Source organism: Agelaius phoeniceus, chromosome 4 (genome assembly GCF_051311805.1).
Source record: "Agelaius phoeniceus isolate bAgePho1 chromosome 4, bAgePho1.hap1, whole genome shotgun sequence".
NCBI lineage: Eukaryota > Metazoa > Chordata > Aves > Passeriformes > Icteridae > Agelaius > Agelaius phoeniceus.
In genome coordinates, this window is record NC_135268.1 from 43422450 (window position 1) to 43566628 (window position 144179).

Genomic DNA, 144179 nt, shown 5'->3' on the forward strand with positions numbered 1-144179 from the left:
AATATGATGAGGAGGAAAACTCTTCCTTTCACCCATGACATTCCCTGAAAGGGGAAGCAGACATAATTCAGTTTTATTTTATGCATCCTCATAGTCCATATGCTTTTGAGAGACTAAATTACTAACTTCAGGCTGTAATTTGATATCAACTTCACCTGTTTTTTTTGCCCATGTAATTTTTTATATTTAAAATTAGACAAAGGAGGGGTAGTAGAAGGTGTGATTAGAGCCTTGAAGTACTAACAGAGGTTTTCAATTACAACCAATACTTTGCTGCCCATGACTTTCTTTTAAAACTTGACAGTGCAAATTAACACATCGAGGAAACTATGCCAGAGTGCTCCAGCAGCAGTGATTTCTACTGTAGGAAATAACATTTCTTCAGTGTTGGGTTGCCTTTGCTTAAAAAAGCATAGAAGGAACTTCATTGTAGGACACAGCTGACAGCACTGCCATATAGTAAAAAAGATGAAGAGCAGTTTCAGAAACAGGGCAGTAAAAATAACTTCGCCGTTGTTCAGACACCAAACTGAAAACTTCCTTCAGTACAGCTATATGAAAGCTGTATCTTGCTGAAATGAACACTGGAAAAAACCAATCCAAAACACCCATGGGTCAAGTGAAATTTAAGTCCATCTTGAAAACATCTTTTTTCATTTATTTAATAAAGCAGTCAAGGAGCAGAACTAAAATAATTAATAAAAATTGAGAGAACGCACTAGTACAGCTCCTCTACACCTTTATTGACAGCTCCAAATTGCTAAAATGGTTTTTCTTTTAGTGGCAAATCTTGGTTAAAAACCTGTTTTACATAAAGGAGACTATCCCCCCCCTCCTTTTTTTTTCTTTCTAGGACTGGCTGCTGCATAAACCTGTCTTTCAGGAAATACTAATCTGGTTATGTTTAGGCAGTAATTCTAATCTGCTTTTTCTACCTGAATGTGAATTTCTGTCCCTGTTCCATAGCTGTCTGGTTGACAGCAGAAATGAATAGCTTTTGTCCCCTGATGTTGATTATATTCCTAATGTCACAGTGCCATGGGAGATCTGCTTTTTTCTTAGATAAGACCAAGCTTATTCATCTTGTTTGGATGAATATTTTTGATAATGGTCAGGTTGGCAGGTGCTCTTTTATCTCTTATGTTTGGAAACAAAGAAAACATTAAAAGATTGTACAGAGAATGCACGAATGCCCAAACTGGTGGCATGTGATATGATTCAGTCCTCATTTTACAAGCAGCGGACCACATTGATGGTTTAACAATCTCGGTTTAACAGTCTCAATTGTCTCAATCCCTTGCTGCTGCTTCTGTTGTGAGTGTTTTCATTCTTTCTTAAGAGAGTATGCATCTGTGAGAAGCTGCTACTTGGTTCATCTTGCTCAGTATCCTGTCTCTGCCAGTTTCTGGTCATGTGGGCCTAAAGAGGTTTTAGTCTGAATACCTGGCTGTGGATGCACAGTTTATGGTGATTGGGAGTGGGGCTGTGTCCAGCCTCATCCCCAATGGGCTGCAGCTGTGAGCAGCAGGTGAGCAGCATTGACAGCAATGAGCCAGGGAGTGCCCAGGGGCACTGACCAACCACCAAAGGCAGCAGAGGGCACACAGGTGCAGTGCATGAACATGAGGGTATAAAAGGCTGGGCTAAAGAACAAGAATAGATGTTGGGAGCCTTCTGATGTGGGATGATATTGCTCTTCATGAGCAGATGTCTGAAGCCTTCTGGAGTGGTATGGTGTTACTCTGCATGGGTTGAGGCTTTCTGAAATTGAAAGGTGGTGTTTTGTGTGTTGTGGTTGTCTCAACTGTGACATATACTGTGACACCTGGTCTCTGATCCTTAAGTGATTAGAATTGCTGAGACAGTGCCACATTGGCTTTGATGCTGTTTACTTCTGTTCACTAATACCTGTTTATTGTGTATGTTATATGTTAAGCCATTTGGAAAGCAGTGGAATAACTCAGCTTTTCCCTCAGTGGACGCAGACCTGGTTGGGAAGATATCTGCTAGTCCTGAATTCTCCAAGGTTCCTGTTACACCTTGATCTTCCACTAGTTTCATATTTATAGTTTCTCTGGCAGAACTTTCTGCTTTTAATGTATTTTAAAATAAACTTTAATTTTTGATGTTTGCAAATTGGTCCTCAAATACACTTCTGGGTTATCTTACTTGCCAGAGTTTGCTCCTTCTTTTCCTCATTTTTGTACAATTTCTACCTCCTTGAGATCATAGCCTTCCTTGCTTTCCTGTTGTACTGTGCCATTCTCCTTTTTGTCTTTCAGCTCTTGCTGAAATAAATGGTACAAGCTTGCCAATATGACATCTTTGTACACTCTGTGCTCCATTCTAAGAATTGCCTTTTTAGCTGCCTCTCTTGGCTCTCTTTAAAAACTTTGTTCACTTCTGTGTTGTTTAGATGGTTTTGATCATGGCAGTTACAAGTTCTGGCTTTTGATGCTTCTTCAAAGCTTCATCTTTAAACTCTTTTGTTAAATGCTGTTTCTTGGTCAGTGTCAGTAGTTATTGGGTACTGTGAACCACAAGTCAAAAAACTGATTTGGCTCTTAGGGGCTCACAGCGCATTTTCTGCAATCAAGGAGCTGCTGAAAGGTGTGGTACTTTTTGTGGCTGGGCATGAAATACCCACACAGCTGGGAAGAAGGGAGACCATAGGGATCCTGCTGATCCTGAGGCAAGCTACTGTAGAGTTAAGCTTGTGGGAAATGAACGATACAAGGGAAATATGGAGAAGTAAAGCCATTAATATTGAATCATCCTGAAAAGTTCAGAGGATTCCTTCTTAAATTTTGTCTTCTTTGAGAATCTGTACGTGCGTCTTATAATGGATATCAACAGATCTAGCCATTCTCAGATGCAAAGCCTACTTAAACACAGTGTAGGAATGAAATAGTTTTTAACTTTTTATACTGGTCCCCAGATGGAACTGTTCAATATACCCTTCATGCTTAGAGCATCTTTTTCTCTTTAACTCTGTAAAAAGAGATAGAAAAAGCCTGTTTGTTACAAGCTTTCCCTCAGACTCTAACCCTCTTGTGAGAGGTTGGCTAAATAAGATGCTCCTGAATATTTTACCTGAAGATCATTCAGGTAAATTTTGAGCAAATTTTTGGCAGAGTGGTTAAAGCACATATGAATATGACTAAATATATTTCTGCCTTTTCACAAGAAAATGGACTAATTATAGCCAAATGCCCCCAACAAGGAGTCCCAAACAAATACTCTAAACTTCAGGGGTGCTTAAAAGAACATGCTTCACTCCAGGTACAGGGGAATAACCTTTAGCATTTAAAACACAGCATAACTGTACATTTTCCTTGTTTGAGAGGTGTCTCAGTAATATCTGAATTCAGATACAGCTGGACCTGAATGTCTACCCCTTGATGCAAGAACCTTTTCTCCACTTGTTTCAACCATAAGTGTGAATACCATTGCCTTTTGGAGATGCAAATCCAGCCCTCCTTGCTGTGTGCTTGTGCTGTGGGGCAAAGTGCCTGTAGGCTGTTTAGCAGGGCTTTGGCAATAGAACTTATTAACCTCAACCAGAGCTGAAGAAATGGAGGAGGAACGAGCTGCTGTCCCTGTGGGACTGAAGAGGCTTAATTTTGAGTCTGCCTCACTTCCTCATAGTGCCAAAATATTGATTGTGGGACTTTTAGAGTGGCCAATAGAAAATTCGGGCAGCAATAGTGATGCATATGGATTCTAGTAGCCCTTTTAAGAAGGGAAATATTTTCCTTTTAGGAAGGCTGTTGAGGAGAGCTTAGAAAGGTTTGCTGTCTCCCAAGTAAGACAGGACTGTAACTTGAGGAACACAGCTTCACCTCTAGCTCTTGGAAAATCTTCCACACTGAGCAAGAATTAGCCTACACTGAATGAGAAGAAGCCTTGAGACTATGAATTTAAGTGTCTAAAATACTTAAGACATGGTCTACAGAAAGATTTTGAAGCCTTTATTAGGATATACTTTCTTGGACTTAAAGCAAAATATCTCTCTCCCCTAGCTGCTCTCTACTTTTAGTAGCTATCTTCCTCTGATTTTCAAAATTCCTCACATTTTGCTTCTATGCATACCTGACTCTGAGTTGGTAAGTTCCTGTTGTTGTGTGTGTGTGTTTGCATGGCTTTGGTGGTTTGTTTTTCTGCAGTTGCTTTTGTTTCCTTGGGACATCAGGTGCATCTTTTGTCTATATCTTTTCTCTTGCCCAGGTTAGATGGCTTTCTGGCTTCCTCAGCCTCCTCCAGCTCTTGAGGTGGGCAATCAGTGAAAGATGTGGATTTAAACACTTAAAGTGTCTAGTCCTACTCAGCCAAAGTGAACTTTGTTCTTACACTTTCTAGGTGTTTCTGAACAGCTAGACTAAGTTTTTGGAAGCGAGTTCTGTGAATTTTTATGCAAGTGGTACTGAACAATGTTTGGCTTTCAACCAGAAAAACCTCAATGAATACAATCAGGCTCCAGTTGTCAGGCTAATTATATTTTTAGCCTTTTTCTCTGGGTCTTGAGGTATTTTTTCCCCAGTGAAAGTTAAAACAGGAGTTTTGGTCACCTAAAAGGCCATCATGAAGTATTAGTTGTTTAAACAGGAGGCCCTTAATCTTTTATGCTATAAATTACTGTCAGTGCTTCATGTTCTCTAGAAAAAGATGAAAATGCAAAATATTTTTTTTGATGCAGCAGTATAATCTTTCCCTATGTATTTCTTCAAAGTTAAATTCGAGCTCTGAAAGCACTTCATCTTGCTTAGCATGTTTTCCAATTGGGACCCTGGGGATTAAGGATAGAATGACTCATTCCCATAATTGGGCTTCTCAGTGCTTTTTCCTCACATTGAAGGTTTCAACTCAAAGCATGTAAGAATATAAGAAGCTGAGAAATGACCATCTGCAGCAAAAAGTCTAGAAAGGCATATGGCTCAGCTTTGATAATGCTAAGTGAGAGTGTTTGCTCTTGTTCTAAGGTCATGTTCCTACTGATAGCCTTGACTCCTGGGTGACTGCTTCTAGTGCCTAGCTTGTGCGTGTGTAAAGTTTTAGATGTGTGTTACCAGATTTAGCAATGGATGTTGGGCATTGGTAATTAATAAGCTTTTGATTATCATCAAGTTTCCTCCTTACACGAGGAGAAATAACTGTAATTATCTTTCTCTTAAATATTTGTAAGATCAAAGCAAAGATCACATTTTCCTGCTGTGCAACTTCATTGGATATTGCATTATGCTTCTCTGATTTTTATTCAACCCCAGTGCAGCTGTGGAAGAATGAGTAATGCTGCCAGAATTTATGTCTGCTTCAGCATGCTTGGTTTAATGGGAACTTCCCCTATTTAGTATTTTTATGAAGGCTTGTGTGGGCTTGAAAGCCATTTAATGCTAAAAATTGGCAAGAGCCATGAAGAGAAACTGAGGCACCCACCTCTTGGTTGTCTGACATGTGTGGAGTGTGTGCAGAGCCTTCAGTGAAACGTGTAACTCCTTGTGTGGAGCCTGCAGGTTGTGGTACCTTGGTGTGGGTGTTCAGAGATGATGTGTGCAGAGCAGTGATCCAGACAGTGCTTGTGAATCATAGAATGGCTTGGGTTGGAAGACACCTAAAAGATCATCCAGTTATAAGCCCTTGCCATGGGCTGGGACACTTTCCACTAGACCAGGATGTTCAGAGCCCATCCAGTCTGGCTTTGAACGTATCCAGACATGTGCCATCCACAACTTCTCTGGACAACCTCTTCCAGTCTGCTATCATACTCGCAGTAGGAAAAAAAAAATTGTTTTCTAATAATTCATCTAAGCCTGCTCTCTTTCAGTTTGAAGCCATTCCCTCTTGTCCTGTCACTACAGGCTCTTGTAAATCGTCTCTCTCCATCTTCCTTGTAAGCCCCCTTCAGGTACTGCAAGGCCACGATTAGTCACCCCAAAGCCTTCTCTTTTACAGGTTAAACAATCCAAATTCTCTCAGCCTTTCCTCATAGAAGAGGTGCTCCATCCCTCTCATCAAATTGGTGGCCTCCTCTGGACTTGCTCCAGCAGGTTGAAGTCCTTCACATGTTTTGGCCCCCAGAGCTGGACACAGGGAGGATCTCACCAGAGCACAGTAGAGGGGCAGAATACCCTTCCTTGCCCTGCTGCCCATGCTGCTTTGGATGCAGTTCAGGACTTGTGTAGCTTCTGGGCTGCAGGTGCATACATGGATGGCTCATATCCAGCTTCTCATCCACCAGCACCCCCAAGTCCTTCTTGGCAGGGCTGCTTTTGATCTGTTCATCCCCACCCAGCCTGTGTTCATACTGGGGGTTGCCCCACCCAAGTGCAACACCTTGCACTTGGTCTTCTTAAACCTCATGAAATTCCCATGACCCCACTTCTGGAGCTTGTCCAGGTCCCTCGGGATGGCATCCCATCCCTCAGGTGTGTCAACAGCACCATTCAGCTTTCTGAGAGTGCACTTGATCCCTTCATCCAGGTCATGAAGATATCAAATAATAATAATATTTTAAAAATATATTAATAATTATTTAAATAGTAAGTTTTATTGAATGTTAAGTATTGCATTATTATTTATTACTTAATTATTAAATAGCACTGGTCCCACTATGGGCCCCTGAGGGACACCACTTCTAATGTCCTTCTTGACTCTGAGCTGTTGACCACAACCCTCTGGATGTGACCATCCAACTAATTCCTTATCCACCTAACAGCCCACCCATCAAATCCACCTCTCTCCAATGCAGAGAGAGATTTTGTGAGGGACCCTGTCAAAGGCTTTACAGAAGTCCAGATAAATGGCAGCTGTAGCTCTTGCCTTGTCCATTGATACAGTCAGTCCAGTACAGAAGGATGAAGAAAAGGCTGAGTTACTAAAGAGCTTTTTTGCCTCAGTCTTCAATGAAAACCTGTTTTCTTACACCTCTCAAGAGGATGGACAGCAGGATGGAGACTGGACTGTAAGTAAAGATCAAGTTCATGACCTTCTGAGGAACCTGAATGTATTAAAGTCTGTAGGACCAAATGAGGTACATCCCAGAGTCCTGAAGGAATTGGCTGATGTAGTTGCCAAGGCACTCTCCATGGCATTTAAAAAGTCGTGGCAGCCAGGGGAAGTCCCAGGTGACTAGAAAAAGGGAAACAATAGTGCTCATCTTTAGAAAGGATAGAAAGAAGGACCCTGGGAATGACCAACCTGTCAGCCTCACCTCTGTGTCTGGGAAAGTCATGTAAGAGATCTTCCTAGAAGCCGTGCTAAAGGCTCAGGGAGGTGATTCAAGGCAATCAGCATGGCTTCTCCAGGGCAAAGATGAGTCAGGAGTAATGTGAGGCACTTTGTGAACATATTCAGCAATGGTCTGTCTGCAGACAGCTGTTAGTCATGACCCCTTCATACAACACAGACTAATTCCTGCAGCTCTCTTCCTTCAAGGGCTTAACAGGTAGATTCAAAGTGGAAATAGAGCATTTCTTCTTACCCCTCTACTCCAAAGTGGAGCTTGCAGTTAGAGACAGATTTCATATCTTCTTTGGCTTGAGTGGATTCAGATTTGTGGGATCCACCAAGGGTTGGATTCATCCCTTGGACAGTGCAGGAACTCTCCTGCGTTTTCTTGGGACTACTTGTTTCATGGAGGCCATGGGTAGAACAGGGAACAGTGGAAAAACCATCTGAGTAAATATCCTTGGGAAGGGGGCCCAAATCTGGTACTCAGGTCATGTTTCTTCTACTAAGCATATATGTCTGCATGCTGGAGTTCTCAGAGCAGGTCTGTTAAATATTGAATAAAAGAAGTTTCATAGGGTTGTCTGTTGTTGTTTCTGCCTCAATTACTCTTAATCAGGTAGAATTGCAGTTTGTTCTCTGCTTCAAGACTAAGTGACATTTCATTCACTCAAAATGTAGAATGGACAAAGCAGCAATGAGCTTGACTCAAATCTGCTCAATAAAACTTTAAGTTCTACTAGCTCATAAGTATTTCAAAATAGAAAAAATATACTTCCATGGGGGACTTAACTACAGTTCAGCAAAGGGCTAGTAAGATGATAAAGAGACTGGAGCTGCTTTCATATGAGAGGCTGAAAGAACGGAGGCTGATCAGTCTGGAGAATAAAGAAGGCTCAGTGGGGAACTTGGTGATGTTTATAAATACCTGATGTGAAGCTGTAAAGACAGAGAGAGGCTCTTCTCAGTGGTACCCTTTGGAATGGGCATAAATTGAAGCACATGAAACTATATCTCGACTTAAACCTCTTGCTGTGACACCATGAGGACAGATAAATACTGGTATAGTGAATGTGTGACTTCACTGAAATTCCTGACTTTAAAATGTTTGGCTTGTAGAGTAAATCACGTGGCCAATGTTTTTGAATGTGCTGGACTACTGTTGAGTCAAACAGCAAAGCTCTGCTGTATCAGTTTTAATTGGGTTTAAAATGTCACCAGCTTCATCTGGTGTATTGCTTTAGCTCTGTGGGGGGAAAATGTGTTTGATTGCACTTACTGGGCCTGAATTAGGCAGTAAGAGCTCCCCACAAAGGGAGCATTTGTCCAACATGTCCTTGCTTTACACACCAACAGCAAAGCTGTTGAAAGCCGTGGAGTTGCAAATGCCTGCTATTTCCATAAGTGAGCCTTATGATGCAGCCTTGTTTTCTGCTGTGAAGTATAACCTTGGTGTTGTGTTGCCTAGCAGCACTATTCTTGTGAAAAGGTAAAAAAATACATATGCATACATATATGTATATATATTCTGATACTTTCAACAAAGCATTCTCTTACATCAACGTGGAATTTCATTTAGAGACATTGTGCCTTTTCAGTTTGGATGTTCTGTGTTAGCCTTCAGTTCACAGTACTACAAACAAAAGTATATTTAAGTCTTGCTATTCCTGTTCTTCAAGTCTCAATTTTAAAAATCTGTCTTCAAGCCATTTGTAAATGAGTAACTTTATAAAATGTATCTGTAGGGCAGGTTTTCATCTTTTCTGGGAATCCTTATCAACTGGGCAATGATACAAATTTTGCAGTGTCTTCCTCTTGCTGTCACCTAAGAGCCATTCCTACCAAGTAGCCAATATTAAGAAATCTTGATCAAAACTTCCAGTAAGTTTAACCTTCCTCACTCAAGATGGGCCTTAAGCAGTGATGTGAACTACTACAGTGTGTGACACCCTCTGCTTACAGTGCTGTAAGATTCTTCTAAAGCTATTAATTAAGACAATTCTAACAGTCTGACGTACAAAAGGCTTTAGTTATCAGGGTGAATATTGCAGTGCACAGGCAGAATGTGGGTTTAAAATTATTTTTTTAGTCTTTTTACATAAGGGGGATTCTTAACCTGTATATAGGCAAGTTAACACAGGAAGGTCAGTGCCTGGCTGTGTCCTGTAATCCACCCAATTTCCATTATACAGCTGCCAAGCTGGGAGTTGTTCCATTTTGTATATAAATAGCACTCCAAATACAGTACCCTGTTCCCCTAGATGGTAGAAGGCTGAGGCTTAGCTCTCATGATGGGAAAGAATCTAATATTGTATATTTCTAGGCTACAGAACTTTATGACAAGTAGGAACAAAATGGAGGTGGAGCTGAAAGGATTCCAGGCTATATTAAAAATTCACTAATGTGCCAAGAAATCTGTTCTGAACTTAAAAAGCACCCCTCAAGCAAGAGGCAGAAGAAAGTTACATTATTCCTTTAGCTTACCATCAGGCCAAATTTATGCTAGAGAACTCTGTTAAAGGCTTTGTTTTTTTCTAGTCAGAAACGGAACTGGATAATACACAGGAAAACTGTATTCCACCTTTACTTCTTCAAGGCAAACTTCTAGTGTGAACTTAATGTAAGAAACTGCAACTGAAATATAATTTCAGGAAACCACCAACTATTTAGCACAAAGTCAGACAGTGGCACGGCCATTTAAGCATACAGGTGGCACCATCAAGGGGTAACTAGTCATGGAAGTAAGTATTCAGGTGATAAAGGAGGGGAGAAACTCTTCAAAGATTTTGGGGATTTTCTTTGTATATATTTTTGTGAATTGAGAAAAAAAATATTCAGCAACTTACATAGCTGATATTATATGTTTAAATAAAAATGCAAACTACCGAGAAGGCTGCTGCAGTTTGATACCCATCAATCTTTATTCAGACTGGCCCGATTACTTTTAAAAACACCATTAAGCAGACACACACTGCCATCTTGTGAGCATCTCCAACACAGCTGCAGGCTCATTTCAGAGGAGAGGAAAAGGAGTTGCTTGGAGCAGGTAACTTAATACAGTACAAAACATATACAGACTTAAAAAATGCTGCACTGAATGCTTTGTCAATGGTATATTATATAATAGAGATACACAGAGCAAAGCTAAAGTATTTTATTAATAATTTATTGTCAGTAAGAAAGACTGGCTAATGGTAATTTTCAGTAAAAACCTTTACAAGACCATTGGATCACAAATATACAGACACTATAAAAACTGTGTCATGGTGGTTTTGGTTCTAAACTGGTATGCAGAGGGTCCCCAACACACTTTCCAAGAAGGGAAAAAAATGTTTACAGTTCTAAAATACAGCAACCCATTTAAGACATTTCCATATAGCTGACCCAGAAAAATATCAGACCTAATGTATGTACAATTGAAATTGTGTGAATATGTTGAATGTTTTACAATGAAATGTCAAACCTTGGTTTTCAGGGGAATACATACAGTGATGCCCTGATTATAATAAGTCAGGGTGCTCATTTTTAATGGCACACTAACACCACTAGTTTCAATGGAAAACAAATTCACAAAATATCTACAAAATCTAGTTAAAACTATTAAAATCAAAACTGTACATAAAATTTACAAAAAATAGGAGAAAATTAATTGCATTAGAACTATATAAATATATGCATCATGCTAACATGGAAAAGTGGTATGTGATTTTTTTTTTTAAACATAGAAAATATAAGTACATAAAGGATGTTCAGAAATGGCACAGCCAATGGAAATCTTAGAACTTTCCAAATACAGTAGGTCAGGAAATGGAAAGAGGTTCATTTAGTGAAATGAATTGCATGATCCAATGCTGCCATGCCAGTTTAGCTCATTGAAACAAAAGCATTCACCATGGCTGGAAAAAAAAAAGAAAAAATAAAAAAGCTCTTGAAAATTTTTCTAGATTTGATAAAGTTTGTTAGAGTCCAGGCACTTTTGTTGAGTGTGTCAGACTTCTGTATGTTGCTGGGAATCAAGCGGAGGAATTTTCACATCTTCGAAGTGAGCATCGTCTCCACTCTCATAGTCACTCATCATGACTTCAGACTCCATTTCACAGCATGCCGACACATCCGAGCAGGAGGCTGTGGAAGCGTACACAGACATGGACATGTTGTCTACGGGGGGTGCTTCAAAGTCTGCATTGAACCCCAGCGAGTACGGAGCGTACGGTTCTCTGTAGCTGCCGCCGCTGCCGCCGCCGGGGGTGGTCTGAGGTTCTGACATGTCTGCAGGGTAGTGGTGGGGAAGGTACTGATTAAGGTTAAATCTCTGCCTGCTCCTTGTAGAAGAACCCAAGCTACCTACGGCTGGCATGTCTCTGGGTGGCTGTATTGACTCAAACTGGTCGCTGTATTCAGGTGGTAATGGTGGAAGCTCATCAGGTGCAGGGAAATCATCAGGTGGAGGTGGAAAATCACTCTCTATGTCATAACCACCAGGGTAATAGTCTGTATCGATGGCATTTGGATCTGTGTAGAGGGGAGCTGACTCCTCCACCACTTCGTAATTTGGATACTCTTGGATACCTGGCAACTGAACACTTGGCATCCAATCTGATGTATCCCAGTGATAACCTGAAAAGTTATTTAAAGAAAAAAATAGTATTATTGTCTTGTATTCAAGTCAGTCTGAACTGAGAAATCAACACATGTATTAAGACAACGCAATCACTGTGATTAGGACACCACTTGTTAATCAGCAGTTTGCCCTGGTTGCACAAAGATTCAACACAACTTCACTTTATGCCATGCATGAGATAGTGCATCATTCGCAACTTGAACTTTTACATTTTCCCAGACATCACACCTAACATGGGAAGAGCTATAGTCACCTATGGAATGTGCTGTCACAATATATAGTTGTTCAGTGGATAGCAAAGAATCAACACCCTACCTGGTGCAGCTAAATACTTAATTGTTACTGAGTAATTAGTTAGGGTGATAACAATGGCCTATTTTTCTTAAGAATATACTTAGCATATATAATCCATTACTTTCTTAGATAAAAGAAGCAATTTCTATTTGGTAAAGTATTTCAGACCATTTAAAGTGACTCTGCTGCTCAAGCACATTATAAAGTTAGTTTCACAAAATGCTGTTAGCTCTACAGGAACGCCTCTGATAAAAATCTTACGTTATTAGTAAAGACATTCCACATTCAACTACAAGAACAAACCAGGAAAATCAAGCTTAATCATGCAAAAATGACTGGACTTGATCCTCTCTTGCAAGCTCCCTTTGAGTAAGTTTGTATTTGCTGGAAACTAGATGTAAACTTAAACTAACTAAAAACCAATAATTTCTCTCATCTGAACACCAATTAAAAAAATACAATGTTGTAATATAGTGCAAATCTAGTAAAAAGAAATCACTGCAGACAAATGCACAGCAAGCAACTGAGAGTAAGTCTGTGTTAAAACCAAATATTAACAGAAATTTTGGTGAACATCAATGAACTGCATGCAGAAGTCACCTCTTGAATTGCTGAGGTCAGGAACAGCAAAAGATTCTTTAGATGGCAGAATAAGAAGAAAAAAGGAGAAAACATCTGTAGTTAGGAATCAAATAGTAGAACCAATATGAAGAAAAACAATGACTAGTCACTATGACATTCACACTGTTTTTGTCCAGTTTAATTAGCAATACTAAAGTTTTTTTTTAAATTTTCTCCTGGGCTCCTTATTTGTTAAGACTTGAACTGTAGGACAGCTACTGAATTAATGTACAGCCCATCTGGGACATGGCTGTCTTGTGGTAAAATCTGCAGTCTGGAGTTTACTGAAATCCTTGTATCAGTATATACAGGACTTCTGCTATACAAGGTAGTAGGACTTGATCTGATTTTTTCTTTCCTTGTATTTACCCTTGTGTTTTCATACAGGGATCCATCTATTGGTGCTTACACTTAGAAGTATCTCTTGAGTATCAGGGTAACTCTTCCTTTAGTCTGTGACTTCCATACATAAGCACTGGGAAACCTGCCTCCCTTTGTACAGCAATTCCAACAACTCACACTCAGCAGAGAACTACCCTGACAAATATTAAACCTTTCTCTATTCAGGAATCTATATTCCCTATTAAAGGCTCTATGGATGAGTGATGACTATCCTAATGGCAGAATCTTCTCCTAAGAATTCATACTTTCATCTGTTGAAAGACTGAAGGGACAGAGGACTCTTCAGAGAGAAGTTCCTTTATTTTAAGCTTGCCTAGCCCAGACATACTGTTCAGACTAACAGAGATGTCAGTCTGAGCTCTGAGACTCTTAAAACATCTCTGGCCTCAACTCCAGGAGAAGGTTCTGATTATTAGTCCACTTAGAAGACAACATTCTTTATTTTTCCTGGGAAACTGGGTGCAAAACTAAAGCCAATAGGCATTATGATTTAGAGCACTTTCACCAAGGAATGGAGACATCTAGGTTTTCCTCTTCTTCTGAGGCAAAGACCCTTTAACATAAATGGCAGAAACACAGACTAGAACTGCACATGCCCATCTTTATGTGACAATCTGCTAGATTGGAGCTGTATTTTCTCTTGCGCTCAGCATTACTACAACCTGAGGAGCAGTGCAGAGAATACAGGCCCAAAACTGTCCTACATGAAATTAGCTACAGTTCATGCTTCCAGGATGCCTGTTGGACAGAAACACTTGGGGGCACTAAAGGTATGGACCTTGCTGCAGGCTTGAGTAAGGATCTCTGCTGCTTGAACTGACATCCTCCCTGAAGGTGCTCAAAAGCAGAACTCCTCACCTTAGATGCTTATTAAGAAGAAATGCTTAAGAGCAGAAACTCTCAAATGTTAAGAAGCAGCTGGAGTAGGGCATATTTAATGTCTCTACAATTGCAACACACACAATGTTCGTATTTATCTTATGGTGATACTAAAACACCAGGCAATATTTTTATCTTTGACTTGAGAACTCCATCTATAATTTTCAGATTCTACCAATTAAAATCTTAGAGAAAATCTGAGTCAGTTATTAAATATTTCCCCTGGTACATCTGACGGCCTCTTTTAGTCTTGTAATTCTCCCATTCCCAAGTACTGTGCATTGCAATTTTTTTGCATGGAGGGCTATTGTCTATAGGTACACATTAATGAAATGGCACCCTCATTAATGAAATACTCTCAAATAATTGGAAGTCCTTGTATTTGTCTACTTTTTGTGTGCCTGTGTAAATTAAAAAAGGTGTACTTCAGATAACAAACCAAAGTGAAACTTCACCTACTCTAACTGATTTTGTGTTCTTACAATGGCTTCATTTTAAGTAGGACTTAGTAAAAAACTAAGTTTCCTAGTAAAAAATTAAGTTTCCTAGTCTGTATTTAGAAATAGGAAGCATAGGCTGAATAGCATAGGCTATTTCAGAAGAAACCTCTGCAAACTCTGTAAAGAGTTTGTATTTCCCAGAGTGGTTGGTACTTAAATGTTAGCAGAAATAAAATAACAGACCATTGAAAATGCCTACCTTGCCTCCTTCAGCTTCCAAATACATACTACACACACACACACAAATATATGTGTATGTACATATACCCAAATGCACATTTTAGCTACTGCTGTAAGGCTGCATAGTAACAAGCTACCTAAACTGAGGAGGATGTGTATGCCTACATATCTCAGCTGCAGACAGAACTATTTTTTTTTTTACTTAAGAGACAGATTGATCTGAAGACCAAGGAAGTGAGTACTGATACCAGACCATTTTGATTCTGCTCAGCTGGACAAGGTGTCAACAGGTGTGGGTGGGAGAAGAAAAGGAAGCAGAGGCTGCTGCTGTTTCATCTACAGTACTGCATGTATTTGCCTTTGATGTTGTCTCAATTCTGCTGGCAGCTTTACTATGAGTATTTTCAGAAGAGAGTAAGCACCCAGATCTTTTTAAGCCAATCCCTTTTTTCCCAAGAAAATACACTTTGAAACCTGTTGACAAGGCATCTACAGCATATTCAAGAAAACATTAGCAGATCTACAAAATAAATATATTTTTTGCTATAACTTATCAGAAAGTCTAAGTAAATAATATTCTATAGCTCACATCTGGCTAGGACTACATTACTAGAAGACAATGTAAGACAACAAACGTGCATTATGCTGCCAAAGCAGTGAATAAATATGAAAACATGTATATACCTTCTTTTTCCACCGAGTCAACAACAGCATTGACAAGGTGTATTACAGTCACTACGGAAGCTTGTAAAAGGTATAAAAGGAGCAAATTAAAACAAACCTATAGTTAGTATCACTTTAAACAGCAGACATACACACAAAACCCCCCATCAACACTGTGAAATTGCAGTTCGTTACTGTTTTATAGAGCAACATTATTAGTGTACATGCACATTCACTCTCAATCTAGAGAGTAGTTGCATGTAACATATAAAACACATATCTAAAGCTCAATTTTATTATAGCTAAACATACAAAAGTACTTGTAACTACTCATGAAGTACATTTTGCATGAGCACAAGGCTGCTTAAGTTGTGTTAGAACTTCTGAAATGTTGCCTGGATATACTCATTTGCACCATGCTTGATCTACATAGCAGCAAACTAGACCTTTCTGAAGTCTTGTGTTGAGTGAATTAAGGATTATTGCATTAGACTTCTCCTTTAAAGATGTAAACTATGTTGGCCTCCCTACCAATGAAAGATATGGGAAAGAAATTTTCCCTGAAATGAACTAAAAGGATAGGATATGAAAAATACATACTGAAAACTTCTGTTACTGATCTACTTAAGTTTTGTATAAAGTAGAGATACCACAGTAGGATACCAAATTCAGGCTACTACATACTTATTTAAAAAAAACAAACTTGAATGTATTTTTTATGTCTTCACTTTCCCTCAAGATAGTTTTGGAATGGAGAAGTATTTATTCTTATAGGGTAAAAATGAAGTAAGCACATGCAACTGTTTTGCACAGCTCAGGGATTAAATATCAAGCTATTAAAGTCTGAATCTACCAAAATGGAAGGAAGGAACAGTATCTATGATGCTACAGCTATTTCTCTTAAAATGATGTATTAGTGAGTAATCAATACATGACAGGAAATGGGAAAAAGAATATACCAGACATATAAGACAGTGAGGAGGGGAGAACAACATGTACAACACGACACTTAAAACCACAGGAAAAAAGTTGCAAGTTGGCATCAAGTCTACTGATAAAATGATGAGGACTGCAAGCATACCATTTTACTTTCACCAATCATTAAACCAGACAGTTTTTTTTTCATGCTGTTAATAACAATAACAATTCTACTTCATTAAGAAGCAGAATGTTCTTAATTCCTAAGCTAAAGGAATTTCAAGTTCTTTTTTACCAGGCAGAGACAAAAGCAGAAAGTGGAATAAAGAGTCAAAGCACACCTTAACTTTGCAAATTATGAGAAAACTGTGGCTTTGTCCAATCAGTATGACATGTTTCTGAATACATAGATGCATTCATATCAACTACAAAAGCATCTGTCATGACAATGGAAAAGACATCCAATTAATAATAATCAAACCCACAAGTATGTCTGCTGATTATATTTTGATGGACTTGAGATGTGATCAAAATATTTATATTTTTATATTGGCTTTTTTCATTGTATGAAATGTTTTTATGAATTCATTTCAATCATGGTGAAAGCCAAATATACTGTTCTATTATAACAAAACTTCTTTTTGTGAAGTTTCCTTCATTACTAAAGTAATCAAACTTACAAGCAGTCCCTTAAACTCTGCTCTCACTCAGAACTGATCTGATCCATATGGGAGCTGAGGCCGCAGCAAGAAAAAGAGAAGGAAACAAATGAAACTGTAACACCAGAAAGCTTTTTACTGAGAGCTGAACAGCAAAGTGAAAGTTATATTTGTGCAGAGGCCATTTTTTAAATTCACTGTATTCTTGCATAAGATGATAACTACGAATAACCTAGAAAAGTTTACCAAATTCTAATATGTTTTAAACACAAGGCTCTGAGCAACTTGAGCTGCCTTTTCACTGTAATATTCTAACAGCAGAATGATTATAACTTTTAGGTAAAGTAATTAACAGTTGGCATAGAGATAGGTAAAATATTTTTTAAAAACTTAACAGATTTGGGCATTAACATAAGTAAATACAAATATATATTAAATAAGCTACTATTTAATATATATTCAATATATGTAAATCCTATTGTTACTAAGAGATACAGATGCAAAGACAGAACAAATGAACATCAGCAGCGGTACAGAGTGATTGCATTTTACATACCATTGTCATCACAGGATTCAGACTGGAAGGAGCTGAGAGACTGGACCTCAGACATGCTTTCTCTTGCACTGTAAGGATGGGAGTTCTTTTCATCCAGAGGCTTCTTAGAAAGGCAGGGGTCAAGATCTACTACTTTAGCTGAAAGAAAAAGTTTCAAGTGAGACAATGAATAGATTCTAGATTAAAGAATCAATACTACTTAAAGTTGAGGTCTGCACATTTTTACAAAACTTAGTAGAGCATGAAGGCTGATCAGAGACAAAACTCAGTGAAGGCATAATGCCTTTTGTACTCAAAGAGGTATAGACAGAGACTTTGTACTCATATTAAAATTGTACCAGCACACCCATTTAACAGGAAAGTAAAAATAGGAATGTCTCTTACTGTCATAGTCAAAATCCCAGCTGGGTTTCTGTATTGAATCACTGTCTGAAGGTGAGTTGGAGGGAGGTGGAGGTGGCAAGTTTGGTGCAACACTGCAAACAGCGACAGCTTTCCGGTGACCATGTACAGAATCTGGGTTAAAAGTACTAAACTCAGGGTGCTCAGGGATTGCAGACCCTTCAAAAGAATTCCTGTCAAGATTGTTCCTGGAGTCACTTGGAATGCTTGGAGTGTATGAAATGGGACGAACAGGAACCTGTGGTGGGATGTCAGAATAGATGTTCTTATTCAATTTTGCATCAAAACACGGTCTTTGCAAGAAGGCTGTCGTAGCTCCCAGTTGCTTGTCTTCAGGTTCTGGCTGGTGCTTCTTCTTCCTACCAACCACTTTGCGGCAAACAACAAAAATCACAACTAACAAGAAGATTCCTGCGATGAAAACAATAATCCCAATCACTTCAGCTAAGCTAATGTTCCAAGATGTTGAAACATATTTATTGAGAACAATGTCTGTGCAGTGTTTGCCTCCAAATCCACGACTACAGTTGCAGTGGTAAGAACCATAAGTATTCTCACAAAGGGCACCATTGAGACAGGGGTTTTCTACGCATTCATCGACATCAGTCAGGCACCTATCAGAAACAGAGCACATCAGTGATGTTTAGTTTACATCAGTAGTCTTTGTTGTAATCTTGTTCTCAACAATTTTAGATCTGTTTATTATAAGGTACTGCACACTAACATGCATTTTGCTGTTTTATCAACATCCCAGACTTCAACCAGTTTGAACTGTTAATCTCTTAATTAATACTACTAAAATTCAATGTATGTGGAATGCTACCTACCTTTCTCCACGAAAGCCTGCTTCACACTCACAAACAGGTCCATCCAAACTGTCAATACACTTGCCACTGTTTTTGCAAGGATTGTCTTTGCAATATGGACCCAGCTGGCATCTGCAAAGGCAAAACAAACAAAACCAGCTGAACATTACCTTACTGCAAGCGATTTCATAATGTGGGATACAGAGCTGTAACACAGGGGCTGCTGTTAACTTCAGCCAGCTCCAGTATGTCTCATATCTGAGCTTAAAGTAGGAAACACATAAAAAAAGAAACAGAAAAAGCGTTACATTTATATCCTGTTTTCCAAGGGGTTCATTGATACAATGAACCATAGAAACATACCTTTGACCTGTATATTGTCCTCGGCACTGGCAGATAAAATCATCACTGACTGGGATGCAAGTCCCACCATAAAGGCAGGGGTTGGAAGCACATGGGTTGACACTTACATCGCAGTGAGTTCCCATAAACAAAGGTGCACACTTGCAGTAGTAACCTGAAATCAAATACAGTCTTTTTAAAAGGTGCACACGGCTTTACTGGATTTGAGATAAAATCTTCCCTGCTCACCTACAGATTTAAGATAAATTCCTCCCTACCCACCAAGCTGTTACATGAGAGAAAGGATGGGAAAAAATAGAAATGTTTTTATCAAAAGGTGAGGAAAAGTCTAACACTAAGAGTTTTCTTAAACATTTTTCTCACAAAACACAAGTTGTCCCAATGATTTCAGAATCTTTAAAGAAAAACTCCAAAGTAGGCTGTTAAGAGGATGGACCTTAGATGTTAGCACTGAAGATTAAATCCCCACTTTGGCAGATGGACTTTGTCTACCTCACACCCCCAAGCAGTTGAATCTAGAAGGCACACACAGGCTTCCTGCCTATTCAACAACTGACTTTCTACAACTCTGGGAAACCAAGAATTATGCACGAAGTTGTTTCATCCTTCAAAGCAGAGAAGTTGAAAAGCAGTTTTGAAAGCTAAAAGCAGAAGAATAGAGAGCAGCTTACCTCCATTTGACAGTGCGTTGCAGATGCCTCCATTCTGACAGGGGCTGCTTGAACAGCCATCTGTGGCAGTCAGTAAGCACCCAGGAGTGACATCTACAGATTCCTCCATGTGTGCATAATTTCGTGGCTTGCTGTTTAGGGGCAGCTCTTGTCCATTTAGTACAATGGAATCCATACAGCCTCTGAAACCATTGCTAACCTGAGGACTTCTACCATGTCTTGTACCTTGCTGACGAATATGACCACCAAAAAACACGTGATTGTCCAGGTTTAGTGTCCTAAGTGTACCAGGAGCAGTACCAGATGCAGTATGCACCCTGTCCAGAACAAGTCGTGCATAGTTTCCATCCACCTCAAGAGATACGGAATGCCACTGGCCATCGTTTATCTGAGTGCTCTGAACAGAGACAATCCCGGGTCCACTGCCACAATCAAATTTATACTGCAGTCTTCCATGATGGATCTACAGAGGAAAGCCACAATATCAATAAATGGTCCGCACACTTAAAGAGTTTAAAATATTGATGCCTATAAAAGTTTATGTTTGCTGGAGAGACGGGATGATGGTGGTGTTCATAAAAAGCAGTTTAATAACACTGTTTTCCAGTCACAGCAACTGTGATTTATTCTATATGGTTCTTTTAATTGAAATGTACACTTTGTATATTTTGTTCCTCTAGCAAAGCAATCACAGATCATAATCAAAATATTACAATATTTCAATACCTTTCATCTTGTGTTTTAAGTAACTTTTCCTGTATGAACTACACCACTATAAGCGAATAAATTTAAAGTTGTTTAAAATATGTGATTCGGGAAGCTTTGTTTGTTCACAAATGTAAAAATTTCTGTACAAGTTTTTCATTTTGGATGTGTAACACATCCTACCTACCTTTAAAGCAATTTTCAGTTATAACCATTCTACATAGATGTTATGACTCAATCTTTTAATCTGACACAAAAATAGTAAGAAGATGGTACGAAGAAAGGAGGAGATATGCACTAGGAGATTTTAATATACCTCTAAGATACTGTAGTCTGTTCCTCGAGCATACATAACAACTGCATGAGCAGAGTAAGTTCTAAGTCTCATTGTCAGCTTCATTTCCTCTTTGTTCTCGTTTTCCATGAGACGATATTTCACATAGCTGCTCCCAGTAAATGTCACAGCAGAGCCAGCTGATGCTTAGGAATACAGAAAAGCATAAAAAGTATTAGCACAGGACTGGAATCAAATTTGTATTTGGAAAATAATATAGTTTTACAGACTTTTTTAAAATTAATTCCTTACCAGGACATTGTCCAGCTTTGCTGTCTTGGCAAACACAGGTGTATTTTCCTTCCTTGGGATCTCCTAAACATTCAGTACCTTCAGGACATGGGTTTCCTTCACACACACTGTTCACCAGGGGGCATTTCCCTTCTGTGAAACCAAATCCATTATTTCTTTTTTGTTGATGATGATGGTATTTTGTGAAAAGGGACTGCTAAGTACAGTAGGTTAAAGTGCCCCAAATGATATTCCTGACTATCAGACAAGCAAGTGAATAACAGTTATGGGGCATGACTGGCACAGACATGACTGGCACAGACATTCTATTCTAGACAAATAGAATATACAGTGGCAGATGCTCATCCTTATCTTGATTACTCAATTCAATTAGTAAAATTGGGAAACTGGTATTGTGGTTTAAGGCTTACCATTACAATCATTCACCACAAAAATTCAACATGTAGCTATAAGCATGGACAGAGTAGGTTGCAGAGAGCAGAGAAAAACATGTCTGTATTTAAGACAGAAAAGGAATGGGCTTTAAATATTTACTTCATATGTGCAAGTTCACCCAGCAAGGTTAAGTCCTGATTTTAAAAAGCAATGTTTCTTTACTCAGAGATAAAGATAAATTAACCTTTTGTCAGAAATCTTTATACTTACATATATTTTAATGAATATTTATTTCCCACATTACCCTCTCATTCCCAAACAAGTTTGCAAACTATGTGGGCTACTCCTCTAAGCAGAAACAAGGAAGTATTCAGGTACTTTGCAGGAACTTACTTTTGTGTACACAAGACTGAAAATGGCCATCAAAATAGGATAGGCAACAACAACAAAAAATTTACTTATTTCATAAAATGGAAAATGAAGGTGTAGCTATAAAGAAAATAATTACTCACTCCCATAAACTTGTACTATGTAAACTCTTGAAATGAGGTAATGAGATAAGAAAGAATTACTCTTTACTACAAATAAAATTAGGCAAATAGTATAGAGAGTTACCAAACATTCCTGATCTTGTTCTGTAATATAAATTTCCATCTGAGGACTAGTGCTTTTTAAAACCAGAACAATCTTTTCAAGGATACAATTTCCCTTACTGTGTTTCTTACCTTTACAAAGACAAACTGCTGTTCTGTGATGACGGGGAGTGACGAAGCTCAGCCTGGCTGTGCTGTGCGTTGACATGATGTTCTCATCCACTGTTACTTTTTCTTCACAAAATTTCAAAGGACAATCTAGGCCTGCACAGAGCTTATGAAACACATCAATTATCCGAACACCTAAAATCTCCTCTAGGTCAGGCACAGAAGAGTTTATCTTGTGGAGCAAAATTCTCATTGGGTGGTGAGAGCTACCAGACTTTTCAATATTCAGGAGGACATCCAGATTAGAAGGAGGATCAGAAGGCTGCAAACTGACAATCTGGATGTCATTTCTCCTCACGCCCAAGATGTTTCTCAATGCTCTCTGGAAATTGCGCCAGTAATCACCAATGAATTCTTCAGGGGACAGGTTTGCAAAGCGTATTGCGATACTGTGATTTAATACCTCTTGTGTGATTTGTCTGATGTGTACAGTAATATCAGCTGCAGCTGTAAATTTTCCATCTGTAACAGTGACATTTAGGAGGTACTGTCCTACATCTAACCTTTTGTGTGCTATTAGTTTGCCACCAGTACTGGAAACAGAGAACAGGGATTCCATTTTGGGGTCCAGACTGTATGTCAAGGTATCATAAACATCTTGATCGGTTGCGTGAATTTTTCCAATGACACCACCTGAATATTCTTCCCCAAAAGCTGTGATAAAGATTTCCAGAGGCAGTATTGCTGGAGAATAAATGCTTTCCTCAATAACTCTAATATCAATGTAAGTCAAAGATGACAACGGTGGTTTTCCATTATCTGACACCTAAAAGAAAGATGAGGACAGATTTAAATTTTTTGCTTTATCTCAAATTCTACTGCAGATATTTATTCTGTATATAGTTGAGCTGTATTTTTGTACCCATAAAAACCCCATCAAAAAGTCCTATAGGAAAATGCTTTACATAAATTCTGTAACACAATTCCTAACATAAAAGTTAACGCTGAAAATTTAAAAAGCTTATATAAGCAGGCACACACAAACATGTTTTCATTTCTCCCAAGATTAAAAGCCTACAGTGCTCTTATTACCTGAAAATGCCAGGAAGCTATTAACACTGGTAGCAAATACAGAGGAAATGCACAGTAGCTGATTTCAGACAGCAGATGGTGCTTGAAGCTTTTTAATATAAGCACAGAAACACTTTACAAACTTGAAATGAGTCATGCACTAGAAATGTACAACATGCTTCACTACAATTAGGAGGTAATCTGGAAGACAAAGTAAATGTACCGTGCCAAACGGAACTTCAAAAGGAAAAAAAATACATGCAGAAAGTTAATTATGTTGCCTTTCATGATTTTTGGTCACAGAGAGGAAAACAAGAGGTGGGTACCTGTAGTGCTATTTGCTTCAGACAGTTAATCAACTGTCTTTAACTGTATCAGCCTAATTCAATTTTAAAGCCTTTTTGAATAACCTATTCTCCACCCCTTTTGGACAAAGACATACACTGTTGGTGTACAAGGACAGTAAAAAAAGAAGAGTGGAAAAGTGAGCTAAGAGCATTCCCTTGGGTTCACTTTTTTCTTTCTATTTCTCACCTCTTATTTCCCATCTACTTTTTCCAGAACTCACTCTCAGTTACTGAGAGTGACACTGAAGAAATTAGTTAAAGAAAAATTGGAGACGTGAAGGTACAGAGGGGATATACAGAGCTCAGAAAGTAGAAGTTATTCTGCATTGTTTAAAAGATTTTGCAATAATTTTACAGAGTACACTTTGAAGATCTATGTGGACAGGCTGCTTTTGGTTTTTATTAATACAAATTTAAGCAAGAGGAGTAACTCCAGGCACAAGATTATCTGTGGATGGGCACATAAACGTGCCATTTTTAAAAGGTAATGTGTGTCTCCTAGAACTGCATGTCTTCATCTGTTTCTGTTAACTCCAAAAGACAGGCATGGCTAGAAACTTGTCCTCCAGTTACCCAAATAAATAACGGGAGCTTTAGCTCAAGTTGGCAAAGTTTTGTTTTGCCTAGATCTCTGCCTGGAAACAAGACAAGGCAGGCAGTTTAGCTACAGAAGAAATGCCAAGGGAAACCAGAAAAGGCTCAAAAAAAACCAGACAAGCAAAATTATAACAAATGGACAGCAAGTAGGAAAGAAGAGCCCCAGGAGAAATGGTTTTTCAATAGTGCAGATATTTAAAAATGTGCTGTGGTTTTAAACTGAAGACTTCAGAGTGTGGCACAAAGGACTGCATGACTCATAGCTGAAGATTTCGCACACTAATGCTATGAGACATTTGTTAATGGATAATCTATTTCCTTTGGAGAGAGCACAAGCAAATACAACTGGCATGCCCATATAAGGTGACCATTGGGAAAAAAAGTCCTTATTTCTATTAAAATGACAAAAGTAAAGTCTTTTGGAGGTAGTGGGGGCGTAGAGTGCATATGGGGAAAGTTTGTGTAGTTTTAGTGGGGAGTGGGGTTTTTTTTAGTTCTGAGTTTTTTCAAATGAAAGTATGCCTGTAAATTTAAAACATCACTACTTCTGCAATCCATTCAAAAAGCAATTAAGGCGAAAGCTGTCAATACTGAAAAGCACACCAGTAAAGGTCAGCTAAAAACTGAAAATGGGTATCAAGAGTTCATACACAGACATTAACTTGTGATTTGCAAGATCAAAATGCAGAAATTAAACATAATGTAAACTTGAGAAAATGCCTTCCTACAGACTTTAAAAAGTATTATTTTAAAGGAAGAGAGGAAGAATATTTTTCCTCAATAGCCATGTCTATAATTTTGTGTGTATCACTAGAACTAGAGTCTTGTGATAGGGAAATGCTAGTTTTAGTCTTGGATGCCTTCATACCCATGGGTTGTAAGATAATAGCAAATAATAGCAGTATGTCTATTGAAAAAAGCTAGCAAAGTGTAAAACGACAAATGGCAATTAAAAGACAGCGATATATTTCAAGAATCCAGTTGAGAAGCTTGGAAATCAACTGATTAGACAGGTCCAAAATACTGACAAAAAGAGGCACATTAGCAAAGTCTGCTTTAATGATTTACAGTCTCTGAGAAGTCTTTGCACTAAATGAGTACATTTGTTTTAAGACACTTGTTTAGCTACTGGATGCCACTGAAATAGCCCATATTCATTTCCTAATAAAAAAGCACTTTTCAGCTACTGTGCTGAAGACAAGATAGCTGAAGTACTGACAGGCTGTTTACAAGCAGACTAGACACCAGAAAGTGGCTTAGAAATAAAAGAATTGCAAGATTCCACCCAGAGGAAGATATTAGACAGGCATCTCACACTTAAAAAAAGCTAGGCACGTCAGGAAGGGCCAAAGCTGCAGTTAAATCATGAAATGAGACACTGTCAGTGTAACAGTCTATACAGAACAAACATAACTGCCTGTACATGCATTTACAAGAATACATTTAAAAAGCATAATAAATAGAAATTAGTTACTGTTAGAGAAGATCTAAAGGAAAACATATGACTCTTGCACTACACTGATACCACATACAGGAAAAACACCCATAAACAAAAAGGTGACTTTGGGGGAATTGGCATATCACTATTGAGGAAAAAATGGCTAACAGAGGAATAATATACCTGCCCTCATTTTCAACTCAATTCTTAAGCCCTAAACTAAACTACACTTAAATGAAATTATATCTGTCCTTATATTGATGGCTCCTGAATACTAACATTTCAGTGACTCAAACAGCAAATTACAATATCTGTGTGAATTTTTTCTTCTTTCCCCAAAGAAAACAGACTTTGTGTAAATATGTCACAACTATCCCAATGTGGACAGAATTCAGCATACACTGTTATAAACAGTATTACTTGAAAATACTGCAACTGAATGTTTATTCATAAATTATCTGCAATAGTATCCATAAGAATAATGTGGAGATTAAAATAAAGTCCTCATGTGAAAATGAAGGTAAGAATTTTTCTTAAAACCTGAATCTGGAAATGAAGTTTAAAAATTAAGGGCGTCTACTTTTAGCCTATTAATCTTTAGTCCTCTGTTCCTAGCTGCTTAATTTATAACTGAATTTAAAAGGACTAGATAAGATTAAAACAATTGGTTTGAACTTTTCTCACGCTAGGTTACAAAAAGTATTTGAGAGAACTTAGCTAGTTAAATGTAACCTTGGACATGGTCTGGTCTTTTTGCACAACAATGGCACATATAGTGAATATTACAGCACTTCAGGATCATTTTTTGACTTTTATACTGTGGCTTCCACTGCAGGATCCTGAGATCTCAAACTACTGCATTGCAAGTTTCAATGCTATGAAAAAACATCTATTGAAAATATTATGAAAAAAGGTCCAAACTCAAAAAAAGCTGTTTTCAATTGCCACTGAAAAAAGAATGTGGCACTACAGGAAAATTTTCCATTACTGCTATGTTGTGCAATATCCCTGCTTTCATCATGTGAGTTTAGTCCAGCATACAGCTTCAAGGGTCAAAATGATAGCAGCAAGAGGAATTCTGCAGGCAATAGAAAATGGCTCAAGGGACCTGTCCCCTGCTGGTTTTTCAACATTCCAACCAGAAGGCAAAGGACTTATTAAGACCACTCACCCAGTTAACATTTCACTTCACCTTACTTCTAACTGTGAGTTTAACTGATCTTCCCATTGCATCTGTGTAGATAAGCATTTAAACCAACAGATTTTGTCTATGAAGACATATGTCCCCATGGGACATGCCTCAAATGACTACTTGGCATGTCAGGACTCCTAACAGAAAGACAAGTGGTGGAGTGAACACGAGTGGGAAAAGTTAATCAAATACTTACAATGCAAAACAGTAAGAGGAACATGACAGAAACATCTTACCTTGACATGAAGCAAATAGTGATCTCTCACTTTGCGATTCAGTGCAGCGCTTGTGGTCAGAACTCCCTGCTGGGTAATCTGAAAAGTTCTCTCTTCATTTCCAGTCAGGATGGTGAAGAGAAAAGGAGGGCCATTGTGAGAAGAATCCCTGTCTGTCACCACTAGCTGCAGCACACTGAATCCAATAGGTTTATTTTCCTATAGATACATAATACACATTGGTTTTGTTATAATTGAGGATATGGTCTGATGCTGATTTCTTCCTTGCAACAGAAACCCCAAAAAATTTCTGTCAAACCAGTTAATCAGTACAAGAGAAATCAGAATGACAATACTGCTTCAGGGAAACTACTATCCTCTGAGATTAAGACTCAAAAACAGTAATAGGAGAAAGGCAGTTTTTTTAACTTGGTATTCTATTTTTAAAGGTAGCTCAGCCTTGACACTTTACATTTTCCACTTCTGGTCTGAATTAGTATTACTGTAGCCTAATTACCAAGTCATCAAAGATTTGAAATTTAGAGAAAACACCTGTTAAGAATAATCTAATGCCTTTGTTGGGAGGACTAGAAAAATACGCCTCCATCTGACCCCTTGTGCCCCTAATTAAGAGTTCTGCCTACAGCTGTGGCTGCTACAGGCACTATCCAGTTAAAATATGAAATCCAGATTTTAAAATTTGCATCATAAAATCCCTTCAAGTTTGCATCATGTGGATGTCTGAGGTTTCACAGACACTTCACATACGCTGGCTTATCACATACGTTACACACACACATAATAACCTTATCTGACACTTGTAACTCCTCTCCCAGAATACTTGAGCTCTACTGTATCAGCAGATTTCTCTATATACATACTTATTAGAAAAGCAAGAAAAGTAGAAACATTATTTTGAAGTACAACAATAACAAAATGCTATCCCTTTCACAAATCTAAAAACTCCTGATAACAATACTGTTTCTGAGAGAGTAAGTCAATTTAGCTATCAGATACTGCAAAAAGCTGAAGCTTTTTCCCTTTCAGCAAAACAAAGACCATTGCTTTAAAATACAAATATTTACAGCTGGACATCCAAAGTAATTTGACTTTCCTAAAAGCTAAGCACATTTTCTACTGTGTCCAAATATATCCGTCTCAAATACAAGAGGAAATGTACATCAGCATTCTTGGGCAACTCCTCCAGCTTTTTCTCTGCTACCTTCAACTAGGGCAGACCCATATGAATAAACTATAAAACAAGAGATCTTCCTCTTTAATTGAGTAAGGGAAATAGTACATACATTGGCTACACAGTCTGAAGTTTAAGTGAGATATTAAATAACATTTATTTCAAGAAAGACTATAATAGGGGAAAAGAAGATTCATTTGGCAGCACACAAACACGAATCTGGAATCTGTTGGTTTGGGTTTGGTTTTTTATTTGGTGGGGTTTTTGGTTTCTTTTTTTGTGGGTTGTTTTGTTTGTTTTGGTTTGGTTTTTGGGGTTGGTTTTTTTTTTGGATGGTTGGGTTTTTTAAAAACAAGATTCAGGACATCTTATTTGCATACTGGGTGCATATTGTATATATTCACTTTGTCCTGTTTTGGAAAGCTGCCTTTACAAATGATGCACATTTGTCTCAAACACAAGTGGTATGTTAGGATGGCACAGTGCATCAGGCAACATTGTGTGATCCTCACAGATCTACTGCACCAGGCCAGGAAACAGCAGAAGGAAACAAGGGATTGAGCTCATTTACATTACTAGTCTACAAAGGTCTTAGTGCAATTCCTTTGTTGACTTCCATTTCTTTCCTCTTGGACTCAGGAAGACAAGAAGTATAGATGCTGACTCTGCTGTCTTTGCTTTAGCAGTTTTTTGAATCAGGCAAGTACATGCCAGACACTTGACAATGTGGCCTACGGCTACCATCCTACAGTGTAAAATTAGTCAAAGGATTGGTATGCAGCCATATGAAATTCCACTCTTGTTCTAACTGCTGCTGATCCCAGAGGAGGCCAGTGGGAATTAGGGCTTAACCTGATGCCATGGTGCAGAGCACTAGCTTCATAGTAACAAGGACCTAAAGGATCTTTTTCTAAGCAGTAACTCTTAAGACTGAAAAGAAATAGGAAAATTATAATGTATTTTAACATCCCTGTATGATTCTAAGATTGTTCTGTGCATAAAAGGAATTTATAATATATAGACATGTACACGCACAAGGAATCAGGAAAAGAACCCAGAGAGGTTGTGCAGTCTCCCTCACTGTAAATATTCAAGAACATTCTGGACTCAGTCCTGTGTCCAGGACTGGACTCAATCATGGGCTCTAGGATGAGCCTGCTTTAGCAGGGAGGTTGGGCTACATGACTCACTGTGGTCCTTCCAACCTCACCCATTCTGTGATTCTTACAACTTGCAATGTAAGTTTCTACATAATGTGCAAACAGGAATTTTAAAACCCTCAACACTTATTTGATAAGCAGTCTCACTGGTGACCTTAAATAATTAAAAATACAGAAAAATTCAGTCACAAATTTGCAGTCCAATAATACTGATTTACCTACTTTACTAGTTGTATTTACCTGGATGATAACACTATAGTTTCCTTTTGAGAACACTGGAGGATTATCATTTACATCAGAAACATCAATGTTTACTGTAGTTGTGTTAAGTTTAGGTGGACTTCCATTATCTGAAGCTTGAACTGTCAAGGTATATCCTGAAATCTAAAATATTAATAAAAAAAATTAAAAACATTTACTGAAGAGGAATAAAGTAACAAACTCAGATTTTGTTTTATGGAAGAATTATTTCAGTACAACCCCCAGTAAAGCTTTCCTTCATATATTTAATCCTTTCTCTTCCTCCCAAAAGTACAGATAAAAACAGATGCTTGCACTTTACTATAGCAATATTAATTTTGGAACATGAAACAGTAACTTAGAGTAAGAAAATGGTGGTCATCAATTATGTATTGGTAAATTAATCCCAGCTGCCTTAAAACCACAAAAAACTCACCTTTTCTCTGTCTAGAAGCTTAGTCACTTTTATTTCACCCCTGGTAGGGTCAATTGTAAAAGGATTTCCTTGATTGCCATCTATGATTGTGTAGTGAATGCGGTTGTTGGAAGGTCCATCAGCATCATCTGCCATAACCTAAGGGACATTACAGTCTCAGTTAAAACAGGTTGAAAGAGACTCTAGCATCTCTCAGATAAACTCACCCTGAAGATGAGCCCTTTTGGTCTAACAGATTTCATAGTTCACAAGAGAAATGCCATCTCAATACATTATACCAACATCATTTAATTTCCTGAATTTCTTCTGAAAGTTAAGTCATGGTCTCATGAGGAGAACATAAACATATCACAAATATTATCTACTTTCCCACAGCATCTCAAGTCCCTATTTCTGAAACTTTTTCCAAGTAAATTTTCCATTCATTCAGTGGCAAACATCTATTCATTGATGTTAACCTTCAAATCAATACTTATTCCTTCAAGAATGAAAGCATGTTCATCATGACAGAGTATTTCAAAGTGAGAAACCAATACATACTGTAATAACTGATTGTTCAAGCATAGCATCTTCACTGATTACTGCAGTGTAAGTGTCTTGGCTAAACACTGGAGAATTGTCATTGATATCCGTGACATTAATATTCACTGTTACAACATCACTTAATGAAGGTGTGCCTCCATCTGTGGCTTCCACTGTCAAGTAGTACTCATGAGAACTTTCATAATCCAAACTCTCAATGATAAAAATGGCTCCTAGGGAAGAAGAAAAAGAAGTCTCAAACTCTGCTACTACTGTACTATTATGTGTTGTAAATTTTTATTTTGACCTGACAAAAACTCAGCTTCTTCAGGGCCTGATTTTTCACTGTAAAGCTAGAGCTACTCCATGAAATGATAATGTTTACACATGTAAGTAAAGTTCCTGCCATTACCACAAAAGATTCACAGTTTAAAACAACCAGGCTTACTTTTTGTGAGTTTTTAACTGACTAGTTAAGATAGTGCAGTCCCTAGCATACAAATTGATTTGCTGGATGAGTTTTTCTGGAACATTTTTACTCCTTTCAAATATATGAAGTTTATCTTCCATACCTTAGTACCAGCATGTCCACTGGAAAAAGCAGAATTGTAATTTCCACTGCACTACTAATACATTTAACTACTAAACTATTTAACTAACTACTACAAGTCAATTAGAATTAGCTTTTGGGTAGAAATCTTATTAAAAACAAAACCAAAAATAAAAAAAAAACCCAAACCCAAGCAACTTTGCAAGAAATTAGCTCTAGAAAAAGAACTATGTAAGTAAACAAAACTAAAATTGAGGTATTTATTGATTTTTAACAAAGAATTGTCAATAATAGGGAAAAATTCTCAACATAACCTAAATAGTCCCTGAGACTAAATCTGACTATCATACAAGCCTAAAATCTCCAGTCATGCTGGACATATGGTTGAACAGATTATTCCAGTTCCAAGCTCTCTTTAATGCCTTATCAAACTTCTCTAGGATTACTGCCTTTGTGGACCAATGACTAGTCTTCCCAACTAATTTTATTTCTAATCCTTCTTTTGCCAAGCCTGGCCATTCCTTCTGATTACACACCTTTTGTGGAAAGACCATTATGTTTCTCATTACAGATCTATGTCTTTCCACCTGCCTGCCCCCAGAGTAGGGAATTTCCAGTTAGGAAACCCTTATAAATGAACCTAATCCAAGTAATAATCCAATAAATAGAAGCAACAAATAAAGTTTCTATTCTACATTTTACTGCACTCCTCCAGTAAGCTTGCTGGTAAAATGGGTGAAAAGACAGCAGCAGCAACTTCTCAGCTGGGATGAAGCACACAGATTGTACATAACCTGGCTCAGCTATGGAGGAAGTCAGTATGGCATGGTACTTGCTTGGCCACAAGTAATATTCACAGTTGCAACCTGTTACCTGTTGTTGAATCGATGCTGAATTTTCCATGTTCGTTCCCACTGACTATTGAGTATGTGATTTCAGCGTTGGCTTCAATGTCTCTGCTTGCAGCATAGATCTGGAGAACTTCAGTTCCAACCAGAATGTCCTCTGACACACTTGCACTATACTCCCTATGCTCAAATACGGGTGGGTTATCATTAATATCCAAAACAGAAACTATAAGACTACTTGTTGAAGACAGTCTTCTAGGCAAGCCTTCATCTGTGGCCTTCACAGTTAACGTGTACACAGCTTGTAATTCCCGATCCAAAGGCTTCTCCAAACGAATGATTCCAGAGAATTCATCAATAGAGAACTGCCCCTCTGCAGAGTTCACCAGTGCATAATGGATTTTACGGTTCAACCCTGCATTTTGAAAGAAAATTTCAAGTATGAAGCAGCCATTAAAATACACAACAGAATAATCCATCGGATAGCTATGAAAATAAGACATGCATGCTAAATATTATCATTCATGTTAAAAGTACATTTCAGAAAGAGGCAAAGTCTCTTGTGAGGGGCAGAATTACTTCCAAAAAAACATTAAGCTAACACTTAACTGCACTGATTTTCTGTCATACAGAAAACATGAGCCATGGTTCTGCTTCAGTCACAGCACTAGTTAATATGAAACAATTGTTAATATAAATGTAATTATAACTTTAGAACAACAGAATCTGCTTACCAAGCTTATAATAACAGAGGAGGATATGGGAGAGCTAGGTTGCATCAATTAACTAGACTCCAAACCAGTACATTTATTTAAGAATCGTGCCCCAAAATTAACAGGAGCATAATTTCTAGCACCATTTCTTTATAAAACAAACAAAAACCTTACAGAATTTAGGGGCAAGTATTTTGGTCCACCTGAGCCTCAAACACCAGTGAAGTACAAAAACAACTGTCTGCTACCTTTCAAATGAGCTTTATCATAGCACAAAGCAGGTCAGCTGTTTTAAAAAAACTGAGACAACTATTCATTAATACTATTTGATTAAGAAACTGATAAGATGTGGAAATCACACCCTTAAATGCTGTTTTGTTCCTTACAACAAAGCCTATGAGCAAACTCTTTCTGACGTCACTTTTTGTTCATGCTCACTTAATATTTGTAACTGAACAATGAAGGCAAAGAGACAGTAAAAATGAAGTAAAAGAGACAGCATATACATAAAGCTACAGTTGACCAGTGTTCTCTTGATGGTATGGTCATCGATGGCTGGCCTGAGAAGCACAAAAACCCATGAATGCCCATTTACATGAACAGACATGGCTTGATAGTCCTATTACTTCATCAGGAGTAAAAGGATGAACCTAATTGATCATAGCATTAATACCTTATGACAGTTAAAATGACCTACATTTTGTCTCTCCCCCCTCTCCTCTTTTTTGCAAAGACACCATAGGGATGTCTTCCAAGCTACTCACACATGGAAGTCAGATGTTAAATGATTTAGTAGACCAAAATATATCTTTCAGGAGTCTAATCCTGAATGGTATTGAACATCTGTCAGCTCTACTGAAACACTTGACACCTCTCAGGATAAAACTAAAGAAATAATAATGTAAGTCTGAGAACATGACAAAAGTATCAGTCAAAGAATGCATACCCGCATCTGCATCTGTTGCCTGCACTCTTGTTAAAAGGGTTCCAGGCTCTGTGTTCTCAAATACTGTAATGGAGTAACTGTCAGTTGTAAATTCTGGGGCATTATCATTCACATCTTCCAGAGTTAGGATAATGTTAGCTTGGCAGAATCTTCCTCCTCCATCTGTGGCTTTCACTAGAAGATGATAGGCTGCTTGCTGCTCACGATCAAGTGCCATTAATGTTTTCAGTTCACCTACAAACAGCATAACACATTAAGTTGATGCAAATTGCAAGGCTTAAGTACCCCTACACATGTTTTCCCTTAAAATCAGAATAGCTAAACAACAATTTTCTTGTTTACAGTAATTTCATCACTGGCTAAATCAACAGATGTACTGTATTAATGAACTCCACTTTGGGCAAAACATGTAAGTGACCTGCCTTTTCAGTTTGAAAAGATTAAGAACTAAAACATTTTATTTTTTCCTAATGCTCTTGAAACAGAAATTAGCTAAAGTTAAACTCTCTGATAGTGCAGAGAGAGAATGTGTATGAATGCAAAAATCCATGTGTTTGTGCAAAGTGAATTTTAGAACTGTGGTGTTAAAAAAATGCAAGGTTAAATCCATGTCTGTTTTTTTTAAGCTATTTAGTTGTATTCCTTCCATAGGTATTGGTAATTCCTCCTCTAACATTTCATGAATAAATGCAGCTATTCACAATGAGGTCTTAACTGCTACTACAGACAAACCTGCAGACCTCTAACACATACTTTCTAAAGTGACAAAAAACATGAGAGGCCACTACTATGTGTAGTCATTGTAACCTTATAAACAGGTAAAAAAAGTATTAAGAAACACTTTTTTTGAGTATTCTAGCCCTACCAATTCTCAATTTATGTAACACAGTAGCACATCAGTCAGGTGACATTCAAAGCCAAAAATACCCCCCAAACCCATGAAGTAAGGGTTCTCATTTATTTTGTCACTCACTGAAGTTTTCTAATCTCTTCTACTTGCATTACATTTTTGTATTCATCTTATTCTATTTTTTCTACACTGTTTACCTTCCTACTGCTTGTCTACTGCAGCCTGCACAGTATAGGATTTTGGCAATAATGTAATACAAAACACACAAATGCCATGAAGACCAAAGTGAAGCAAGTTAAAAGTTGATCTCATTTATACTTTTGAGTTAATCTCATTCCAATTAAGCTGGGGACACTTCTGGTGTTTGCTATAGAAAGGAAATTTGTTGCTCCATCTAACCTCATCCCATTTAATTTTCCAAAACAAAAGACAGCAAAGAGAATCTGAATGGAGATATTTCACAGTTACAAACCATTATTGCTGCTACTACAGCGAGTATAAAAAGAGCAAAATTTATGGCCTACTTTTATTCCAGTCACTTCAGCATGGAAGTTTCTGGCTTCAGGGCAATTACCCTGTTTACGATTTAGTTCCTCATAAATTAAAATACTTGCCTTTTGCCTGAGTTTATTCAATATATTATTAGTATTTGTGTAGTAGAAACTCACATAAACCAATGTACAGTAAACCAACTCTTAGTGGAAAGTTTTAACAACTGACATTTATGTCTTAATGCAATAGCAAAGCATTTTATAAAATGAGGTGACTGGAGTCTTGTATAATGTATAAAGTATTATTACCTGTGTCTGGAGCAAGTCTGAATTTTTCTGCTCCTGTGCCATGCAGTGTGTAAGTAATTTCTGCATTGGAACGAATATCTGCATCTGTAGCAGACACCTGCATTATCAGCTTACCAGGAAGGGCATCTTCAGGAACTGAATCAGCATATAAAGTCTGCAAGATTTCAAAGTTACATTGAAAAACTAAACATATGAAGTACGCAAAACTTGGAAAGGGGAGGGAAAGAAGGAATTACAGAGGCAATAATATTCTGCTTGAATGTCTGGTAACATATCATGTGAACCAGAGGATGAAATAACTTAAAATTAAAAGAACTTATGATTTTCTAATTAATTATTTCACATTTATTCGATTATTCAGAAAGGTATTTAATACTGCAGCTATAGGGATTTTTGAACATTAGTGTATTGCTCAGAACTTGGGATACTTGTAACTAATAATGAAATAAATAAACTAATAATGAAATGTGTTCCCAAAATAGGAGTTACAAATTTTTGCTAATTTCATTTTTCTCTCTTTTGGTGGATCATCTTTTCTAGGTCTGTCCCAATCTACAAGAAATTGATAGCTGCCCTTTTAATGACACAAGAGCTTCTAGATTAAATTAAAAATATGAAAAAGGATTCAGAATTTATTGGCACTAAGCACTCTTACAGCCCAACCATGTCAGGAATGTGCATTACATTAGAAGCACTAAGCCTTGTAACAACAATATCAACAAAGGGGAAAATAAAAGGAAAAAAAGCTAAAAATACTGACTTGCCAGTCTGTGTATAACTGCGACCATTTACACAGAAGTAACCAACATAAACATCAGCTAAGAAAAAGAATCCTATATCACTGTATACTTGTCCTTCCTAGTACAAGGGAAGATTTCAACCCAGTAATATGAAATCTGTGTTCAACTATGAAAAATACAAGAGAGGCAGTAACACATTTTGCAGGGGCTATCTTCCTGAGTTTTTTCCATTCCTTATTTTTCATGTCCATTTTTGCAGACTATAAAAATCTGGTACGGTAGACAGTTTTGTAACAAGAAAACATTTATGGCTTACAGATTTTTGGTGCTGTTGACTGCAATTGCAGCGTAATGTTCCACTATTTTCAACTCCTTTATACAGGAAATACTCACATATTTCAACTAAGAAATGGGATTCAGCTTTCTTTAAAACTTTGCTTCTTTCATAAAATAGAGCATATAAACGATGATGGCTACAGCTTAAAATAATTCTTTTTGGAAAAAAATTAACATAGGAGAAATGTACTACAATTCTTCTTATATCTCTCAAATACCCACTGAGTGTCAATTAATTGTCTTTGGATTTTTAAAAAATCTGTATGTGAAGTATCTTTTATTTAACAGCAATCTATCTTAGTAGTGTTATTGGTTTAAAAGGAACAGCTCTTTGTCAGTCTCCTGAGAAGCAATTTCAGAGAAAATGTAAATTTTATGTATGAAAGCAGCTGGTAATGGAAGATACAAGACTCTGCCTACCTTTTCACAAACAGGGCTATTATCATTAGCATCAAGGACTTTAACCTCCACCACAGCTTTAGCTGCAAAGGTTCCATCAGTAGCTGTAATATTTAGAAGATAATTATCCTTTTCTTCCCTGTCCAGAGGCTTTTTGACATAGACCTTCCATTCATTCTGTAAATTTTCAATAGCAAACTGTCCCCAAAGGATCACCTCCTGAAATATAAAAAGAAATACTATTACTCTATCAAAATTAAGGTGAAAGAAAGAAAGAAAGAGAGAAAGAAAGAGAGAAAGAGAGAGAGAAAGAGAGAAAGAAAGAGAGAAAGAAAGAGAGAAAGAAAGAGAGAAAGAAAGAGAGAAAGAAAGAGAGAAAGAAAGAGAGAAAGAAAGAGAGAAAGAAAGAGAGAAAGAAAGAGAGAAAGAGAGAGAGAAAGAGAGAGAGAAAGAGAGAGAGAAAGAGAGAGAGAAAGAGAGAGAGAAAGAGAGAAAGAGAGAAAGAGAGAAAGAGAGAAAGAGAGAAAGAGAGAAAGAGAGAAAGAGAGAAAGAGAGAGAAAGAGAGAGAAAGAGAGAGAAAGAGAGAGAAAGAGAGAGAAAGAGAGAGAAAGAGAGAGAAAGAGAGAGAAAGAGAGAGAAAGAGAGAGAAAGAGAGAGAAAGAGAGAGAAAGAGAGAGAAAGAGAGAGAGAGAGAGAAAGAGAGAGAAAGAGAGAGAAAGAGAGAGAAAGAGAGAGAAAGAGAGAGAAAGAGAGAGAAAGAGAGAGAAAGAGAGAGAAAGAGAGAGAAAGAGAGAGAAAGAGAGAGAAAGAGAAGAGAAAGAGAAGAGAAAGAAAGAAAAAAAGAAGCAAGCAGGCATTTTCTGTGGGTTTATGAGGAAATAGCTTCATTTCCCAGGTAGAAATTGTCAGTAGATGCTCACACAACCAATTCAACTGTGGCCAACAAAATCCATAAAAATTAATTTAGAAATTCATGTAGCATTATAGAAAACATCATATCATGACATACACTAAATAGAAACAATAAAATATTCCAGTGGAAATTAATAGCCTATTATTTTGTGAATTTTCTTGCATTTTTTCTTTAACTGCATCACTAATCTAAGTATAGTTTTTTAAATAAAATTTGGTATGTAAATAATATACAGGGAAAGGCATCTTAAGTAAGGCACACATGAAACAAAGCCAACTAAAATTCATTTTGCCACTGAAGTTTTTAATATTCATATTAAGACACATACATTCTTTCTTTGCAACTCTATGGTTTCAAACACTTTCCAATCTTTTCAAAGATTAAGCTGTATCTCCCATCATTCCAGCACCACTCAAACAGTTATTCTGACATTACCCAAAAAGACTTACCTGTGATGTAATAAAATACTTGTCTATTGGTTTCTTCTGTATCAGCATCTGTTGTACTCAGGATGGCAATTACCCCACCAGGAGGGTCATCCTCACTGACTGTTCCCTTATATATCTCTGCAGTAAACCGTGGAGGATTGTCATTCACGTCTGTGACACTAACTTCAACCACAGCCATAGAAGACAGTTGGATTTTTTCACCCCGGTCAGATGCAACCACTGTGATCTTGTATTTGTCTCGTTTCTCATGATCAAGTTCTTTCAGAGTGGTAATCCAGCCAGTTTCCATGTTTATGGTAAAAGATTCTATAATGTCTAGCTCTTGAGAAGGATCCAAGCTGTAAGTAACTTGCCCATTGAGCCCTGAATCTAAGTCAGTTCCTTTAACCTGTATGACTCTTGTTCCAGCTGGTGTGTTTTCTACAATGAATGCTTCATATGGGTTGGACTCCAAAATGGGTTTGTTATCATTTGTATCTTTTACTTGAATGCTAACCTCCACTGAGGAAACAACATTATAATCTTCATTTGCATACTGTGCTTGAACTGAGAACTGGTACCACTTAGTTGTTTCATGATCAAGATTCTTCTCAAGTTTCAACTCTCCAGTCTGTCGGTCAATCACAAAAAAGTCATCTCTGTTGCTTTCAGGAGTGTTCCCTTTAATCAGACTATATACTAAAGTCTGATTATGCTCTGCTTTGATAACATCTATCACAGTTCCAATTGGAATGTCCTCAGAGACAGTATAAGAATAAAATGGTTCTGAAAATTTTGGCACAGGCACTTCTGGTGGGAGTATTCTAGCATAGACAGGAACAACTGACTCTTTTTGGGGGGATCCACCATCAATTGCTCTAACAAGGAAAGTAAGAAACTCATTTTCCAAACCAATTAAGCTTTCTTTTGTAGTAATTATACCAGACAATGAATCAATTTCTAAATTCTCTTCTACGTTTTCAGACTCTGCTTCAATAGAATATGTGATGTCTGCATTTGTACCTTCATCAGCATCAGATGCCCAGACTTTAATGACCGAAGTACCCCGTGGAACATCAGTCCCAATGTTTACTTCATACTCTGTTGCTCGGAATTGAGGAGCATTATCATTGTCATCTGTAAGTATTACATTAACAGTACAGAAAGCAACTTTCCCTCCTGAATCTTTGGCCATTAAACTAATGGCAATTACTTTTTCTGCTTGTGTTTCACGGTCAAGCTTTTCAGAGGTAAATATCTGCCCTCTCTCATTTGTATAAAATCTGTCTTTGGCAAAGTCATTTACAATGTGGTAAGTGATGTGGCCATGTGTACCAGAGTCTTCATCTGTTGCTTTAACTTCAGTAACCAAAGTATGCAGTGGAGCATTTTCAGCGAGTTCAACCTCATACTCATTCTGGCTGAAAACAGGACTGTGCATGTTGGCACTGATTACACTTATATGGACTTGGGCTGAGCTTCTGAAGACACCATCAGAAACCGACACATTAAGATTATAATGTGACTTCAGTGTCTGTCTGCGTAGGTTTGAGATGGTGATAATGCCAGTTTTACTATCAATCACAAAATTCTTCTGATCATTGCCTGTCAGAATGGAGTACTCCAGCTTGCCAACATCTGTACTATCAGCATCTGAGGCTTGCACACACGTCACAAAATGTCCTCGAGAAGCCAGTTCACTAATTTTGGCTTCATAAAGCAATTGGCTAAAAAGTGGGGGGTTATCATTGAGATCAGTTACATCCACAGTTACAATAGTATCACTACTCAAGGGCAGCATGCCACCATCTATGGCCCTTATTAGTAGCTTGTGTTGCTTAATTTGTTCGTAGTCCAAAGTTTTTGCTGTAAGAATGAGTCCAGTGCTGCTATCTATGTGAAAGTAGTCATGACTTTCACTATTATCCTCAACCAAGTGATAGGAAATTCCCCTGTTGGTTCCAGAATCAGCATCTGTAGCGCTCACTTGTGCAACAGATGTTCCAACAACAGATGCTTCAGAAAGTGTTGCAATGTAAGACTGCTCTGTAAACACAGGAGGATTATCATTGATGTCTTCCACTATTATGTCTACAAACACATCAGCATGTGCCCCATTTAGGGAGTCAGTTGCTCGAACACTCAGTTTATAGGCTGGATGAGACTCAAAGTCAAGAGGGGCAACAACATTTATAACTCCAGTGTTGAAGTTGATAGTGAACTGATTGAAAGGATCTCCACCTGTGATGCTGTAAAACACCTTGAGTCCTTCAGGGCTGTTTGCTTGTACGTGTACCACAGGACTGTGGAGCTGAATGTTTTCTGGTATCTCTGCACTGTAGAAAGGCTTTTCAAAGACTGGCATAGCTTTACTCATAACTGTAATTGGGACTGTAAGTTCAGCTGAAAATGCAGGGTCTCCTCCATCTTTTGCCACTACTGTGACCAGATACTCCTTATTTACTGTGTCTGGTTCAAACTTCTTCTTCAGGGAGATTTCACCAGTAGGATCAATTTGGAAATGTTCATGATGTTCTTTGAGATAGTAACGCACCTCTCCGTTTTTGCCTGTATCTTTATCTACTGCTGTCACACGTTGAATAACATGGCCTGCTTCAGAGTCTACTTTAACAGCAGCATAATACGGAAGATTGACAAAAAATGGAACGTTATCATTTACATCTTCTACTGTGACTTTAACTACAATGTGTGCAACAACTGATGGTTTATTTTCCTCTGTCACTTCCACGACCACATCAAAAGATTCTTGCTGTTCACGATCAAATGGTATTCCTGTTGTGGAAAGGACTCCTGAAGTTTGGCTTATTTTAAATCTGCTGTCTGGATTTAGAATATGGTAAAACAAAGGCTTATTTATTTGATTCCCTATAGCAGTAACAACAGCTATTGTTTTTGCCTCTGTGGAATTCTCCTGCACTGTCGCAGAGTAAGAACTCTGTGTGAACTTCAGCTGGCTTGCTTTGCTTTCTTTCACATTAATTTTTACAGATGCAGTGCTTGCAAATCTGCCATCAGATGCTCTCACTGTTAATTCATATCTGCTTCTTAACTGAGTTGTGTTTTGTACTGTTATATCGCCAGTCTTAGGGTTTATTGAAAATTTTTCTCCAATGTTGCCTTCAATAATGGAATAAATTAATTGGGAAAAAATGCCTGAATCTGCGTCAGTGGCATTTACACTGATGACTTTCACGCCTTTATAAGTTGGAACCAGAAGGGATGTCTCATATAGCTCTCTTGAAAACACAGGAGGGCAATCATTGATGTCAATCACATAAATAGTAACATTAGCTGCATATTCCGCATATAGACGTGGTATGCCTGTATCATGTACTTGCACTGAAAAGTGGAAAATATTTGTCTCCTCATAGTCCAGACTCATTACTGTCCGAATGGCACCAGTGCTAGAATCAATGGCAAAATACTGGCGGACAGATGGTTCAACAATTTGATAAACAAGCAAAGCATTAGATTCTTTATCAGCATCTGTAGCTCGAATTACTAATGGGATATTCTTGTCAGTCAGAACCACACTGTTAATTGAAGCTGATTCACTGATGAGTCCTGTATATTCAGCCTGCATGAAAATTGGTGCATTGTCGTTCTCATCCCGAAGATGTACCAAAACTGTTGCATTACTGGACAAGCCAGCCATGTTTGTTCCTTGCACAGTAAGAGCATAAAAAGGCAAAGTCTCAAAATCAAGTATCTTCTGAGTAATGATGACACCTGAGTTGGGGTTGATAGCAAAGGCATCATCTGAATTGCCATCTTTTATTTCATAAACTACAGAAGACTGACTGTATGCTGTAACCATTCCAACAAAACTGCCAATGTTGGCACTTTCGCTGATTTCTGTAGAATATTCTTTGGCTGTGAATTTTGGTGAGGCATTATCAGAAACTGTAACAAAGATGTGCACAGAGGTCACTTCACTCATTGGAGGATGTCCTTTATCTGTAGCTTTTACCATCAGGTTGTATTCTTCCTGGTTACTACGATCTAATTCCTTTGCAATTTTAATCATACCCAAAATGGGATCAATAAGGAAGGAATTTCCAATATTCCCTGTGAAGAAAGAAAAAGCAATTAAAAAGAGGAATGCAGAATTTAAGGGATGACTGCTTATTTAGCTCTATACTTAAAAAGACATAGATGGAACAGAGACTATGAACAGACAGAACAGAGACTATGAGAATTTCTTAGTTTTGCTTGATAAACACTTGTTAGCCTGTCTGGAAAGTTTTCTGTAATCAAGAGCTGGCAGTAATTCTAACTTTACTTGTGGGAATACTGCATAAAATATAGTTAGCAAAGCCATCCAGGACTTGAAAATTAATGCAAAAAATTTCTTTTAGCAAACTTAAACATCAGCTGTAGCTGAAAGGAACATATATTCAGAAGTTAATATTAGTGGAATAAAAGTTACATTTTATAATCTAAAACTACTGGAACGTTTGGACAAGAAAAAAAGAAGGGTTGTGAAAAAAAGAAGGGTTGTAACAAACACTTGTGAATCGTAATTGTTTATACAAGTATTGTTTAAATGACTGATTCAAAACCAAACTTTTTAAATTGGACAAATAGTTACCTCTCTCTTAATTTCCTATTGATACACAGACAAGTTATTCCCTGTGACTGTATTAGAAGAAAAATAATGCCTGCTGAGAAGAACCAGCTGCCATTTAACATAAACACTTGTTTGCTTCAAATTTTGAAATATACAGATGAACTACACTGCATGCAAGACCCTGCTTATGTATTAAATATGCTAAGATTTAACATTTTACTAACCTAAAAAATGACATTACCAAAGCCATGATCTCAGCATGAAAAAAAGTCTTTAAAAACATCTGAGTTCTGCACACAAGTAGGCAAGAAGGAGGTTAAAAGTCTTTAAAAACTTCTGAGCTCTGCACACAAGTAGGAAGAAGGAGGTTTTGTGTTTTGTTTGAGTTTTTTTTCACTGTTGGTGCTTTTTGGTTGGGTATTTTTGGGTTTTTTAGAGCAGACTCTAAACACAGTGGCATTCTTAGAATATCCCATTACATATCTAAGCAGCCATTATAAGCATTTAAGGAATGTTCCTTCCATTTGCTTAGAATATCAATTATAATGCTTTAACCTCCCAGTAGATCACCATCCTATAAAATAAACCTTACAGGTCTTACTGTAAGGTTTATTTTATTTACTCCTATAAAAAGCTAGAAGAAAGGAACAGAACAGCATGTCACTTCATTCTAGACTGCAGGCACACACATTTTTTCTTGCCATTGTTTGGCATTCAGAAAACAAGCAGTGACAAAATGGGAAGGAAAGAGAAAAATTTCATGGATGTTGGTGTCTTGCTTAGTAAATGCTTAGTAAATGTCATATTTCTAGAAATGACAGAAAAATCTCATGTAGTTTAAGCAAGTTATGAGACACTCAAAACCATTCATTCTTGTCAGAGTATCATAATCAAAGCTTTGTTTTAATACAGTGTTAAAGTGTGCTTTCATATGAAAACAGCACTTTGGGGAAAAAAAGGAAAATATTTATAGTAAATAATTCCTATCCTTTACACAGCAATTTATGTAAAATAAAAAAAGCACATATCACTTTGCATGCAACAGAAACTGAGTAACATTTTGCCTGTTGTTGTCCTCTTTAATATATAGTCTCTTATGCTTGTTACTGGGATTTTTTATTTAAATTATTTTTTACCTTGAAAACAGTATTTCACATAAGGAATGAAATCTAAATAACTCTTTTTTTCTAGTCATGGTACCTACAAAACTTAGGACCTTGATAATGGCAAACTTGTATTAATTCAGATTTAATGGACTGAATCAAAATCTAATTCTGTCTGGTAAGTGAACTCAATCCATGTCATTCTGATTTCTAATATTAAAAATTGCCACAATTTGAACCACATTATTGTAGGCAAGTTCAGAAAGATGTACTGAGGTTAAAAATAAGGAGCAGTTCTCTTCTGGCCTGCAATCTGGAAAGAGTCTTAATGCCAAACTGACCAACTCTTAAGGAATTTCACAAATATTTTAATAAGCTAGAATAGCAGTCCTGCTACTAAAATCAGCCACAGGGAAGTATAGAAAGCAACCCCTTCTTTGCTGCATCTATTAAAAAATTTACCTTAAAAGCTGGGATTAATTAGGAGTTTGGTACATGCATATTTAAGTTATTTTTGAGCTCCTTACTTCTGCATTATATTAAACACAAAAACACTTGTCTCAAGCTTTTACTCTATTCATCAAATCCTTGCTTTGCCTATGCCACAGAAAATAAGACCTACAATATCAAAATAGAATGCAATTTTAGACATGAATGGAATGATTTCTTAGAGAAATTACAGATTCTGTAATTTCTAAAGAAATTACTCCTTTTGAGCATTCCGAGATGGCTTTTTCTTCCCCCTACTACTAAAATATGCCAAATGTATCTAGAGGGTAACATAAACAGCTAAAGGATATAGCTGAATATTTTAAATTTTCTTTTAAATACTCTGAGGCTGTGTCTTCAATACATCTCTCAGAATATGGCACATAAACCTGCACTGTCCCCCTTTTTTCACAGATATGTTTTCACATGTCTACAGTTGAAAAACTATCAGCAAGTTCAACAGACTGGAAATGTAAGAAAGTGACTATACCTGATTCAATAGAGTACACAATTTCTGCATTTTTTCCTTTGTCCTTATCTAATGCTGTAACCTGGAGTACTGCTGATCCAACAGCTGCTGACTCATACACTCGCCCTTCATAGGCAGGGCTGGTGAACCACGGGGCGTGATCGTTCGTGTCGCTGACATTGACGACCACTCTGGCGTAGTTGCGCTTCACAGGAACATCTTGATCTCGAACCTGCAACAGTCAGCACATCACCAGGAATGAGCACTGGAGCTTCAGTAGTTCACCAGGTATTAGCAATAATTCATGGTGCAATCAGCCACAGAGTCAAAGACTGCACCAAAACTAAACGTACAAATAGACGTTTGAATTATGGGGACAAACTAAAAGGACATTAAAAAGTATCTGTGTGTAACTCACAACAGAAGAAATCTCATGCGTACTCACCATTATTGTAAGAATATGCTGGTTCATGGTCTCATGATCCAGTTTTTCTGAGGTATAAAGGGAGCCAGTTGCAGGGTCCAGACGAAATTTCTTAAGACTAACGGGATCAGTGCTGCCCTGCATAGTGTAAATCAGTTTATTCTTCTCATCTCTGTCTGTGGCACTGACTTGCAGAATTTCTGTCTCTGGTAAGGTATCCTCAGGAATAACAACTTCATATTTTGAAGCAGAAAACTGAGGCCTGTGATTATTTGTGTCTATAACTTTGATGTACACCTGAAATGATACCATGGGAAAGGGAAAACATTGATGATATTTGGTAAAAAGAAATAAAAGGAAGATATTTTGTTAAAAATTAGACCATGATACTGAAGTAATACCACCTCAAGACAATTTTATTTTGCTGAGAGGAGGAGAGATCCAAGACATGTAGGGAAGAATAATGTCACTAAAGCCAAATCTGCCTCACCTTCCCCAAAGTCAGACCAGAAATCTATACAACCAGAAACATCTTAGATAAGACACCTTAAAGGGAATCATATTTGTCCAAAGGAAGACAAAAAAAAAAAATTCCTTGTTAATTTTGGAATTAAAAATTTAAAATATACAATATGGATCCTAGAGTGGGTAAAAGTACTGCTTTGGGGTGCAAATTTACAATTTTAAGCAATGTTTTCTCAAGGCAGTGCATGCATAATACTCCTCCTTGCCCTCACATATAACCAGTCCTCTTTCAGCCCCTCACATCTGCAAGCTTAGGCAAGAATAGAAAAGTGGTGGAATTGCCAGAAAAGTCCCTTATTTCGAAGAATTGCAGGTGGTTTTGTTTACTATTCTCTAAAAACGTGGCACAATTTCAGCCTACCTCACTGGTCACCGACACAATTTCTCTGAAGTCACAGTTAAATTAAATCTGACGCTTCAAATTGCGTCTTTGTATAATATTGCTCACTGGAACCACACAAGATCCCTGCAGCCCCACTTGCTTTACACAGCACCAAAGTTTTGTATGAAAAGGGTAAGGCAGACAGCCACCATCCTGTTCCTTCAACAGCAATAACATCAGACAAGTAACAGGAATGCAAAGGAGTTGGCAAGTCGACGGCAAAGCTCCAGCAACACACGGCTAAATTCAGGTTCTGCATGTATAGCCATGCTTCTATCCATCCAAAGGTTAGGAGCTTTGTATACATTTGTTAAGGGCTATATATAAACAGGTTTTTAAAATAGGGACTTAACAATTCTGTAAGTGGGTTAAATTGCTCTTTGAAGACACTCACTGCTTTCCATTGGTAACTGGGGGAGCCCACAGATGTAATTTAGACAAGGTACCAAACTGCATGCAGTAGAAACTAAATTAGATGAATCCTGATAGTGGCAAATAATTAGGAAATGCTAGGGCTCTTGCTACAGGAAGAAGAAATGTCAACCTTGCAAAACTAGCATCTTACTCTAAAACTGAATCGTTTGGCACACTGATAAAATCCCTTGCAAGATGTTGCTATGGAGACTAAGGAGTTTCGTTTTGTCATGGATTAGAAACAGATTAAAGAAAAGAAACAAAGAGTTAGACTAAATATTGACTTTCAGTGGGGAGAAATATTAATGGTACGTGACCCAGGATACATATTAGGACAAGTTTTTAAATACATTAACTAACAAATTAACTTGGAAAATGAAGAGTAAGTATTACATAAAAAATGTGATCTTTTTACATTGTCATGATTAAACAGGATGCAATAAAGCAAATTTTTGTATAAATGAAATACATTATAATGCCTCACAGAAGAAGACAGAAAGGTCTAATACACTTACAAAGTATTTGAGTAAAAACAGCTGCTCACTGAACAACTGTGCTCAGGAAAATTAAAAATTATACCAAATGAAGATGAACAAACACTTTAAAAAAATATAAAGCCCCAACACTCAATACAAGTCAAAATATAAAAAACCTTCTGCATAAATGGAAGTTTTAAAGGCCATATACAATTACAACACTTCATTAATGGATAATGTGCTTTCAAAATGAACTCATCACCAATTATTTTATTACTTTTGCATCACCAAGAAACTATTAAGGTCAGACTCATAAAAAAAACCCAAAAAAACAAAGTGAAAAGATGAGGTGTCAAATGCAATGAATTTAAATTAAAATCTCCATTTAAGTTCATGTCTATTTCCACTCCCAAATGAGGAAACACAGAAACCTAGGTTAAAATTGGAAGTGAGAAGGTGTGCAACTACAGAGCAATTCTGTTAAGCAAATCTTTGGAGCAGAAGACATGGCCACCTGTGCTGTTGGTAGTACACAAAACAAATAAAGAAAAATAGCATTACTAGAATGGAGCACCACAAAAATCCCCATGCAAACAACTAAGTTAAATGCCAGGAATGTAGTGACTCTAAAACCAGCATCAGTACCTACAGGACTATCCAATGAACCAGCTTAACTGAAAAGTGAGTTGTTGATCAGGATTTGGCATCAAATCTGGTATTAGCTAGTGAAGCAATTAAAATGACACATAAGGAGAAATCCTCCAAAAAGTACTGTTGGGGTAAAAAGATAAGGAGTTAGCTCCTCAAAATGTACAACATTATTAAATATGAATTATTAAAAAAAATATTGCTAAGAAATAAACATAGTGACTCAGTCACTACAAATGTTTAGCTCAGGTATTCCATTACTTGGCACACTAGTTGCCTGGATGCAGTTTTTCTCCACACTGACAAACACTAAAAATACACAACTTCATATATTAATGCAGTCATTTTAAATGTATGCAAAATCCAAAGTTTCTTTTAAACTCAAGAGTTTTATCTACATACTCTAGGATTCCTTTTTCTCTCAGTGGCATTATTACTTTATGCACAAATTCTGGTGGACAAGCATGATGTGACCTGATGGGTTCCCTTTTGGTAACTTGTCTAACTTGGCACACTGGGCTGCTTTAATAAGGGCAGGGGGAAGGAATTACCCCCTTCTGTTTGACACTCTCTGGTGGGAAGATAGATTCACTAGCTCCACTCCTGCAGTACAGGAGAGACACCCTGACTAAATGAAACAAATCCAATGAGAGGTCATTAAAATCAGTGGGGATTGAAAAGCTATCTCTCCACAGAAGGGGTGCAGGAAAGAGAGCCAGACTCTTCTCAGAGGTGCTCAGTGAAAGGACAGGAGGTGATACCCACAAGCTCCAATAAGAGAAAATACAACTAGACATAAGAGAACTATTTTTTCAAGGAGAGTGGTTCAACATCAGTATAAAAGCAAGTCCAAGGGAGAGGTGTTGTGCTAAGTCAACCCAGGCAGTTAGAGCTTGACAAGTCACTGAAAAACTTGGTCAACTTTGCAGTTTGGTCTGCTTTGACCAGGAGTTTTAACTAGAACTCCAGGGTCCTTTCCAATGTGAACTATTAAATAAATATTAAATAAATTTAGTAAGGAAACCCTATTTTCAATTCAGGAATTCTTACTGAGGCTAAGTGACAGGTGCTAGATGTGCAATTACCTTTTAATTGTAAGAGGACCAAATTTTCATGTAAACTGTTAAGACCTTGAAGTTAAATGGAAAGCACTTGCAGAAATAATTGTGAGTGCAGTTTTAAAGACCCATACAGAAAAATATGGTTTAGTGTGTCTGAACACATGAAGAACTTGTATTATTCTAACATAACATGCAGTATAAAATAAAACTAGCTTTTGAACATTTCTCAATGAAATGACAAGATTCAATTCAAATGAAATATGCTAATATTATCTCTTAAGAAAGAGTTGCACATTAAAGAGGCACAATATAGAAAAGCTTAACATCAGCAGACCACAACGTGATCTTTGAAACAAAATGCTCTGGAACTAAAGAAACTTCATTTATTTTGCAAAAATATGCAAGGGCTGTGTTGCACAGCTGCCTTCTGCCCACAGATCCCACTGAGAGCAATGTACACTGGTTATAAGAGAACAAAGCAGGATTACTTTGAGGAAGGACTTAAAATCTATTAATAATCTGACAGGTGAAACCTAAATTTGCATAGGGATGAACTGATTGCTACTAAGAGGAGATATGTGCCATTGACAAAACATACTCAATGTGCACTATTTAAACATAATGTTTAGATTTTAGGTTACTTTAATATCATTTTTCATTTACTGATTCTGTGTGGAGTTTAAAATCTACTCCTGTCCCACAATTACACTACAGTTACATTGACATGTTTATATAATTTTCATAAATAAAACGTATTATCCAGAGATGATATAACTTCATTCCAGCTCTGTCTCTGTAGAGCAATGCAATTGCAAGCAAAATTACAAGCAAAGATGTAGTAAATGAAGATTATTCTATACTTCTATACTTCATTTATCTATATGATATTTCCCAAAGTATCATGTCCATATAGATTTTGCAAAAAAGTAACATTAAATATTCTGCAATAGCAAAGCAATAGGTAAAATGCTGCAATTAGCTGTAAACCATCTGAAATATCACTTTCAATGAAAAAAATTGATATACATAGCAATGACTGCAAGTGGCTAAAGCTAGAAAACAGGACCATTTCTTCTGGTTTTCCCCCAAAAATCAATTCAATAGTTCATTTATCACTACTTAGAGCTTGTGAATAACATTTTCTGCTTCAGTACATAGGTACGCTGACTTGTGAGATTCAGTTATTTAGTTTCTGTATTTTTATTTTATTTTTAATCATAATCCTTCCAAGGCTGACACTAGTATTTTCTAACATCACGTCAAACACCACTACTGTAGGCCTGGAATTTGTTTGTCCTTGTTTTGCCTCATGCATTTGGCATTTAGATGCATGCAAAATTCTAATAGACTCCACGCCTACTATGGCTTTATTTTTCAAAAAAGCTATTTAACTGAAGTCCTGAAAGAGTCAAATGCTCTACAGATGTTAATGGCCCGAGGCCAGCAAATGCCTTCTAGTTTAAAGTCAGCTTCAATACACTGCTTTTACACAGTAAGGTTTTCATTTCTTGTGCCCCTCTCCAGTTTCTTGCAAATGCCATTTCCTTTTTCAAATTAAATGTAAAATTACTTACTCTGCTGTTAATCAAGATCTGTTAAATTGGTTATATCCAGTGTTTATAGCAATTACTTTGTAAACCAAAAGCTCTGTATGTCATATTGTTGTTCCTCATATATGCACTCAGAATTCAGAATTTCTTTTGCCTGTCCCTCCACTTTAACTGTTCATCAGCTCTTAGAAGAATCTAATGCCACATCAGCATTTAAACTTCAATCATCAGTATTTTTGCAGTGAGTAATGGAGTTTACACACTGGCAGTCATAAATCACACCTTCAAATTTGATTTTGTATCAACATTTTTAACCCCCTAATTTAAGCCTGATCTGAAATGCATCTTTTGAGGAATAGTCCTGAAGGTTATTTTAACAGATTAGTGCATTTGGGTGGGCCAGGAGTTATGGGGGAGATAAGAGAATCAATTAAAATCAGGACCATGCACCAACAGTTGCAGAGTTTGAACTAATCCACACTCCTCAATCTAATACACCACAGTGAGACTCCAACAGCAACAGTATAACTTGTGCTATCCCATGAGTAGAGCAAAAGAAAGACAAGGCAAAGGAAGCCTTTGTGCTTGTTTGTAACAGAAACCACAGTCTCTGATCCTGCCAAGCCTGAGAGAGGAAGAGAAAGATATGAAAAACAATCACAGAAAAAGCAATCACAGAAATTACAAATGTGAGACTACTACTCCAGTTCTTCTGGAGAAGAGTGCTGTGGGGCAAATGTTTATAATGATAACTTAGCTTTACAAAATGTTAAAATAACAAATTCATTTAAGGAACAAAAAGTACACTGTGCATTCCCCAAGAAGAACTAAATGAATCACATAACTCAGAGGAAAAGAAGGGGTGAGGGTTAAAGTAATTTTCTGACCTTCCCATTCTTGGTTGTTCTAAAAGACAACGCAGATTATGGTTGCACTGTGACAGCTCAGGACATGTGCATAAATTCAGTTATGCCAGCAGCAGCACTGGATAGGCTTATCTGCATTCACCAAGACCCTATATTAAGCCTTGCCTAGACCCCAGGCTACCCTAACACCCTCTATGATGGCATCTTTGAATGCATTTTTGGTAGGTGGGGGGGAAAGTGTGTATGGAAAAGCTCTTGCTGTTTTTTTGAACAGTAGCTGAATTTGTGTTTCCTCTATTTTTTTGGTCCTAAGAAATTCCTGCCTTCTCTCCAGCATTCTGTAATCACTAGAAGTGAACCTGCTCAATATTTTTACTACAAGTAGGTGAATTTAACAAATTTACAGCAGGATTCTCCAAACTGTTCATGGTGGTTATCAGCACCAGAGGCAATGGCACCACAGCTATGATTGCAGAAAGCTCCTACTGGGAAACATGTTGCTGTCTTTGAAGATTCATGGTCTAGAAAAATCACTCACAATTGTCACCTCTTAAGAAAAGGCATTTCTTAAAGGAAATTGCTAAACTTGGTCACCTTCTACTATCAAATTTACTCTATTTGACCTATCAAGCCTCCAGACATGCAGTCAGCTCAATAAAGATTCTGTTTAAAATCCTTAACATTGACAAAAACATCTTCTGGCTAAAAGCAGAAGACAACATAGAAGACATTAGAAAAGATAACAGAAAAACATATGTGCTGCACAGAAGCGGAACAAGAAGAAATTGTATTTGTAGCACAGATCTCCATGTACAGCAGCAACCCACTTATTGCTCTTTGAGTGCCTGAAGGGAAGGTCAATGATAGGGGTAGGTAATACAGACACATCACTGCCCAAGCCCAACAGTCTTTACTCGGTAAATAAAGCCTTTCCTTTCTATCTGGAAGAAAAGAGAAGCTCCTCTATAATCATGGCTCTATTCACACCAACCTCAGCTAAGCTGTACTTTCAAATATATTTAGGTTCCAGGCTGGGGAAAGACACTAGATGGGAAAAACAGGTGGGATATACATCATAAACTACTTTACTATGAATTAGACAATACTGTCACAAAAGGCTTCTGCAGCTTTAAGTGAACTTATTAGTCCAACTGCAAAGAATTGCCACCATCAGAGAGAGCTTTAGTAAAAAGGTAATTTTAAAACATTGGTTTGTCGGAGGTTGTATTTTTGGAGATTGCTAAACAATCTCTACTTTCACCAAAACTAAAATAAAGTATTTGGGAGAATACAAAGAGATGTTATAAAGATATAAGAAGATATATATACATATATTATATCTAAATCTTGTTTCTATACATACACTCTGCAGAAAAAGCAGCTTAGTTTCTTGGATATTGTACAACTGGTCATCCACAGATCTTCCAGGGGGAGGGGAACCACAAAATTTTAAAATGGTTGTCTTTAAATTTCAAGTACAGTAATCACTTCATGCAGTGATTTTGGAGAAGCTTGTAAAGAGAAGTAATTCAGATGAGTAGTATTAATCCTTTTCTTGTAAGAGAGTCATGCATGCATGTTTTCATTTATTTAGCTGCAGGAACATGTTAGAACTTAAAAACTGTTGGTTCAGACTACAGTATAGTAACACACTACCTTTACACCTAAGCCACCAAACAACATGGGTCTGTGAATATCAGAATTCATTTCTATTTTAGACAAAGTCCCTAATTTAAACAAACCATGTTCATTGCGTAGGATTAAAAAAATGGTGAGAAAAAACCCAACAGCTTCCCCACCCTCCAGCTACATACTCTTTTTATAAGTGCTTCATCAGAAAGTTTATTACCTGAGTGCTGATAGATCTGGTTCCATCTGTTGCTTCTACTGTCAAGTTGTAATTTGATTTCTGTTCTGCATCAAGAGGTCTTGCAACAATGATAGTTCCTGTGCCCTTGTCCACATCAAATCGACTGTCATAGTTACCACCTTGTTCAGGAAATTGTGAGAGGGAGAAGTTAATAAAATGCATTATTGTATCATCGTTTTTATGTATGATCATGTTCTGTCTTCCAATGCTTAATGAAGGTGGAAATTACATACATATATTTATACATACATTTAGTTTAAATACTTAAGGTTTTTTTCCTGGTAACATGATATGCTGCTAATAGATATTTAAAACTGAGTAGTTTTGGACAAAGCTGACTTGCCCAGCTCATGGAAAGTCAGCAGGGACATTCTTATTAGCAAGATTCTCTACTTATTAAAAAAAAAAACCAACAAAACCATGGAATTTAATGATTCCATAGAGAAGGACATTGAGAATTACTGCATCAAATGCAATCGTTTCTTTTGGGTAGATTATCAGCTAATAAGTGAAAAACATACTTTTTATGAAAACACATTAAAATCCCATTTGACATACAGTCAAATTTTTGTCATTTAGAGCAGAATACATATTATTATATTCATATGTGATTATAGATAAGGCTGAAAAAGCTGCAGTACCTCCAAAGGATTATCATCTTAATGTTGAGCATCTAAGGAATTTACTATCTCAGTCTTACTGAGATAGAATAGTGCTAAATGTTTAAATGTCCAATGTTTAAATATGGTCAAGTTCCTTTTCTGAAGCAAATTATCTTAATTTCCCTTGTGAAACTTTCAAATTACTCTTTGAAATATAGTTAAATAACTGTGTAGATCAATAGCTACACTCAGTTGTTTAAACATTTAATTGATCATCATCTTGCCAATGGAGCAGACTGCCCTGAGAATGCAATGTCCATTAAGTCCAAATACTATTAGTGATGATGAATACTGCCATTTAACTACAATTGCTTTAGACCTCTCAATAAACTGCCTAAAATGGAAGAATCAATTCTTATTTTGGTCAAGCCAGTGCTAGATATGGCAAACCAATTTTTCCTAATTATGGGCATGTGTTTTTCTAATTATATTTTACAAGGCTAGCAGATAGCATTCAGATATCATCTGAGTGCTTTTTTTTCCTTTAACAAGATTATACATGCTAAGCTTTGCAAATCACTAAATGCGTTTTATGAAAAGCCAAGCTTAGAAGTGAGAGGGTGAAGTTCCAAAGGTTGCAAATTTGAACTTAGTCCAAGAAAAAAAACAGTAAATACTGAAATGAGCCCCCATTCACATGTAAAAAGGATTTCACCTTTAGAAGGTTCCACTGCATGACAAACATATCAGTTTAGGAAAGATGGGCTGGATTCTGCTTCACTGGATTTGAGATATTTGGTAATGACCAATATCACATAATTTTTGTAGTTCAATTGAAAGCCAACTCCTCTTACTGGCCCAGCAGCAGTTTCTGAATCACTCAAATGGATAGAAACTGGACATCATGAAAGGCAGCAGCTTTTTTCTTAACAGATGAATTTTTTTAATGGCCTTTGAGTAGTATGTCAGTTTTAGAAGGTGAATCTAGTTTTTCCTTTTATAGCTGGCAGGCAAAACCATTTTCTCAGATGTCTCAATGAAGTTCTCTACATTTTAAGGGAAGAGTAAAGTGAATGAGCATGAATTGGTTCAGTCAGTTTTCCTGACACAAGGACAAGCTCTCTAACCAACATTTTTCACTTCCTTACCAAGAAAATCACCAGGGCCTTGCCTATATTTGTAATAGCAGTGATATCTGGTAATCCGCTGAAGCAGAACTCAACCCAAACTTCTGCATCTAGTACACTGGAAGTGTAACAGCAACAATTTTGGCCAAAGCCAAAACTGGATGCTCAGAATTGATGCTGTATAAATGTAATGATGACAAAACAAAACAAAAACGAACCTGTCACAAATGCAACCGTGAGCACTTTGATTTCCGAAGGGTTAATAAAATAAATAGTTTATAAATGTACGCTTTCATTTCAGATCTCATAATCTGGTAATAAATTATGTGATCTCAGCAGATACCTTCTGCTGTACAGTTCAGGTCACAAGCCATCTGTAAGATGTAAAATACTTCACTAGCAAGCTTGTCTCCTGGCTCAGCCAAAAAGAAAGAAAGCATGGAAAGCAAGCACAGAACACAAAGGAAAGCTGTCAATCAAATTCATTCATGCTATTAGAAACAGTAAAAGAGGGTGGTAAAGTGACCACCTGTAAGAGTAGCCATAACTTCACAATATGATCATATATCAAATTTTCCAAAACACTTTTACTAAGAAAACCATCAAAATAAAATGGTTTATTTAACAATGCTTGGACAAGTTATGCTCTTTCCCCATGGAATTTTCTGTATATGTCTTTCTAAAAAGAGCAGGAAAAGATCATTCGTTTTCTGCATTAGGCATACAATAAAAATATGTAAATGTCCAACTGTGCTGCATACTTAGAAGGAGCAGATCAAAATAATACTATCAATTAGAATTCTATTCAGATGTACACACTGTTCACAGTGCATAACAACTAAGGCACACTAAGAACAATAGGAAAGTACATCCTCAATTTAATTAACAAATTTTGCTAATAAAAGGCTCCAGAAAAAAATCACTGCTGTACTGTGTTCAGATTCCAAGAAACCTCTGAGGCCTATTCTATCATCTCCATGAACTGCTCACCTTTCTCTGACAATGTCACTTTCTTAACCTTCCCTTTAATGGACTCATTTCAGTCCACAGATATTTGTTTGCTATGGATTCCCTAATTTGAATTGGAGTACACAATACCTTCTCATTTTTCCTGCTCACTTATTTTTATACTTTCTGCTTTTGTACTCCCACATCCCTGAGTGTGTTTGGGAGAACAATGAAAGAGCAGCCTCAGTTCCAAAATATATCGAATGCAGAACTTTGCTCCTATGAGAATGCGAGAAAGCATCCTCAACTTTTTAGTCCCTCTAGAGAGTTGTACAGATCTAGGTTTGTCTAAACACCAACCCTTTTTATCAATTATAATCTATTTGGACAGGAACTTTTTTTTTCAAGAATACATTTAAAAGAACCATTTAAAAAAATTATATTGTAATTCTGTAAGTATTTAATGCATTGGCAATGATTATCACTATCATCACAGATTGTTCATGTATGAAGCATGATTTTAGGGAAGAATTGTATCTGTTTGCATGTGCTTGAAAATTTTTTGAAATTTGGCATTTGTATATTCCTGATACTTGTGTTAGTTTTATAAACTTTATTTTTAACTGTTGCTGTTCTCAGTACACCTCAGGAAATACATACCAGCAAAACAGATGTTTAAAATACTTAAATTATTGAGAAATAAATTAAAATAATAAATAAATTAATTTAAAATATGCTCTTCCCAGCAGCTTAACATCATAATAATGGCTAAAGTTTTCAGTAGTAACCAAGATGAAAAAGATCCTACTCTTGTGAATGTAGTAGAAAAATCACAAATCTATCAAAAATCTGGCAGACTGAGAGAAAGAGTTCACTTAAGACTAGAAGCAGTTCATTACAAGGCACCTCTCCTGAAACAAAGCTATGCCATTCTCCTTGATTCATACACACTTAGCACACAACAGAACTTGGTTTTACTATCAGCTATGCAGTGAACACTCTGTGTATTACTGGTGCTCATAAGTCTAGGGACTAAGTCTGAACTTGAAAAAAGTACTATTAATTTTGTTACCATGACATCAACATGTAGTCATATTACTGGTTAGAAATCCCCTTTCAATAGTAGAGGTTAAGATATGATTTAGTAGAAAGAATATGTACAAGAAGAAGATTGCTGGGGTTAGGAACATTGCAAGCTTTCCTTTTAGTACTGAATCAAAGGACAGCAAACTGAGAAGCAGCCCAGAGGAGAAGAAATACATGTGAACAGTAAAATTTCTTTTTGAGCGTACTACCCTGCTTTGCAGAAAACTAGCCTCTTACTTCCTTTCCTATCATACAGTCTATGAGATTGACTTCATCAGTTTTCATTGAAGTGACTCAATATTCAGAAATCAATTTTAAAACTGTAACACAGCAGATATTTTGCAACTTAATTTTAATCTTTGATACAGAGTGGCATTGATAAAAATTAAATAATTTTGACTTATAAAATCTGCATTTGCATTTAAAGAATGTCAAAGCCTTGCATTATTTATTTGAAGAGTGATTAAAATCAAGCTGCAATGAGCCCTCCAGTATCTCAGACTCCATGCATTTGTTTCTAATAATAAAGGCCCTTAAGGCATCCTTACCCGTTATGTCAAACCAAAGTGGTGTTCCAAGAGGTTCAACAGCTATTACACCAATCATGTGAGCAACTGGGTCACTTTCCATCACCGTAAAAGAAAAAAATGATTCCTCAAAATAAATAGGCTCTGTGGGTGGGACGGGCTTTGGAATCCATTCTATGTGAAGCCGCGTAGTCGAAGATTTTTGTGGGCGACCATTATCTACAGCTTTAATCTGCGAAACAGACACATCTTTTAGGCTACAGGATCACATAAATCATTATGTCACATAAATAGAAAGCAGTAATAAGCTCCAAGCATGTTTGCTCGTGTGAGATATTTCCAAAAAGGTTAAGTGTCTCTCAAAGTGCCACTTGCCCTTCATTATCTGGGCAGCAAATGGAGAAAAAGTATGCAGCACCTGATAGCAGCACAAACTGTTACCATAAATTCACTTTTATTTTGCTTTCTTCCTGAAGGTGAGTCAAACTGACTGCTTATGTTCCCTCATCACATAAATTATCTGCCAAGGTCTGGGAAAGAATGGCAGTTCTTAATACACAATACAAACATCTCAAATCATCCCTCAATAAAAACCAAACAAACACACAAAACAATACTTCTGGATTTGTAGAAGCTTTCGTCCTTCAGATCCTGCAGTCACTCACCTGCCAGCTACAGAATAAGAAATGAACAGATAAAAGAACACGTTACATATTCATGATATACAGGATTTTCACTCACTGAAAGGATATCGTAGTCCCTTGCTGCAGAAAACTTCTTTGATGAAACCACTCCAGTTTTTGGTTCAATAAAGAATTTGCCATGTTCATCACCATCTTCAATGCTGTAGGAGATCTCTGCATTGGGGCCTTCATCTTTATCTGCAGCAATAACTCGATAGATTGGCTCTCTCCTGGCAGTTCTCTCTCGCTCAGGCTTACCACGCTCCGGAAGCCGAATTTTGTAGAATTTTTGCAAGAATTGAGGCTTGTTGTCATTCTCATCTAAGACCTTCACAATCACCCGTGCAATTGTTGATTTTGCAGGAGTACCGTTGTCTGTTACTGTTACCTGTTTTCATTAACAAGGGTAAAGTTAGACATCAAACTTGGTCCTTCCAACAATGCTCCTCCCTAAATGAGGCTTTCCTACAGCTGCCTAAACAACTGTACAGTTATCCCCTGACTTCAGTTAAAGCACTTGCCTAAAACTATTTAGTGACTATTTACAAAACGTACTCAAAAGTATATTCAGCTATTATCCTAATATTTTGACACATTTAATGCAACATGAAATGCAAATATTCATGCTCATCTCTAACAGATGGTGATTTCCACATATTTGAATATCTGTTCCCTTTAGGACTTGTAATGGAACACCACCACATACCTTTCAATTCACAAAAAAAACCCAACCACACCCAATGAGAGAATCAAAGCATATCCCAAATGAGGACATTACAAGGTGAATAGGATAATATGTCAATTAACATAAAATTAGCATTGCCCTGAACCAAGCAAATAACAAAGGCAAATTTGAGAAACATCTATTTGATTTAAATGCGACATCAGTTTTGAAGGCATTACTGACAACCAAGAGTATACTAAGATATGAGAGAATAACATGAAGCTAATCTAAAATAACTGCATAAGAAAGTGTGAATTGGAACTCAAAAAATACAAACTGGGAATAAAACCATGGGGCATATTAGTTACTATTATGTAAGCAGAAGTTCAATCAAAGATCAAATTTAATACTAAAAAGGAATAAAACCACCAACCCATCTGGTCAACATTTCAATGCTCAATTAATTAACTTAGCACTTGGATCTGTCCACCATTCTGTGCATTTCTGGGTTTCTTTCCAACCTATTATCAGAATTGTAAACATAAAACTAATACATAGGAAAACTGCTACTTTAGGCCAGGCTGTCAGTATTGCCCTGTAGTTGAGAGCTCTTCTGTCACATACTTCACAGACTTTTAGTTAAAACTTTAGCAATCAGTTGGAATTCAAAATTAACAAAGAACAGAGAATTATAAATTACACCAGCAGGCAACACACAATGTTCCAAACTAAAGAGCAATGAGCTTAAACTGCTATTTTATACAGAATGATGAAAGCAGGAGGATTTAGGTACCGTTACGTGACATTGTAATCCTAAAAATAAACTTTCTGAGTTCTGTACATGTTAGCTTAAGGTTATAAAGTTAAGCTTAAATTAGCATGACTGCAAGCAGACAACTGCCCATAACATTACACCGTGAGTGTGACTTTCTCTTTTCAAATTTGTCTCCTCAGATCGGGTTGTCTCAGTTTCCCAAAGCACTTCATGTCCATTATGTCTTATTTCTATATTGGTTGTAAAATTGGTAAATCATGATTTATACTTCTCTATATATTATACTGTATTTTTAAAATTAGCTTTATTCAGTAAATAAAATAAGCTGTGGATTGTTTTCTGATCCTGAGGCAACACGGCCCATATGGCTTTGACTGCTTACACCTTATCCCTGGGACAGGGTGACCACATGTTGAAAATTGTGTCTGAATTGTGTGAATTCTCAGGCTGCAGCTAAACAACATGTGTGTGTGCTACTTGTTCTGGGCCAAAACTTATGCCAGGAGACAAATTTGAAAAGAGAATTATATAATTACTTTAAAATATACAGGAATATTATGTCTAGTACTATATCAGATTTGCCATTTAATTAATTTTGTTACTATTACTTCTAGAAACACACTGCAGAAGAAATTCTGCCCCACTGCTACTTAGGTACAAAGCTGATACAGAAATTAAAATAATGATAAAAAAATTGGTCCAACAGCTGCATTAATCCAGCTCACAATGCACCAAAGGGATACAAAAGGCCCAGCTAGACTGCACATATACTGCAATTATGCAAAGGGATAGTTTGTGCTATCAGGGAATAAATACATTAATCTCCATGTCTCTGCAGTCATTTGTCTCCTATTGGAACACCTTTCTATGGATTTCACAAGTTTTGAGTAAGTCTAGAGGTGCTTCTCTGTCTTTAACATTAATTTGGCCAACTCCCATTGCAGTTTTTTATCTGTCATCCAGGACAAGAGGCACAATAAACATTCCAGATAAATCTTAGTACATAAGGATCACTGTGAACATTAAGTCTTCATTACAGGAGAAGAACCACACCATTACACTGCTTGATAACATTGTGAAACTGGATGACAAAGTTCTCTATGTGTTTTCCTTTCAGGTTGTTTGACAGAGAATGACAAAAGCTCTTAAATAAACTCCAGGCAATTAATTAAATGCAGTTAAATAAAAGCATTATGTCACAAGTTTCATGCTCTTGGATTCGAGCTCTACAATGCATGTCTTGCAACTGATGAGACTGGTAAACATGTTATGCAGAAAAATAAGGCTACTCACATACTATCCTTTTGTGTTCTCTGTATTACAAAAACATTCTGCACTTCTTTTGCAGAAGCCTATACTCAGCAAAAGTTAGGCTGAAATAGCTATTCCAATAATTACACAGGGAGATAAAAAGAGGAATCACACTCCTTTTAACAATCATGCCTTTGTACCATTTGAATGTAAATCTTTGTTTTGAGATACAGAAAAAAAAAATTGCATTCAATCTGTACCTTTACTATTTTTTAGCAAAAAAGCCTCAACACACAGTTTTTTTAAGATAGGTGGTTATCTGCATTGCAACATAATGAACACAGAAGGAAATTACTCTGAAATCCAGTTTTTTGAATTCTTCATGGCAAACTTAATTCTCTGTAAAAGAGCAATGAACTTACAGTCACTGTTTTTGGCAATCTAAATAAATCATTTACCTCCAGTATGTGCTCTCCCTGCTGCTCTCGATCTAGTTTTCTGGATGTGGTTGTAATTAGCCCTGCAAATGTAAGAGAATAATTAATCAGATCCTTCAAGAAAATCATCTGAATGAAGGTTAGGTTAAATCAGCAGTTACTGGTATCCTCAATATCAATTTCTTCTTAGGTGGCCACTTCCATTTTTGTAGAATTTATGCTTTCATTAAGGGAAGAGGTGAGGGGTTTCCAATCCTTAAAAGCTGTGAAAATATTCTTTGCAATCTGAAAACTAAGCTGTTTTAACACTTAGGACAAACACAGTTCAGTGTTCCAACACATCTGTGTGTGTTATGTTTCTGACAGAATAATGAATGCAATTCTCCCACATGAAATCTTGTTTTCAAATGCCTTTTTCAAAGGGTGCTGAGGGACATTATCTGAATTAATTACCTTCCTCTTGTGGAGAAACACCTATTTGTAATATTAGTGATAAAGGCAAAAGAAGGATAACCTGAAGAGATGCAATAATAATAGAAAAAATAGAGCAATTTGTTCACTTAATTTCACAATGACAAGCAGCCAAACAGTTGCTGTTGACAACAGCAGAGAAGAACCACAAGTTTTTGATGCATGATGTTACATTTATATCACAAGACTTTGATACACTCCTGATGCAAGGTTAGGAAGGCATGATGGTTTTTCTTTAAATGAAGGAAATCAAAGAGTAAGAAGTAACAAAAAGGCAGTGAAACTTAATGCAGAAGGATCTTATTTGAATTCATTCTCCCTAACAGTTAGTTCAGAATTTTAACTATTGAGTTTCACAAAAAGTAAACTTGCTCAACTCTGAGTTATAGCAGAATGATTTGCTATTGGGGAGTTAACTGTGCAATGGGTGCAGCCACATGAGAATTCAGTTTCTTTACTGCACAAAAGCAAAGAAAGACATTAACATTTTCAGAGGTACAAGTTGGCCCCACAAATACCATTGCTGTGTTCACATGGGACTGAGCCTGTGCTAGTAAATCTTGCTAGACCCAACCTGGGCTTTCATGAAGCAAACTCCAAGGTTTGGATTTGCCCAGCTTAAGCAACTACCAAGCAAAGCATCCCATATTCTCTGAAGCAGCAACACAGAGGAAAATGCAATGTCAGAAGACATTTTATGCAACTATCTCAGCTTTTGATAGTGAGAGGAAAGCATTGCCACCTTGATCCTTAATTGTCAAACTGGAAAACAGAAAAGCAATTACCCAATGAAGAATGAAATAGATCAAAATACAAGTGGCATACTTCATGTTCCATTTTCTAACTACAGAGTAAGTTTTTTATTAATATGATCTTATATAAGGAAAATTAAAATTCACTTAAAAATTTTTCAAAGCTTGTCTGCTACAATAAAAAAGCCTTCAATTTTCTCTCGGCTGTTAAAAAGCAGAGTTTGTAAGAAAAGCAATCAGGACTTCAATTTCACTTAAAAGAGAAAGGCCAAGAGAAACAGGATTGTATACCACACGTGCATGCATAGCTGCTCAGTGCTTCTGACAAAAACAGCTGTAGTCTACTTATACCAACAAAACAGACAGCCTACACTAAATAATATGAAAAAAACCTATATAAGGTGATATTACTGCTGTCAAATGTTCAAACAACTATCCTGCTAAAAACAGACAGTGCAAATAACAGCTGTTCCAATTATGGTCAAATCTGCCCTTGTTTTTCCTGCAATTTTGTTTGCCATCATATCAAATATATTATTTATCTAGTATTCTTGACAATGATATGTCATCTTCTCCTGCTTTACATTTTTATGCTTTTACAGCACATAGAAGATACGTTTGCTATTGTTAGGAGATATCTTTTGGTATTATGAAGTAATTGTCCTTTGTTACAAAGAAAGGGGGAATGAAAATTAAAACATACAAAACCCTAAAAGAAACAAACCAAACTACAAGGAAAAAAGTTGCATTATTACTGTGAATTTACGAAGGGGTAAGGGAAGAAAGAGAATATGATGTGACAGTTGTCTATTAACCTTCTTGAGGTAATATTTTCACATGGATATTACAGAGCTGTGAACAATGACAACTGAAAATATTTATTGTCACATATTCTAAAAAGCTTTACTTTTCTGCCCAAGTCTAGATAACACATTTTCTTTTCACAGGCACTATGGGAACCAGAATAGGACTGTTAATTGGAAGGGCACAAGTGGCACAGCTGCCATCTCACCTGCTTCTTTCCAGCAAAGAGACTTGCAGGTGACTTCAGGAAATACAAGTTCTCTGAAAACCTCTTTCTACTGAGTACCTCTGTAAAAAGCCAGCACAAGCCCTCCCATGAAGCATTAATCTCAAGGTTTACCACAGTTACATGAGAAAAGGGTAGACTGCAGCATAGCCACTAAAGGCTTTGTTGAACTGCTGTTGGACAGCTGAGTTGAAAATGGGGAAAACCTAAAAAAAACACAAGAAAAATAAAGCAACCTAGCAGAAATACCTCATGATGCTTGCATTTCCCTGAATATTCAATAGTTAGCCTACACCCTCTGACAATAATAAGACTCCATCTCTCACAGCAGCAGCAAGTAGAGGATTACATGAGATCAGAAAAATTGCACGTTTCAATAGTTTCCTATCCATTTTATTTTTCATCAAGAGCCATGAAGACAGGAGCCACTCCTAAAGATGGCAATTAATACTTGGAGAAAACCAAATATCAATCAAAAGACCGTTCCAAAGCTTTTGCTTTAAGCACTCAAAACAAAATTCTACCATGTACCACTACTTTACACACTAATGATTCTTAAAGGAAGTCTTGCTCCAGATAAAATTTCTGCTAATGAAGCTGCTCAATACAACGCAAATAGGTAAGCAGAAAAATATCCAGCAAGAACAAAATATACATGCTTTGATCTGTTAAAACTTCCAGTCTTTTCAGCCAAGCATGCCACACTTCTGTTAAAATACTTCAGACCAATAACAGAAGGGCTTAGTCTTCACCATATATATCCTGTATATTCAGCAGAAACTAATGCCAACAAAGGAAATGTAACACTTCTGGATTTAGAATCACATACACATGCATGACATTCTTTTTATTTAACTCTTTACTGCTAGACACTTTCCTAAGTGCAAATTTAGCTTCAGTGAAGCGTCTCGCTTCAGCTTAAGACTATAAAAGGTTTGATTATTGCAATCACTACATTTTTCTATTTTTGCCAGGTTTTTCTATATTACAGAATGTTTAATGCTGCACCAACAGATTTTATCCATTGTTGAAGAGCTTTCCTGAACTACTGCTGTGATAATAAGGTCAAGTGCTCCTATGCACTGCAACTGCCTGTTAAGAGGGTTGGGGACAATTACTGGACCTAATGTAAGTTAGCTCCATGCAACAAAAGTCACCACTCTGCTCTGCTCCTATGTTTTTTTAGATGGAACTCCTTCTATTTTCTGTAGCACTTTGTATATATATCCTTGCTGTGCCCCTCCCTCTACAAAAATAAATTCATGATCACATTTTTGCACATGCCACATCCCCAAAGGAGTGGCAAGTAAAATATTTCCATTAAACTCTGAAGAAGTCTGTAAAACATTCACTTTTGAAATCTTTGTTATGAGGTGGGGAGAATGTGTTTATTACTGAATGAAATAACAGCATGTGTGAGAACCGGGTCACTTGTGACAAACCATTCTATTTCAAAGCAAAACTGACTCAGAGCATTGTTTTGTAGTCATATTCCTGCATTTTGCTTCTGCCTCCTTTTATCAGCTCCCCTCTCCCAAAACCAACAGGAACAATAAGCTCCAGTAAGTTACATTACTGACTATTATTTCACCTGAAATCAATGTCACTATGGCAAGATAGGTCAAGCATTCTTGAGAAATGCAAGTTCAAAAAAACATTTCTAAGATAATGAGGAAATGGTATCTCTAGTGAATTTGTGCCATTTTTGTATTTAGTAATATTTAAAAACTTGCCTCATCAGAAACATTTTCAGAACAGCAGCTTAATAATTTAGAGAGTCTTTAGATAAATCATAGCTGCTCTGCCTCACTAGCTGGAGAGTGACTAGAATCAACTGAAACTAAATGTAAACAGCTGTAACAAACAAAACAAAATGCACAAGTAGCAAATACAACTCTTCTCTCTTCATTCCTTATCTGAGTTTACATTCTGGGGATACCTGCTGTCTATTAGATGTCTACCCAAAAACTAAGAGAATCACAGCTGCATTCAGATAAAACTTACTTTGGATTTCCATTTTAAATAACAGCAAAACAAATATACAGAAATGCAATGCAGCGTACAATTATGTAAATCTGAATAAAACTCTACATTTGGAGTAGAAATTAGCACCAGAGATCAGATATTGGCAGGGATTTATTTCACATCAGTTCCCAGCTACATCACACTATATCTCTGTTTCTGAAGAGTAACACATCAACAATTTTCATTCAATGCCAAAATGACAATATCCTTAAAAAACCATAGAATATTAGGTGGGCATTGTGTTAAGAATTACCTATTAGTTATCTTTATGGCATGGATGATCTCAGTGATGAAAGAAGTGGCATCAGAAAAAGTGGTCTTTGCAAGGGGAGGAGGAAGGCTCAAAGTTTCTATTTTGCTGTGTATACATCATGCATCCCCATGCATTTGTGCTTTCACAAATACCTGCAGACTTTCCAACTGCACATTCAGATTGAGAGGATGAAGATTCTGGAGATGGGAGGGAGTTTGCCTGTTAGACATGGCTAACCCCCACAATGAACCAAAAGACTAAAGCAGATGCCAAGTGTACTATGCTGCCTCCCATGAGTTCAAACTGATAGGCTTGATTTGAATTAGTATAACACTATTTGCATTGCAGCATACAAAAATAAATATAGTTTCTCTGATCTTTGAATGCATTGGCATTGAAGAATTAAGGAAGCAGCTACAAATTTTTTTATCACTAACTTCAACAGATACAGGTCATAAACTACATATGAGGGAGGACATATTTGGTCACCGTGGCTTTGTCCTCTGTGTCAAATGCAAACCATAACTAACCAGCAGAAATGGTTGCTCTGGATTGCATCAGTCAATTAACGCTTAAACTCTCAGTCATGATTACTGCAACTTAGTCAATTATTATTTTAGCTCTTGTTCCCCCATTTCAACCTCCAAACCAACAAATTACTAGTGAATGTTAAAGGGTTTTCTTTTTTTAACATATTGTAATGCCTTCAGATCTGTTTACAAGGTCTTAGTATGTAAATCAGTTTAAGATTTGAAGGAAGCATGGATTTTAAATTCACACATGGCTGTAATGGTAATCATGTTAACTACTCCATAACACAGCCCGAAAGCACTGAGCAAATTACAACAAATATTCTGTAAATTGAACACCAATTCTGTCTCTTCAAGTGATAGAGGTACTGTCTCACTTCAAGGCAGGGTTTCCTACTAATCTTTGTCATTTAAGAAGTAGTGTATTATATGCAATTCAAGACAGAGGAATATATCTTTCTTTTGTATGAGAGACTAAGAAGTTCACAGAAATCAGCAGTTTCCTCCTTACAGAAGTACTATGTGTGACCAAATCATGTCTCAGACATCTCTCATAATACAGTGAGTGTAAGTCTCACTGTCTGAAAGATCTCTTATGAGATCATTTTAAACTTCTTCTTCTATCTCAGCACTTTCCAAAATACAAAGAAAATAACTGATAAAACAATAATCCATGATTATTTCATCACTTGACCCATAAAGATGACTTTTTATTCAGTCTTCTTTCAACTGCTTAAAGGTTAACTGTGTTTTACACGTAACTTACCATACAATCAATGAACATCAGAAAAGGCCCACACTTTCTTTCTGAAGATGTTCAGATAAGTTTTTGGGAAGACTACAGTCAAACCTTGTTTTCTACATAAGCCAAAAATCCTCTTCATAACCAAACCAAATGAACAGGTTAATAAAAGCAGGTCAATAAAAATGAATAGCAGAGGATTGAAGAAGAGATTCCAGCTTTGCAGCTGGCAAAAAGTAAACTGTCTTATGAGCCATGTAATGACTAATGATGACTATTATAAGCTACAAAGTCTAACATATCACCACTGTCCTACATCACCATGAAGGCAGACTGCTGAGTTAAAAAAGAAACAACATAGTGCTAACAAGCTATCATACTGGGGCAAATATATCATAAAGAAACTGAACTTTGGTTTACATAGTCTTAAAGATAATTCCTTAGCAATTTCACTTGTTTTTCATTCCTAAACTCTTCCTTGTTCTACATACCTTAATAACTCTCATCGAAACCAGCAACAGAATTGTCACCAGTAAGTTTCTAATGCTGAAATATGATTGTAAATATACAGTCCCAAGAGAAACTAGGATTATAATTTAAAAGCACCTTAAATGGCTGCAAATGCCTCTTCTGCTCAAGTACAACACTTAAAAGCAATCATTACTGTTCTTTCAACAAAAAATCTCAAAAATAGTACCCCTTTTCAAGAAGAATTGAGAGCCTGGGTTCCTCTTTCCATTCTCCTAGCCATATACCCTCTTCTTTCGTTCTGCTGTTGTTTGCTTGCTCTCTCTGGCCTCTTGAATTTTACCTTTTTTTTGCTATGCAGTTCTTTAGGTAGAACAAAGATTCATTCTGCCTAGCAGAGTGCACAGCTGTGGCTAGAAGACTTTTCTGGATAGTCTAAATGCACTTTTGGGGCTAAAGGATCTTTCTTCTACTTTATATATAAACTTCCTGATGAGGGTAATTACACACAAATGAGATACAATACCCTAGCTTTAAAAAAATTAAAAAGGTAACCTACTGCAGTACACTCTGATAAGTCACTGTTCCCTTTTTGTTAAGTATAGCATGATGGCACTCAACTAGTACAGTCTTTCACAGTTTTGGTGCCTTTTCCCCTTCAATTCCCATGTATAGCCATTAAAGCAAAAGCTAACAGGACACTCCCACAGTGTACAGACACATAAGTAAACTCCAGACAGAGAAGTCTGAAACCCATTAAGAACTACATTCTGTTTGCTCTTCAGATCACCTTTTGTTTTTACTTAGATATTTCCTTATTCCTGTTTCAAATGCTGGTGCATATGCTCCAGATTTCATCCACAAAAAACATTGTTGGCACATTTGTCCCAGATGAACACTTGCCCTTTGAATAGTACTCCATGAAAAGTCAAGCAATAATTGAGATCTCAGTCCTACCCAAGTCAGTACTGCATCAAACAAGGGGTAACACCCTGTCCATAGGGGTGTATTTGTGCAGCACATTTACTGAAGTACAGTAATATCACAGAATATGCTGAGTTGGAAGGGACACACCTTTGTGTCCAGCTCAGTGTTTATGAGCTTGCTGCTTGTTACCAAGACAGACTGTAAGCTTTGTCTATAGGATCAAAAAGTATGGCTAATATTTCATACCATGAGGCACCATGTTTATCTGTAACCAGGCAATTTAACTACTCAATCCTACTACTATAAAGTATAACTGCAAGGTGCACATCTTTAGTTGAGTCACTTACGTGAACTATTTTAACAGCATCCTGGAATTTGCTGAGCAGAATACTCATTAATCATATTTGTGATCTGAGCATGAAGCAAAGACAAGCAACTCTCCAAAGATTATTTATGTACAGCATAAGGAAAAAAAATAGTTTACATAAACAGCTAAGCCATCCAATATGACAAACACGGTACAACTTCAATTTCAACTAGATTTCAAATTAAGTGTAAAATTAGTGTTTATTGATCATAGAATTGTAGAAAATTCCACAAATGTATCTGACTAAAAGTAAACCATGTAGTTTTGTATACTCTAATTAGTCACTGACTACATTATTTTTAGTCTAGATTTACTAACAGTTTTTCTTTTTCCAAAGAGATGTAAGAGAACAAATAAGATAAATAAATAAAGTCTGAACACCACCACCTAGCATTTAAAAGAAGTACTCTCTACATAAATGTTTTCAAGTAATTTTAAAAAAAACTGCCTGTACTATAGCAAAATTTCTATATTTGCAGATACTCTCTAAATAGTGTAGTGAGTGGATATGAAAATATTATTAGAAATTTCAGATATTAACTCGTTTTCCCAGTTACAAAAAAGACCTAGCACTTCAAGTGCTTTTAAAAAGACAAATCAAAGTAGCTTTTTGCAGAATTAAACTCTTTTTAAAAACATTTGGGCTAATTCTGGTTACATTTTCAGTAAAGAAGAAAATCTGCTCTAGAGACAGTATAATCAAATACTTTACTTTCTCTGCCTGTCACAGGTAAACAATTGGGCTGCTACATACTCATCAAGCTGTGTGACATAAGTGAACAATAATTGAGCCTGGCATAGCTTACCAGCTACAGAAGTTACATGAAAGAATTCAACATTTTGATCTTTATTTAATTTTAAATCACATAAGCGTGCAATATACTAACACTGGTTTTATCCAAGTTCCAAAATATTACGTCAATTGGGATTAAAACCCACAAGTAGTTAAACAACAAAGATTTCCTTTGTTAAAATGAAGCCAATACTACTCTGTGGTCACTGACCCTTCATTTCCTCACTAAGTAATTCTCCAGTGTTATCGGAAACCCTTGGAAGTCGTTTGCAGCTGTACCCATTTCCCGTTTCACTTCGGTCTCCAAACCAGACAGACCAACAGACAGACACACGCACACTCTCTCCATTAAAGGTTACTGTGTAAAATGCACAGGATACAGTTATGTTCTGAAATGGGCAATTACTCAAAGCTTCTGCTGAATTCCCCTACTAATATTCTTATCTAAATGGGCTATCTCCTACACCATAGGATTACTAATTTCCTCAAAGGTATGTCCATAATATTCTCATAATAAATACCAAACTGCTTCATATATAAATTAATATAGCTTTACAACACTCCCAAGTAATTAGGTCACACAGTTATTTCTATTTTACACCTGCAAAACCTAAGTATGCAAAAAATAACAACACAAAATTTATTTTGGCATTCTCCTGTCCAGGTTGTGAACCCAAGTCTAGTTTTCAGAGGTATGCATCACTTTCATACCAGGTTTCATTAAAAGCATAGAAAGCTATACTTTTGTGATCAGCATTTCTGCCAATCTGAAACAAAATGTTTATATGGCGCAATATTCAGTACCTCTCTTCCTCATTTGCTATTATTGCTTTAAATTTCTGAGGTAAGGCATGACTTGTCAAGAAAGTGTTTTATTGCCACCCAGCCCTGATTCCCTCCCCAAGCCAAATCTGGTTGGCACAACAAATGTCACAGAAGTCCTAGGGAAGTGGAAGGAAGCGTACCAATTGGGCAAAAGTTCAGAAATTATTTCTAGCCTGAATATATGTGCAAGGTAATACGAAAAGATTCTAAGGGCCCTATATGGATACCTGGTTAGGATTCAATTCTCTTGCTTAGTAATGCTAGAGAGAGCTGGAACTCCTTTCTCTAAGCAAATGCAGATTTTGCCCTTCTAGTGTGCATGCTGCACTTATAAAGCAATATAACCTTCTTTCAGGCACCTTAACTCAGCAATCTTTGAGATATTAATCATACAGAGCCTGTAACACTAAGCAGCAGCCATATTTAAAAAACATGGCATAGCAAAACTATTTCATCCATATAGAAACTGATACAGAGTTTAGGGAATTTGGTAAGCTTTTTTTGTTAAGAGAGAATTCAGTCTAATGTCTAGTTCTACAGCAATTTAGGAAGTTCTCCCTAGCTCTTCAATTTCCATGTTTTACATATGACTTGCTGAGTTATTGTTAAGTCATTTAAAAGTTAATACCTTTCTAATTTCACATGATATTTGCCATCCCACAATTTAAAAAGTAAAGCTAGAAGAAAAATATGAAATGGGAAACAATGATAGGAAAAGAATTTGGTTGACAATGTCATTCTGGGGAACTGTCAGCACACATTTTCAATTGGGGAGCTTGTTTGCAAACCACCCTTACAATTCTTACTGGGTGCAACAAAAAGCTCCTATTTCATTCATGGCCTACCCTCCCTAGAAAGAAAGAAATTAAATGGTTTGATTGAATGCTTTTAGTCAAATTAATACAATAACTCTTTTGAAGAGGAACTAACAGATCAGTTTCTAAATATATAATTTCTAAATCCAAATAGATTAGAAATTATAAAATCATAATTCATCGACTCATAAATGTACACTTATATGCAATGGTATCATCAGCTACTACCTGTAGATACCATACTAATTATCTGTTCCACTTTCTCTAAGAAAGCAATCCTGCTATCAAGTGTCATCCTTCCAACACTTCTCAAAAGCAAAAAAGCAAATTAAGACATTTTAACATGAAAGGCACAAAGATGAGGAAAAACAAAGTTTTCTACTCAATAGTACTGTGTTCATGTAAAATAGAAACATTGAGTAGTTTACTCCAAGCATTAAAATAATCAATTGTATTTTGTAAATACGGACATGGAGCTTACATCTATGATACATGAAACTTTTCAGTTCTACAAGTACCCAAATAGCTCACAAGCAAACAAAATACATCTGTGAGAAACAGAAATAGTACTAAAGCACTATCATACACACCATATGTATTACATGTGCTTATAAATGCATTGTACATGTATTTTCAGCTCCAAGGCACCAATCTCAGAACTTGTTTACTGCTATATAATCCTCTGCTGTACATGAGTGTTGGTAAATGTGCAAATCTTTTCTGAGCCTCAGTGCAATAGCTCTAGTGTTAAGTGCTGAGATTAACCACAGAGTCCCAGGACATGTGCTCAGAACATCGTGCAACTTCAACTCTTTCCACCTCATTGTATTAACATGAGTTGCAACTTTTCCACTTTGTCAATTACTTCTGTATTTAATTACAAGCTATGTTGCAAGAAATTCAGCAGATATAAAGTAGTTATCACAATTTGCAGGTTTGTCTACAGTTGTGCTCAGATTGAGCATGGAAGTTGTGGAATTAAGTCTCTGTTCTCCTTCTTTCTGGCTAATAATATTATGACAACTATTTTTATTCTGGACAGCTGGACAGCTCATATGTACAGCACTTTCTTTTCATTGCATGGAAACTCCAAAGGTAAACAAAATGTTATTTCATTTGCTTTCGTGAAAGACCAAATATATGTGAAATGATTACAAAATGTCCTGTGATGTACCTTGCTATATATCCTGTTCCAAGAAGTGAAATAGCGTGTGAAGAAAAACTTAGCAGTGTTTCCTTAAGTTATTTTATACTTATTTGAAATATAAAAGACATTTTTAAGTGTCAGTGAAGATCTACTGAAGGTGGTACTTGGAAACATATTGCAATAAGAAGCATCAGATACTACATAAGTCAGTAGCATTTCTGAGAAACTAATCAGTCAGTCAATAGTTCTTGTCATGAAAAGAAATCTCTTCTTTTTGTGAATAATGAAGTATATTCTACAAAGATCCATATCAGCGAGTTTCTAAAAATTCAGGACTATTGCATTAAGACACAGACATTTCAGTCTGGAGCCCACAAAGTTCTAGAAATGCATTAGCTACATCAGGAGAACAGAATGCAGCGTTTCACTTGATACATGTTATGTGTAGGTTGTTTCTATTTATAATCTGCATTACTACTATGTGTGGGAATTTCAGCCATGGACCACAGTACCATAGCATTAAATTTTATAAAGAGAAAGGAAACAATGGATCCTTGACCAGGAGAAGAGATAATAACACATTACCACCTGAGCTGTATTTTAATAGTCACCACATATTTTAAGAATCCCAACACTAGCTTTTAGTTGACTTGAACTGAATGCCATTACAGTCCTCAATTCACCTTTGGGGATGGTAACAGCAGATATTAAACTCATACTGTCACTTTCAATGTTTCAACAGGATACAGTTAAAAAGATTTGATTAATATTCCAGCCCCATCTCCCCTGTGGTTGGAAAGGAAACTGGGGGCCCTGGGGAAGGTTTCTCTTCCTTGGACAAATACCTTACAGTGTGATAACTTCACAGGGCACAACAAGGATAATATACACACATAAGCAAACAAGACAAAACTTGATCTCTCCAATTCTAGTCAAATGTACTCTTCAGCTAAGCCCTGTTTTAAGTGATTGGGAAGATAAAATGCACTGCATTATAACTAGAACAATAACCAGTGTCTTTTAAAGTTTTTTCAACTCCTTAACATGTCAATTCTATTGAAAACACTTTCACACCAAGTAAGATCTATTCAGATTAAATATTTTCAATATCTAATAGACAGAAGAGAGACTTGAGAACTTAAGAACTTGATAATCTTAGTCAAAACCCAACTCCTGCGTTAGTGTCCACTGCAGACTAACAGTTTCAAACTGGATAGGCAGTATGTCCCATTAGAGCACATGAAATGGGAAGACAATATATATATGAGTTAGCTTTTTAATATCCATTGAATTATCTGAGTGCACTCTAGGAACAAGTTTCCCTTCTCTGCTCTGCCCACCTTTTTCCTTTCACTATGTTTAAGATGTCTGTCTAGAAGCATGTCTATCTAGCATTACAATTTTAACAGTAATAGACACCAGAGAAGGGTGGCATGAATGGCACATGATAGGTGAACACCTAAGCCTGGGCCTTTAATTATATTGAAGGGGAAAAAAAAAAATTCTTCATCTGAATGTAAATCAGAGGGAGATTCTTTTATTCACAGTGCTTGTGTTCTGAAATATAATGATTTAATTATTTCCAGTTGCTCTTTTGCTTTTTATTCTTTAACACCGAACTGAGGATTGTGGATTGAACTGCTTGCTTCTAGTGTATGCATGCCACAATAGAGGCAGGTAAGAAGCTCACTTGACAGAAAATCTTTATTCTGTTTCTATTAAGTGCTGCTTATCACTTCACCATCTATTGTGCTGAGCTCTCTCTCTCAAGGTCCCTTTGTAACATAAATGAGATCACAGTAAGCTACTGATATAGAAAACTGCAAACTCTGTCCAAAGACAAGTCACAACCTCCCAGTGCCCTAATTCTAACCATTAAATAGGAATAAAGATATTTCTTTATGTCAAAACTTCAGCAAGGGAGGTACAGTAGTGTCTTTTTTCAAAACACAGTTTGGAAAATACCACTTGATGATACAGGGGGCTGAAAGAGGAGGAAAAGAACAGAAGAAAGAGAAAGAGAAAATGACCTGCAGGAATATTTAAGGAAACAATAACCAAAAATAACTGGCCAATCATAGAGTAATGATGAAAAGAATGGAGATACAATTTATGTTCCTTTGCAATTTTAATACTGCAGTCACTCACTTTTTTCCACCCAACTTACAAACAATTTTATTCCCATTCTCTCAGTATTATATTGAGACAACAAAAAATATCAAAGTGGCAGGCAATAGAACTTTTTCAAAATCAGAAAGCACAAGGAAGTAGATAAAAAAGCAGATTTTTTTTTCCTTTTGCATCATGTAAAATGAGAAAAAAGAGACAGAGTAAAGAAAATAGAAATAAAGCATACAAACACTTTCTGCATTCACTTTAGAAGACTGTGGTTGAATTTCTCTTGCTTTACTTTTCAAGCTCCCTTTTCTCTAAAACCAACATTTTGTAAATATAGTTTAGATGAAGGCTTTAACTATACTAAATATCTTCTGTTGCTATAGCTATTTCATATGTCCCTCTTGGCAGTGTTTTCACAGATGCAGCACATGCTGACAAAGAAGTTATTGGCAGAAATAACCCAAATAACGTATCTGTGTTTGCACTCAGAGCTTTGCTGACACAGCAATTGCAATTGATAAAGCACACAAGTCTTTCATACCCTGAGCTGAAATAACTACAGAACAAAATGAATGCCATAGCCTTCAAAACATTTTTTTCACTCAATTTTTGGTCCTTTAATTACCTTGAAATTGCTTCCATGAATGGGCAAGAGCTAAATTATTAAAGCTTCTACTGCTCCCTTGTACTTACTGGGTTTGTAATTGATTAAAGTTGCTCACTACGCCTCTGCAGGATCTCTAATCTAAAACTCTTGGAGTTGTGATAAAAAAAAACTGGCTCAGTGAACCAGACGGATCTCTCATAATTTTTACTGTGAAATAATACCTAAACACAACATATGAAAAGCTAAGCTGGGCACAACCTTGCAAAAAAACCCCAAGTTCTTCTCTAGGCATAAATTGTGGGGAAAACATCCAGTATGTATATTATTTTCTCCACATTCAGAAGGAAGGGATAATAGGCAATACTTAAAATATTTTCAAAATTACTAGGTAGCTTCAGTTAAGACTGATTATTTTGCTTCCCATCTGTCTGTCCTACACACCTTTCAGTACCTGCAATTCAGTTACTAAAAGGGTACCTGGTTCTTGTGTTTGTACTCCCCTGTTAAAACCTCAGTGTTGCTTTCTGAAGCTTTCCAAATAACCAGTGAACTCAGACTCTTTATTTTCAGTGCATAAAAACCACAGCTGAAAATAATCCTCCAGATTATGTATTTCTAGCAGCAACAATAGTTAATTACAAAGAAAGTATCTTCTGACTGTGGGACAAGTGAGTCTGCAGGGAGTAAATGGCTTATTTTGCTTAGACTAACATGACACCCTCCCCCTGGCCACCAAAAAATAATTTTAAAAACAGGCCTGACAAAAAAAAAAAAAACAACTATGAAGACAACTAAAAACAACTTGGATGAAACTAAATTAAAATATGGGTTTTTACTGTATAGTTACTGCACTGTAAAAATGCACGGACATTGACCAGTCTAGAGAGGAGCTACTCAGAAGTAAGCCTTCAGAAAACATGCCTGATGTGGATGTCAAGTACTTGGAACCAAGTGCTCCACTCTAATATCTCTTTTTCTACATGTTTATATAACTTACTTATACTGACACAGCCCAAGACACCAGCTTAACTCCAGCTATTGTGAAAGCATGTTTTCAATATTAAACCAAAGATTTTGATTTCACCTGGTTTATGCAATTATGCAAACACATTAATTTATTAATACCTAAAATAAAACACTGTATTGTACTTACCAGTTTTGGGGTTTATTGAGAAGAATCCCTGTGGATTTCCACTTGTAATCTTGTAGGTTAGTTTTTCACTTGAGCTCGAATCTGGATCAAATGCCTCAATCTGAATGACAGACACATCTTTAGGTGAGTTTTCCATGACCTCTGGGTAATAAACTGGTTCTGTGGTCTGAGGAGCATTATCATTAACATCCCCAACTTCTATGTAGATTTCGATGAAAGATGATAAAGGCACAACGCCTTGGTCTGTTGCATAAACAGTAAGCCAGTAATGCGAAGTAGTCTCACGATCCAGGTGATCTGCAGTCTCAATAATGCCTGTTTAATAGGAAGAAAGAGAAATAGAAAATGCTCAGTAAGTATGCAGAAATGTGTAAAAATACAGTAAGCAACAAGTTTAAGTAAATTAATAAATCAAAATGAATACAAGTTCAAAACAACCAACATTGATTCCACAGTGTGTGCTAATATACACACACACAAAGACTAATCTGAAGCCACAAAAAATAAAATTACTGTAAGAGTTTTCAGCAATTATGCATCACTTACTAAAACAATATATTACTTTATTTCCTTTCCAACATATTTTGAAATACATCAGACCAGTTAGCACTATTCATAAAATCAGTTTTGCCTAAAAGATTAAATTAAATATATAATTCACAATCTTTTGGGACTTGAATGACCCTCTTCCCTCTTTACTCATTACAGTAAATTGCATACCACATTAAACTATCTGGTTTAGATGCCAAGTTCTTGACCTCTTTACTATTATTCGTATTAATGAATTACTACTTAAATGTGAAACATTTTTATCTCTGTGCCCAAATGAATTATTTGGCTGAACTTTCTCTATATGCTGATTTATATTCACACAGACATGTCACAGAAAAGAAACCAAATGTTATACCAAAGGTAGCTTTTGCCACATTAGGACTAACCAATGGTTGCCATTACTCTGGAAATGGAAGGCAGCAAAAATAGAGGCAAAAATCTGCTCAATCTTACAAACATAAAATGAATTACCAAATAAGGAGCTACTATGTACTTCGCAAACTTAATAAAAAGTTGTCTGCTGAGCCTACAGGAGATTGTCTAGGGCAGAAATGACTAAAGAATTTACACAGCATGAAGAAATACAACTTTATTTTTACAAGCAGCTTACTTGACATACTATGCATGTGCCACAAGGCTATGTGCTATGGTGTAACCCATAAGATGGGGGATGAATATTAAATAGAGTCATGGAGCCATGGCAGAATAAAACTTCACACTTTCCTTTTCCTGATCCTACAGGGTGTCTGATTTGAGATATTTTCTTAAGAGAACTTAAGATCAATCTGATACATGTCAGGATGAGGAACAGAGTAAGTCCTTGCAACCATTTCAGTGGAAATTTTGAAGGGATTTGCCATGGCTCTTACTATTTGTTATACTCTCACACAGCAGGACTAATCGGAACTGGAGCCAAGATGAGTCAAACTATCACCATGACAGCCAGTTTTGGACTTTGGATAAAGCCACATCATGTGAGTATGCGTGATGCAGCACTTCTCCTGAGCTCATTTCCGTCACACAGATACATATATCTCTATACACTTACATATACACACCATCAGTCAAACAGGATCTCAATAAAACTATGCCACTGTTTTCACAGGAATTTTTTGGGAAAGGAATTAACTCCAAGTATTGTGTGCTTCACACACTACAGACAGTTTTTTGGATACATTATACTGACTAAGCAAAATATTAAGGAATTACTTATTTATTCATTACTTTCTTTGCCTTGTGAGAAGCTGGTCTGACCATGGCAAGTTAAAATTTCAAGACGTCAATAAGATCACTTCAGAAGAGCTGGAGGGGATTGAAACTGATGCTTAGACCTGCAAACTCCCACATACAGCATTTCAAGCAACATAGCACTTCAGAACTACCACCAGATGTCAGTGTGGAAATTGGTTTAATATAGCGTCAAAGGCAACAGAACTGGGGTAAAAAGGAGGGGCATTGCAATCTCAAAATAGGCATGAATTACATGCAGTCTATAAAAGTTTTCCTGAAAGTAAACTACTGGCTTTATAATTTCCTTTTTTATCTTTTTGCAGAACAACATCATCAACAACTAAGTTTAGGTGTTAATTAATACTGATATTTCACATTTCCGGTCTCTCTGCCTCAGTATTACATTTTGTTTGATGACAGTTTTACTATTACAACAAAAAGGTAATACTGTCCAGTAGTCATTGGATTTGTGGACTGGTTACCTGAATAGCTTCTGCATAAATTTCCTCTTAATAATGGACACAGCCTTGAGCACTCAGTTACCCAGATTCTATTTTGTAACTCATGGCACACTTTTTGTGTGACTCTACCTCAGCCAGGAGACTTGCTTGAGAGTAATCAAATTTGTTACTTACTGTGGCCTCACTTCTAAATCTAAATGCTGGATCTAAATGCCTCACTTCTAAATCTAAATACAAACACTTAATCTTAAATCTGGATGGACTCTATGTATGCCTTGGAAAGTTCTGTAAGCCCTTCATGTCCTACCAAAGAGAAGACTGGATTGTATTAACTCTCTTCTAGCGAAGGTTCCAGCAATGCTGCTTTTTTATTTGTGATTCGTGCTGAAAAGAGCAACTGTTTTCATTTTACACATCCCACTTTCTAAACAGTAGCTGCACCAGAACTGGCATATTAATTTAAACACAGCTTTCACTGATTCTAAAGAAAGATAAAAAGAGACTCTTGTGGAAATGAAGCTCACTTCCTGCAATATGCTCACCTAACACCTAGTTATTCTATTCTACCTCCCTAGTTATCAAAGTCCTCCTCAGATAAAAGGATGACTAAACCTATTCTACTTTTGTAGTGTATTAGTTCTCAAATGTCCATTCCCTTAAGTCACATCCATCACATGAGATGAAGAGGGAAAAAAAAGTACCACACCTGAAAAATTAGTATCTCAAAAAGAAATATGTGGAAAAACTTACAGTATGATACAGCGCACATGGGCAACTTTGTCTTTTGGTTAATTTTTAATTTCAATTTAGATCTGCATATATAATGTAACTTCTGTATATTTTACATTGACTTTGTAGAGAAAGGCTTAGAATCTGTCTGATGATCTGACCACTGGATGCGCCATGTAACACAGGTTCCCCAATAGGACAGCTCTGCTTTCATTAGAATGTCCCAATTTCCTACAGGGGCACTCACATAAACTCTAAGCATGCATTACTCAAAGTAACAGGGAATTTCATTGGTTTTCCCTTTTCCTCATGTTCCTCACTAAATTGATCCTGAATTTGAGGATGATCATTGTTTTTCTTTATGTGGCCTTTATAATTCCAATCTGAAATAAAAAGCATCCAGGAAAACAATTTTATGATCAGTCACCTATGCAAAACCATCTACCTAACTGTTTAATACTAATAAACAGGTTAATTCCTGAGTGATTTTGTTTTAAAGGTACAAAGGACACAGTTAAAAATAGATGCAATAGACAGGTATGAATGTGCAAGTTGGGAAGCAGATGTTTGTGGATGTCCTACCCCTGGAAGTGTTCAAGGCCAGCTTGGATGGGTCTTTAAACAACCTGGTGTCTGAAAGTGAAAGGTGTCTCTGCCCATGGGCACAGAGTTGGAACTAGATGAACTTAAAGGTTCTCTCCAGCCCAAACCATTCTACAATTCCATGATTACTAGAGACAATATCAGTTTTTGACAATATCAAAAATGAAGACTCAAAATAACATTCCTGCATCATAAAAGCTATGAAAAAGGGAACAGGAAGGTACAAAACAAAAATTTCCCTTCAATCTTCACATATTGAGAGCTATGGAGGAAAGGCCACCACACCTAGCTCTGCTCATTGCTCAAAGCTGCAGGCAATAGAGCAAAGGAAGGGATGACTGGTCTATTAATATGACTCAGCTTTCTTCCTGATGTTTGAACCCAGCAATAAAAGGGAACAGATATACTAATCCAGCACATATCTAGGGGTGGGGGCAGGCTCAGACAATCAAAATTTGAATTTCTTCTGGTTCTATATCAGCTTTTATGTCACAAAGTACAATAAAAACTAAACACACATAACTATAAGAAGTACTTCAGTTTTTCTCTGCCCCCTCAACAATCTGATCTTACCTCAGTAATTACAAAACACAATCCTGTTGTCATTACTCTAGTTGAAATTGCTCCTGCTTCTGAAAGTTTAACACTAAATCTTTCCTGATTTTGCCTATGAGAACACTAATAGCTTCATTTTTAATTTCTATTGAACAATAATGAATAAAATTGCCTGAAAACTTCAGTAGCCTACTACACCTTCTAAGGAACAGAAGCTCAAAAAAAAAGACTGATTACTTTTGTTAACAATGATAACAATCATTCTCCTACCAAATCACAAGTCTAGAACCAGTCCTTTAAGTACCATTGGTCTTGTCTCAGTTTTCTGCTTTTGCGAATGTTGACTACAGTAGCCTATTTTACATTTTAGGGCAGCACAAGACTGTATGCTGCCTGAAAGCCAGCACTCAGCACTTATGGAGTTAATAAATTCATTGGTTTCTAGTTCCAGTGGTTCTCAAGGTAACAGAGAAAAAACCCATCAGGACTCCTCTATCAAACAGAAATAATAAAACAATCTAATAAGAATTAATTTGTTTTAATCTTGCAAACATCTAGATCCATTAAGCATCAGTAAGATATTGATCATATTATCAGTTTCAAGAACATGTTTTGGCTCCTAGAAAGAATTTTTCCTTTTCTCTTTGAGTGATGCAAGGCACATTTAAGGAATACACCTTAAGCGCCTTTACTGTATCTTCAATGCTGTAAAAGCTCCATCTCCGCTCTAACTCTTCCCCCATTCACAGAATATCTTTAATCAGCAGATTTCCCATCCATCCTCTATGCTAAGGCAGTTGGCTAATTTTGACTTTTACAAACCATTTGCTTTTTATGTAGCAAGACAAGTTGAGAAATCTTTCACATGTATGGTAATCCCAAAGACTTGCAAACATTTTATTCAAAACATAAGGTGAAGTGAGGATTCAGAAAGCATTTTTCACTTGACTGGCTGTGCAATCTTGAAACCTTTCAGGTGGTCAGGATAAAAAGAAATTTAAATTCAGTCACTAACCACCAGAGGGGAGCACAAAAGAGCTCTGATGAAATGTTTCTCAGTCATCTGCAAGAGGATATCAGAACTGATTTTACAATATTCATATTCTGAAATTTTAGACTAGATATTGTTCCCACTTGATGCAGTAGGACTTTTCTATCAATTTCATTAAAGGAAGGCAAAAGTCCTAAGTGACTACTGTGGAATATAATTTAGACAGAATTTAATGTGGAGGAATAGGATGGTATATGAATACAGCAACTGAGGAAAAAGCCGAAAGAGTTCCCCATTGGCAACAAGAAGCAACACTTCCCCCAGTTTAAATCCCACAAGACAAATCACTACAACCAAAGTCACTCTTAAAAAAAATAAGGCTAAAATACACCTCAAATCTGACACTCTTACATATGCCAATTTTATCTAATTAACAAATGCTCAAACTATAATACTCCCAATTCCCAGGGATGATCCTCCTTAAGTGTGCTTATCCATAAGAACTCTAATTAACAATATTAATGATTCCATAATGGAAATCAAAACCTGCAATCATTTCTCAGCAAAGCATGAAAATGCAGTTTAGCAGAATTTGCCCCGGGAATGACATTTGAAGCAAACTAAGAAATCCCCGGCCTGGAACATGATGCTTGAAATCTGATTACAAACTCAATTAATCTAAGTTTTAATAAGTTGGGTAAATCAAAAAGCTTCTTCAGCTGCTTTAAAAGCCATTCTGAGGGCTAGGGGGAAAGCAGTATTTTACAAATTGCACGAACAAAAGTTTTGATCAAATATGACCTTCAACAAACAACCAATTCAACTCTAAGTTTCAAAAGGCAGTGGATTAAGCCTGTTATGAACACGGAGACACGCTGTCCTCAATGGCACTAGAGTGCCAGCACACCAACCCAGACTGCAACTGTCCTGAATTCTAAACAAACAGCAAGTCACTGCAGGGTAAACTACCACTAAGGCCTGCACACTCTTTTAAACTAGAGATAAAATTGCTCGGCACATACTGCAGTTTACTTTGTGATTCTCTGCTACCTCAAGACAGGCAACATATATTTTTCAGAAGTTACTATGTGAACAAGGGTCCAAAGGATCCCAGCTCCCAGAAGTTTACTTGCCAGTTTTTCTGAGAAAATTTCTTCTTTACATTTTGTGAAACTTTGCTTAAGTTGTTGTTAAAACAAAGAGTTTGTTAGTGGTTTGGCTACCTTCCTAAATAGTCTTATTTAATAAAATACTATTATATTTTAGCTTCTAATGTTATCCAATTCAAAACAGATAGTTTTCAGGTTGTTACTAAAATCTCCACAATTACATGGCTAGAATTGGCCAGAAAAACAAAGATATTTTATAAAGTTGGTATTTTCAACTTTTGATTTTTTGTGCAGCTCATTTTATTTGAAATTGCATCTCTTCTAGCCAATAACTTTGTTAATAACAGTGCAGCTCTTCAAACATATCCAGATCACACACAGATGAACACAAATTACTTCCCATTCATCTCTTCTTATATGCTCTATTTTTCTTAGATTTTTTTCCTACTTATTACCTATCATGATGTGATTAGCATTTTCCTGAGCTGTATAAATACAGAGCCTAAAGCAGAGAAGACAGGATTAAAAAAACAGAAAACAAACAAGAAACCAGGAAAGAGCATCTGGCCTAGGAAAAGATGAAGTGCTTGTCTGCTTCTCAGCAGACCCCAGAGGCCTTGAAGAGGAACACGTCCACACTCTTTTACCCTCCTTTTCCCTTGAGTAACTTCCAGAGGCACAGTCAAACCAAGTGCAACCCTGTGTGCTCCTGTGTGTTACACATAGGGGGTTTTTCACTTGTTTTTTTTTCCTCCGCTTTATGATCCCTGTCAGAAATGCTAAGAAGAAGAAGGTGACTAGGGAAAAAAAGTGCATTCATTAATAGTTATGGTATCTACGTATGCAAGATCAAACAGACTACAGCAGAGTATAGTGCATGATTTACAAGTACTACACCCATCTGTAATACTAATTGTGGCCAGTGTCATAGCTCAGATTCTTTCCACTTTTACAGCAATTAAAAAAAAACCCCTCTATCTGTGTTTCTGGTAACTTCCCAACTTCCTTTGATAACTTCTGAAGCTTCTGGTCATGACTGTAATCTGACATTGGGAAATGCCTTGAAGCAGCAGTCACAACCCTACATACCATAAAATGTTTTATAATTTGAAGGTTTTGAAACATGTAACCTATTGAACTCTGAAGAAAAAAATTATTCTTTCCCCCAGGCCACTGTGCTACTTTAACTCAGGCCTCTACCAAGCACCAGTGTGTAAGAGACAACTAAACCTTAAGCCTACCATGCTTCTAAAATAGCAGCCAATGCTAATGTCAACAAAATTTAATAGTATTTGATCACTCAAGTGTAATAAATAACCACTTAGTAAAACCAAAACAAAGACAGCACAATATCACATCAGCCCTAATTTTACACAAACCAACTATCCTTAAGCACTGAAAATTTTACTTATGTCCTGCCACAAAGACAACAAACTATTCAGTACATAAAACATCATCTGAAAAGCCCAAAATCTCCATCCTGGTAAGTCCATGAAACAATCTCCCTCTAAAGAAGGAATGGCATGAGATTCCTCTTGCAAAAGTGAAGTGTCAGCTCATCCACTCTATAAACACAGCAGAATACCAAGAGAGGCACAGCAATCTAACTCCTGAAATATTAAAGACTTGTGGCAGGCAGTGTGAACTTCTTACAAGTATATACAATCTCTTCTTTTAAGAAAAGTGTTATTTTCAACAAATAAGCTGAGCTGGAAAAGTTCCTTACTTTTATTGTGTGTGCACTTTGAACAGGAAGCATTAGGTGATTACGCCTCTACGGAACAAGGTGCAAAAGCCACCCAGAGAAATACGATTTGCTTTTCACCTCCATAGCAATTTAAAACTTATCAGTGACAATGCAAGCTACTCAGACTTCTGGCATCTGAAGATTCACACAGACTAAACAGTACTGTCTCAGAATGTAAATAATCCTTTCTTGCAGCTCTGAAGGAGAGTAAAAAGTTGTAGCAACTATTGCTTGCCTTTGAACCACACATGAACAAGAGATGTTCACTGCTTTGCACTCGCCTCCTCTCCAGAAGCATTAATTAGGCAAAGACAGAAAGTCTGTAACCTGGCAACAAACCATCCATACTGTGTTTTCCATACCTCAGAGTGGGGCGACTTGTCTGCAAACACATCTGAGGAATATCAATGTGCAAAACTAATGATTCAGTCTAGTTTGAAATAGTTTATTTTTCCCTTTTCAACCACTCAGAAATTCTTCTGGTTTGCCTAAGCTGAAAAGCAAATTAACACATTCTGATTTATTTTTTAAATAATTTGGTGCTTTACCTTTTACATGCATCTTGGTTAATTGCATTTTAATGTTATGTGGAAAAAAAATCCACCAAAAACCAACCAACCAACCTAAGAGTTTCTCATGTACCCCAAGATAATATTGTCTAGCATACAATGTAAACAACATAATCAATATAAATTATTTAGTTTGTTCTTAAAGTTAATGCTTGTGACATATATTGTACAGATTTTACACATTTGTTTCTTTAAATATTCAGTAAATTACTATACAGTAGTTTTAATTCACTTTTATATGTATATAACATTTCTTCTTTATCATAAATAAATTTCTTCTTTATAAGAAAAGCAATGAAAAAATCTAAACTTCACAATTTCAGCTTCAGAGAATGGACTGAAAAATTTCTCTCAGGAAAAGCTACCAAAAAAAGCACTTAAGCTGAAAATATCATACTGGAACTACGAGTCTTTTGTCAGCATGTATAAGGGCAGATCCCAGGAAATGTAATTAAATTTTGTTTATAGCTCTTATACATAGAAAGCTATACACATTTCAGGTTGTGTCTTGCATACTACCAGCTGAGAAATCATGCTTAGCTAGAACTGTTAAATGGAAAGCAACTCGTGGTGCTGTTTCAAGGACAAATTACTCTTTTTGTAACAAATCAAGGCCTGGAAAGTTTCAAATAAAATCACAATCATTATCAGTAAGTTGATGGAACTGCAGCAGTAGCAAGACCTTAAACACGTAGAGTCCACCCTTGCTTTCTTTCTATCCAGGGACCCCTTATTGCAAGTTCTGGGAGATGGAAGGGGAAGAATATCACTGCAAGGCACACAGAAGCCACCCTTAAACAGAGTAGAGGAACCATCACCAGCAGAGCAGATTTAAAATTCTAACAAAAAAAAAAAACAAAAACGCCCAAATGGAACAAAGAAAAACCTCAATCATAATAAAATTATGTTTTATATCTCAAATTCAACTTCACTGCACTGACTAGATATAGCAAAATATATAGCCAAATCCAGTTTTTTAGCAGTAGCTTAAGTAAATGTGATATTAGTACAAGCTCTCAAACTCCCCAGGTTTCATTACAAAACTACTGTATTTGAAATTAAGGAATTTCTATGACACTAATGGAACAACAGCAAGAGCAGTCAGTGAAGCAATCAGACACTATCAGTGTCCAGTGAAACCTGTCTCACTTTTCCAAGCCCATAGAAATTATCAAAGCTGTCCTTAGAAAATATTTTTTGGGGACAAAAACTTGGCATGCAAAGAGCCTCAGCATGTGGTCAAACCCAAACCTTGACATAAAAATTAAAAGCACAGAACACTTCATGCATCACTTCTCTGCTATGAGTGAACAGCAGTAACTTGAACAGCATTCAAGTAGAGAGAGAGAAAGGGTCACTACTGCCCTCTGCTATGCACAGCTTATAAACCAGGTAGGTAGACAGATTTGAAGAAAAACAGAATGTTCATCAGTTAAGTGCAGCTGTCTCTTAAATAAGCATCTAGAGATTGTACAAAGACCTAGAAGTAAAGATGTGCATAGCTAAAGCTCTACGCCAAAAACAGACTATATTTTAAAACATTGAAAAAACAGATTTATCAGGTACCATTATCATGTAAATGGGTAAAGTCAAATAAAAAATTATCAAAAAGAGAATTGTAAATAATTGGAAGCAGTAACATTTTAACTTCTAGTTCCTGCCACTTTACTTGCTGCATATTTCTACAAAAACAAGTCAAATGAACAGAACACAGTGTTCAGACCATTTACAAAAGAAAAATAGTTTTTATGTATGTTCCTAAAATTGTCTACATAAAATATTATGCCCAGAAATTATGAATTGGTACTAGGTAGTCTGGGCTACAAGCAATAAATCTCCTAAGGTCCACAAAGATTGTGAACTTCCTTTCAGGAAGTTGGGGGTTGGCGAGGGGGAATTTTTGCAATTAGAAGATCCGTGATGGCGCTGCCTTAGAACTCAACTGATTACTTCCAGTTCAAAAAATCTTTTGGGACAATGGCAGACAGCTCCCATTGTCAGCCTCATTTATAGTTATTTTAATAGTTCCAGCTTATTTCTGTCAGCTAGGCGGCTTGTATGTCAAGCTTTCGGACAGGCAATATAATTGCTATACAGAGGAACAGTACCATGTTGCTAAAGCTCGATATGGAGAGACACAAAAACCCCCTGATGCGTCCACATTAGGGAAATGTAATGTTAACTCCTATGCCAATAGCAAAAATTATTGTAATACAACCAAATAAAATCTACACTGCCTTGAAGAGACAGCAAGTAAAGCAAGCTTTGCTGTTAACATGACCAGTCATTCACGATTTGAGAGAAAGCTTGTTAAAAGAAACATGACTGCACTTCAACATCAACATTACAGCAAGTTTATAAAATACTAGAGAAAGCAGGACAAACTGCCACCAGGTTCTGAGCCAGCCCAAATTTTGTGGGATTTTGGAACCCACAAAAGCAGCTTCTGCATTACACGAGCAAGGTTTGTAGGATCTGAGGCAAGTCATTGCTCTGGCCACCCATCCCTTATTCAGGACAGTTTTTTGTCTCCAGATAAAGACACAACAAATTTCTATGTCCCAACAAACTCAGTTACACAGTATTATAAAATTAGAATAAGAAACTATTTAGGCAAAACACTTTGGGATAATATTGCTGAGCTGTTTTAAGCTAAGTTACCTTCATGACCAAGAAAATTTCTACTAAAATGTAGGTGATTCACAAACAAGCAAAGGCTTTTACAGGTCCACTGTTTGTTTACTTATGAACATCAAGGACAAAGAAGGAAATTAATTAATCAATTTTTTATAAAGAATGTGTACTTGCCTCTGCATGAGAAATGCAAAGGATGAATTTCTATATTCTTTGTTAAAGTTTATAAGAATTTCTTAAATACACAAATGAAAAAATATATGCTCTTTAGAACTCTGGCTTCACCAGTGACTGCAAAATCCCTCTTAACTTCTCTATTAGTCTTCTTACTACTAAGGAATTGTTGACAATGAGTGTGGTAAGTCTAATAATTTAGCTGGGAAATGGGGAGCCTCTGAAGGGGAAATTCCTCTGCAAAGGGCCCCAGGAATTTCAAAACTAACTGGAGTTGACAGATTAACCTAGGTCCCCCTTAGGCAGAAGAAGAGTCTGCAAGGAAAATAATGAGACGCATGGGAAGCCAATTACGCACAAGAGCAACACATTTAATTGTTCAGAAACTGGTTTGTTGATCCAGAAGGATCTAGCTGTTTAGACCTCTGCAAACTATTAAAACCTGGACAGTTCTGCAACAAGTATACTTTGAAACTATTAAACTTTACAGATTACAGGTTTTTTTCTGTAAATCTCAGAGGTTAGTGACCATCTTAAATAAGGGAAAATTGTTCCATGTATCCCAGATATACCTTTCCTGCACACACTGCATTTCTCTCAGATTCCCTTTTTGGTGGCAGTTTGAAACTGCAGCTTACCTCTTATCACTTCTGCAAAACACTGAAGGCCCCAGCAAGTCAAACAGAGTAGTCCTATCCTTCAGAAAGAAGCTGTTACAGCTGTGTTCCACAATAACTCTGGCTCATGTCTAACCCACCACAAAAAAATTGTTGTTTAGCACATGTGTGTGTTATTTATGCATGGCTGTGGTTTGGACTACTGCAATTTTGCTTCAAGCTTTCAGTCTCCAAAATATTTTCAGTTGCAGAAACTGCTGGTTAGCAATGATAGTTTCCAGACCAGCTCTGAGCAAGAAAAGATACTGATTTCTATCAAAAGGGAGGTAGCACGTTGAGGAATACTGGAAATCAGGCTATTACTGCTGCTCATGTTACTGCACCAGGTAGCTATATACACAAAAGCACTTAATTACTGCCAACAGAAATGCTGCTCCCAAGCAGATTTCTGTGTACAAAGAAGATCTGATATACCTCTGGGCATGCTAATGATAGGAGAGCAAAGCAAATTGACAAAGTCATGGAAGGAAAGCATCTGGGATTCAGTGACATCAAAAGACATTTTCATCCCTGTTCTAACAAAGTCAGATGTATTAACCTACAAAGTATCCATTTACTTATTCAGACTTTATTTCTCGTCCTGTTTCCAGAGGGGATTCTACATTGATCAGTACTGTTAAACTAATTTTTTATTAGCCTTATTTGCCTTTGCATATGAATCAAATTAAACACAAGGCCATACAGAGACACATTTCTGAACTTGTCTAGTTTTGAGTAAAATTTTAAAGCCAGGGGAATTCTGAAAGCAAAGAGTTTTGGTACCATAAAATTATGTTTATTCTCTTTGTTTAGGATTACTGTATCAAGCAAATGACAAATCCTCAATTTCCAAGCAAATTCTTAGAGCACACTGAAGAACCAATACATAACATCTAAAATGAAGACTTTTAACTAGAAAACTAGAGATTATTTATCAGATGTCAAGCATACTTATTTGTGGGGGTCCTGGATGCTTGCTGGGAAATAGTTTCAGTCTTTCTCATATAAACAATGGATAACTGCAGTCTTAATCAACACTCTCCAGAATAAAAAATTACAAATGGTAGTAGAAATTAATGCAAGTTACAGTTAAAAAGTATAAAAATCTATAAATTTAATTCATTTTATTGCTTATAGGCAAACCTGCAAGCATTTGGATGAACAAAGACCACAGAGTCTCTCTGACAGAATTTCCATTGAAAAAGCTTTTAGTTATTCTCCACAGAAACATTTTTTGCTGAAGATAACTGCACCCTTCAAAACAATACCAAAGAAAATGAGTGTGATTAATAATTGCTTCATAAACCAATAATTTCTCATAAAGAAGTAGATCAACTCTGTCAACACTAGAAGAGTGTAAATGAAAGAATATGATATTGTAGGTAATTAGTAGACCATTTAGACATAAAATGCATTTTGGTCCTAACCACTGAGGATTTTCTTCCTTGTTTAAGAAATTCACAGAATACACAGCAACTAGACTGAGTTGCACCAGGAGACCTTCTCAAATCCCTCTAACTGTGCATAGCTGTTGTCAAAAAGACAACTTCAAATGTTGGTCATTCTTGTGTTTGACTAGACTGAATGACTCAGTTTCCAAAGTCTTTTTTTATCATCCCTGGAATTACAGAAATAGAATGGCATCTATGTCTTATTCCATTTCCTGCCATCATCACATACGGAATCAATATTCACTCAAACATTTACTCCAATAATCAGCAGTAATCTTGCTCTCACTCTGTCACTCCCTTAACTTCTTATTAAACAATGCACATTAAAGCTGATGTGTCATTTGAGAAAATGGCAACTTGACAATTCATTTTCCACTAACAATTTTTGAACCTTCTCACACTTTCCTGCTCTACCTTAACTGTAAAAATTCAAGTCAATTCAAAATTTCACAGTACAAAATTTCACCATTCACTATGAACATTCTGAAGCAAGCAAAAAGCTAATTGAAAAGCTCAAATTCTCTGATAGTTTTTTGGTTTTACATTTACAAGCACAGTTCCTGATCTGTTGGTCTCTGTACTTAACAGACAAGGCCCCACTCAGAAATCTGATTAGGAATGGTGTAAATTAGTTTGGACTATGAACTGCTTAGATGTTATCACTTTTTTTTTTTTTTTTTTGAGCCATGTTTTGCCTATATCCATACATTTATGAATAAATTTCCATTTCTTCTTACATAGTTTTTTACTTTAAAACTATTGTCTGGACAAACACAGGCAACCCAAATATTACTATACTAACTAATAGCACAGGTAGAAAGCACATAGATATAACCAAAAATCAAATAAAAACACAGGTCATTTTCCCATTTCTGATTAATCTGCTGAAATTGATCCTGTAATATTTAAATTACCTTTAAAGTGAACTATCACACCAGACTTCTTATGTGAAGAAATAATCTTTCCTTCCCCCCTCCCAAAGTAAGTAACATTCCTTGCACAGGCAGCTGCACATTTGTTAATCATTAACTGGTTTTGAAATAATGATGGAGAGAAACTGTTAGCTATTTCTCACAATGGCACACCAACAAAATCTTGGAAACAGAGGATTAAGTGAATACTGTAAAATTATTTACGGTAAGAAAAAGATGCTGCATTATCATAGCTCATTCAATATCTTGCTGACAATATTAGTTGTTGTAAGCAAGAATTTCTGTGTTCAAACCTAAGTAATTAACTCAAATTTCATCAATAAAAATACAGCACTTTTAGCTAAAACAGAAAGAGATATCTTTGAAAATGAACTATGCTGCTAATATCTCAAATAATAATATATATGGCCAGAATTGCAACACCAAATATAATAGAGGCATAACCAATGCACACATTCCAATCTTATCTAGAATCACTTTGATTCACTCTACCTTGCTTTCATTACAGGAAGGGCACAGCAAGGGCATTCCTCTCAGATCAAACAGAAAATTCCACAGACAGAACTTTCCACATGTCTGATTCGTTGCAGATTAAACCCTTATCATTACACAGCAATCTCTAATTTTCATAGAGACAGGATATACCCTGTCATGGCAAATCTACAGGCAAAGGGGGGAGGAGAATTAAAAAAAAGTTAATACAAACCCCCTGCAGAATGGAGATGTATTCCCTGTGAAAGAGCTATACATGTCACTCTCACAGGTTTAGAGAAATGGAGGGGACAACATACCAACATTAAAATCACATTCATAATTCCATAATCCATAACTCCATCATAAACTTCTTGGCACTGAAAGTCTTTCAAGCTGAACTACCAAACTCCTTCTCTATCATAAATACAACCAGAACTACAGGCAACACATATAGGAAGTCTGTATTCATTTTTAGCCTATTATTTGTTCACTCTTATTCACTTACAGCATATTACGTTACTGGAATCTTCATTTTTTCACTCATATGACTGTATCAATTCTGTAATGCTCATGTACATTACCAGTAACACTAAAATTAGAAGGCTATTCCATAATTATGCTTCTTGTCTTTTGAAATTTGTAATATAATAACCTTTTAAGCCTTAAATCCTACAAAAAATATGAACAAGCACTCTATGATCAGCAACTTCAAAACCAAAACTCAGTAATTTTCACTTTGTGGTGTGTAGAGGTGGTATCAGGCTTTTTGCATCAGCAAAATAAGACTGTCTTTATTATAAACACCCAAAATGACTGATTTAAGATACATGAAGATTTTGGAAATGATTCATGTCAGAAAGGATTATTCTAGGTGGAAGAATAGTCAACAAAGCAATGCAAGTACTGTATTTTCTATGTGTAACTTTCCCAACATACAGCAGACATTCAGTTCTGCTATCAGCAATACCACACTGACAAGTTTGCAAAGACAGAACTCAGAGCACACGAGTTCTATTAATGACCACCACTACTAGTAGGTCAAGTCAATTTATATCCACAAACCCAGCAGTTTGCTCTGTAACCCTAATGCCAATCCAAACCATGCAACTACTTATAAGAACTATGAAGATATTGACAATCCTTGTTCACAAATAATTTTAAATTAAAAAGAAGCAGCAATTAGAATCATGGATAGAATACAAGGAGCTTGGGGAAACCTCATTTCTGAACATGGAAACAATTTGTTGCACTCCTGCTTCTAGATTCTTTGGATACTTCAGTTTTTCCAAAAATCCCTCTCTGATGGCACTGGAATCCTAGAGATTTTCTTTTCTTGAGCCTCATGGAGAGTGATGAATTGAAAATTCATTTTTGGCCACATTCAGATGTCCAGTGTAATAAAGTCATAGATGCAGTAAGAATGATAGACAGGTTAAAAAATGGACCTGCAAAACCTAGCTTCAGCAAAGCCCAAAGTATTTTTAAATCCAAGTTCTAAAGCTGCAACTACTGCATGTAATAAATTCTGGAAGTTTGCCAAATGCTCATGTAGGTTTGTCCTTTGTTAAATATGTCCAAATGCTGTATGATTAAAGTCTAAAATCTTCAAAGAAAAGAATAAACATTATGCAATCATTTCAAGCTCCCCTCCTTTGACCTTAATATGTACTTCAAAAGCTCAGCAGATGCTTAGTAGGAAATAAATGCTCAATTTAACAGATGTCCCAAGAGTGATATAGCAAGATGCACCTTCCATAGCTTTTGGCAACTCTTCCCTTTTATTATTCCTCTGCTCACAAGTACTTTTCAAGTCAAAGAGAGACCCAAGTAAGTTAATAGGCCCTTAGTATCTATTCTGCTGCCTGAACTGATTGCTGTTTATAAGGTAAATCTTTGGGACCACATGTGGCTCAGCCTCAGTTCATCTCCTACAGAGACAGAGCCCCCAGGCATCTCTGTTTTCATCAAACCAAGCTGTAACCAAATCAACACCTTTCAGAAAGGAACAATCCCTTACTTTCAGCATGCCTGCAGCAGAGGAGGGGAGCCTCAGCTTTTGTATGGGATCCCTATTTGGCAGCTAAGGTGATGTTTTACTCAGTAGGATACCTCAGAAAACTCAAACTACTTTGGAAGATGCCCCTGCCAACAGAGAACATAAGAAGAATATGTTTGTCTAAAACTAATTCAGCTTTTTCCAAAGACACATTCTAAAAGCTGCATTAACAACCTAATAGCACTTTGGGAGTTGCCACCATTACAAATGCAAATTACATGGTTTTCTTCAAGCCTAAGAAAGAAAAGTAATTCCCTAGCTCCAGGCTGCTCAGGACCTCGGTCCAAACCCAGGCCTCCTCAACCCCTGCCAAACTGAAACTCAACATTAGTTCCAAACACCAGGCTTAGTTTTATGTACCTAAAAAGAAACACAAATGCAACAGCATCATATCACAGTTTAACCTTGTGGCACCATTAGTTCTAGACCTTAGAATGACCATAATCACACCCTCAATACAGTAGTAGAAAGCTGCAAACTGCAGATGGTCCCTGACAGGTTAACCATGCAACCTCTTCTGAACTGGAGTATTAACATGCACTTAAACTAACTTTTGAATGTGAGATACTTTGCTTGATTGCTGGTACCATGGCTATCTGACACCTGAATTTATCATCTTCTAGTAAAATACTTTCTGTATTGCTTTCTATGGATAGCAGCAAATTCAGGCCTTGTCCTCAGTCTAACAGATAGTGAGTGCATCCCTCAGTCTTTTATTTCTTTAATCAGACACAAATTGTATTAAATTCAGTTTATACTCTTAAAGGAAAAGTTCTTAGATTTCTCCTAATACTAGAAGAGATCTAGAAGTTCAAAAATCATTATTAGTAAGCTGATGTTTGTACTGTCTCATAAAAGAGAATCTATGTGCCAAAGGACTCATTTTTAAAACCATAACAAATTGGCGGAAAATATATTTTAGTTGCATGAAATTTTAAGCAAATGTTTTTTAAACTCAAAATACTACTCACTTTAGGCACAGTTACTTTTTTAAAACATAGCTGATTTTTTCTTGCATAATGGCACAAGTTTGCCTTAATGCCACTGAAGAAAAATCCATAAAACCAAAATGAAACAGACCATCTTCTGCATCAGCTTCACTCTCTTTTCAACATCATACTGAACACAACACAAACCCACTGGATTATCCTTAATTAGAAAGCAGAAAATAATACCCCATTTTAGAAATAGTCTACCCAAGTTTTTAGTATCTGTAATTAACAACCACAGGTATGCCTCCTCAATTTAAGTGTCCCACACAGATATGGTTGTCTCTCCCGTCTTGCAGACTAAGCTAGAATTTAACCTCTGTTCCATATATAGCATGCTTGACTACCACTGAAAATTATGGTAGGAAACAGAGGTCATAAAAACATTGGATAAATGCTTTAAAAAACAGGTCATAGTGTTTGGGTGGGCACAGTACCATAAGTGGCCTCATTATTTATAGTCACAACAAACCCTTTTTTTCTGGTGGTTCTGGAGAAGCGTGATAAGGACTCTCCTGCAAGGATTCACAAAAGTGTCACCGGGAGAGTTGAAATGTGCAGACCTGGTCTAGAGTCAGTGAAGACGTTCTCATGCTGCTCATCTTTCTCAATTCAACACCAAAGGGAGAGAATGCCCAGACAAAGAATAAAATATACCACTAGAAAAAAATCCTTAACATGTATCAGCATTAAAATATCTTTCCAGAGCACTTAACTACCAAAGTAATCCTTACTTGCCCTGCCCCCTTTTTTTAAGTAGTGTTATTTTTACAAAACTATCCTCACAGAGCAGGCTAAAGAAATTACTATTTCTGCGTCTCTACATCTACACTACTTAATGCTTCCAGAACAGAGGCATTTTTCATTATTTAGCACAGATAAACTAGGACTTCTTGAACAGGTATGTTCCCAAACTTTCTCAAAACACAAAAAAAAACCCCAACTCCACATTCACTTTTACAGAGATACACACAAAAACACATCTCTCAAACTCTTTCAAGAGCTTTAATTACACACAGTATTCAAACAAATAGATCCTTGCCCTTGTACTGTTTTCCAAAGAAATAAGTTTAACAGTTTGTGTTCAAATTCCAGGTGTTGACCTGAAATTCTGTTCCAGATGTCAGTGTGACAACTAACCACCAACTCCAGAATCCAAAAATAATCTGTGTAAGTCCTTTGATAATGAAAAAAACTCCCATATGCTGACTAGAATGCCATTCAAATCTCCAGCATACATTAGAATCAGGTCTTCTCTTAATTGCAAACTGAAGTGCTGATGCAACCCCTCATTTAAACAATTAACCTTCCAAATTAACATTTATAAGCTTAAGAATTTAACTCTAACTTGGAGTTTACAGAACCTAGTAATCATTTTGGGTTTGGTTTTTTTTTTTGTTTTGGTTGTTTTGCATGCTGAGGGCTGTTCAGGTTATTTTTTGTTGTTGTTTTAGGTTTGGGGTTTGGTTTCTTGGGATTTTTTTTAGTTTGGGTTGGTTTTGTGGGTTTTCTTCAAATTGCATCAGAATAATCTAAATTCTTACTCTAGGACATGTATGCCTCAGCTACTGGAGAAATTTAACTGCTACAGCTACATGGGCAAATCATTAACTTCAGTACAATGTAATGCAGCTGTACAGAATGCAGTGTAGGATGAAAAAAATGTGCCTGAGAAGCTAATTAGATACCTGGAAGAGTAGTCTGTGCTCTGAGCTTTACTCATGACTGTACCTGAGCTAGCTAGGGTAAAACTTTATTGTGCAAAAAGCTGCAGCCACTTAGCATTTTGCAGAAATAGAGACCCCGTTAATCCTTCTCTCTCTTCTACTGGGAAGAACTACTGTGCTTTGCAGGAAAAAAATGCTATCTGAAGACCCCATTCTATGAGGGTCTTCTTCTCAGTTACTTCTCATTTTAACTGGTCAAAATATTCACACAAGGAATTTTAACTGCAAAACCCATGTGCCAGTGAGACTGCATCAGTGGGCAGAACGCAAGCAGAAATGCCATTGTCACAATGTTTGTAAACAAACTTAGTCTATGATGTGAAGATACTCTAAGAATTAGTCAGTCATATTAAACCCACCTAGAATATTCTTTTCCTAGTATCAACACCATCTGATCAATTACAATTTTTAATTTAATGTTTCATTGCTTTCTTACAATAAGATTTGCTCAACATATTTTTCTGCTCATAGTTTTCAGTGACTACAATCTGACAGATCTTCAAAGATTCAGAATAAACACTAAGTCAACATATAACATGGAATTTGTATAGTAGAATGGAAATTATTAAGAACTTCTTGATGTCTTTTTTTTTACTTTTTTTTAATTTCAAACTAAAACTAAGTTTTTGCACATCCTGATGTTTATACAGTAAAGGTAACAAAGTATACAGAAGGAGCAACTTCAAGATGAAGCATTCAACAAGAGAATGTGAAGAAAGTCCTGTATTTATAAGGTTCCTTAACTACAATTAACTTAAAACCAAATCAAACTAATCTCAATTTTGATTAAAAATGTCTCCCCATCTCCAAGTATTTTATGACTGTATCTTTACAAGAAACAGACAGAAAACATTCCCAAGCATTTGAACTTGTGTACTGCTAAATTGCTTTTGGTTTGTACCGTTTCTCAAAGAGCAGGGGGCACAGTTAGGAGTGAACTGAGGATTAGGATTCCCAAGAGATGATCTGGGTACAGTCACCCTTCCTAAGGTACAAGAGTTGTTGGTGTAGATGCAGGCCAGTTGGTTCCTGTTCCAGAAAATGGTGCTGGTTTAACAGCGCTATCCACTGGGTGCTTATGTGTTCTGCTCCACTGGTGATCACAGCATTTAGACTTTGCTAATGCCAGTCTTTGAAAAGCTCAAAAGCCAAAGACCACGGAAGAAATGGAGCCTGAAGCTATCCCTTATGTACAAATGTTAATGATATCCTGTATTTAAGTTAATGGATTTACATGAACACTACAAAGCAATGTTAACATACGTATTACATGTTAGCCATGCTCTGTTCCTTTTGTGAATATAATTCAGTACTTTGCTTTACACAGTTAAAATACTATTCATTCTTCTTAATGAATGCCTTCCCAGCTGGAAATAGTTCTGGCAATATTAAAAATAGCATCCTATAGCCATTAAGCTTTATTGACACTATTTTATGCATACAGAGATAGCGCAATAAAATTAATTTTCTTCCATATGCCCCTGCTAATTTTTTTCACTTGTTCCTTTAATATTCTTTACCAAAACAATTCATTTTTCCTTATCACAGTAGCAAGGTTACACTTGAAAGTTATATGGTTCCAAGGGAAGACTTAACAAGAAAGATAAGCATGTGAATGTTACAAACCATGTGACTTGAAAACTACGCAAATACAAAATAACTAGAGACTGGGAAAGTATTAGAAGAAAGTATCATCTCTGTGCTACTGGAGACAGTATCTCAGGCTAGACAGATCTTTGCTTTAAAAAACCACAGTCATGCATCTTTTTGAGTCAGCAAATTAGTTTAATCACCTTAAACTTTGTCCATATTGTTAAAGCAGAACTACTGTTATTCTGTAACACTTATGGCCTAATAACTCAAAATCAGGTTAATGAAAGAGCAGTAAGAATCCTGGTAACAACTACACACTGTAAACACAAGTAATAAGGTATGAGGTTCAGACTGTCACATCATCCTTCACACCATTCTGGAACTAGGGTACGTACTGTGAAATATCCTCAATTGCAGAATCTTAGAAAACACCTGCTGGTAGCCTTGCAAGTTGAACTACTTGCTAAGTTTCTGATAATCAGTTTATAAAATTCACTGTGGCTTGAAATCTTAATGTGCAGGGCCTACATGCAACACCCAGCATCTGCATGTACAAGGATTGTAAATGCAACCACTCAACTGGTTAGTTATAACAGACACCATGGAATTCATTACTCAAACCTTCCTTCACTTCTGAGCCTCAGTTTCCAGGATGGGCTCCCATCTTCCCTAAGCATTTCAATGAGACCTTTCTTAGGCTAAATGACCCATGGCATCTACACATCCAGAGTCTGCTGGCTGCCTTAGCTATCTAAATTTTGAGCACTAGAAAGAAAAGTAAAACCATAAAAAACAACCTTGAAACACGGTAAGAACAGCGCTCAGTAATAAGCTAGAAGTCCTGATATCCCAAGTAAAAGAGGAATCTGCTTGGAAAAATTTTTGGAGAAGGCCAGATAACTGCTACAAGTTTTTCTCAGTCTCATTTTTACAGCTGAAAATCAGTGTGGACACTTGCTCAGCACATGCTGGTGCTCCCATGATAATGTCCCATGCAGCCCAGTGAGTGACACTGTTCACCTGCCTAAACAACTGGAAGAAGTACTATGAGCTCTTCCCAACACTGTTTTTACAAACTAGAGCTTCCATCTTTCAGTTAACCTTAGAGGAGTGCAAATACTCAATGGAAAGGCTCCATTCTTGTATTTGAAAACAAAAAGTAAACAAGAAGACATTCTTCTTTTTCCCTCCTTGCACACTGGAATAAAAACTGGGACAAGGAAGTTTCAGTATTGCCTTGGTCCCACAGAGCTTCTGCTTTAGTTCTGCTCCAGCAATTGCTTCTGTAATTCTTTAAAGTTTTCCTCAATCGAAGTAGCAGCATGGTATTGACATGATTTATCTCACTTTTACTGTTCTGTGCTAATGGGATTTAGATGGTGCATGGTTTTTTCTTGTGGCACACTGAGATCTGCATCAACACAATGCCTTCTGTTATTAATACACACCGATGTGCTCAACTCCTTGTCAAATTCTTTGAGAAAATATTTTACTGCTGCTTTAGCAGGCAATTTATATAGCCAACTGATCATCTCAATTTACAGCCTTCAGTTCCACTCACAAATAAAAAGCTATCTTAAATTCCAAATTCTCCCAAACACATACCTAAAGGATAAACAAATGGCTTTGTTACATAAATTCACAGCACAAAAATCTCATTTTAACATTTTTCCTCTCATATAATATCTCAAAGTCTTCGTTTACCATGCAATTTAAATTTTATTTCTGTACAACATGAGGCACAATGGACTGTTGTGCTTCTGCATCATACATTGAGCAATGACCTCTGATCTCTCTCCCTTACGCCCTTGGCTTCCAGTTAACAGTTTATGAGCTGAAGATAACATGAGGCTGAATCTCAAAGTAATCTCATTAGTATTATTTATTTTCTTTAGTCATACTTTATAAATCTCTATAACTTCCTGAGGAAGTTATATGGGTTTCATGACTTTATTACACTTCATGTGAAAAATACTTCCTTTTAGCTTAGGAAAGGAAGAATACTTTAAAACCTGTTAACTGTGTGTGCCCTATTTTTTACATTACAAAAAATAGACAGTGTTATAGGTGCTACAGAAACTACTACAATTTTCTAGACTTTTATTATCTAATTCTTTTTCCAGACTTTTATCATCTAATTCTTTTTCTGACCATTATTGCCTTTCCAGGCTTAAGAATACTAAGAAAGTTAAAATATGATTGACTACCAAATTCACCCCTAACATATCTTTTTTTCTATGTCTACTTGAAAAGCATCAGAGCAGTCAGGGAACTAAGTAATCAAAGCAGCTCCTGAGTTTGGAAATATTGGCATATAGTGCTCCCTGTTAAGACATTGACTGCTAATGGTTTGGGCACAACTGCAGAAAACAGAACCTATGAAAACCGATAACTGAGAATAAAGGTAAGTCTTGGAAAACAGAACTCAAGACATCATGGCAAAGATGTATTAAAGTCCCTTGTGAAAATACCAGAATTATAGCTACAAATATCAAATGCCAATACTATTTCCTACCTTTTGAACTGTAAAATTAAAACAAACTTAACATAGGAAAGACAACCTAAAAGTCAACAAAAATCAATACATGGAACTAGCTATTCAATGCTTCTATCATCATCTAGTCTACCTGCAAATATGATTGTTGTCCTTAATTTCTTATAAGCAAGGGATAAAAGAGCCCCTCTGAACCACTGAATAGTTTAATGTTGACTTGAAATAAGTTCTTAAATCTGATTTATCTAACTTTGAACTGACAGTGTAGTATGATGCTCTTCAAAGACAGCAGGATGAGACATGTAGCTCAGGCGTAAAGTCAAGAGAACCTTTCAGCAAGCTGAAAAAGTTAGCAAGTTGTTTGAAAAATTTCTCTTTCACAAATTCTTCAATGTACTTTGTTGGCTGATAATCAGTCTGCTCCCTGTATCAAGGCCAGTCCATTTTGAAAAATATGACAAATATTCAGACACTGCAGTATAAAGAGTGCCTTCAAGAACAATTCTGATGGCTTTTCACCAAAATAAAGTGTCAATCCAAGATTTAAGCTATATTGTCAGGTTTGTACATAATTAATGTTCTTTCCTTTAGCTCACCATTTGATGGAAAAAACACATCAAGCATCCCAAAATAAACACTTTCTTCCCCACACCACTGTTATAAGTAGAATTTGTTCAGTAATATCAAAAACTAGCAACCCCTCTCTACCACCACCCTGTTCCCACCAAATCCCTCTACTTTCATCCCTGAAGAACTGCAAACACTGGATACCAGATATGAATACAGACAATGCCTCTCCCATGCCTTGAAAATACAGAGCCACTGTTCTGGACAATATTATTGAATATAAGCTGGCGTTGCCCCAAGCTCTGCCAACTTTGTAAACCCAGCTGATAAAAAGCAACTTACTTAAACTCACACCAATTCGTTAGTCAAGTAAACTAGCTTTGTGCCAAAAAAGTAGAGAGGCAACACATGCAGCCAACTAATTGTGCCATGGCAGTACCATCACAAAAACACACACACCTGTCCACGTACCCATAAACAGGTTCATTCTCACTTACTGCTACCTGTCACATGTATAATACATTGCCAAACTCAAGACTCATTCTATAGGACAACTAGAAACACCTCTAAAATACCATAACACACAGTGAACTTTAATATACTTATGTAAAAAGAAATGCATAATGATACACAAATTAATATTCTGCGCACATACCAAATGGCCAAAAGCTAAACTACAAGGTCTTGGAAAGAAAGTATTCAATTCTCCACTTTTGGAAAGTCTGTTTCACTACCTTAACTATGTGCTTTGTTAAAAGCAAAGCTAAGAGAAGCATTGGTACATTTCGACCTGTAGAGCTGGTTCTTTAGCCACAAACCATATAATTTAATAACAGACTTTCTAGAGAAGAAAAATAGTGAGCAACAGTTTGTTCACCCAAACCCTACAGAGTAAAGTGGCTTCATGAGTCTCTATTACCCACATTTACAATTGTGGGAAGCACAGAGAACACACTGAATTATTACTGGATGAATCAGACATAATTCCCACCTTTTATTCTCACTTACAAGCTTTCTTTCTGTAAGACATCGATCACACATGTCATCATTTACCTATATGTAACCTGTAAACAAATCTTGCACCAGATTCCTCCTCAATTTATTTCAAGATGCTTAGATAACTGCAAAATATCAATGCTCTCTCTTATCGAAGACATAAACTAATAGCTACATAGACATCCAACCAAAATGTTAAAAGTCAGCACTAGAATTTTACTGAAAATAAAATTATGTTTCTTCACATGACACAGGAAAAATTCTCACACTGCTCATCAATGTATGCATTATTTATGCAATAAGTCAACAGTTCAGTCTGATTGATTCATATGAGGTTTTTCTAAGGTTGCATCAATGCTTTCTTTGGCAGAAGCCTTCCAATGAGGATGGCACTGCTTACTGAATTCTAGATGGGCACCTGTAAACTCTGAAAGTAACTAAATAAACCAGCACTATGGCAATATCACACCCATGCACTGCTCCAGTAAAAGGAGCAAAAGATAATGTTATTTAAGATTGAAAAGTATGACAGTCCCATTGTCCACAAGACAGAGAATGTATGCACTCACACAAGGCAGACCTCCATTTTATATCAAGAGTATTCTTGGTTTTCTGTGTGGTATAGATTTTAAGACTTAAGCATGGCTTTAGGCAGGCTGGATAGAAGTGGGAGTATTAGAGAGAAATTACTTATCAAATGTATAAGAATAATTTCACTTAAGTAGCAGACAGAACTATACACATTGCTGGTGGCATCTTTTAGTCCAAACAAGAACACTTACATCAACTGTGACAATGCTGCTTCTCTTCTCTCTTTCCTGGCATTTGATTTTGTTTAGTGTATAGAAGTAACAGAAAGCCACCTTACCTTTTTCCTCGTCTATTCGAAAAACTCCTAAACCCGATCCATCTCGGATGGAATATCTGATCTCCCCATCTCGTCCTGCATCTTCATCATAAGCAGATACTGTCATTACTGAGGAGCCAACAGGAGCATCTTCCTTTATGAAGCCTTTATCTGCAAATATGGAGAACCGTGGGGGGTGCAAGTTTTCATTCACATCAACTACCTCAACCTCAACGTAACAGGTAGAGGACAACGAAATGGGTTTTCCTTTGTCCTTGGCCCGCACGGTCAAGTTATAAAATTGTTTCTTTTCATAATCCAGTCTTTGTACAATACGTATTGCTCCACTTATTTTATCAACATCAAAGGTGCCATCTCCACTGTCCAAAAGACTGTACCGTACTTGACTTGACTGGCCCAAATCAGGATCGTAGGCTTCTAGCCATGTAATAATTGTTCCCTCAGGAAGATCTTCTCGAATTTTCACATGATAATTTGAAGGAATAAATTTGGGAGGATTGTCATTTACATCTTCTACAGCCACTTTCAGAATAACTGTTGAAAATAATTGAGGTTCTTCAGTAGGTTGGTCCCTAGCCTCAATTTTCAACAAATAAATGTGCTGTTCCTCCCGATCCAGGACCCCTACAACTTTCACAACTCCTGTCACAGAATTAATAGTAAACTTGTCTGTATCTGTAAGAAGAGAGTATTTCACTTCTCCATTAGCCCCCAAATCTTTATCAGTAGCTCCAACTTGAATTATTTCACTGTTGGGCTCTTTGTTTTCACTTACTTCAACAAAATAGCTGTCTTGGAGGAACTCTGGTGGGTTGTCATTAGCATCCAAAATTTTTATATCTAAAAGGGTCCAGGCGGACTTCTGTGGTATTCCAAGATCATAGACAGTAATATTGAGGGTATATTTATCTTTTAGTTCTCGGTCAAGGGGAGATAGAATTTTCAGCACTCCTCTTTCCATATCAACAATGAAACTACTGTCCTCATTACCTCCAGAAATAACATACACTAGCTTTCCATTGAAGCCAGTATCAAGATCAGCAGCATTCACAGATATTATGCTAGAGCCCACAGGTTGGTCTTCTTTTATCTCAATGCTACTGGGAAGACTACTTCTAAACTGAGGTGCATGCAGATTCACAGAGTGAGTATCAAAGAAAGCATCCTCAACTTCTCCACGATTGTGCAACTTATTTGCTTGTAAGAGTTTCTCTGCGAGCATTTTGGCAACACCAGTTTCTTCACACTGCAAGTTGACTGGTTTGCGACTACTAGCTACAGTTATGTTGATATACAATGGTTTTGCAAAGTTCTCTCCATCTGTAGCTGTAATTTTCAAACTGTAAAAAGACATTTTAGCACCTGGGCCATCTATTAGTGACTGTTTGAGAGAAAGTACTCCAGAATTTGGGTTTAGGCTAAATAAATCCAGTTCATTTCCAGATTCAATTTGATATCTCACCAACTGAAGCTCATCAGCATCGATAGCAGATACGGTTGTTATTTGTTCTCCAACACCAAGGTCCCTGGGGATTATTCCCTCACAATTTATTTTCTCAAACAGAGGTATATTGTCATTCAAGTTATTTAAAATAATAGTAACAGGAACTTCAACTTCTCGGCGATATGGTATACCCCAATCAGAGGCTCGAATCCTTAAATTGTAAACCCTTGGCATCAATTCATAATCCAAGTCTTCTGAGGTACTAATAATCCCACTGAAATGGTTAATCACAAATGGCAAAGGATTTAGGTTGGCAATGCTATAGGTCACATAACCATTTTCCCCTTCATCAGGGTCTTTTGCACTCACTCTCATGACACTTGTACCTATTGGCACATTTTCATCAAAGGAGGCCTTATAGGATGTCTGAGTAAATTCAGGAGGATTGCTATTCATGCCTAGTACCTTAATTAATACTTTTGCAGAAGCTCTTCTGTCACTTGTCACAACTTCAAGTTCAAAATGTGATGCATATTGTGCTTTTATGGGTTCTAACGTGGTAATAAGACCAGTGTGAGTGTTTAAATTGAATTTTACTTTTCCTGGCGTGTTTTTAAATACATATTTTAAATGTGGGTAACTAGGCACAGCTTTCACCATTATCACAGGTGTGTTTGGAGGAGCAAATTCACTTATTTCAGCTCTATATATCTCTTTTTCAAATCTGACAGGACCAGACTTAAATTGTGGTGATGTCACATGAACAACTTTTACAGAAGAAAATTGTGGGGGATTCCCTTTGTCTTTAGCTTGAAGGGTAAGGTTGTATCCAAAAGGGTGACTCTCCCAGTCAATGGGACCAATGGCTTTTATTCTGTATTCTTTGCCACCTGGAACAGACCTCACTGTTTTGAACTGTTGAAGCGCATCTCCTGCAACAATATTTAATGATGCTATTTCCCCGTTCGACCCCTGGTCATTGTCCTCTACCGTTACAATTGCGTATGTTGGATCTGGGTCTGATTCTGATGGAGTCAATGGAACAGCTGTAATGACAGGGGCATGTTCATTTGCTTGCTCTACGTGAACTGTTAGTTTTGCCATACTGCTTATGCCGCTGCTACCATACAGCTTCAGCCCACGGTCCACTGCAAGAATTTCCATCTCATAACGTTTCGTGTCCGAGTAGTCAAGTCTACCAGTCAGAACTACCACCCCACTAGTTGGATGTATAGCAAACACATCTGTTCTTTCTTTAAAGCTGTAGTAGAACTCTCCATTTGTTCCTATATCTGCATCTGTCGCGCTGACTCTTGCGATGCTGGTCCTTATTGCTGTGTTTTCAGGCAAAGAAACACTGTAAGATGTTGGAGAAAACAAAGGCCGCAAGTCATTTGTATCCAGTACCTGTATCCTGACCTTCGTGCGCGTTTCAGCGTTTGTATTTTTTTCAACTGCTTTAACAGTCAGCATATAATGGTCCTTCACCTCTCTGTTAAGGATAGCTGTGTTTCCTCCCTTGGTCCGTATTCTCAAAAAGCAAAAGTTTCCAAGAACATACTCTTCAGCTTTGAACAAGTTCTCACTGTCACCAGAAATAATTTTGTACCTTATGTCCCACAGTGGATTTGTAATGTAAATGCCCATTTTCACTGGATGCCCAACGTAAGTCTTGGCTGCAGAATTCTCATACACAGTGGCATTATACTGTATTTCTGTAAATTGCATTGATGGAGCATGATGTGGCCTTTGATTTCCTTCACAGTTTCCAAAATGCTGCACCAGCAGCATCAGCAGCAACAGCATAGTCAAGTATCTTCCCATGGCAGCAATTACAAAGAAACCCTGAAACAAGAAAGAGATGTAGTAAGGCTTATGATTGTTCAAAAGTTTATCAAATAAACATTGATGATTAGTTCAGAATTCATGCTTGAAAGAAAACTGTAGGTTACACATTTAGACTACATCATTTTCTTGAAGAAAGTGTCAAAATTATTTGCAGTAATAGAAACACAGATAAATGAAAAACTCCTACAAAATGCCAAGAATGCATTACACCTAATTCTAGGAATTACTAACACAACACAAGAGGAACACAGAGCTAAGTTCAAATGAACATTTCCATGAAGAAACATGCTATAAGAAATATATCAATGCTGTCTGCTATAAGCAAGAAAAGTAGGTCAGAACTAATCTGGAGTAGTGAATATTCACTTCATATATGACAATTATGTCTAGTAGAAAATTCCCCTCCCTCATTTAATTTAGATTTTAAAATGACTGATGTCCAACTGTGTGGAAGTAAACTGCAAGAGTTGGCTTGATATCACCATAAATTCTTTTCAGTATCCAATGTGTACCTGTTACAAGAATTATAAATATTATTAACAGAATAGAGAATAATTCTGTATTGTATTCCCTGCAGCTCTGACTACCCTTGTAAGAGTAGTGCTTATCATTAAAAAAAAAAAAAAAAGTCAAGCACTACTAAGGTGTAAAGCCCATAAAGAATAAGACATATTCCTTTATTCCCCTCTCAGAACATATCTGAAACAAATGAGTATCAAATCAAGAGCTATAAGAACAAGAATCTATCAAAATTACTGGAGGAACATTTCAGTTGGGCTTCTCCAACACACTCTAGAAATGACAGAGAAAGAGCCTGGAACAGCAAGACAGTCATAAAGGTACACCTTCACTGGATTTGCCTTTTGAAGTCAGCATAACATTTTTGCTACCTAAATCTAGGCAAGATTGCAGCAGGAAGAAAGGCAGAAACCTCAGGAACAAGACATCTGGGACCATCTTCTTCATCTGGGTTTACAGCAACCGTCTTCACTCCTTCAAGTCTCACAGTACAACAAATTAAAGCCTCAGAAGGCTCCCTTGACAAGCCTAAGCTTTCAACAAGAACCTGGGGGCAAAATTTCTTTCCAGCAAGTAGAAAGCAATCTAACATTTTCTTGATTACTTGGATTAAGTAGTACACATTCATTTACTTCTCCTTTCTCTATTTATGCTTAATTTTTTCCCTTACCTCTCCTTCTGAGTTTTCTTCCCCAGCCAATCTGCTATACAAATCAAACTAATTACTCACTATGTCGTTCTTTCATTGTTCCTGACCTTTTTCTCCCCACATTTTAGCCCTGGTTTGCCTTCATCCTATTCTTTGGACGTCAATCTCTAAGTGCCTATCTTCACGCTACTTCTGTTCACCTCCTCTAAAATAATATCACATGTTGTCTCCATTCTCCACTCATGTTTTGTCTTACAGTAATTTTTCTCTTCCCTACTTCCTACCTGCTCCGGTAGATATGTGAAAGATCACACTGGCTGACATTCCATGGACTGACTCTACCTATTAGCAAATATCAGAGCAAATTAATCTGCTTGTGTCAACAGTTCACTTCAAAACCTCAGAAGGAATTCAGTCACAAATATTCCTAAGTCAATGATTTTGACAGGAATTTAAGACTCAAATTCACAGAGACTATAGGAAGTATGGTAGAGGAGTAATGAAAAGGAATATCCTTTTGGAAGGAGGGAAAAAAAAGTGTGTCTGTCTTCCAAATCTAGGCATTAAGTTGCACAATTAAAACTATAAACATAGCAAACAAAAAGCGAATAAGCAAACAATAAAAAGCACTAAAGCTCTTTGAAGTTAGTCACTAGCTGGAACCAATACTTACAAGGTCTTAACACTGAATGAAGAAAAGGTTGGGAGGGCAAATGAGTGAGGTTGGAACAGTCACCATTTCAATGGCTAAACAGTATTATTCCTCCCCCATCTACTTTCCTTCCCAGGCTATGATATGTCCTGGGATTTCAGAGGCACTTGGGTCTCCAGGGCTTTATGTCCCAGTATACTGCCAAGTTAACAAATATTTGCTTAAAGCCAAAAAAAAAACCCCAAACAAACAAAACAAACTCTTACACACAACCAAATCTTTGCAACAAATAACTGATATCACTAACTCCAAAACTCTGAAATTTAAAAAAGCCACCAGACTGGCCTAAAAGGCAATGTTAAGAAGATTGCTTAAAACATCATTTTTAAGCAATCAACAAACCCAGCTTTTCCTCCATCTTGCTGGAATTTTGGAAGACATCTATTATCAATGATCTATTACCAAATGATCAAATTTTATGTTGATCTGATCAGATGCTTCCCTGTTTTCTCCCTCAGTTACACTAGGGTTTTTTATTATTATTATTTTTTTTAAATTTATACTGAAGTCCAAAACCCAGCTTCACTTCTGATGCTGTAGCACCTCACTCACTGCCTATGCTTATGTTTGGCAACAGGCTATTTGAAGTGGTGGATTTATATTGTAAAACATTATATCTGTTTGTATCTCTTATCCTTTGCTTCTCACATCTCAGGCACATTAGACCGGACATGCACCACACTAAGGTGCACTAAGATATCCAAACCTCTCATTAGTATTCAATGTTGAACACATGTGTAGATTTTACTATTACTGCAAATATTTTTCTGTGCAATAATACCTTGAGCACTTTTTGCTGCTCTTCTGTAGCACCTTCAAGTCTGCTCAGAACCAGCAACAAGCAGCCCATTACAAACAATAACACAACCACCAGTAAGAGAATCCACTCCCCAGCACTAACCCCTATGACTTGCTGAGTTACAAACAAGAATGTAAAAGTATCTCTCAAGTGAACACTTAACCACACCAGCAATTTCTTTTACACAACACTATTTCCATCTTGTCACAATTTACACAGTTACTAGAAACTAAAAAACATTGACTCAGATTATCCAAAAATCAACATAGTATATTCTTGGAAAATATCTAAAGTATTAAGCAGCTCCAGTTATAAAAACTATTAACTACTAAGAGAAAGTATGAAAGCATTAAGATAAAGTGATAACGTGTCAGATATAAACTCAGATGGCTCATTACAGTGTGCCAAAATGACTGAATTTCAGAAACATTTTAGCCAAAGGCTACACTTTGAACTCCCATATTTTTATTATCTTTGGAATACAACCAGTTCAGGATTTTCTGTATCCATGTCCAATACACAAGGCAACGGTTTGCTTAACAAAACATCACAGCCCTAACCTCATAAGTGCACACCATATTATTCTGAAAAGCTACTTTCAAACAAACTGTGATTTCCTATCTGGAAATTATTGTTCAGATAGTTTTTATTTCTATGCATATCCAGGTCATTTTTATTTATATGCAAATTCAGCACTGGGATATGTAAGACAGTTTTACTAATTAGTTAGAACATCATCAAAACTATTAATGTATTAAAACATTAACATAATTTGTACATGGAAAAAAGTATTAATGCAACTTAGAAATATGAACTATCTTTACATTAAAGGTCTAAGCATAATTTTGGAGCAAGCAGAGCTCAAATTGATAAGTTACAAATTAAGATGACTGGATAAAATAGCAGTCACAAGACTGTTTCTCCTAGCACGAAGTTTATAGTATTTAGATTTCAAAGTTTATAGTTTGAGATTTGAAAGTTTTAAGCATAAAATACAAAACTTAGTAAAGAAAAATTTCGATGCCAAGCAAGCAAAAAAAAAGACCAAACCAGGCTTATCTTGCTTACCATAGATACATTGAGCCAACTTACCATACATAGATACGTAAGGTATCTACAGGCAGCATACACTGAGATATTTACTGCCCCACCAATGGAAGTCACAGGTAGAAAAACTACCTAAATCAGGCAATATAGCCAAGTTAGTCTTGGTCTCATTGCTCTTTTCCAACATGCAAGCTCTACCAATTAAGTCCAGAATAACCTATCTACCAAGCAAAACATTAACCATGTTTATTTACCATAAAGGTCAGTTTTGATCAGCACACCCAACTGATGCTGTCTGACAGAAATGCACTGTGAAACTAAACAGTCATGACAGGATTTCTAGTGTAGCAGTCCATGAGAGATCGTGAGACTCTGCAAGCTGCACTAATTGTGGTTACACCTACCCTTTCAATTGTTTAAAAGGAATTATTCATGTAGTCTGATGGGAAAAAAGAAATACCAGGTTTAGCTGTTTCAACACGCATAACTTTCCAATCAAACAAATTAACAGTGTCTTTTGCTTTTCAGAGGGGGAAGGTGTCTGTTTTGGTATTCAGAAAATTAACACATGATGAGAGTGTATGGTAGTGTTACTTTAGTAAAGCTGGTGAGTTATTCAAAAAATGTACATTGTCGCAGAGATTAACATAACAGTTTTAACTTGTGACTAAAGTCCAGTAAGTTTTATGTTTGTATTCCCCACATCATGAGTTAATCTGATGAGACACTCTGATTTAGGTTTTCAAGATATTAACTGTTAAAAGGAAAATGCAGCAGCTATACTCCAGCAGCAGGCAAAGATTCTGAAACCAGAATGAAACTAAGATTCACATGGAGAATCTCAACTGTTTATCTGTAGGCAGTTACTTACTGGTGTATCTAATATGAACTCATCAGCTGTTCAAGGAAAAGCAGACCCCCAATCTCTGTGAATAACAGTTTGATTGAAATTTAGCATGGCACTCTAAAATTTGTGATAACAAAAATAGTTCTACTGATTTTGAATTTAGTTTTAAATTTAAAAAAAAAAATAAGGAAATCTTCGAGAGTTTAAAACCATTTTACACTTGTTTACTTGAACTGATAGCAGAGTTAACTTACCCATACAAAGTTCTTTAGCATGCTTAATTAAAAAAACAGACCATAATTCTTCTGGGATGATTACTAAGGCACACCTTTCATTCTCCTAAAGGAGATTTTAGGATTTCATAGTGAATAAAACAAAAACTTTTAAAATAGTTTACAGCGTACAAGTAAGATATTTACTCACTGAATACTGTGGAATTACTTCCACACGGTTAGAAAAGCAAATAGGAAATACACATCTATTATACAACGTTCTTTAACATAGAGACAGCAGAGGTGGTAAAAGAATACAGGTAGTATCTCCTACGCCACTCCCTAGGAACAACTTGTATGCAAGTATTTAAACCGCAGGAAAACCTGCTGCTAGAAGGCAGCAATTCTTTAACTTATTAATGCTTTTCCGAAAAAAAGTTTTCAACAGGGGGATGCTAACAGCGGTAAAACACGGCGTCACTTACTGACGAGAGAGATTAAAAAGTGCATCTTTCAAACATAACTTTGTTCTGCTCCAACTGCCCTAAAGAAGAATAAAAGAAGCAGCAGGAGCCGACTGATGAGTGCAGCCGGGCTCTTCCGGGGAGCCGCCGCCAAACGCCGGGTCCTGGCGGGCACTGCCCTTTACCTTTTGGAGCAATCCGGCGAGGAACACAACGAGGGACGCGGGGTGGAAGTGCGAACAAAGGAAGAAATTCATCCTAAGGTACTTCTCACCCGCCGCGAACCGCCCCTGCCGGCTCACCCGGGAATTAAGTTTGCAATGGCCCATCAGACGCACTCAGACACCTTGCCTCAGGGAAAAGCACCACCGCCAGCTCAGGCGGAACCTGCCCGCTGGAGTCCTGCTGGCTCTCGGGGGAGTGCGGCCCCAGCTACAGCCCGGCCGGCGGCCGCCAGCCGCGGGGGGAACGGAACGGGGCGCCGGGGCCCGCGATGCGGGCGGCAGGGCAGGGGCCGGCGCCGCTCGCAGCCCGTCCCAGCGGGGCCGCAGCACGAGGCGGCCGCTCGCCCCCGTCCCGGCCTCGCCTCGGAGCTCAACTTCCCAAGGGGTCCGCGCCGCCCGCCGCCCTCCCCCGCCGCCAAAACTTCTCCCAACTTTCCGGCCGGCCCAGCGCTCACCTCTGTGCGGCTCGCTGGCTGCGGGAGAGGGCGCGGGCCGGGGCCAGCCCCGCACGGTGCCCGCCGCGCCGCTCCCCCTTTCTTCCCCGGCCACCAGCGCGCCTCGCCGGTGCCTCCCCGCCCCCTGCGGGCCGCGGCGCCCCCCGCCGCCGGATTCCTCCGCCGCGCTGGACGGCCGCCCCTCCGGAACTCGTTTCTGCGGCGCTCGGCTGGAGCGGCGGCAGCCCTCGCACCCCTGCCCGGCCCCGCCGTGGAAAGACGAACCGCGGAACAGAGCAGCGGGGGAAGGGCGAACCACAACCACGAGCTGTTCCTCCCGGTGGCCCGAGGTCGGGGGAACGCCTCACCTCCGCCGCGTTCGCTCCTGCACGACGGGAGCGGCAGAGAATCGGGTGCCGGTCCAGGGACGGGGGCGACTTCGCGTACGGCGAAGTTTTCCCCCAGAAAGGCTACTCAGAAACTTCGGAAAGCTGCTGCCGGGGGTGTCTTACGGGGATGGCAAGGGAGACCGTCAGAGCCCGCGAGAGCGCGCGGTCGAACGCTGTCCGAGGAATAGCGGGTGGCCCGGACAAGTCCCGCGGTGCCCGCCCGCAGCGCTGGTACCCAGGAGCGCCCAGCGGCGACCGCAGCGCCTCGGCGACCACTGCCCTGCCCAGCCCGCCGGGCTGCCGCCCCCGGACCGCGCCGGCGGGCTTGGGCTCACGCCTCCCTACCTCGGCTGGGTTGGGCTGGGCGAGCCGCCGCTGAACGGCCGGGCGGAGCAGGGAGGTCTCAGCAGGGGCCAAAAGCCACTGGCGTCTCCCGCGGTTCCCCGGCAGCGCTGTAAGGAACGGCGCCTTGCTCCGGCGCCGGGAAAAGCAGCGGCAGCGAGAGGGAGTGCGGAGCCGGGTATACAGCGGGGGGAGCGCAGCGGCGACCACCCTGCGGCCCGCGGAGACTGTATGGGCTACCAATCCGTACTCTCAAGGGAAAAAGCGCCCTGCCGGATTCATGCTGAAGGGATATCTGGCAGTCTGACAGCCCTCCGTTAAAGATTAATACTCCGAAACAGTCCTTAAAGGATTCCCCCGCTCATTAATAAGTGATCACACTTAATAACTATCAAATGTTTGTCTGGGGAATCCTGTCCCAGCGGACTCACGACGAAGCCGGGTTGCAGGTAGGAGCTGCCAGCGGGGGCGCATTTACCACACATTAGCCCCGCCACGTCTTTTATTAGCCACATAAATAAATACAGCCAGCGGCGCAGGGAGCCCCTCTCCAACCACAGCCTCACGCGCCCAGGGCTGCAGGTCAGGAGGAACCAACCCCGTCAGAAAGCGCTGGCTCTCAGGGTCACCAACCCGCAGCCGGGCGTCTCCGCCCCCCAGCGCCCGCGCCCCCTCCCCGGGCCTGCCCCGCTGCCCCCGGCCCCGGCTGCCCCCGGCCCCGCAGCCCCCGGCCCCGGCTGCCCCCGGCAGCGGCGGCGGCGGTGCAGTTCCGAGGCGGCCGGGCAGGGGGCGCCGCGCCACAGCGCACGGGCGGCGGGCACGGCTCCGGCCCCGGCTCCGCCGAAGGGAGCACAACCGAGCCCGGAGCGGCGAGCCCGGCTCCGGCTGCGGGGATCCGGGTCGGGAAACTTGAGCCTCGCTGTCCCCGTGAAGGGGGCGGTAAAGCTTGGGTACCTTCTGCTCCAAGGTACACGTAGCTCTGCATAGAGTCGATGTGCGGGTATATATACACGTACTGATATATACATAAACATACCGACTCTACACAGTTAAAAAACCACGGGTTGAATCGCAGACCCTACTGTTTTCAGTAACGCAACAAATTAGAGCACTAGAACTCTCAAGGGAATCATCCCTCTCAGCACCCTGCTGATAATAAACTCATTAAACAAAGAACTCACCAGACCAGCTGGACTCGGCACTCTTCTCACAAAGTCCGCTCCAGCTCAGTTCATGTCCGCACGCTTCCTCCTCCCGCTTTCTTTTTTGTCCTCTGGAGAAAGCACGAGCAATGCTCCGGTGCCCACACGCCTCTAGAGCGTGAACCCCGTGGTGGCCCTGGCGCTCAGCGCGGCCCCGGCGCGCAGCCAGCGCGGCGCCCGGCCCCGCCGCCACAGCGCGGCATGTCGGCTCCGACCCATCCGCTGCTTGAAACTTGAACGAGGGGGGAAGGAAAAATACACGGGGAGTGGGAGAAGAAGAAGGAAAAAAGGAAAAAAATATAAAAAGAAAAAGAAGGAGAATAAAGGTGAGAGGGAGGGAGAGATCCAACTTTCTTAAGACATGTCCAGGCAAAGAACGGGCAGAGTTGAGGAGTTACAGCAGCGGAGAGAGTGAGAGTGGAGACGCTGCGCCGGATCGCCGACTCCTTCCCTCCCTCTCTCCTTCCCCCGCCTCCCTCCCTCCCTCCTTCCCTCCCTCCCTCTCTCTCCGTCTTCTTTCGCACTCTGTCCGTCCCCCTCGGACCCTGCTCACGGCAGCACCACCCCCTCCCTGCCCTCGCCGCTGCAGTCGGCGGCGAGAGGGAGCAGCGCGCAGCTCTGCGCGGCTCCGCGCGGGGTCTCCGGCGCGCACCGGCGCCGCGGCCGCCCTGCCTCCCTCCCTCCCGCAGGTGAGGCGCCGCGCTGTGCCCGGCACGACCCCGCCGCCCCAACTCTCCGCGGCCGCCGCCGCTTGGAGGCCCCGCTGGCTCCGCCGCCGCAACGCCGCTCGACTCGGCGGGACGGAGCTGCCCCCGCTGCACACTGCGGGCGCCCCGAGCAGCGCCCGGCGGCTCCTTCTCGGCGGGGCACAGCCGCCAGCTCAACCGCGAGGCTCCGAGCGGGCCGAGCACGGGAATTTCCCACTCTCTCCCGGCCACGTTAAGTCAAGAACAGTCCTCTCCCTCTCCCTCTCCCGCTCCTCTCCTCTCCTCTCCTCTCCTCTCCTCTCCTCTCCTCTCCTCTCCTCTCCTCTCCTCTCCTCTCCTCTCCTCTCCTCTCCTCTCCTCTCCTCTCCTCTCCTCTCCTCTCCTCTCCTCTCCTCTCCTCTCTTTTCCCATCTTTTTACTTTCCCTCCTTTTCTTCTTCTTTTTCCTTTCTCTTTTCTTCAAGGGAGGTGTATTTCTCAAAGCACAGAAAAAAAAAAGTGCAGAATGGCAGCTCCTTCCCTAAAATAATGCATTACAAGCCAGCAAGATGTATTTATTATGTAGTTCTCCCTCATCCAAAGTCAGCCCCAACCAATTACTCTTCTTCGACAAAGTTCAGGAGATGCTGCACTGCCTAGTGGCAGGGATCAGCTGAAAGGAGCAGCCTCAGTAGGTCCTGAGTGGTGTGGTTTATGAACTTTTGGGAAAACTACAGAAAATGCTTGGAAAGTTATTTGTCTGAGAGACATAGTGTAACAGTAAATTTGTAAAGCACTCTGAGATTCTCACAAGGTAAAATATTCTTTTTCTAAACGATTTATCCCTAAGGACCTTAAAGTCATGGCTTTCTTCCAGAAGTCAAATTGACTTCTGAAGACATTGGATCATTATTTCCTATAAAATACACCACTAAAATCTATCAGCCAAATGATCATGCAGGATTCTAGGATAGGAAGAGCAGATACAAACTGCAGTATATAAATATTAAGTACATTTCCAAATAGTGCATACATGCCATTTTAGTCTAGGAATGTTCACTTTGAGCAAACCTCTGGAAAGTTTAATGTCAAAATTCTCTGTCCTTATAGATTTCCGCAACAGACCCAGCTGACTGATTTATTTAGCATCTCATCTTCTTTCTAAAGACCCTAAATGGAATTATACTGAGTCTTTATCCAAGTGCCACTGGGCCAAATGACCTTTTCTTCTGTGAAAACTGCTTCAAAGTGAGTTGCATAAAATAAACTGCATTGAAAATAGCATTCCAGAAAAGGACTAAAAGGGAAACACTTTAGACCATTATAGCTAAGGGCTAGAAACAAATGTAAACCACACTTCTACTCCCTGCAGTTGCAAATATTTTCTAATTTTGGCATATGAAATTTCCTACCTTTCAGATTCATTACCGTATTGTGGTTGATTGCTGAGTTAAGTAATAAAAGGTCAGGACCACTGATTGCTTACATTTTTGTCTAAACTTTAATTCTTATTGCCTGGAGAAGTGGTAGAATTGCAACAACCTCCTGTAAGTTGGACAGAATCATCTGTGAAAAGTATCTGGTAAAGATAACAAAAAATTAGAAGCTTCTGATTTGGATTTCCCACTAGACATGCTATGCTGACAGTAAGAAATTGAGAAGAAGAATAAAGGGATGTGCCATCCTTGTCCCATAGTGGGTAATGGTGCTAAGCACTTCAGATGAAGTCATAGAACCATGATGTCCAGGCAAGTGTATTTATAAGTCTGCTTAATATAGATTGGTTTACCTTCTAAAACAGGTTTCTAACATCTTAAATAATATTGACAAAGCCATTTTGATACTTACTGAATATTCCATTTTCATTTTGTGTTTTCTCTGCCCTTTAATTTTTTTCTTGGAAATAGTGTCAATAAACCTGTTATAATTATCATTTAGTTTCACTATAATGAGAAAGGATATTTTGTGATATGTTATCCCAAAGAAAATTCATATATTCTGTTATATTTTGCTAACCTATAGGAAAGGTACTAAAGACAATACTTGAAATCACACTTGGGTGTGTAGGACACCATCCACATTGCTGAAAATCTTCCAATCTTATAACCATTGTAGCAAAATATGTTTGGTTCTCCCTGTCATGTATTAACATTTGTCTGTCCTTATCAAATTGCCCAAGATGAAACAAGTTTCAGCTCAGCTGTCAATTAAAAAAAAAAAGTTATCTGGACTTGACTGTTTTCTTTCAAGAGAATATGAATCCTTCAACTTAGGAATTTCCCAAACACTGAAACAGAAATTACATTTCCACATAATCATAATCATAGCCATTACCATCTTCTTCTAAGGCATTATGGCACTAACACTCTTCTCACTAATGTATCTCAAAACCCAGCAGATTTAAACTCTTGTTTGCTGTATATTTAACCAAGAGGAGCTGATTGTTAACTGGGTGAGATCGGAAGTAAACACCAAACTCAAGTGTCCTCCAGAGAAATTTTCCTGCTCCCAGCCCAAGGTATGCACTTGGGGAATGATATCTGAAGTACTTTGGACTGATTTCTCAGCTCCCATTTTGTTAAAGAGAAGATAATTTTAAGTTGTTGCGACTTCAGCTGCATAAACCTTTGAAGATCAAAACTGGCACTTGGAATTGCACCGGCTCAGATATCGCCAAGGCAAGGACAACTCTCTTGGTTTCTGTGAGGGTAAACCACTTGCAATTGCTACACAAAGTGCAGCTTCAAAAAAACAAAAGGACTTTTGAACACAAAACAGCCTGTGACTCAGGGGCAATAAAGGGGCCATAAACATCGATTGTCTGTGACAGGGGGCAAAAACATCTTTTAAGGAAAGAGGTCAGACACAGTTTCCAGTGAGTTCTCTGTCAGTTAAATATGAACTGACCTGATTGGTTTTACAGTAAGAACTAAATTCTGTACAGTACAATAGGCCAGCACAAAACCTGTACTCTATCTGAACTGCATTTATACAAGGAGGAGGCTGTTTGGTAACACTTCTGTTCTGGTTGTTCTCCTTTTCCTCTTCTGGTCTTAGGAAGAACTCACCAGACCTCAATTAGTTGTAGTCTTTGGAAAGCAAAACAAAACAACTTCCCAAAACTTCATAATTATCCTTTCCCTGGCCTGCAGTCAATGGTATATACTCCTTTACTACTCTAGTTTGTTTCCTGTCTAGTAAATGCAGACCTGGGCAATAAAAACTAATTCTGTCTTTCTGGCTGTTCTTGTCTACTCTTTGAAAACTTGAGTTGAACTACAAGTGTTGATTTCCCTTCCCTTCCCCCCATCTGCCATTTACAGGGGGGAAAGGGGGCAAGTTCTGTGAAATACACATTTGAGAGAGTGCTGACATTTTCTTACATAAACCAAACTTTTTAAAAACCCCTGAAAATCTTTTGGATTACCTTAGCATACATCTCTTTATCTGACAGAATTTGTGCAAGGATATTTAACTTTTCATATTTTAATTATTTTTATTGACTTTCTTTTACCCTAGAGAATTATTACTGCGTAAAATATCACTGACTGTTTGATTAGGTATTCTTTCACAGTGCTATTCAAGACTTCCAAGGCAGCAATGTCAAAATAATAGTCATATATCAGCTTTGGTATAATGAAATGCTAAGCAATCTCAGCTACTTGACAATCTATTGTGTGCCCTGTGAACCTGAAGAGGAGTTTACTGAGGTTACTCAATCATTAAACCTACAAGCTAGTACTATTTGTGGATATGTGTTAAAAACACATATGTGCACTAGTAAAGTAAACCTGGAGCAATGCAACAGAGGAAAAAAAATTAAAATATTTTGGTCCTAAAAAAAATTTGTTCCTAAATCCAAAATTAGGGTGTGAAGAACTATGGAGAAAAGTAAAGAAACAAAGTGACTGGTACTCATAAACATCTGAAATTATTTTGGACTCTGCATAAGCAATGGATTTACCTAAAGTTCCTTGGTTGGTAGGAGGGCTTTAATTTAGCATAGGATGATTAATGGTGGAATGTAATACTCTGAATATCTTCAAAATTCTTCAGGTTTTAAGAAAAAGGAAAGGCATAGGTCTCTACTGAGACCAAGTCATCATGTCTCTTATTTTGGTCATCAGTCCTTTTTAACAGACTAGCTGTAGGCTTACAGCTTATAAATCTATAGCTTTAGAATATACAGTATGTATATCTAGAATCCAATTGACTTCAGTTTACTGTATGTCTCAAAGAGATTTTAATTGTGCTGGCATCTACCATGTCAAAAACTTCATGATTTTTTAAGTCTAGATAGCTTATTTGTCCAAATTTAATTAATCTTAGGTTAAGGTTTGGTTTAGGATTTGCAAATCCAAATAGTTAAAAACCTAGATGACTTCAGAATTTTGAAAAGCTGATAGATAGAAAGGTACCTGTTTTCTGTTGTCAATGTTTTTTCCACAGAATAGAATATTATATGTGATTCTTCTGCTACAATTAATCTGGACATACAGCTAAGAACCCTTAGATTTCATCAAGATTAAGATTCCAGGTCTTTACTGGTAGTTTTTATCCCATTTTATTAATATTAGGATTAATTTCTGATTAAGCTTTGGGTATGTGTATCCACTTTCTAAAGTTCAATGTATTTGGGAATATTATTTCATCCAGTGTAACAGAGGACTCTCCTAACTAGACATTCCCATTCCACATGATATCCTATCTACTGTAAACTGAGTTGTCTGGTCCAGAAGGAGTGTATATGTGAAAAAATCCATTCTTCCTTTGCTTATATGGTGTTCTTCTCTATGTTATTAATCAAAATCCAACTTAAATCAATGAAAATAATCTGAGTTCAATGAAAGGCTATTGGATCTTGGAAGTACCCAAATATTTAAGGAACAAAACCAAAGTGCTCAGCAGGACAAGTCCCCTTTCCTTTTAGCTGTCTAGTTCAAGCACAGTGTCATAGCAAGGAGAAGAGAGTCTCTGCTGTAAGGATGGTTTATCCAAAGGATACACAGTTACCCCTCATGACTCATGGAAAGAATAATGGCTTCAGGAGTACTGGGGGCAGTTCTCTACTTCTCAAAACATTGCTCCTCCAGCTGAAATAAATCCAGCGTGTGAAAGAAGAACCTCTCCTTGAGACAGGAGCACAGAGAAAGAATCTTTTATGAACTCTTCTTATTTGTTTTCTGTCTTGCCTAGGCACCATTAAGTCAACTACTCTATTTTAAAAGCTAATAAAATCTAATTTTCCTGTATTTGAAGGTAATTTACTATCCATTTTTGGCAGCTCTGTGTAAGAAAAAAGTCTTCATCTATCCACTCTACCTGACTACCTGACTTGGCTTTCCATCACAATTCTTGTCATAGAGAAGTGTAATTTCTTTTCTGGTATATGCAAAGGAATTGTGTTGCCAAAACAAAATTTCCAAATAAAAGGATGAATATGTATATTCCATATAAAAATTATCTATTGTCTCATATGCTCTGTATTACTCAATAGGACTTGACAACTGTTTTTTTTTTTTTGTCTTATATTTCATCATACATTAACCTTTTGTCTCTCTTTCATAATGAAAAAAGAGAATATAATTTGCTGCCTTCTTGACAATTTCATTTTTTCCCCAAAGTTCTGTATTTTAAATAGCTAAATCATTAAAAGCCTCACAGAATGTCTAAGATCAATATAACACATCATCTTCCATAATAAAGCTATGCCATATTTAAGTTCTAATTTATGCTATTTCTAGTACTCTATACTATCTTTAGTACTCTTATGGTACATCAGATAGGTTATTAGTATTTAAATTAGCCAAATAATGAATGCCATAGAAGTGTTCATTCTGCCCAATATTGTATCCCTTTGAATGTATGGAAAAATTTCCTCATATAAATGGGATCACATAAAGGGCAATGTCTGTTAAATAAAGCATATATCAAAATAGGATCTAACTAAGAATCAATATCAATGTATACCATTTTCACAACATAAGTGTATATAAGTGTGTCAGTCACAAGAAATATATTGTGTCCTTTTCTGTTTGTAATTGCAACATCATTGCTTACCCACAGTGAGTTATAGAGCATGCCTTCAGGCATGAATTGCCCTTAAAATAAAATTCTACTGTACTATTATTTTATATTGACAATCTTTATAAAGCTAGTGTCTTGGAAGCTGAAGCTGTGCAATAAAACTTGCATGCCACCTAAACACAACTCCTTAGCAGTTTTTTGAAGTTCAGAAAAAATTGTCCTTGTTTTAGTCCAAACTACAGAGAAAGATATATCTGCCAAGAGGGTCTTACATAGGGAGAAGAAAGAAGGAAGTTAGATTGGTGAGGTAGACTGGGTAGAGTTCAACAGATGAGTTTCCTGGGAGAGAGAGAAGGAAATATTTTCACTTTCAGAAAAGGTACTGTGTGAGCTACAGATCTGGCATTCAGTTAAGATGTTTGAACTTACCATTGTACCAGGGAATTTTTGCAGGCTTCATGCAGATATTTCAACTAGCCAATGTAATTAGGTCTATTTGTACCTTGAAAGCAGATGTAACCAGTAATAAATTCTTGTGGTGATTCATTCGTCTGTATGCATCTTGCACAGATGGAATTTTTCAGACCTGTGGAAGCAGCATTAGATATATTATTCAAGGCTGATGAGTCAAATACTCTACCAGGCCCATCACAATATTCCAAATAAATCACAGTGCTACCGTGCTGCCCAAAATCTGGAAGAAAGAGTACTTCCACATGTATTTTATCCAACATGAGCTGATCAATTAATAATAATAATAAAATATATTTCAGTTAATCAAGATCAGCCCAAAAAAGCAGGGTAATAAAGAAAAAGATTACTTTAAATTTGGCATTTTCAAGGCATTGTATAAAATAAAATGATTTCGAAGAAAACTCATACCTAAACCTGTTTTTCATGGCTTGGCATTGTATTTTCTCTCTTCTCTTCCCCACCCTTCTTTCCTTTCTAACAGGTTTTACGGATATTTCTGCTAATGCCATCTATCTCAACTTTTCTGTGTACTTATCACTTTATAACTGTAATAGGAATCCAAGTACACGATGGAAGGCTGGCTTTGATGATAACTCCTTCTCTGCTCTCAAGTTATTGACTTTTCTTCCTGCTTAGTTTTCTCTCCTATTACTGTTACCACCATAAGTGTTCAGGAATAGGACACTCCATTGCACTTTCATTTGAACTTTTTCTGAAAATCTAACTGAGATCAGAAAAATATCTTATCAAGTGTTTCCTCATTATAAATAAGAGCCTCTCTGCTTCAGGAGGTGTTGGTTTCCTGCAAATGCACTGAATTCTAAATTTTTTAGCATTTTTGAGCTGTAAAGCCCATCACTTCCATTTTTATGTGTTACATTATTGACACACAATTGTTCAAATGAAACAATTCTAAGGATTGCATGTGTTTGGCTAGAAGCATTTTTACAGTAGCATTTTTAATTGGTGACCCAAAGAAAACATATAAAATAAATGCAAGAATTTATCATCACCTTTACTTTCATGTCAGGATAGAAGTATGTCAGGAAATCAAAAGCAGTTGAGTGATTATCTGTCAGAAATAACTGCCACAATGCTCTCATAGTCCTTTGCAAAATGAAAGTAAAATGCAGACTGGAAAGACTTGCTACTTTCCCAGCAATGGAAAAAGTTTGTTTATTCAGTAAGTAACTATGTTTGTGCTGGAAGGAGATAAGTTTTTTACTGAACTGCTTGAAATATTCTGGCTATCTTCTTTCATTACCAGAGGCAGCAGGCAGAAACTACATTATGTGAAACTGTTTTGCTGCCTTCTTGTCTTCAAGTCTTCTCATCTTGCATGATTTAAACAGTAAAATACATTGTTAAACTGCTTAGTCTGTGTGGTGACAAGGGCTGTACAACTATCTAACTGCATAAATAAAAGTACTTATTAAAATTTTGTTTGGTTTTGTCCTTCTGTCTGATGAAAATGTTTTCAATCAGGCAAGCTCATTGAAAAAAGATTATACATAATTAAATTTCAGTGGCTATAACAGAGCACTACTCGATTGCATTATGTAAACTGTATTTGTAAAATATGTTATGAAGATTTTGTGCTTTTTAATATTTGGCAGCACTGACTTCTCTCTTCAGTTTTGATTAAAATATTTTGCTAGAGCATCTTCAAACACAGTGGACTGTATTTCTTATTTTGTATTTATTCCAATTGTGTTCTAACTGCAAATATCACTGCACAGAAGAGTAAAAGCTCTGATCATGGAAGAGTTTTTCTGCATTTTGATGAAATATCAAATATAGAAGTTAAATTTTCTGTATCTTCCCAATCATCATTCAGTAGTTTAGAGTTTAGTGGAAAAAAATAATTACATAGTAAAAAGGCTATCTGAGATGAAGGATACTCCAGGGAGAGAGAATGGAATTTTTACAGCCAAGTCACTGGCTTGAATGTGGCCCATTTCAGTGGAGACTCACTATACTGGCCTTTTGGTAGCTCATCACTGGCTGTAAGAAATTTGTTTGTGAATTAATCTAGTTTTGTGTTGATGTGTGTTTAGGATGCAAAAAAAAGGCTTTATACATGTTTAACATTTCAGAAGACAAAAAGGGATACTTCTAGAGACTTTATCAAAAGACTAAAATTTTTTGCTGAAAATGCAAATAAGTGGGGAATAGCAATAGAGTGAAGCCTGTACTGCCATGCCTCTGTGTTGCTTTGGACATCAAGGACGTGAGTTTTTCAAACTATTTGCAGGTCATTACAGACAATAATCCTTTCTTAAACTTACCTGGTTGAATGTAAGGAGAAATTCTGTATATATTACTGTACAATGCTCCTTCCATGAGAACAATCCTTTTGCAGAATTAGACCCTAAATGAAATTCAAGATCAAAAAATGTTCATTATGGTCTTAAACCATAGAAAAATCAATGTTGGTCCTTGTCCTAAAGTGCTAAAAAGAGATCCCACCATGATTTCGTCCATGTTTCTGTCATCAAGGTGAAGAAATTACTTAAAGGAGAGGAACTGAGAGGAAGACAACACCAGTGAGGAAAGCTTTGCAACTAATTCCAGAATACAAATGGGTTTTGTTCATGCAGGGAACATGCAGGAAATAAGGACAAGGATTCACTGCTACCACTGTAATGCTCAGTGACCTCACAGGAAAAATAGTTATTGATAAGGATTTAATGGTTGGCCTGGGTGTGTCTATTGGCCTGGGTGTGTCCATTAAGGAATGGATGGTTTGGTTTGTGTAAAAAGTTTTCCTTTGGCTCTTCTAATCACAGCTGGGTTGATATATTGTCTGCTTTGACAAGACTTTTTTTTGGATGTGACCTATCTGAACAAGAAGACCCTCAATTTCTTGAGAAGCTCAGTTCCCACTGCTTTAATTAATTCTCTCTCATTACATTGTTTTTCCTAGATCTGTGGCCATGAAAAACACTTCTTCATTGCTCCCTGAACCCAGATAGTGATTTCAACCCAGATGAGCACAATACAAGGCTTCTGGATGTTTTTAGGGAATATGTGGGATAGAAAGTTATCTGGGAAAGGGAAAGTTACAATTTGGATATTTTCTTTATCTGACTATAAATAGCAAGATTTAAGAATGGAAATTGTAAATTCATTGGATAATTGGATAAAATAAGTGTGTTTCAGTAGCATAGAGTCTGATGCTATTGGCACTTCAGCTTTGCAGTTTTACTTCTGCATTTCCTTTGCAGAAGAAAAGTAAAAAATGTAGCAAAGCTACCCTTCTGGTATAAGTGCTTTCACCATGGAACCGTCCTACATCATTGGTCCCTCTCTGAATCCAGTGCTAAGAGTCTATGTAACTACCATCTGACATATCATGTAACCATTGTTTACTCCACAATTTCAGTGTGTTTATTTTTGTAATAACACTTTGTGGTTAGAAGGTTTCAGTATATTCATTTTGTGAGAAAGAGAAATAAAAAGAACACCTTTTATTAGCATGCCCATTATATTATTACAATTACTTCAATGCCAAAATGTCACTGATTGCTATTGATATTCAAGCACCTAAGGGCCATAACCTAAATTATTAGTTGTGAAATATTGAGACACCAAAAATAATTCAGAAAAGTCAGAACAACAATAATTAACATTTATGGGAGACAACATTGGAGCTACTACATGTTTCTATATGTTTTTATAGTAAGAGTGAAGATGGTGAATGACTTTTAATAAAAACCTTTTCTTTCATGCTTTGGAAAAGCATACAACCATCATTTAGGAAGGTAATGTGCTATTCCAGTGTAATAACATCATTTATTGCTGATGGTTTATGGTTTGGGGGCTGAAGTCTTAAAAGGTGACATAATTCAAAAAAAAGCAAAGAATGAAAAGCAAGAATCAAACATTGTCTGCCTTCTCAGCACCTACACCTCAAGATATTACTCAAGACTTACTCTGTATTAATCCCTCGAGAATATTTTAGATTCCATGAAAATTTTCTCAAACTAAGAACTTTTAAAAATCTTGCAGTCTTGCAGGTTAATAAAGCTTGGTTTTACTATAACAGACCTTGAATGGATCTAGTAGATTAAGTGTTCTTGACACAAATAGAGGTAGTAAATAAACAGGCTATGTCAGCAAGCAAGTGCAATTTGCTATGTGTTGCTTTCTAGCATGTGCTTATCTAAGATATTAGGAATTGTTACCCAAAGGTACCATAGCGAGTTAAGCATTTACCTTGTTCAAAAGGTTAAAGCAAAAGGTGATTTGCCCCTGAACTCTTCCATGCACATGTATAAATTGTATTCTACTGTAAACATACTTACAGATTGCAGGGATAATGTTAAAAATACTAGACTGAAATTAATGAGTGGTTCTTACAAGCCTGCAGGTAGGTTGAAATTAGTGCCTTTTCAGACTGTTAAATAATCATTGTTTGAATGGTGGAAGAAAGAAAGAAAGAGAGAGAATTTTCTGGGAACGTATGAAATTTATGACTGTTCTATTAAATATCAAAACACTGCTTCTGCCTTAAAGAGATTCATAAGATAGACTGTCAGGAGAAATATCTTTATATGCTTATCTTGCACTAATATTCTTCCCAAGACATTTCTGTTGTCACAGAATCACGGAGTCTCTGAGTGATTGGAAGGGGATGTGAAATCACCTAGTCTAACCCTCCTGGCCAGGCAGGGCAAGCTACAGCTCATTGTCCAGCCCTGTGTGCAGTTGAGTCTTGAATATCTGCAGCAGTGGAGATTCCATGACCTCTTTGGGTAATCTATGCCAGTGTTTGACAATTCTCACAGTAAAAAAGTGCTTCTTGTTTTCAGAGGGCACTTCAGGTGTTTACTTTGTGCCCACTGCCTTTTGTTCTTTCACTAGTCTCCCTCATCTTTCCCTCACATATATTTACACACATTTCTAAGATCCCCCCTGAGCTGTCTCTTCTCCAGGCAGAGCAGTTCCAGCTCTAAACCTCTCCTCACGTGAGGAGTGACCAGGTCATTAATGAACATGTTAAAGAGCAATGGCCCCAGTATGAGCCTCTCAGGTATATCCTGACTGACCTCCAGCTGGACTGTGTACCACTGTTCACAAACCTCTGGGCCCAACTGTTCAGCTGTTGCCTGATATTAATTCTTTAATTCATTCTAATCAGTTCTTCCCTTGGCATCTCTATTCACAGTTAGACCACAGACTACTGGGCCAGACGGACCCATTAAGACCATTCTTATATTATTCTGTTAGTAAATAAGGTAGAAGGAGATGGTTCTTCAATCAGATAGTCCCAAGATCATCTGCCCTCCCAAACAGCCCCCAAGGCCTTCAAAGCAAGAACTGCCATGAAGGGATTTTCTGTAATCATATTCCAAACACATAATGAGAACCACTTGGACCAATGTGCCATTTCTTTGATATTAAAAAGATGGGAAAGTAATAAAGCTGTGATGTTTTGGATTCCCTGGCCAAAAAAATCCCCAACCTAAAACAACCTAAAACAAAAACAAGCTGTCCCCCACTGAAAACAAAACCCAACACCCCCACCCCGATCTCATGAATATCCAGTTGTTTATTTAATTTTTCTGCTGAGCACTTTTGTTCTTTAAATCTCCTTGAAAATTCTAACCTATGAGCTAAGTTCATAGAAATAAATTTATGTTCTTCTGATTGACCTTCTTTACCAGAATTTTCTGTAAATTACATAAGGAATAAATCAGTACAAAATTTCTTATTTAGCTTCAACCTCTGCATGTGCTGTATTGAAACAGTGTGAACATCTATGATCATATGTCACATACCATTCTATTAGTCTTTGATGGCATAAAAAGAAAAAACAGAACATTTAAAAATATATTATAAAAATAATACATCAGAAGGAACAAGCAGCTTTGATCCTCACATCTAATTAATTGCACATTGCCTAGATTTAGCTCATACAAATGTGGGATAGTTACTTCACTGTAAATGATTAATAACAATGGATGAAGAGTTGTTTGTTTTTTCTTCATCCCTTCCAAATGCAAAAACACAGGCACCTACAGTTGAAGCATCAGGAAAGAGTCTAAATGTCTGACCTCTTCATAGCTCTTTATGCTATGTGAGGTCTGAGAAGCACTCTTCTTACAAAGGCTCTTCAGTAATTCAGCTCATAAGCAGGTAGAACATACATGCACTACCCTGAGTCTCGTGTATAAGTCAGTAGAGATGTTCTCATACCAGTCAGTAAAATATGCAGAGCAATAATTTATAATAGTTGGTACACCAAGATCCATTTATTATGCTTTGCACCTATACAGCAATTGATTTATATTGCCAGTTCCCTTGGAATAAGTGACCACCTTGGGGACAAATGTAATATTATTTAAAATCAAGAAGCACATCACATGCTTCTTTGATCTAGGTACAAAAGGAAGTATACAATAAACTTATTTTTCTAATGAAAATTTTCTTGTAGCCAAATGCTTTGACTTCTTTCACTGTTTCCAAAATTCAATGGTTCAGAAATAATTTTTTAAGATATTCTTCACAATATAGCCTGTGATGTTTACAATACCATTCATGCATAATACACAATTTTTTTTTCCAATTACTCTTTGACATAATCCTGCCAAACACAATAGATATTAATCATACACAATGAGTGAAGTTTACCCTCAGTGCAGTAACTCATTGATTTGGCCGAGTATGATTTCACAGTGAATGAATCACTGTGATTTATGCTCTCAGTGTGTTAAAGTATGCTTGTGTGTATGCATCTCTAGAACATACAATTCTTTTGTAGCTACAGATACTTTGCAGTTTCTCTGGACAGCAGGCGTTGAGAAAGTGAAAGGTGTGTATTTTCCCAGCAGGAATCAAAGCAGAAAAATAGTACAACTTAGATAACCTTTCTGCTAGGCTTCCTCCAGGCTGGAATACCCATTTAAACACCTTTCCCAGAGCTGCATCTCCTCCATCTCTGTGCTTTACTTTTTCTACACCAATAGCTGTAAGTAGGAGGTGCAGTGAAAGGTGAAACCAAAATGTTTTGATGCTGGAGGCTTTGATCGTTCCTGCTCTTTTAGAACCACTTATATCTGAAGCCCTCAGTCAGGTTCTGAGAAACTTCTGGGAGGAAGGATGGTCTCAAAGAGTTTTCATTCCTTTTTTTGTTTCTGCAGTTTTTCCCACAGAAGGGCGTATTCAGATTCCTAAAGAAGGCTTTGAAAAGGATCCAAAGAGGCAATCACATGCATGTGCAACTATTTTTTCACCAGGCAAGAATATATGGAATGTGAATGGAGTTTCAGCATAGCTCTGTGAATGTGAGTATCAATTGAAACTGGGTAGGCAAATTCCATTAAGTTCTAGGTAAATTAATGTGCATATAGCTAGTGAATTACTAACTTCATTTAACTGGAAGCAGGAAAACCTGTCTGCATTCAGTTGTTAATATGAAGTTTAATTAGAAGGAAGGTCTTGAAGGGTGAAGAGTCTCACTGAGAAGCACAGACTTCACAGTGTCTTGAGGACATGATTCTAACAAGTACGAGATTTCTGAAGAGAAAAATGAATGTTAGAAAAATGAATGCTTCTCTAGTACAAATACTGAGATAAATATTTCCCAAAGACTAGACAATATATTCTTTCTCCTCAGGTGAAAAGGTGTAGTTGGAATCCAAGTAACTTATAAAGTCTTCAAAATACAAATTAGTTCAAACATACCTGATTTTCACATTTAAAAGAACTAGTAGATACAACAGCATTTGCTCTTAATTACTGCCTGATGTTTATTATTATCCTCCTGTTTAAAATAAATTCAAATCATCCAGCGAGATGCAAAAAAGCACAATATGACCTAAGCGCCTGTTGTGAATAATTGAGAGGACTGACCAAGCAGACTTGTAAACAGCATTCTGCTTAGGTCAACTGTTTTCAGGCTACAGATCCACATACTGTTCCTCTAAATAAGGGATACAGTTGCAGAAGTTATGTTTGATATTGGATAACAAAAAGCAAAGCAAGGATGCATTCATTGGATACATCCTTTGCTGTGAAAAAAAAGAAACTTTTGTAGCAATTATGTACTGCTTGTACAGTTACTTTAAGATAAGAAGTCTCCAAAGTTATCTTCTGTAATTTTTTTAAAATTTTACTTCCATCTCTACATTCTAGGACTGCCCTATCTGCCTGTACTTGAGACTTATGTGGATTGTCTTAACCCTTTTAGAAATTTGACTAATTAGTCCTTATTACTTGAATTTAATTCTGAAACAGAGCTTCCATAGTGCATAGAAATGATAGAGATAGACAGAAAAGAGCAACTCTCAAAAGAAAAAAAAAACATGCCTTGTTTATATGTTTCTGTCTAAAGAAAATACATGCATTGAACATTTAGAAAAGTAGACTAAAGTTATTGTTGTTCAAAAGATGTTTACTGGGTGTAGTTTGTGGGACTGTAAGTGGAGCATGACCCATTTGTATTTGCTTGACTTTTCTCAGTGTACTGTGACCCATCATTGTTGGGTTTGTTGTATCTTTATTTAAACTTTGTTCCTCTGTGAGGAGCTGTGGTTTCTGTATTTTTCAGCATCACTGTACCCCACGGGTGACATTTCCTTTGATCCTTAAAATGCGATATTTCAGATGTTATACCAAACCTCAGAAGAGTAACTTGCTAAGGAAAATATAGCTGTATTTTCCTGAAGGAACTGAAGCTACATCAGGTTGAATTTCACCCTGTAGGTTATTTAAGCACAGTATGATGTTATACAAACTGAAAACAGAGGGCAAATTCCTGTCTGCTACTGAAGAGATGTCATTGAGGGGGGAGGAAAAAAAAGCAAATAACTCCCATTCCTTTCCTCTGATGTCTTAAGGGCAAAGATTTAATTGTGCTGAACTTCAGAATAAAATTAATTTCAAAGAGAAGTGACATAGCAGTAACTTGGCCCTCATTTTGTAGCTCAGGTTTATAAAATCAAGAGTTTACTGTCTTTGGTCTCACCTTGTATACAAAAGGCTTAATAAGGGATTTTTTTGTTTGCTTATTTGTTTTGTTTTGTTTCCCATTTTCATCTGATTCTAGATGACCTTTCTCTACTTTATGTTCAAATGTCTAAATTCTGTGGCATAATGCAGTTTTACATTAGAGATTTTTAGATTAAAGTTTTCATTTAATGTGTGTCTTCTGGGTCTTCCGTTCTTTTTATCTGCACTCTTTCCAGTGCTCAAGATCTCCCACATTTGCCATGGTGATCTCAAACTGCAATAAGTAAAGAAAGGATCAATTTGTGGTAGGTGAACTTCTGAGACAATGTCTCTCTACAATGGGTCTGAGTGGGAAACTTCTTTATGTCCTGAATTCTCTGGCAACATCAGAAGAAAAAAAAAATAGAACTATTAGAAAACTGGAGAAGCACATCTTAGTCCTATTTCATATTCTTCAGCATCTGAGCTGCATGAAAAGCCACTGAGACCCCAAATGGGAACATTTTCCACTGCTGAGACCTGTGAGAGGCTGCATGGGTCAGATTTGGATTCCAAAATTTGGATTACTGCCCAGTCCCTTGCCTTCCTTTGAAACCCCCAGTTTAATTTATAGTCCTTGTTTTTGGCTATAGTTCCACCATTTGTCTATTGTTATCAAACCATGCTACTCCTCAGCATAAGAAGTGGAGTGATCTGCTTTGTCACTTTTAGTTGTATCTCCCCCTCTTCTAGTTGATATTCAATTACCAGAAATGCTTTATGCATATCTTTTACTGTATAAATATATCTTCATATATGTGTATATTTAGCTAAAGAGTTACATAGATATATAAATATTTGTATATTTCTTTTTGTTCAGAAAGTGAACACTAGTGAAATTCCATACAGTAAAAAAAGTTCATCTTGATGGAAAGATGTAAGGCATGTTCTTTATATTTCCAGAGACCTTGTGAAAAATTAAATAAAAGGTTAGTTAAACAAGAAAACAAATCCAAGAGTTTGAATCTCTGCTTAGTAGCAACATTTCTTAAGCAAAACCCAGGACTTAAAAGTTTGATTAATCTGTAAGTATGGTTGTAAGGACTAAGATCTGGTTAATTACTACTCAGCTGTAAAATGACAGATATCTTGTTTTTCACTGACTGCTTTCTCTGGGGAAGAACATTTCTTCATCCTTTCTTAAAAGGATGAAAAATCTCGGATTTTTAAGTTTTGTAATTCCCTGCTATCATTCTGCTCCGCCTTCTAAACGAGTAGGTTGTAAGAGTTCACACCCTCATCTGCATCTATTTTAAAAGCTGCTCTTTCCCCACTACAAAGCACTGTGATATATTGAAAAAAAAAAAAAGACATTTCAATTTTTTCTCTCCTGTTTTTGTAACTATCTTTAGCCATCAAAATTCAATCTTCCAATAGTCCCTGTCAAAAACTATGCCCTGAGCATGTACAACCACAGAATGAAAAACTGTCCTAACAAATGCTCTTAGACAGTGCTCTGCATCATTGTTTCACAGTAGCTTTTTAATTCAGTTATAAAGTTGCATCTTCTAGTTAGTAAGAAGGAGATGTGATTTGTCTGATGGCAATAATGCAGTTAAAGAAGGGCCTTTTAGAAACTGCAGAAAGGGTTTGAAATAATTCTTTTGTCTTAAGCAGCAATACCATGTAACACAGCGCTACATTTGTAACTGAAGAATGTTTTTACCAGGCTTTGCCTTCCCATCTCTCAGTATTTTCCTATTTCATGTAAGAATGAACTGATATAATACAGTTATTTTATGTTTAGAATAAGAATAATAAGTGTTGTATGCAAAATTTTCAGACATCTCTTTCTGTCTCAACAAACTTTAATCACTCCCCTTCTTCTTCCCCTTTCGTGTCTGTGTTCATCATTTTAGCTTATGCAAACAATTTATATTTGAATACAGCAATGAAAGCAAGTTCATTCTTGGTTCATACCTTCACTTCCCCCACTAATCCTTCATGTAGCTGTATATTATTAAGTCTATTCTCATTAAATCTTTTTTTCCAGTCTAACATATCCTGTTCTTGCTGATTTTAGATGAGGTGTAAACAAAGTCTTGCAAAATGGGACTATTACCTTTTGAGGTTTAAATATTTAGTTCATTCACATCCTGCAACAACTTGTAGTGCCCAAACATAGGTGAATGGGTAAAGAGAAGGCTGGGCAGATAGGCAGACCAAAGATATAAAAAACGCAGATTATGGGAAAAGAAATCGGAAAGACAACTCCCCCCCCAAAAAAAACCAACCCCCAAAAACCCCAAAACAAAACAAGAAGAAAAACAAAGAAAGAATCCCCAAAAAACAACCCAAGAAACAACACAGAAAAACCCCAAAAACCAAACAAAAACCCCTAAGCAATCAACCCAAATCCAAACATACTTCAAATGTAAATCAAGGCAGCTCCAAATTCATGTTTCTCTACTGACAGCCACTGGTAACAGCTGAGAATCTGGGCCTGTGTCAACCCTATGTGCAAAGGTGTAACTGGATTGAAACCCACTGTGTTTTTAGTTTGTTTAACTTACTGTGATCTTCAAAAATGAAAAGATCTATTGTACAACATGCTCCAGAACACTAGCAAGTGACAGCCCCAGCAGCTGGTCACTTCCCCCACTGCTGGTTTTCAGCAGGATGTTTCTACACCACACTGTGCCATGTGGTATTGAAGGTATCCCTGTTAACTTCACACAAAAAAAGCAGTGCCTCCCATAGCCAGGTTAAGATGCTGCACTAGGGGATTGGAGACCATAGAACAGAATCATAGAGTCATTGAGGCTGGAAAGACCTCCCAGATCTCCGAGTCGAGTCCAATCTTAGACCAATCACCACTTTGTCAACAAGGCCATGGCACCAAGTGCCACATCCGGTCATTTCTTGAATGCCAGGGATGGTGACTCTACCTCTTCCCTGGACAGCCCATTCCAATGCTTAACTATCCTTTTAGTGAAGAAAGCACCTAAAACAAAAAACCAAAAAATTGCCTAAATCTAGTTGAGTCTTTTCTACTCTGGTTGAGTTGGCTTTGATTTAAATGAGAATGGGACAATTACCTCAGGAACAATTCAGAACGTAACCCAATTAATGAGAATCCTAGAGGATTAGATGATTCTTCAGAGATATTCTAATAATTTTTAAAAGCAGAATCTCAGCTTTTCTTTTGGAATGTGCTTTTTCAAAATTCTGCTCATGCATGCTTTCTGCTGTAGCATGATTTCTCCATGATCTTCATGATTTTTGCTGTAAGCAATATAAAATGCAGTTAAAACCGGACAAGTTATTTGTTCCTACTAATAATTGGATTTTTGCATTCATATGTTTGTTCCTTTTGTCTGCAAAAATGACTGTTTCTGCCACATTACTGTTTAATGCATGGCTTTTTAAAATGTCTTTTGGAAACTTAGCCCTGATTGTCCTTCTTAATACATAAGAAGAGATTAAACTTCACATATCAGCTTCTTTCGCTTTAAAGCTTATTACCATCTGATTAAGATTAGGTATGTGTTCAGACTTCTGGGGGAGATGTATCAACATGCAGTAACATGTGGAATACAGTGCAAATTATTTTATATTGATTCATACTAACTGAACTGACAGAAGGGCTATATGACTGCTAGAAAGTAAAATTTTTTATGAAAACTCTAAAGGGACTTCTTTTCATGATTCTGTCAGTTCATTCAGTGATTCTGATTTTATTTTATTTTTTCTTCAGAAAGTCAATCCATCAAATTTTACTCTGTAAAATTATGATTTATTTGAGACAGTAGTGATTATTATTCTACAATTTTAAATAACTGTATGTGACTATTTAGCTTCTTTTACAGAATAATTTATTAAGCTGTTGATACAAAATAAACCCTAGTTGAGTCAGTCAAACATCAGCTATTTACAAAAATATCCTTCTGACCTAGAGAAGGTGCTGTAAAATATTTAAAATTAATTGACTTTAATTTTTTAAAAGGTATCCTAAGTTCAATCTGTAGAACTCTCTCTAAATTGAATATAAAATTAGAAAAGGCTGTCTACTTTTAGCAAAGAATTTCCTAAACTGAATTTTCCTATATTAAATCAGAGGGGCTTATTTCAGCTACTGATTTAAGGAGGAGCAAGAGCAAATCTTCATTTCCCTACTGCTCTCCTCAAACATCTTTTTTCATAACCGTGTAGTCAATACTTTAAAAATAAAACTTTCCTACAAATTGTGGTAGTATATAATTTTTTTTCCTACCATATTCCATACATTCCCATTGACAGGGGTTAACCACAAAGCCTCTCTTTAATGACTATCATCTGTAAGGAATGTGCACATAAACATTACATTCTTCTCTGGGAGCTTTCTTTATAAACTATAATATCCTTAACCAAAAATAACAGCTGTCCAGCTTCCTTTCTCTCTCTTTTTTTTTTTTAGTTCTTTCAATACTTTCAGCATTGTGGTGTTGACAGAGTTAAAATGTTGTCTCCAAAAGGAAAGCATGCAGTTCTCTAAATCTGCAATTGTATCTAGCAAGGAGAAATAAAAATCATGCCTGCTTTTTATCTCCTAACCTGCCAGGCAGTCATTAAAATAAAAGAAAAAGTGGGTTAGGGTTTGGAGGTTTTTTTCAATTGTTTGGATTTATGAAGTATGTTTCCCATATTTCAAAATACGGGAAACACATAATTCTGTCATCAGGAGATATCTTAAATACAAAATCTTTTATTATCATTGACACAAGTTTCCTCTTAAAATTATTTTTTGCCATGCTGAAAATAGCTAAAATTATTTATTGATTCCTATAGTAAGTGTACTAAATCACCTACAGTGATACAGTAATTCACCAAAAGTTGTAAAAATAATTCAAGTTTACAAACTGTTATATTCACTTGCATTTCTTGTGCAAACCACAAACTCTGGAAGTTCTTCAGAGTGTTATCCACTTCATCTATCTTTAAACTGTTACCATGGGTGAGTCACCCAATTTATGTGAAAGACATGTCATGGTTGTCAATTACCAATCTATATTTTATCAGATATAAATCTTGAGTGAACAATTCACATGAACAGATGAATACACCATGTGAAGAGTAACTACAAATGACTAGATGAGTAAACCCTAATAAAGCTTGGATTCCTGTTACTGTATACAAACATAACATAGACTAAATGATATGTAAATTATGCAAAAATAAATAAAACCTATAATAGTTTCAGCAATGTTTTCTGTGAGACGTACTGTCTACAAATTTTCTTAACTGCCTGTGACAAATCCTGTTATGAACTTAAGAAGAATATTTATTCTAATTAGGTTTGTATGATCTGTGCTGAAAATGAAACAAAATATTTCTCCTATCATTCTGCTCCCTGTGACAAACAATATGATGTGTCATTGAAAAGTAGAGTAGTATTCTGTGAAGCTTAGGAAATTGAATTGGGCTTTAAGGCATGTATTTTACTTAATTCTCTACATCCTAGCTTTAAAATTGCAAGTAAAAGGTTCAGTGCGGGTAAAAACATTTTGAGACAGGAAATACAGGCATTGCTGTATTTGAACTGTATCAGAATTTAAAGTGCTTATGAATTTTGTGCATTTTGGGTTTTTTTGTCATTTTGAGGTCCTCTAGGTAAAGACACAAATGCAGAGTTAAAACTGGTTTGAAAGAAATTCCAATAAAAACTTGGAAAATATATGAGTATAATATATATGAGTATAATATGAATATATAATATGAGTATAATATATATAAAGGTGTACAGAGTGTAGGTGTACAGAGCAATGGGATAAAGTTCTTGCTTTAAATCATGTATTTTAATATTTATGCTATAATTTTTCTCTTAATGTTAAAAATTTCTTAAGTAAAATTAGATATGTTTCTAATTTGATCAGCAGTGGTTTATTTGAAAATAATAAACACCATTATTAAGAAGCATTGGAAGGCATCTATAAAGTCAAGGGTGTGGTTTCCAGTAGTGTCTCCAAATGAATGTGGTAGAGTAAAATTCAAATGAGGTCCAATAGAAAAATTCTATACCCTAGATAATAAGGTATCCAGATTCTGTATATTAGCTAAGGCAGTCAAATTCCAGGACTGTTAGCAAAGGGAGGAGTTAGCCTTGTGATGAAAAAAGTTTTTATTCTCATAATCTTTTTGCATATGTTCATCTTAATGTCAGGTAAATCACCATGTCATTTGCCAGTAATTCTGCTTTAGACTCAGCCTTGGAGTTTTGTAATTTATTGTGAGGACCTTTGAATTTTATCCAGATTATTGGAGGAAAACCAGCAAAATTCAGCTTGACTCCAGGTGACATGCAAATGTCTTAATGTTAGAAAGATCTTCTATAAAAGACTACCCATATGCTTATTTATAGTTCAAGACTATACAACATGGCAATTTAACTTCCACCAAAAGGCATAAAAGACAATTTTAGCTGAATCTGAGGTATAATATAGTGTAGCTCTCTCTCTCCTTTGGTATAATATAGCACCTCTCCAACTCCTTCACCACACATCTCTAAGCAATCCTAAGAAAGAGGGCTCTTTTGAAAGGAAGTAATGCACAATTATTGATTACAGAAATAGATATGTCATTATTAATATATAGATGAGGTGACTGTTATTGCCAGTCTGCTGTTATTGCCAGTCTGCTGGAAAGCTGGAGAGCTCACATAATCATCTCACATCATCTTTCATGCAAAGACAGCAAAGTTAATTTAAATACTCTTTCCCATGCAGGATAAACTAACTAAATTGACTTGAAAAGAAAGAGAAGAGCAATTACAGATTGAGCATTTCTGGGGTTTTTTTCTTATTCTAATCAAGTTGTTCCATTATTTCAGGGATTTCCACCATTTTTCAAGCTGCATAATAGACACATGGATTTATTTAATGTTATTGTAGATAACAGTTTTATTAATTAAAATAGCACGAAGAGTGTTTTACAAGACCAAAATATAACTTAGAAGGGCTTAGTACTGTAACTGTCAAGCAATTTCCTTCTTTTTAATGTTTGCAAGTCTATTGATCTAATTCCTATTCTGTTCAGTTCAGTTTCACCACTAAGACCCACCTAGCATCAGAATATTCATTGAATTATCCCCATTCATATTTATGGAATTGCAATGCATTAAATGACAGAGATGATAATTCCTTCCTGAAAACTGGGGACAAGTGAAATAAGAAATAATAGCAAGCACCCAGCACAATGTCAAATCAAATTACTAGGGCAAAAAACCTCCCCAATTTGTATGTTTCTTTTCACATGCACTTTTCTTCAATCAGAGAGAGTATTTTAGCCCCTCTTGGAAATTAGCTGGAGTCCATTTTATATGACATTTACATATATGGTACCTGGGTTATATGAAACAATAGCAGTAAGCTTCATATCAGAAGTTTACAAAGGCAATATCAAAATCATATACTATATTGCTCTGGGTTTTTTATTCAAAAACTAGAATGTATGCATTAATGAGCACTCTGTTTTGTAGGAGGCTTTTATTTCTTATGAGGAAATATCTTAACATTGGTGGGCTGTGATTTTTAAAATTGACTGCCTGGGAAAAATACCTTAGTAGAGAATATTTCCAATATTGTTACTTTCTGAATTCTGATCATTCTGATCTGTGCTTTCTCCATAATCTTCTCAAAAAACAGGAAAAAATGATTTTTAAATTCAACTTCCCAATCAACAGAAGTTTGCAGAAGTAAACATTTAGTTTAATAAAGTTCTGGAATAAATATGGGATTAATTTCTCTTTTGGGAATCTTGGTTAAAATGTTTTTAAAAAATGTAGAATCACAGAAAGGCGGTTGTGGCAAGGCTGGAGGTGGAGATTAGCCTCTTCCCCCAGATAAGTAGCCATAGGGCAAGGGGAAACAGCCTCAAGTTGAGCCAAGGTGTGGTTCAGGTTGGATGTTAGGAAAAATCTCTTCACGGAAAGAGTGGTTAAGCATTGTTAATGAAGTGAAGTCACCATCCCTGGAAGTGCTCAGAAGACAAGTGCCACTTCCTAAAATGGTGTAGTTGGCACGGTGGGCTTTGGTCAAAGCTTGGACCTGATGACCTTGGAGGTCTTTTCCAACATTCTGAACAGTTTCAAATGAATGATTGGCTTTGGTTGTTAGTTTGGGTTGGGGGAGGTGGTGTTGAAGGAGGATTAAAAGTATAGGAACAAAAACTGGCACTTTTTCTACAGGTGCTATTTACAACAGCACCTCTGAAAATGTTCACTATTCTTTGTGAATATGAGGATCCCAGTAAATACAAACTATAATCAAGAATGTATGCATATACACAGTAACCATGATCTGCAAGCTTTCTTCATGGGGACAAAGAGATCTCCCAAGAATGCCCATATGTGCAACCTGCAGCTTCAAAAAAAGTGAAAATTATTTAACCACACACTTTAACCTATTTTTTAACTTACTCCCTTGGCATCTGTTCATGACTTTTAGAAAATAGGTTAAGATGCTAGTCAGACAAGTGAAGTGAACTTTTAGCTATCAAAGTACTCTCTATCATGATCTTCTTTACCCTGTCATATTTAAAAAGAGAAGATATGATTGCATCCCTTTATCATAGATGTATTTCTAACTTTTAGATATATTGCATTTACATTTTATCTGTAAACCCTATAAAGTCGAAAATTGTTTAATCATATTTGTTGAATATTTTTTAATATGTAATAGAAGATAATAAGAAGCTGTCACTTTGAAGAGGCCAGCAGTAAAAATTAACATATTTTGCTTTCCTTTTTACATACATGCAAATAATTCTTAATGGCCCTATTACATACTCTCATACCTTATCAGAATTATGCCCCATGTATCAGAAAGAATTGTGAGAAGGGAACTTCTTTATGTCTGGCATAAATCAATGAATGCTGCCTTAATTTAAAAGCTGAGTGATGATAAGATTCTCATATAGATGACTCAATAAATTTGAGCTTCTAGTACAATGCAGAAAAACATAAAACTTGTTTGTGTGTTATAATGTGGCAATAATATACCCCTTCCTAATCACTGCTGTACCTATCTTTTCTAGCTTGCCTATAGCATGCATAATAAAAAGTTTGCAAAATAAGAAGAAATTCTAATTTTCATATACCTGCATTATGAATCCCTGCAGCTATTAAAAAAACCCTAAAATCCTTAAACTGTGAGAATAAAATACAATCTACAGAGTACATTTTCTTATTATTGACTTTTACGATAGTATCAGTTGTCTACACAGACCTATAAAATGCTTAAAACATTGAAAGATACACCTTCAAGCACTTATCTTTCCTTTCTTAATAAAAGATAAAATAACAACACTGTGAATGATAAACAAAGAAAGCAAGGAATAACTTACTGCTTGCCTAAGTTGACCTTGGTTTTAAGAATCAAGGATTGCTTTTTCTTAGCTCTGGCATTAGCTAAACTAAATCCCAAAGCATATTCTTAGATGGTGTGAAGTTGGTCTAATTGTATTCCAGTGAAGTGACACTGATTTGCACTCTCTGCAGATCAGCCCCCTTACAGGACTAACCACCTGCCCAGATTTCAGAATTAACTGGGGATAAGACTGATTGTTTTCTAAGTGTTTGGTAGAGGATTGTCTACTGTTTAGTTCTTTTTGACCTTGTCTTTTTAACCTTGTGCAGATACCTCAGTGAGAAAAGAAACAGGGATGGAAAGGGTGGAACAGGGTGATAAGGAAGCTGTGATATTTTGTAGAGCACAAAATTAAACATTTCATGTACATTCAATGTGAACTTTGTGATCTATGGCTGATGGATGAATGTTTCTTTTAGCTTTTCAGAAATACAAAATCCCTCAAGATAATAGATCAGCTGGATAAAGAGGAGAAGGTACAGAGTATTGTAATGTATCTAAGACAAGGGTGAGAGGGAGGGGAGTATTTTTTTCCTAAACTGGAAGCACTTCACAAAGAATATTTCTGAGAGGGGTCTTCAATATAAATCATGCCATTCTAGTTCAAAGCAACAAATTCAAACAAACTTGCAAAATATACAAACTAGTGAGTTCATAATACTAATTTAGATATGCTTGTTTACATTCTCACCCCATTTTGGTAAGTGTGAAATGTTGAAAACATTTGTATAGACCACAAGTATTTTGGTCCTGGCTTTAAGTAAAAGAAACTGTGTAAATAGGGCATTATTGCCTAACTTAACAAAAGCTTTTGCACTACTTGCATTTTCTTTAGAACAGAAGTTTCATAGATTTAAAAAGATGTTTATTGGTGGAATATATTAATATTTTTTTCTTTTTTTTTTCTTTAAGTAATAGAAGGGAATAAAGAACTCATAAATATGCTTACAGCTAGTGTTTACAAAATCTGCTAATGATCTAACTAATGGAGGCTGGATTATAGAATCTATTTTGCATCAGGTTTATGCCTGGAGCAGCCATTTTACAAGGAGTCCCTGACAGAATAACATGTATTATTCTGGGGAATGTCACCCTCACTGGGTTCATTTACATGCACTTTTTTGTTGTTGTTTTTTGTTTGGTTGGTTTTTGGGATTTTGTTTATTCTGTGAATCCTCTTTGTGCATGCACATTTCACTTGTCAAAAAAAAAAAATTGGAATGATTTCAAACCTACATGCATAAAGCTCTTGGGTAAGAGCCCATGATACCCATTGGTGTGTGATCCTAAAAGGTTCAACTGTATTTGTATAATGAGCTGTTCTTCCACCTTTAAAAACTGATTGTCAGCTGGAGATAGTCAAGTTTTAGATTGACTGCATAGATAAGTAATCCATTTATTTTTAGTGTAGCAGAACTGAACAAAATCACTCAGGTGAAACATTCAGGTTTAATATTTGTGTGTTCTCACTAATGAGGAAGAAGGTAGGAAGTATTTTACCACAGGTTCATTTAGAGACTGCAGGGCCCAGCACCAGTACTGTTCAAGACAGAGAAAAATTTCTAACTAATTATTCTGAAGAGATCAGGTACAGAATACAAACGTTATTAGGCATTATTGCTCACTTCTTGAGTTCTTTAAGATACTAACTTTCTGTTACCTCCAGGGTAAGTACTTTCAGTATTTGCCCTTGATAGTACACATGATAGTACACATGAATAGTACACATGAACCTCCTTGACTGTAATTTTGCTGAAATGATTGCACCTTTGCATGCTGGGTTACAAGGCATCCTTTTGACGATATCAGCAGTGCAAATGTGCAGAAAATGATTTCCCAAGCAGAGAGAAAGATGCCTCATGCTCTGGCTCTGCTCCCATCTCAATATTATCTATCAGTTTAATGAGAATGCAAGCAAATCATAAGGATCCTATTCTGATTTTGTATAGTTGAAGACCAAGCTTTCAAGCTCATTCTAAGAAAAGACTTTGACATTTAATATTGTGGTGACTTAATCTTTTTAAAAAGAGGGAGATAACTAGATCTTGATGTCTAATATTAATGCTATTAACTGTGAGAAAAAATTATTAATTAAAACATAAAAACTTCAGTAATAGACAGGTTGGAAGGGAGTCACAGTCTGAAATCTAGTGTAAAGGTAGAAACAGCAGGTTTTCATTATTTCCTCCATTAACCCAAGAATCCTGGCAAATTGATAACTTGTTTTGGCTTACATTGCTATAAAAAAAAAAGGCACGTGTGTTACAGGTAATCCCATAAAACAACTAAGGACATTGGTTTCTTTAGTGCTGCTGATAAAATGGCTATCTCTTGAAAAAGTTTTGAAAATTTAAAGAAAATTAATTAAGCAAACCAAAGTTTTCAGTTTTTAAAATTTTTAATCTCTGCCTTTTTCTATGGATTTTTTTCTATGAAAGTAAACAAATATTAGCCTCTTTTTTTTTTACAGTTAGTCATTATACATTTATATAACTGATTTCACATTTACAAGATTATTATCTTCCAGGTATTAGAATATTGGAATCAATGCATTCAAAAATGAATATTTACTTTATTCTTCTGGGCTTCTTTATTTTTCAAAATATTGTAACAAGCCTTGGAGAATAAGGTTGTTTTTGAAAAGGAAGTAAGAATATAAATATTATGCATACAGAATGATGTAAGTTTAAACCTCCAATGGACAAAAGTAATTGTATTAGAAGAATCCATGTGGGATGCAAATAAATGAGAAGGAAATGACTTCTGGGTGCATTTTTGAGATACATTTCCTGTACTAACTTTTGGGGTTAGAGCGCTAAAAGTATGGCTAGCAGGGTCTGAGGAAGCAAATATATATAATATCCATCTTCTCCAGTTACCTTTCTCTCTTATGATACTGCTCATGTGGAGCTCTTTCCTTATATTTTTTCAAAATTTGAGCCAATCTTGGTGACAGTTTCCTTGTCTCCCTCACCATTGAAGAGCCCACAGACAGTTTGTGTCAAAAATCAAAGAAAGAACTTGGGAGAAATAGACAAAAAAAGTGATATTTAGTTGTTGATTTTACTAGCTATCCAGAGGAAAATTGGAGGATTCACGTAAAGTTTGTTTCTTATTGAAGAATAGTGAAAGATCACAAAACATAAGTTTTTAATCTTCTGTTAATTGCTATGTATTTTTCTTGGAGACTGAACCCAGCTCAGCCTCTTGGTATGGGCAAATCTATGTGTTCCTAACAAACACTTTACATGAGAAAATGAAATGCCAGATAATGAACACTAAAAGGTTGAAGAAGATCGGAAGAGAGAGGAAAATCTGTAAATTCCATCAGTAAATATGTGCAGGGAGCTTATGCAATATCATAGATACATCTTGTATCTATGTATTTTTTATCCCGACTTCATTAGAGAAAAATATGGTTTATGTATGATCAAGACCCATAAACACAAGTCTACACTCATTCTCAGTGCTAAACTTTGCTTTCTTAAAATGATCCCAACCATTCTCTGACTGATTCCTTTGCCACAGAAAATCTACCAATACATATTTTTACAGGATGAGTCATTGGTTTATCTTCCTATATTACATTTTATTTCTTATGTAGAATCTGCACAGCAATTATCTGCTGAGGTGTTTTCTCTTTTGAGGATTCACTTCAGCCTTTGGATTTAATGTATTTTTTGTGGAGATCTGTCAAGCTGCAGATATGAAGACTTAACATTAGAACAGTACGTCCTGTCTGCATTTTTTCAGTAAGCCACATTCAGATATGTTTGGGAAAATAAACTCATCATAATCATTGATATAGAAGACTGGTTTGGCCCTTATATATGTATTTTTTAAGACACAAAATTCTACAGATATACTTATGCATGCACATACACAGATAACAATTAAAGATCAGACTGTTGAAATCACTACAAGCTATTTTTAGTTATTTCAGTGTGTATTAGAGTACAGATGTGGTTAACTGGTAAGTCATATATTTTGTAAAGGTATTCATTTAAAAAAATTGTAGGTTTTCAAATCTACCAAATGTTTACAGTTCTAACTTCAGTCTATATATTCCATGAGAAAATGAAAATTTTCTGATCCATCAGAAAATGATGACAAATATTCATTCAGCTGAGTTGACAATTAGGTTTCTTTAAAATTTTAGTAGAAAAATGTTACAGTGGAAACAGTTTACTATTGATGATGTTGAGTTTACCACATCTCCTCCAATACAAGTGTGTCCTTTTTGACGAAAAGAGATGAATGTGACATGGAAATTCATAATAACAGTGCACCTTGTTTTCTGAGTAGCAAATACAGTAGGGCCTCATTCCTGGTTGGCACATCTGACATTTGTATGAGGAAGCAGTCCTCTGCACATTCCAGGAACTTGATGGATGTCATGTGAGTTGCTGTATTGTTCTCCCAAAAAAGGTTATTCGTAAGAACCATACTCTGTGCTTGCTTAAGAGACCCAAATATTGCCATGTTGGTCTTTTCATCTTGGTTTCAAGATCGATGGCAGGTGCCTATCTACCTTTTCTTTGGAGACAACCTCTCTGATCTTGATTCAGAGGCATTAAACAGGAATTCTAAAATTGCCATTGTTGAATGTTATGCAGTCAAGTTCTCCTTAATGCAGAGAGTGACTCCTGCTCCTCTTCCTTCTCTCTTTACAGCCTATAGCCATCCCTCACAATCCTCCTGACATGTGAGTTATTCCACCTTGCTTCAGTTATTCCTATGGTTGTGTGACTTTGAGTGGGTGCAGAGCTCCAGTTCCTCCTGTTTGGTCCCCAGGCTGTGTGCACTGTACACCAACACTTGGGGTGGTTGTTTTCTGGTCCTCACCTGGGAAGCAGCTTAGGAACATTTGTTGCTACTCTGGTTGGCCTGGCTTATCCCCCAGTTGGTTGGAACATGGCACAAGTGAAACCACTTTGGGTCCAGAATGCCCTCAAATCCTTCAGCCTAAATCTTGCCTCAGCAGGTTGGCCAGCCTGCTGCCAAAAATTCCTTTGCCACTTCTTCAGATCTGATTTTGGTTGTAGCACTGCAGGGTGAGTAGGGAAGCAGAGTCCTGCTTTTGTGTGTTGCCAGAGTCCAAGGTGCCAAGTTCCCTGTGGTGTCTGCCACAGAAGCATGATTCTGAAAGCATTTTTCTATCCCCATTTCCATCTCAGCACCTCTAACACTGCACAACCTTTTAACAGTTTCTTGCAGCTTTCAAGATGCATTCTTAATATTTGCAGCAAATCATATTTTTTCTGTGGCAGAATATATAAAAATGGCTATGGCAATTTTCATTGCATATTTCTGACTGG

At 37.1% G+C, this 144179-nt stretch overlaps 1 protein-coding gene across 1 annotated transcript; it reads right to left on the minus strand.

The window, feature by feature from the left end:
* Nucleotides 1-10118: 10118 nt before the first annotated feature.
* FAT1 (FAT atypical cadherin 1) lies at nt 10119-111575 on the minus strand. Its single transcript, XM_077177467.1, is given in 30 exon segments — nt 10119-11841; nt 12740-12775; nt 15406-15465; nt 17518-17655; nt 17902-18533; nt 18747-18857; nt 19089-19242; nt 19760-20222; nt 20781-20944; nt 21051-21182; nt 22151-22952; nt 27008-27205; nt 29579-29722; nt 30015-30152; nt 30555-30769; nt 31960-32349; nt 33594-33827; nt 35244-35397; nt 36740-36922; nt 36924-36937; nt 38082-42149; nt 44734-44944; nt 45158-45433; nt 52908-53047; nt 57240-57450; nt 57960-58289; nt 61050-61111; nt 76052-76366; nt 102209-105497; nt 111429-111575. Coding segments are annotated over 29 exon segments (13872 nt in total). The 5' UTR covers nt 105477-105497; nt 111429-111575; the 3' UTR covers nt 10119-11212.
* Between the last annotated feature and the right edge of the window lie 32604 nt (nt 111576-144179).